A 144,179-nucleotide genomic window follows, 5' to 3' on the forward strand; every position below is an offset into this window, starting at 1 on the left:
AGAAGCATTTTTATGCCAACAGATAACAGGTGAATCCCAAGTTGTACATCAACTATGTACTCCATAAAAATTGGATCAATTCACAGAAACATGTAGAATACACACCCAGACACGTCCGCATTATCTCACAGCCCTTCCAAAATTTTTATTTGGTACAACCTTGCATAAAATCTCCAAATAATTTTCTAGCCAAAGCAATGTGAATGACAAAAAATAAAACTTATTCATCACTGACATCACTGGTAGAGTTCAGCCCCCAAAAAACGTTTTGTTCATAGCCACAGCTAACCTTGCTACTCTGTAGGAAAGATGAAAAAGATTAGCATGCAAGTGGAACTAGGGGTACAAAGAAAACAGCTGAAGAGTCTAATATGTATGACTCAAGAATGAGGAAATCTTAATCTTGAAGAAGGTTCAAAACTGCCTTGAAGCATCGGAGATGTTGATAGTTGATATGACGGAAGATAAAGAAAGAAGTAAGGGCTTGAAGTATTGTGAACTAGGTATCTATGTCTCCGGAAGAAGGTGTGGACTTTCTTTACTCAATCCTTGAGAGTGGGGTCAAAGATTTTGTGCCCATTGTGAAACCTAAGTCAAAAAAATTCCCCTCTTGGTTCAAAGCAGATACCATTCGCTCACTTGGAAACAAGAATCGTGCTTGGTATCTTTATAAATCTTTCCCGAACGAGGAAACTCGAACTACATTCACTAACCTTCGTCGCTGTTCCAAAACGCTAATTCGCTGTGATCACAAGGAGTATGTTCAGGGCATGTGTTCATCCATTTCCTCCAACCCAAGAAAATTCTGGTCCTTTGTGAATAGTCGCCGAAAGTCTCCACGCATCCCCCTTCACGTGACCTATAACAATCTCGAGGCTGTGGGTCCAGATAGACCAAACTTATTCAATCAATTCTTTACTGATTGCTTAGCTCCTTCATCTACTCTCTCTAATAAAATTGATAACATCCCCACGCCAATTCGTGGCCATTGTCTATCTAACGTTATCACAGATCCCAAAGAAGTATTTGAGTATCTCTCCAAAATCCCTCTCCATCGTGCCCCTCGTCCTGATGGTTTGAGCCCCAAACTAATTAGACATTGCGCATCCTCCCTCTCTCTTCCATTGAGCCTCCTACTGAACCGTTGCTTTTCCCTCGGCACCTTCCCCTCCCAATGAAAAATTGCCAACATCATTCCCATACATAAAAATGGCCCTAAAGATGAAGTCTCAAACTACCGCCCAATATTGATACTTCCGATGCTATCTTCAGTTTGTGAAAGGATTATTCTCAACAGGCTCTACTACTTCACTTCTCCTTTTTTATCAAATAATCAGCATGGTTTCCTTCCGGGACGCTCCTGCCTGACCAAATTGGATGCAAGTGGAACTAAAGAAAACAGCTGAAGAGTCTAATATGTATGACTCAAGAATGAGGAAATCTTAATCTTGAAGAAGGTTCAAAACTGCCTTGAAGCATTGGAGATGTTGATAGTTGATATGACGGAAGATGAAGAAAGAAGTAAGGGCTTGAAGTATTGTGAACTAGGTAATTAGCATGATGGACATGAATGAATATTCACTAATTTAAATAAATTAGACCAGGGGCGCAGCTAGGAATTAAGGCTGGGGGGGGGGGGGGTTTAGGTGTAACTAATACTGGGGTGTGTGGGAGTATGGAAAAGGTACCCACAAGGATAAGCGGTATGTGTGAGATTGATAAATTTTGGAATTTCAAGAAAAATGGTTCAAATTGGTGAGTTTTACGGTTCTCTGAGAGATATTTTATTGATCCTTACGCTATTCTATTAGTAATATCAATCCAATTAAGTAAAATGGATTAAACATAAAATTTCTCTGAGCTCTGGAGGGGGTTTTATCCCCCCAAACCCCCCCTCGCTGCGTCACTGAATTAGGCAGCACGCTGAGAAATTAGGGTATGCTGAACACTAGAGCTGGGAGTTTCAGTACATTTTTAGGAATTCGTTCACGTGGTTAGATTTTTGACAATGATAAGATTTTTCACATTGTCCATAATGAAAAAAATCATATAAATTCATGATTATTTTGACTGAGCCTAATCCACAAATCCATGATGCACACACAGCAGATCCAAGTGATTTTCAATGTTTTACATAGGGGTCGTTCCATTTCAAATCAACCGGGCCCTGACACCCACCGTCTCCAATTTTCATTAAACTTTCCATGGTCATACATTCTGGTATGATTAGAGATTGTGTACAATTTTAGCCTCCAACTGTTGATTGTTTATGAAATATGAGCAATTGAATTTTGGGTTTGACCCCTACAGTGCCGCAACGTGCACCATATTGTTATTTTTATTTTTATCCATAACCCCATTCTTTTGTTATGAAAAGTCATGATTTCCTTCTAGAGCTAAGTAGTCCATAATGATCCCAAGATTATCATTGTATATCAACTGCATGAAGTAATTCAGCTGCAAAAAAATTAAGTTTACAAAAATCTCGCTTGTACCATTTTTCATTGTCAGCATCCACAGGGAAAGGCCATGCAAATACAGACTCATGGTTCAGTTTTAAGTAATCATTAATGTATGAGCAAAGATCCTGAGAAAAAAATCATGAGTCCAGCATTCCTTAAGAAAAAAAATACTTATTCTTTGTCACGGGAAAAAAAGGCATCTTTTCCAAGGCACATAGAAATTACATGATGTAGAGGAGAGATAAGCATTTACTTGTATGATTGAACTATATCGGAGCATGCGTTATCTCACTACAGTGTATGCTATTGGCTAGTAGAGTAGGAAACACACGAGCAATCATGTGAATGCCCCCACGTACTGTTAATTTGGTACTATCAGGACTATTCGAGGTGAGGGAGTTTTATTTAAAAAAAACTAGAGATGGGTCGATTCGCAGATTTCTCGGACTCGAATATTGAATTTGAATATTAAATCATTGCTCGAATATTCGAATACCTTGAATACTAAACGATGAATGCGGGAAAGTTTGACTTGGTTGCCTATGCAGCAGGAAACACAAGATTTTGGCTGGTAATTGTGATTTCCTTCAAAGGATTCAACAGGATTTTAGCAGATTAATGCAATATTTTAATTTTATGGAAGCAATTGGGCATATAGTTGATTCAACTAACATATCTTTCAAATACTCTAAGGGGACACACAACCTCGCGAAAAAATGATTGCATGCCGTCTCGGCATTTACACTGCTACGATGGATTTCTGTCTGATGTATACAAATGCCTTTCTGTCTTATCTACCAAACGCCATTTCAGCGGCACGCCCTCTGATCTGATACTCGGCTTCATCCAACTTCTTATTTTCAACAGGTAGCTTGGTTAACCCCCACTGCTGCCACCAATGACGTGCCTGCGACAGTGGATGGCGCGAAATTCAAAGTATTCGAGGTATTCGAGAGTGTACCTTTAGCATAATTATTCGAGATCTCGAATATCGAATACTTTCCTGTATTCGAGGTATTCGAGTATTCGCGGATACTATTCACACATCTCTAAAAAAAAACCTCCAGGAACCATGGTACACTATTACATTCTACATTCCGTTTAACCTCAGTCCAAAGACCAAGTATGCACATCTCATATCCAGATGTATTGAAATCACAGGAATGTATATTATCAAATGTCAAAGGGAACTGTAATTGATCATTTGAATTGAGAAATTTCTCATGTACTTCACACTAATCCTTATTTTCAATGTTTCATTTAGTTATTCTACATCACTGGAAACTTGATAAAAACAGTACAATTCAAATCACCATCCTTACCAATTGATTTGGAAGTGAACTTCCTCTTAACTGGCTGACCACATTCTGAGATGTCTTAATTTTTTCACCAACTTTAAATATTTTTTTTTAATGTTGGCCACTTCCTCCCTCAAGAAGTACTATGACCTTCCAGAGCTTATGGTTGCAGGAGGATTAAGCATACACAATAAGTGTCCTAGTGACACACAGCAAACATCTCTCTCTGGCTAAGAGAATAAAGGAGAGGGTCCTTTAAGTGTCGTGAACTTAACTGAAATATCACCTCCTTCATGGTTGAGAGCTTCCACTAGTCCAAAGTACCACTCCTTACTGTAGATACAAGCTGCGTGTTAACCAACAGCCAAATTATCTGGGAAATCCACTTTTTCAGAGCAAAAATAAAATACAATGCTGTACTCATCATCCAGGCCAGTGAACTTTGCAGCGACTCTTCTATCCAATAAAACTAATATCACACCTGAGGTCATCATTTCATGTAGGAAGCCCATTCATTTTCTATCATCTTTGATACGTGTTCTCCTATGGTTAGACTGGCACATGCTTTTATATTAACAGCTGGGTCTGCAATGAGGCTCTCTGAAACATCAACCCCAGCAACCTTAAGGCAAAGGCACAGACAGGATTAAGGTGGTAAATAGCACAATACGAACAACCTAGAAGACAACACACAGTTGTAAAAACTCAACCCTCGCAGCAAACTAATTGAAAGTTTCAATTCAATCCATCATTTTCCTCGAAAGAATAGAGAACCAGGATTGAAAATGGCAAAGGCCAGGGTAGCTTGCTACTTTTCCACTACCATTTTAAAGGACAGGGTGTTGCCAATGAAATATGAAGCAGTTATAACCTAAATGTCACAAGTAAAGGTACAAGTCACATCACCTTCTAGCTGGAGTGAAAGACAGGTAAATGATGCCAAAATTATAAAATTGCATAGCAATTAAACATATGGATATATCAGCTAGCAAAATCCCAACAGAGATAGCAATCCTACACTTCAATGAATGAGCAAAATCAAATTATCATGGTAACTAATGGGCTCTTGTCATCATACCCATATTTACCAATAGTCCATATTAGGTACCACAAAGTACTACATACCTCCACTTGTACAGGCTGAAAGCCCATCAACTAAAATGCATTATACTAGGATAATTGGGTTTTGACTAAGTTGTATCACCAATAAATTATAGCTCATGGGATGAGAGACAAATCTCAGAACCCAACAACCAAAGCAGGTTATAACTTGCTATCCATTATTTATTTATTTATGTAACGCCAAAAACAGCACTAAGGCATTTACATTGGGTTTATAAACAAAATAAATTATGTAAATATAATTAAAAAGCATGTATAAAAATAATCTCATAAATAACAATGACTTTCAACATATACAATACATACAAAAGGTGGGTATTAAAAAGATAGTCTTTTCAGTTGGTTATTAAAATTGGAGCGGGAGGCAAAGAGGTCAAGAGAAGAAGAAGTATTTGAGATTGAATTGAAAATGGAGGGTAAGTGGTAACAGAGGGAGCTATGAGATATTGCCAGACGGAAATTGGGCTGGTGCAGAGCTTCATTATTGTGGGTTTTGCGAGCTGGAATGCGGAGTGAAAAGCATGTTAGGAGATCAATGTATCTGAAGGACCCATTCACAATGAAGTAAAGAAATTTGATGTCTGATGTCAATCGGTGGAGGGTGGGGTGTAATAATCCAAGCGAATTAAGTATTTTTACAAGTGAAGAGAATCTGAGGTGAGGTGTGCGATGGGGAACTATTGCTAAGAAGAAATTGAGCGGACGGTTGAGTAGCTTTCGTGTGGTGGGAGAAGCAGTTGACCAAATGGGAGAGCAATATTCAAGGATGGGTGGCACACATCCAACGAAGACGGATTTTAAGGCACTCGGTTCGGAAATCTCGTTCAGATGATATAGGGTCCCAACCACTGCCATAGCCTTGTTAACAATGGTTTTTATATGTCCATAGAAGGTTAATTCTTGGCCAAAAGTGATGCCTAAATCGGAGAGGGAAATGACAGAGGGAACGGGTTGATTATTTAAAGTATAAGTGGAGGTGATAGTGCTATTCTACAGCAATAAATACATCGCAGTGGATTTTCCAGGATACACAATTGCCATTTATTGCACCATTTCTCTACCGATTGAAGAGCAGTTTGTAAAACCAGGGAATCAGCCGCGGTGTTAACCCTTTTAAATATTTTACAATCGTCGGCATTGCTGTAGATTCATTGGCTCCGTTAATTTGTTTAACCTGATGGTGGCTGATCTCAACTGACTGACAGTAGGCCGCTACCTTGGCGAGGGTTCTGTCCTCCATTCGCAGCAAAGACTCTTGAACGCCCTTGTCCGGGATGCCTTGAATCACGCGGTAGATTATCATATTTTCTTCCTGAGGGGCTGGACTATCATAACAACAATTCTTTATAAGTCGCCCACAATCTGTCAGAAAGCGGTCAAATGTCTCTCCTTCCTGTTGGAACCGTTGATGAAACACGAACAGTTCGTAAATTGAGTCTTGCTTTGGATTTACAAACTTTTCGTAAGCTTCCTTAACTTTGACGTAAGCTAGCTTATTTACATTAGATAAATCAAAAGTTTCAAATAGAGCTTGCAACCCTGCGATCCCAACATAGTTTTAAGGAGAGCTATTTTCACTTTGCCCGCCGATTCATCTTGTCCCGTGGTGATAAGATAATTTTCAAAATCCCCCACAAATATAAGCCAATCTTTCTAGGCGGAAGGGCTCTCTAAATCGACAATATCGGGCAGTTTAACAAGGGGAATACCTGCCATCTCTGCAGTTTCGGTAGTATCTAAACCACTTGGAGTACTCCACTGTTGGGAATACAATCATGTGTTGATTTCAATCTGGTAAAATGTGTTCATGATATTTCCAGTAGTAATAGAGATGCTTTTGTGTTACATTATGAGGAAAATTTCAGTGGGATAGGCTGTTTACCACAAAAATGTAAAATTGTCATTAGAAGTAATGCAAGCCCTGTTTGTAAACCCCCAAGGAGAGTTCCTAGTTCCATTAAGCCTCAGTTGAAATCAGAGCTGGATAGGCTGGAAAAGAAGGGTATTATAAAAGAGGTAGATACCCTTGATGCCAATTCTTGGGTTAGTAACTTGGTTATTGTCGAAAAACCTTCAGGTAAACTAAGATTGTGTCTGAACCCCACTGAATTAAACTAAGTGATTCTCAGAATTTTCATGAAATTCCCTCAATTGAACAGTTGTCTGAAAAATTAAGTAATAAGCACATATATTCAGTGTTTGATCTAAAAGAAGGGTTTCATCAGCTACGGCTTGACAATGATTCGTCGTTCAAGTGTTGTTTCTCTACCCTATTTGGGTGCTACAAATATTTACGCATGCCATATGGGTTGTCCAATGCCCCAGAGATGTTTCAAAAAGTAACTGAGCAAAATTTTGGAGATATTACAGGTGTAGTTTTGTTTTTTGATGATATTCTATGTACCGGAAGCTCCCAAGCTGAGCATGATGAGTGAGTAAAACAACTGATGGAGAGGGCAAAAGTAGTTGGGGCCAAGTTCAATGGAGACAAACTCCAGTACAAAGTATCTCAGGTGAAGTATGTTGGGCAAATATTTTCTAAAGAAGGTAATAAACCAGACCCGGATCGTATTCATGCCTTGGTAAACTTGCCCGCACCAGGTGATCGCAAAGAACTACAGAGAGTCTTAGGAACGTTTAATTATGTTCGGATATACATACCAAATACGTCCAACAGTTGAGCTCCTCTCCATGATTTACTTAAAACTGATGTTGCATGGCAATGGCTTCCGAGCCATGAAATGGCATTCACTCGGCTTAAAAATCTAGTATCCAATGCCCCTGTACTGGCTAACTTTGATCCCAGTGCTAAATTAGTTATACAATGTGATGCTTCACTAAGTGGGCTAGGGTGTACGTTGTTTCAGGAAGGTCCTAAAGGTCTTAAACCAGTGCACATAGCCTCAAGATCACTCACCAGCAGTGAGTGCAATTATTCACAAATAGATAAAGAGCCTTTAGCAGTCTATTTTGCAGCTTCCAAATTTCGTTACTATGTTTATGGCAAACCAGTCCTGGTTCAGAGTGATCATAAGCCCCTAATCAATGTTATGACTAAACCAGTGCATCAAATTGGTGCTGTTCGTTTGCAGCGACTAAGGTTGAAATTATTGAAGTATCAGTTAAATGTTACTTATTTACCGGGTAAACTTATGCATTTTGCCGACCATTTGTCACGCTCTTATGTTACAGACCATGTCACTGATGACCCACAAATGCTAGAGGTAGTCCATTCCATTAGCAAGCATCTGCCTATGTCTAAAGAGCGTCTGTCTCAGTTTCAATTGGAAACTAGCAAAGATATGGTCTTGAGTCAAATAAGTCAATTTTGCAAGTCAGCCTGGCCAGTTTATAAAAAGTTATCCAATGAGTGTAAAACGATATTATAAGCTAAAAAATTATCTTTGTTTTGAAGAGGGTTTAATTTTTTAGGGGAAAAAGTAGTAGTTCCAGGTGCTTTGAGATCGTATGTCCTTAAGTTGCTACATGAGGGTCACTGTGGAGAAACTAAAACTAAGGCTAGAGGTAGAGGGTTATTTTATTGGCCAGGCATGTCATCTAGCATTATAGATTACATAAAATCATGTAGAATATGTGAGAAGTTTCGCCCAGCCAATTTTAAGCAACCATTGCAACCCCGCTCTATGGCAAATCTTCCATATGAAAAAGTGGGTGCAGATATATTTGACTATTCTGGTAAATGTTATCTTGTCCTCATAGACAAGTGTTCTAAGTGGGTTGATATTTGCAAACTTAAGTCCAAAACAGCACCAGCTGTCATAGATGCTATGCAGACTGTGTTCAGTACTCATGGGTTTCCTCGACTTCTCCTGGCAGGCAACATGCCATTTGCGTCCTGGGAGTGTAGGCAGTACTATAAAAGTAATGAAATAGAGCTGAGAACAAGTAGTCCTCACTATCCACGCTCTAATGGACTTGCGGAAATAGGGGTGAAGCTTAGTAAAATGATTCTAAAAAAGAGTCAGGAAGAAAAATCCGATTTCAGAAACCTTTTGAGTGAATAACGAAACACTCCTCTGCCTGGACTAGACTGGTCCCCATCTCAGTTGCTGGTTAATCGTTTACTACGCACAAAGATGCCGGTTACGTATAACACGCTTAAGCCCAAAGTCATCAGACCACAGGATGTGGTAAAAGCGTTACAATCAAAGCCGAACCAAATGAAATCCAACTGTGATAAAACCTCCAGATGGAAGGAAGTTACTTTTCAGATGGGTGAAAAGGTACTCATTAAAACAAGCAAGTGTGACTATTGGGAGCATGGTGTCATTGTAAATAGACATAAAAGTCCTCGTTCGTATTTGGTGAGAAATTCAGTGGGAAATGTAGTGAGGCGTAATATCATACATTTAAAAAAAAGAATAGTAGCATGACCCTCATCTTATGCAACATTACTACCAGATGTGAATGCAGCAATCCATAATGCTGTAGAGTCAGAGAATCAAAATGTTGTACTAAGATCTGATATATATCCTGTTCATCCACCTATGTCTACCGCTGGGAGTGGTCATGTGAATCAACCAGGTGTACCCAACCCTATTGGTTGGTGATCAATGGTGATCAACATAAACCTGCAGAAGTAGTTGAATCAGCGCCTCAACAAAACGGAGTATGCACTCGTGCTAAAACAAAAATAGGATCAGCAAACCCTCTGTGACTAGCTACCCCTAATGGTCAGGCTCCCTTATCTGCTTCGCGCAGTGCTATAAGTGAACCTAATACTGTTAAAACTAAAGTGAAGGTGTTACACCTAAACATTCAGTGCTTACGGCACAAAATTAATGTTCTGGAATTATTTTTGAGTGAACATGATCCTGATGTTGTCTGCATTTCGGAGCACTGGTTAAACTCCGATGAGTTAAGTACTTTCAAAATCGAGGGGTATAATATTTGCTCCTCCTATTGTCGAACTCTTTGCAAAAATGGTGGTGTATTGATTCTTGTTAAACAAATTATTAGTGTACGAAACATTCGATTTATAAATCCAAGTATTGAGCGTGACTATGAATGTTGTGGAATCCTAATTGACATTGATGGCACTGCCATTGCAATTGTATGTGTTTATCGATCTCCTAGTGGTGATTTTTCTATTTTTCTGGATTTGTTAAGTAATGTTATTCCAATCTTTGTAAAGAGTGCTAAGAACACAATTCTCTGTGGGGACTTCAATATTGATTTCAGCTTGAAATCCACCCAGTCGAGGATGTTACTTGATTCGCTAAGATCATTCAATTTTGTCCCTACTGTGTTTTGTCCTACTCGGGTAACTCAATCTTCATCCACAACTATTGATAATATTTTCTTAGATATGCCGTCTACTGAAAGTCTTATCATTGATACACACTTTTCTGACCACAAAGCCCAAATGATTGAGATCAATACTCAATGTTGGTCAAACCCTAAGAACCCTCATGCTTATCATAAACGATCGTTCTCACCTTCATCCCAAGCATATTTTCAATGTTTACTGCAGCAGCAGTCCTGGGAATCAGTATATGGCGGGGATGATTTTAATACTAAATTTGATAACTTTTTATCTACTGTCTTGTATTGCTTTGATGTATCTTTTCCTCTAAAAGCTGTGAGGACTTGTTCTAACTCAAAGAAAAAGTGGGTTTCAGATGAAATTAGAGCCTCATCTACTCGTTTAAGGCAGGTTTTTAATGAATTAAAATCAAGTGGCTCTCAGTCAATTGAAAGAGCTTACAAAACTCTAAAAAGTGAACATAGAATTTTGATTGATGAGACAAAAAGAAAATTCAATATGTCCATCATTAGTTCTGCTACTAACCCATGCAAAGCTGCCTGGAATATCATTAAAAACAGTAGTAGTTCTAAAACTTCTTCATCTAATATTAGTGCTGTTCTTCATGAAGGTTCAATAATATCAGAAAAAACTGCTATAGCTGACCTGTTCAATGTTAACTTTCTGAATGTCAATAATAACATGCTGACTCCCTATAACCAATCTAAGTATCCTGCCAACGCTGTTCGCTCCAAGGGATATTTAGCCCACTCTATTTTTCTTTACCCCACTGACGAGAAGGAAATTAATAATATACTTGTTAAAATAAGTAGTAAACGCTCCTCTGGCATTGATAACATTCCAGGTTCTCTGTGGAAAGGAAATGTAAAAATGGCAATAATACCCCCATTAACATATTTAGTTAACGAGTCTCTCTCTCTGGGAATTTTTCCTGATAAATTAAAAGTGGCTAAGGTTATTCCTATCTTTAAGAATGGTGACCCCCAAGATATAAATAATTACTGACCGATCTCAGTCCTTTCAGTGTTTTCTAAGGTTTTTGAAAAGGTCATCTTCAACAGATTGTTATCATTCTTAACAAAATTTGACATCCTCTCAAAATCTCAATTTGGTTTCATGAGAAATAGGTCTACTGAAACTGCCTTGGCGGAGTTCATTCATGTACTGATATCTGAATTGGACAACCAGAACTCTGTTACAGGTGTATTTTATGACCTTAAAAAAGCGTTTGATTCAGTTGATCATGGAATCTTACTTCTCAAACTCAATAGTTATGGGATTTCTGGAATTGCCAATACCTGGATACAATCTTTCCTAAGTGCTAGATCCCAAGTTGTAAGTATCTACTCTTCTGGTATTGGTTCTCACACATCTTCTACTCCTTTGGCAGTCACTAGAGGTGTACCTCAAGGCTCCATTTTAGGTCCTCTTCTTTTTCTTGTCTACATTAATGATCTCCCCTCTTATTTTAATGGTGGGACAGTGGTCATGTATGCAGATGATACGGCACATTTATTGTTCTCTAAATACTTCAACCATGATGAAGTGCAACAAAATATCAGTTCAATGAATAAGTGGTGTGTTGATAATAGAGTTCTTATCAATGAAAAAAAATCTACTTTTATACGATTTCGTACTCCTCAGAGGGAAAGAATTTGTACTCCTCTTCTCAGGCTAAATGGTAAAATTTTATGCTCTTCGGCAGAAACTAGGTACCTAGGTCTATATGTTCATGAAACATTATCTTGGGAAGTGCATATAGACAATCTTTGCACCAAAGTGGCAACCGGTTGTTATTTATTAAGAAGAATTAAAGCTCTCTCAGATATTAAAACAGCCCTTTTGGTCTACCATGCCCATGTTCATAGCCGATTGAAATATGGAATAGTAGTTTGGGGCCATTCTCACCATACTACGAGGCTTTTAAACTTCAAAAATGGGCCATCAGGATCTTAAGCAACACTCCAGGGAGAAGTAGTTGCCGGACACACTTTAAATCCCTAGGAATACTAACATTACCTAGTCTGTATATATATTCTACTGTTATTTTTGTCTGTCTCCATAAAAGTTTCTTTGGAATTGAAATTAATGCTGATGTACATAATCATAACACCAGAGCGTCCAGGGATTTTAGGGTGGTCACTCATAGCCTCACCCTCTTTAGTAAAAACCCCCTTTATGCAGGGGTGAAATTGTTCAACTGCCTCCCACATAAATTAAGGGAAACAAAACCCTTTTCACTGTTCAAATCCCAACTGTATAAATACCTCCTCAGTAATTCCTTCTATTCTGTGGATGAATTTATTTCGTTGAAGTGGAATACTTGACTGGTACTTCTATATATATTTATGACCTATGTATATTTTATTTTCCTCTATTTTGACTTGCTCTATACATGTAACTGCATGTCCTGGAGCGAATAAATAAATAAATAAATAAATAAAATAAATATTGTACATCCTGCTGGCCTACCTATAACTACTACAAGGAGTGGCCATATGGTTAAACCTCCAAGGCGTCTTGGTTTGTAAACTTTCAATTTTTATGTTCTTTTTACTCCTAAAAGGGGAGGTGTTGTAGATCTTTAATCTGTGTGAATCTTCAGGGTTGGCCACCATGTAACTTGGTGTGGAAACTTAGAAGGTTGACCTCTAGGTTTAGATATATATCTGTGCATCACTGTGGATTGAAGTTAGTTTTGTATTGCAATAAGTTTTTACACCACAATAAAAAGATTAAAACAGGCATAGAGGAGAACACCACAGCTAGAGGGAAGAATGTCATCAATAATGTCGTCAACGTAGAGAGTAAACAGAAGTGGGATTAATACACTGCCTTGAGGCATGCCAGAAGAAACAGGTAAGTAATGCAACAAAATACCTTCTATTAGAACTCTTTGGCTGCGGGAAGTCAGGAAATTAGAGACTAAACATAAGAGAGTGCCATGGATATTAAAACGTGACTGGAGTTTATGGATGAGGAGGGTATGATTAACGGAATCATAAGCTTTAGAAAAGTCAATGTAACAGACATCCAGCTGATACCTTTTTTCAAAGGCAGAAATTATATGGTGGTGCAGTATAGAGAGATTAGTAAGGCAGGTCCCACCAGGAAGAAAGCCAGGCCAATCTATTTCTGAAACCATTATCGCACATACTTTCAGTGCAAGCAGTTAAGTAGTGTAGTAACACACTAGCATGCATGACTATATAGCAACTACCCTCGAGAAGTAAGATAACAAATATTTTTTTATAGGCCACAGAAAAACATCAACTGGTATACCTTCCCTCCTAGCCTCTCATAAATGTATGCATTACTTGATCAAACCTTCCTTTCGCCATAAAACCAAAGTTTTCCACTTTCGTTCATTCACTTCATTATTGCATTGGCTTCTCCAACTAAGACTTCTTTGGGACTTTAAAATACTCTGAAGATGAATTATTGTAATCCTGCACCTTAACATATCACATCATGTGCACACATAAATTGGTATCAATTATCACTTCTCTAGCCATGCTGTATATAATTATAAACACACATGGGCAAATGATGGACACCACTGGTTCACTGGCATAACCATAGGCGGATCCAGGGGGGGCACGGGGGCACGTGCCCCCCCCAGACCCTTAAAAATATGATAGATTTTTAATACAGTCCCATTATAATTTCGTTCGTTTTGTATAACAAGGTATCCTTGTGCCCCCCCCCGAACAAAATCCTGGATACAGCCTTGCTTGTGCCCCTCCCAGAAAGAAATCCTGGATCCGCCCCTGGGCATAACTACAAGCTTGCACTAAACTGAGCATATTTCACATTAATCGGGAAGGAAAAACTGCCATGTTTATGTGGATGATACGGCATTTCCGTGAATATGAAATTTGTGAATGTGAACTTCTGTGAAGTAATTTCCTTGGCATGAATGCCAAGACCACGATACAGACATAATAAGTCAAGTGATCATTCCATGTTGCATACCACAATCAAGGAAGCATAAGCATACATTACCTTCGGATGAGCCTTATAATGAACACAATTTTGACCAAAAAATCTCATGATGATATCAACCAATTAATTTGTTTTCTATACTTCTTTTGAGAAGTTCATTTCACACATGGATTGAGGTGTGGTCGAACTGATGACTATTCAACGATTTAACTTGGCAGGAGAACAGCCCCAGACTAAATTGGTTCATCTAATTCTATCTTACACTTCTAAAATGAAAAAAGGCTATGGTTCAGTTCATTACCAAAGCAAGACATTACTTTGAACCCAAGGGCATACCTAGGATCATAACTAGCGGGGCAAGCCATGGTCTTGGGAGGGGCAAGCCAAGTTGTGACATTTAGGATGGAAAGGTTGAATTAAACCAACGTTTAAAGAGAATTTAAGAATAAGCTTTATTATTTTATGAGATTATTACTTTGAAAAAATAGTTTTATCTTAGTTACATATCTTATACTAATACGTTTCATTTTTCGTGGGTTTAAAGAAAATTTGTTGAATACTTTCGTTTCAATTCAGTACCTACTGATTTTGCTTACAGACTTTTGCGATTTTTGCTTCTATGGGGCTGTGGCCCCCCCTGCCCCTCGCTGGGTATGCCCATGTTTAAACCTCTAACCCAAATCAATGCTTGCCAGCAAATAGCGGACAATGACATTTTCATTCAGTAATGCCACTACCTGATAAATGGATGATATAAATAAGTTTCCGGCGATCTGCAAGTTAAGCTGAATAGATGAAGGAATAGAAGGGATAGAACGTACCCATGCACATAAACAAGTAAAAGTAACCATTGTCTTAACTGATTATGCGAGTAGAGTGCATCTCTGAGCATCAAGCATTTGCATTGCTTCGGACTGTAGGTTTTTAATTCATTTTCCAAAACTTGAAACTACACCAGCAATACATATGCATGCAAATAATACCTCAGCAAGCAATTGGTTATTAAATTAATTTACACATGAATATGAGTCATTTTTTGTTTAATAATTACTTTGCCGGCCTGGGTAGCGGCGGGTAAAAGGACAGGCAAACCGAAGGCCATGGGTTCGAGCCCCAAATGGCAAAATCGTCACTAGCAAGAAAAGGTTAACCCCCCATTATATCGGCCCCCCTAGAAATGCATTCCCCTTTCACGGAAGCCTCGCCGAAATAGATTCTTCATTTATGCAACCCTTCCTCCTCTCTCCTGCCCCTCGAAAGATTTCAGCCTGCAGCAAGATTTCCTTTGTCTGGGGACAAGAAAGTCCGTGTTGTTTACATTGGTGCCAGTTGAAATGCCCAATGTAAAGAGCGTAGAATACTGTTTTCGGGGTTTTGGAGAATAAACAATGTAGGTAAAGAACCATTTTATAAGCACTAGCATGAATATATGACACGTCTTGGGTGACGTCCTCCGTGAGAAATGGTTTAGAAGCAAAAGGGTTGCAGATTTATTGACAGAGTGGTAATAATTACTCAGTAAGAACTCATACATCCATGCTTCCACTTGTTTTTCGTGGAGGAAATGAGGCGATTTTTACGGTGCCTGATTGGAAGGCCTTATTCAGCGGAGAAAAGGGATTAAAACCCCTCCGAAATTTTCATACAATCCTCCCCAAATGAACCTCTCACAATATATACCCATTCTATGGTATACCAACCCCTCTTTCGCTTCTGACCCCACCGTAAAAATATATGTCTACAGCCTCGCATACAGGCACGTAGACATGGGCAGGGGTGGATCCAGGATTTCTTTCTGGGAGGGGCACAAGCAAGGCCGTATCCAGGATTTTGTTCAGGGGGGGGCACAAGGATACCTTGTTATACAAAACGAACGAAATGATAATGGGACCGTATTAAAATCTAGCATATTTTTAAGGGTCTGGGGGGGCACGTGCCCCCGTGCCCCCCCCCCCCCCTGGATCCGCCTATGGACATGGGGGCTTCAACCTCTCCCGGAATTTGTTGTGAAGACACCTCGCGATGCATCCATTGAGGGGGCCACTAACTTAGCGCAACCTCTTCTTTGACGATTGTCGATAACTATATGTTTCCTCAAATAGTCGACCAAATCACATACAAGAAATAGATCGATAATGCTACCCCAAGAGTTGAACATTTTTGTGAAAAATCAGGCGGATTTCGTGAACTTACTTACAAACTTACAAGTACGGCGCGGTAATAAAAATGAAAAATCGCCTATTTATAACCTCATGGTAACAGCTCTTCACAGAATCGCGGACTACAATTCAGCATTGAAATTCACTCGGGAAGAAAAAATATTGCCCAGGCAGGGTAATAGCATTTTCGTTCGTGTATAAATAAGAGACTAAGAAATTCTTCTACCAGGATCCGCCTTTCGTACTGCGAGCAAACTATCGCGATGTAATATACACCCGCGGGTGTAATATCAAAATTGATTCTCACTAATCATCGATCATCAATCGAAACCTCATCAAATTCTGCGCCGTCTTTACCAATTTGCTGTTATCCTTATAAACAGTGGCGTGTGTGGCAGGAATGAGAGGGCGATTTGTCCCGAAAGCACAAATTGAAGCTTCACCGCCTGCTGTGGGCAGCACTGTGGGGCCCCAGGGGCGCCAAACTCAAGGGCCGCCCTGGGCAGCACATTTTCTACGCTAATATTTGTCACACCTCATGGTTTGCCTAAATACCGCGAGAACTAGAATTCCCATACATTTTCGACCAATATTGATCACCTGGTAGTAATCGGCAGGAGGGAATCGGCCGAAGATTTGCTGCAGGGAAAAAAAGATTCTACATCAGGATTCAGATTTCTCACGTCGACCTGTTGGTTTTATTCGCAAGCCTCTAGAAAGGTTGCAAAGTATACTTGGCAAACTTGATGGGAGTCAGAATCAAGAAAAAGCTTTGGCACTACAGCAATCATAAAATCTGCTACAAAATATGTAAAACGAATACCCATGTTTGAAGGGAAGAGTTCTTACTTCATCAAGTGCCGCAGAACTTCTCGTGTCAGCATCAATTATTCATCAACATTTCATAAATACACAGCCGCGCCATATAACTATGCATAGAAATTGCTTTAGTTTAGTCGATCTTTATTTACTGTCCATAGCCATTCATTAGATTGCTCCTATGGGGGTAGTACGAAATGCTTATGCATTGTTGCGCGAAATGTAAACAGCGGCCTTACACAACGAGAGCGTCAGTTGATTGTCTGTGCCGTTCGCAGTAGGTAGCATACACATCCTGCAAGTGATACTGAGGATTTTTAGGTTTGAACTTGATAAATAATTTGAAACCAACTGCAATGATGGATATTGTGATACTTAACAGCATTTCGAGCACCTGCACCTTTGGCTTTATAGCGCCGGCAACGGACAGGAATAATATTTACTCGCTTAAGATATCGTAGGTTTTGTTCTACCTATTATCATAATGTGTTGTTGACGAATGCAATTTCTCTATTTGTTTTAAGGTTACCTACCAATAAGAAGACTATACGTACGAACCAAATATACAACTACTAAAATGGTGAGTAGATTTTTTTGCCAAAATACTTATAAAAAGTCAATGCCGATTAGAAAATTATTTAGGACCTGATTGGAATCTTATATGAATTATAGGTAAATTACGCTAAATTAAACTTTGGTCGAAGATAACAATTTGTGATGAAAGTATTTGAACTATATATACGATCAGGTTGAATTTTTCTTCGTAATTGATACGCTGTGTCCACACAAAATTAATTTCCCGTGGTCTGTATGCACGACGTCTTATTTTTTGTCTGAAAATGCTATTTAAAACTCACGCCTTGGATTTCAAACTGTATTTTAGCTCAAAAGCAAACATAATACGAGTATTTAGAAAGCAAATTAAGAACGTTGCTCAAGTGTTCACTTTGGGCGCTATAGAGACGTAAAGGCACGCATTTATAAGAAATACAATTAAAGGAGCTCAAAAACTCCGTTGTTGGTTGATGATGAAAGAGTTGAAAAGCATTAGAATTAATGTAACATTAAATTGGGCCAAAATATTTATCGTAGCCAGCGCAATGCCAGCTCGTACTCCTGTGAGTTGGGCCGCCCAAACGGGGCCCAGGCTCTCGGAAAAAAAAGAAGGCGGAAGTGGCGGATTGAGGGGGAAGAGGGAGGAGCGGTTGTTCACCACCATGGACCATGTTCGCCACTTTGATCCCCAAAAAATAGGAACATATTTACGATGAACTTGGACTTGGTCTTCCGACGCAAGTTCTCATGCCACCATTTCAATATTGCTAAATCTTTCGGTGTACGCGATTCATGTTTGATATTTTTTGTTAAACGAGATCCCATAAAACCCCAGTTTCATTTGAAGGATTGCGTACCCCCCTGTCGACCTGAGATGCTGGAAGGAGTAAGAGCCCTACAGAAAAAAGTACTCCAGGCATCAAAATGTCTCAGACCGCTTTGTGCAAGTAAGTTACTTTTAAAATCCGGACACGCTGAAGCAGTAGGGTGTGAACATGTTACTTCAAAAACTACAAGAATATTACTCATCCAGCAGTCAATGATGTCAATATTCATAATGCCTCCACAAAAGCTGATAGCCACATTAAAAAATAAAAGTAGACTTATTCTAACAAAAAAGACTAGCAAGAAATTTGGTTGATGTTTGGATGAATTCCATTACAATATTTTATCCATATCTTATGTTTTTTTAATTGAAGGGAGGAGCTGGGGATACAGTCACCGATTCAGATTCAGAGGACGATACTCCCGGAGAAATTCGTTTGCCGTGCGAGCTAGTCGCATATCTATTTGCAGATAGAATAGGACTTTCTGCAGATCCACAGCAAAATATCGAAAACACTGTTGAGTTACATTGCAGATGTGGAAGACAGGTGACAGCAGCCAGTTTGGTAAGTTTGTTGATTTAGAATCTGCAGCCCAAACATGATATCTTTGCCAGATGAAAGGCCTCAACTTTGCAACTGTCGAGGCATGGTAGCAAATTTCATAGATCTGAGGAGGAGGCCACTGTGGGGAGCCATTTCACGTAAAACGACATTAGTCCCGTGTCAATAATCCGAAAAAGTTCTTTGTTCTAATTTCCCCTAAGGTTACATGGTGTTCTTTTATGAACTGGTTCTCTGTACTCAGCCGAAAATAATGGTAGGTTGTAGGTTGTCATTAATCCATTTATTCCAAGAGATAGATTTTCAGGTTGGTGGTTAAATTGATGCACAAGATATTAAATTTAGGATCCAATCATTTATTTCTTTTTTTGCTTAATCTCTACATGAACCATTAAGAACCAAGACACTTCGGTGGGCAAGCCAAAGAGGAAGCAGCCCCGCAAGTTTCCTGTAGAAAAGGAGTTGAGGAAGGCAGCAATTTTCCGAAATGCATATCCACATGTTAAATCATTCTACATCATGTCAGGTGATTCTACAGAATCCAAATAAACGTTGGTGAGTGTCTGCTAGTTTATTGTCGAGCTTTGAAGAAACAAGGTGTTCTAGCCAATGTACATATTCTTTCAATTGGTTGCTAGGACACCACTGCTATTTAATACAACTTAGCTTACTAATACCTACTCACTCATGTATTTTCAATCTTATTTCAAATTTAGTAATTCAATTATGCTCAAATCATGCCCAAGGATTCTTGTGGATTCTGTTAAATGAAAAAAAGCTATAATGGCATTGCCTACTTTAACTATGCATTTATGCTTTTTTGTTCAAAGACCTATGCACTCATTCTAGCTACGGTACGTAATACTCTAGAAATAGATCCATCTAGAAGGGATGGGAAAGGAATGCTTTTGCTCAAGGCACTCTCACCTACGCCAGGCAAGGAAGGGGTGAGGAAAGGACAAAATTACCTCAGACTCCTGAATTAAAACCCAGTCAACACACATGAGTCCTATGTGAAGTCTTAAAGAGCTCATACAAATTTGTATGAGTCTTATGACACGGTCTCAAATGCCTCATGAGGAGGTCTTTATGAGGTCTTATGCAATCATACAAGAGTCATGAACGATGTCACGTAAGACTCCTAAAGACCTCCTGCATGAGGTCCCGTAAGACTCCTATAAGACCGTAGCTGCGAAGGGGGCGCCATCTGTTGATTGATGGTAGAACTACGATCTATCATCGCTTAATTATACCGAAAGATGGCGCTAAAATCGATTCATAATACGCCGGGTTGCCTATATAACCCCCGGGAGACCACAGTACCGTCTGTTAATAATATAGTAATTCCGTTGTTCTAAAACTTACTGACCATGAATATTACTGGAAAAAAGCAGTGAAAGAAACCAATCTTCTTTGTTATTAAAAAGGAAATAGAGTAGCTACACATTCAAACACACTAGGGAGAGGTATAAAAATACCAAAACATTAACCTACTCAATAGAAATAACCATTTAGAGAAAAGTTTCCAGTTAAAAAAGTAGACAAAACAGGAGAGCAAAGTCCAAACGAAGCAGAGGTCAAATAATACAAGAAGCCGAGTCGCAAAACAAACACACCGAATCACAAGGAAACCCACGCGCCCACGCCAACTAACAACTGAATGTGTCGTTTCTGTGGTCTACCACAAGGGGGCCGATTGTGTAACTATGGTGTAACTTTCCGTTCGTATTTTCGCAATACCGCCATTTTAAATTTATTCCGCGCGGAATTACGAAGTTACAGGGGAAATAAGAATACAGGAGAAATATACCCACACCGTTGGAATGGTGGAGAATTAAGAAAAAAATGTACTTTATAATCCATTGGTCCAATCTTTGGTCTATAAATGTCTCCTCAATTTAGTATATCTCAAAGACATTATACGTCCTCTATTTTTTTTAATGTCTTACGTTCAGAGGCAAGTTCACCCTCATTATTTGGGAAATGCACTCGTACATTAACTTGTACGTGTAAATATCCGTGTAACCAGACCTTTAGACCTACTACTAGTCGAGTCGAACAAGAGTCACACAGCATGAGCCGTGAAGACCTCTTTAAGACCTCCTAGAGTCGAGTCTAAAAGAGGTCTCACGTACGACCTCTTATATGACCTCATCACGACTCCTGTGTTGACTGGGAAGAGACAGCCCTGTCTTGAAATGACTCAAAATAAATAATCTTCACCTCACAAAATGATAATGCTATGCATATTTATGCATGCGCATGGGCGTACCCAGAATCAAAACGGGGGGTGGAGGGGGCAAAATTAGCTGTGGTTGTTCAAGTTGTTACTTTTTTGCACAGAAAAGTTTAATGAAACCAAAATTTTAAGGAAATTATGACAGCAATTTATTAATTGTTATAATTATTTGCTTGAAAAAGAAAATGATTTTTATTTTAGTTCCATGTCTTATACTAATACCATTTTTCTTCATAAGGAAAATTTGTTCATAACTTTTGTTTTGAACTAAATTTATTTTCGCTTCTAGGGCAGCTGCCTCCCCTTCTGGGTATGCCCATGTGCATGCGTGCTGTCGAAGGACAGCTATTGTTTTTCATTTCCCTTTGACGTGTAATTTCCGATATCCCAATCATTTCAGTGAGGAATTATTTCATAGGATTTATGCTTTCCTATAAGGTGGTATGGATAAATCTCAGGAATAAGTTGTCCAGGAAAGATATCCTTGAGGATTTTCATGGTAGAGACATTAGTTTCCAAATAAGAGTGATGTAAAATTTTGGTGTGTATTGCCAAAGGTCCCAGGTTATTTGGTAATTTAATGTGTGGGAGTTCATGAGTGTCATGAACATATGATTCTGAAGGTATTCATGTCTCAATGCCAGAATCTGATGCTTGAAGAAAAGAAATTGCATGCTAATATACGCATATCACTGCACACTAAGAGGTCTCGTGAAAACACCATCTGAATGCTCATTATCACAAACTTTGACAAGTGTGGCAACCTTTTCACATCATTCATAATGAAAAATAACATAATTTAAATTAAAGAGTTCCAACATGGAAGTAGAGCCATCGTCTGGGTAGCATTTTATGAGGTGGGTGGATGTGTATACTCAGTTGAAGGTGGAAAGGGGTAGAGTGACGCTGGAGTTTGGAGCTGAGGGTGGCATCTGCAGGGAGGTTCCCGCTGTTGCATTATCAATTCCTACCACTTCCTCCTCTTAACTTGAAGACAGAGAAAGAGGAAATGGTGTTCCCTCTCATTCATTCTCTGTGTCTCAAATATGCTCAGTAAACTCTGGGATGAAACGTTTGGTGTGTCATTTAGAAACCCACTCATAGTGGCTAAGGTGTTTTTCAATGGTACAGAAAACTATGCTGATAAAGATTTAAGTCAAATGTATAAATCTACATGTTACACATGTTGTGTGGCTAATATCAGTAACACAGGATGAAAATTCAAAAACTAAGTGAAAGGCCATTAAATATTTTACTTAAATGATAGGTAGTGGAATTTCAAATTTGGTAAAGCATGTATAAAATTGCAACCACTTACATGATTTTGACTTCTAAATTTTTTCATGTTAATGACAAGGGTGCAAAATTAAATATTTAAGCCCTGTTTATACGGTACTTTAGCTCAATCAAGTTAATATCCTAATGTAGGAACATGAGAATGAACACCAAAATACACGATGTGACCACTCAACTTGTGTGAATGAATAAAAATAGAATTTGTCCTAATTTGATTCATGCATTCCTACATGTTCCATTACTGTCCACTCCATGCAATCAGACTTTAACACATGTGTCTTAATTAGAGGTGGGGTTAACTGTTCATTTTGATGAACCGTTCACTTTTAACCTGTTCAGTAACAAGAGCAGTTCAAAATATCTGTTCATGGTGAACAGTCTGGGTCATTCAGGTAGAAAATACTGTTTATCGGATGTTTAGAGTAAGTGAAAGCTTAGTGTGGTATCATTTGGTTTGTGCAACTTGTCATAGTTATTTCAAGCAAATTCTGTCCCAGGCCTTTACTTGGTTGCCCGTTTGCAGGACAACATCTGCTTTCCACATGTAGAATAAGCCAGAACTAATATTTATCAACCCAGTGTCTGATGTTATTTGCGTGTTTAGCACAAGAAAAGTTTTTTAAATGATTCTCTTATGAGCAATTTAGACTTTCATACACAGCTAACAGTTCTTTATACATATTTTTAGTATAAACATCATTTGTGAATCTCTCTCTTAGACTCCTCAGTAAGATATTGATTTTTTCTCTTCGTTACAGCCTGTGTCAGGTATCTATCCAATCTAATGATGCAATTAACTGTCAATAATAGCATGCATTATATTGTAAATTTTAATCAGTTTCATTGCTAAATTAGTACTTTTGGTAGAATGTTAAAAATAGTACAATATGTTACACCTATGGATTTCTGTAACATATTTAAATGCCCTCCGAGGAATGAATACCCTCCAAAAAAGAATACCCTTTGAAAAAAGAATGCCCTCCAAGAAAAGAATACGCTGAGAAAAATAACGGCTAAAAGGAATCTAATATTTTGAACAATAGTTCGAACCGTTCAGCAGCCATGTTGTTCATGTTTGTTGACGGAGGGGAATGATAGAGAAGGAAGGGGAGGGGCTCGGTCGTCTATGATGCACTTCAGTGGCCTTGGATGGTCTGCATCATAACTGCCATCTGTGGTGACCACTACGCACTTGCTGGAGTAAGCTGCAGTTCAAAAAACCTCTCGGTGAGCATACCTGTCAGACCGAAAACACTGCGCTTTTGCTGTGTAGTAGTGATGGGTCGATCATGAACGATTCGATCAAAAAGATTGAATCACTAGGTGAATCAAATGACTCATGATTCATTTCGTTAAACAAGTCGATCATCAATCATCAATCACTCCGACTTCCGGTTTCATATCAATCATCTCGGTTTCCGGTTTGATTCAAAATTTGGAACGACCGATGCTTAATCTCTTTTCGTCAGGGCAGAAATAGTTGTGATAAAATTAAATACTATGTTATGAAGAACTGAATACTTGTGTAATCTTTTTCTTAAATGTTTTCCAGCAGTTATCAGTATTAATAACACCAATACACGTAAAAGGAAAATATTAAGATGACTCCTGTAGGAGAACGTTAGGAAGTAGAAGCTGGTTATATTTTATTGTGCCGTTCATAAAATTATCCTGCAGATCAGATTCATGCATAGTGTGTGGTGTATTTTGTGTTATATTTTGATCAACTATAGTTAGAAATTATTTTATTAGTGTTAAGAAACTGTGGCAGTTTCGCCTTCCCAAATATTTTCATGACACTGCTTCCTTCATTTTTGCAATCTAATTTAGTCATCTAGGTATTCACAATTAAAATAGTATATGAAATGATAATATGGATAGCAATCAGCGTTACCAATGCTCTTCGCAGATGAGGCAGTATTTATTCGATTATTCGAAGTGATTTATTACATCCATTGATTGAGTCTTTTCGATCTTGATTCCTTTTGAGTCTTTTCGATCATGATTCCTTTTGAGTCTTTTCAATCATGACTCCTTTGAGTCTTTTCGATCATAGTGATTGAATCTTGATTTGAGTCTTTTCGATCATAGTGATTGAATCAATTGATTGAATCACTTATGTGACTCGAGTCAAAATGATTGAATCACTAAAATGATCGACTTTGCCCATCACTACTGTGTAGATATGAACAGTGAACAGAGAGTTTTAGAGAACTGTTCATTTTCAAACCGCTTCATTTCAGTAAATACATAGTTCGTTTTGGCAGTTCGGTTCTTTTTGACCCATCTCTAGTCTTAATGTATCATGTAAACAGTTCTTTAGAGCAATTTGCAATTATGAATAGCCTGCATGTCATATGCATATTTCATTTAATGTGTATTACTGTTTGGTAATTGAGATAAAATCCTTCCTAGATAAAAATGATGAATCAAACTAACCATATGTGATATGCATCCCTCATTCTTCAATGTCAGACCAATGTTCTCACGAGACTCCCTCCCTTCTATTCCAAGCAGAAGCAGTTATGTAACTTCAATGTGTTTCCCTTTATTTCATGGGTAAACAATAATTAATCCCTAAAGCATTATTGGTCTGGTTGATGAGCTTTCAGGGCACCACTATTCTGAGTATCTGGCTGGAATTATTTCTTGCTGAAGAAACAATTACATACAATCATTTAAGTTTCCTCTGAATACTATAGTATTAGTACTACAGTATTTCTGAGCTTGTTTCAATGACAGCCTTGGAATGGATAGTGATATTTATTTTATAGTTTTCATGTTAACTGCGATGTGGTAGAGAAGAAATGCGTAGGTGTGACAAGATTAGCTGATATGAGAATAGAGTGGAGAGCTGCATCAAACTATTTTTAAGATTGTTAACCAGTGATGATAAATATATCTGTGATATGTGCGAAGTGATAGTAATGTGTGTGAAAGTTATAATTTTAGTTTCGTATAAATAATTAATAGCTCAAAATATTGAGGAGAGAAATGGGGGCTTCAAATCAATTTAGAAACACAATCTAACTTTCCTATATTATTCAACTACCATAATTCATTCAACTGACATATTCCAGTGAAAGTGAATCAAAATATGAGTTATTTGCATTCATCATTCTGTTGCATTGATGCCGAATCACTATAACCTAGTTGTCCCATCCAAAGCAGGACAAAAACTTGGCCCGTTTTGAGAAAACGTCTCTTTTTGATTCGACTGAGAGTCCATGGTTGTCTTTGGTAGCTTACCATTATCTTCTTGTTTAGGCCACAGAAGCAAATAGCCCATCTTTACCCATACCTCCTCACTTAGTCCCTTTGCCCTCAATAAGCTTGGCTCATTTCCCACTGCTAAGGCAGCACAGGCAGGCAGTCATCTAGCGGGACAGCTGCCCCTTCTCTCCCCCCATCCTTTTCTGTGTGCATAGGAATCTGCATTTTTGATAGTATCCCTATAATTGCTGGTATCTATTTTGTTCATTTTAAGCAGAATAAAAAAATTCAAAGTCTGACCACTGCATATTGTGAGTGGAATTGAAGGCATTTCAGGGTGTACAATCTATGCAGCACGTAGCATTCTCCCCAATAATTGATTTTGTGGAGCTATGCCTTGTCAAGCAACTAGGAAACAGTAAATATTGGCAAAACAAATTCATTTACATTCTGAAAAAAACTATTATGTATTTTAAATACCTCTACATTATTTGTTAACCAATAAGGGTTTCAGCATTTCTTTTTCGCCCTGTACGGAGTTGTTTCTCGGCTTGGGACTGTCCAGGTAGTCGCTTCCTCCACTTAATGACCTTTCCTAGCAGGGTGCCTGACCCTTTCCTCGGCAACTGGGCAAATATAATCCTCGACCCTTTTCCTGAAGGCAGCCCATCGCGGCATACTTTTGCGGTCAGTTTATTGTTACTAGTGCGATTTTAATTTTTTTTAATTGTTACCATATGAAAGTAATCACCTGGATAGAGCAGTTCTCTCTCTATTCATGTTATGGGCTGCATCGCACAGCAGGGTTCCACAGAAACCATCCCTTTTATAGGTAGCGGAATGGGTACAGAGAGTTAACGGCCATATTTGAATACATGTCAAGAAAATTTTGAAAAGAAAATGAGTTATTCCGAGAAGAGTGAGGTAATTTTCTTCCACAAATTTCAGGAGGAGGCTACTTGCACCAATCTACTCTTAGATGTGCCAGTTGGAGGGTAATAAGTTTTTCCAAGAAAAAATTAATGCGCTAATGTGTTCCGAAGTAAGCCTGTGAGGTGCTCAGGGCAGACCACATAAATGTAACCTGACCAGAGAACCAAGATATGAGAGTAATTACCTAGGTAGAGCAGTGCTCTTTCCTGCAATGGTATAGAATGCTTCTCACAACATGTGTCTACGTAAAACATTCCTTAATTGCACATTAAATTTAAGAATTTTTAGGATATGCATTAATTAGTATTTATAGCGAAATTAATTTATAATACGTTTGTATTCAAAGGTTGATAAGAGGTTATTAAAAATAGTCGCTGTAATTTTAGCTCATGACAAAGAACTGAGAGGATCATATTTTATTACATTACGAGGGCTTTTTTTCATAGGAGTTAAATCGGATACTTCATAGAATTTCTCCGCAAATGTACACTTAGAATGTGGCAAACAGAGTAACGTATATCTTTAGATGTAAATCATTACAATAACCCTCCTATGAATTTGCTAGTAAGTTTTAAAAATAACAATTAAACATCTAACCTTAGCATCTCCAAAATTTGTTCTAGGTGATGATGAACGCGGTTAATATGAACGCTAAAGTTTTAAACGGAACGCTAGAGTTCCGTTTAAAATTTGGAGCCTATCAGCAAAACATCCGGAATGTAATTCTCGGCATTGATTTTCAATAGATGCAACATGTACGTTTTTATTTAATCTAACTTATAAACAAATAAGTGACCATGAGCACCTTCCTTGAGTAGGACACAGAGCCGGAATGGGCCGAGATAATCCCCACACGGACAATTGGAAAGGGTTGGACCTCTCGCGCCGAGGGACCCTAATGGCGGTTGAGACCCACTTGGCATGCTTGACCACAAAACCGTGAAAACACGGCCTTCAGCCTTTTGCTTCGAAAAGTTAAAGCCCTGAAAACCCAGCCTTTATCCTTTAGCAACAGAAAATTCGTAGGGAAAAGGTTAATTAACTACCCATATGGAGGGGCTTTGGGCTGAAAATACAGTTAATATGCACATGTGTTTTAATGTATATTGTTTTTCCTTTCTGTTCTTCTTTTTATGATCATGGCACTTCTATATTTACCAGATCAATGGGGAAGCTGTCGAACAAGAGCACAGACATCTGTGGGATGGACAGAAGCAACACCTTTTCCCCCTGGGTTTCATTCTACGCTCGTTCGGAAACGGGAAGAAATGTGGAGAGAAGAAATCAACCTCTTAGGAAACTTCTAGTATGCTCTTGGACTATCAGAACCAGTATTTTTAATCGAGAAGTTTATAAACTATTACAATTGTATCTGCAGCATGTACTAGTACATTACATGTACTGCGTGCCTTAATGCTTTTTACTTTCTGTTTTTGGGCAGCCATCAACAATGAGAATGGCAGGCTTACAATATGAGTTTTCCGGTTAAGTAATTTATGTGTTCCAATGTTGCATGTGTTTCCATTTCATGGAGTTCAATGATTTTAAGAGATTTAACAGGCCAAAATTTGTCATTTAATGCCTGAATTTGATGTTATAGGTACTCCTTTATCAAAGAGTATTCTATTTTTTATTCCTAGTGTTTAGTGAAATCTAGTCGTTGCATGTAAAATACGAAGTATTGCTTGTGTTGCAAGAATGTTATTTAACTTGAGATTCAATGTTATATATTTTAAGTTATTTGTGATGCATGTGATATGTTATATTTAACTGCTTTACTTGAGGATTTTGATGTTAGGTCATCACTATTTTTTTCAGTAGACTTCAATCAATAATTTGGGACTTAGATTGTGTCTCTTCAATATTTTGTATTCGGAGAGACTGACTGAATTAACTTTTGCATTAAAGTGTGATAACGTGAAAACCTCAAAGGGATGATAAAAAGTTTTTCATATGTACTGCATCAAAATTTGTTGTTTGTTACAAGTTGTATTTTCTTAAATATACCCAGGACTGTAGGTCTTAGCCATTGACCAAGTTCCTGTTTAGTCCTGGGCGCTTTTAATTGCATTAATTATAAATAAATATTACTGCAAAAAACTCTCCTTTGCATAGCTTATTTAATTATGGTGTCATGAAAATTCGCAGCGTTCAAAAATTTTCACTCTGATGAGAGTGAATCAAACATTTCTTGTTGGCATTAGCCATTTTTACCCATCACAAACTTAATGAGTGCTTGAGAAAACCAACTACAGTAAAACCTCTTTTGTAGTGAACCTCTTTACATCATAAACCTCCATACTTCATACCACCCCTACGGTCCCGTCAGATTTAGATGTAATTTTATACACAAATCTCTTTGCAGTGAACCTCTCATAAAACCTCCACTTATCATGCCAAGGAGACACCCCCAAGACTGCCTAACTACCTTCGCAAATTAGACCGAGACAACTAGAGACCATTAATGCAGCCGCGATTACGTACATGGAATAACATTTTCAGCAATAAATGTTTCATGCTTATTTTTTTCTTTTACACCTTTAAAATGCTGTAATTTTCACGTTAACCATAAGTTATGGCCATTTTGTTCTATATGAGAGCATACCTAACAGTAAATAAGAGAAAAGATATCAAACTATCGTTATCATTTTAAGTGACTGATGAACTAAGAGATATCACATCGTTTTCTCTCCAATCATGGTAAAAATCACGTGATAGCACTTGCTTTGTGTTATCATTAAATAATAAATATATGTTCACTAATCCATGCATGTTTATTTAAACGCATAAATACAGCAGACTCCCGATTATCCGGCTGCGGTTTATCCGGGTTGCGGTTTATCCGGGTTGCGGATTATCCGTGCATGATTTTAACTCTCTTAACAATTTTTTCCGCAATCTTATAAAAAAACTTAAATCGGATCCAAAATCATCGGAATTACTGCATTAATGCTAGGATACACCAGGCTTATCATTTCCGTCAGAATCCCGTTCGTAAAACGGAAGCGATCGCGCGCTAGCCGCATTCAAGGGAGCACCGATTTCGTGTTTTCCAAGCCTATCAGTGCGCGAACGCACTCCGTGATCACGGATACACGTCCCGCAGCAGATGCAACCCGGGCAACTTGTACGAGACGCGACTGCGTGGCGTGGTGCCTGACAATGTAGTTTCCGACGTCGAGCAGTCGTTTTGAAGCATTCGCGCAAATCACTTTTCTGTATCCGCGATCACACACCCACGAAGGTGTGGTTTTCGAAACCGGGCCTTACATGAAGCATTAATAATACGAGTACATTCATGTTATTGCCGCTAAAAAGATCGCGAACTGGCGAAGAAAGCTCTCATTGAGTCCGGGAAGCACGCTAATAAAGCAGAATAACGGCATAAATAATAATATATTGTTTGTTTTACGTAAATTATGATCATTACAAGACATTGGAGTTGATGTTTGGGTTATCCGTGTTTTCAGATTATTCGTGCCGTCCCTCCCCATCATTAGCCCGGATAATCGGGAGTCTACTGTATAATGGTTTAAAAGACAGTACGTAATGCCTTTCATTTCCAAAGGATATGAAAAAAATGGCGTGTATTGCTAAAACCTCTCTATAGTGAACCTCCATGCATCAAATCCTACAATTCTGTAGGCACTTCAGCTTGGCCTAAGGATGTTTACAGCATGACAGAAGCTCTACCACCACCAGGTACAGGACACAACAAAACCCAAAAAATAACTCTGCATATTGAGTATCTTTCTACAGTATGACAATTGTTGAGGTGAAGTTATATTTAACATAAGTTTACTCATGGTGATACGTCAATCAAAGTCACTTGTATCATGAATATATTTCAACATTTACTACGGTAATCAAAAGTGCCTCATCTGATTGTGGTACGCCAGCTGGTGCTTGAATTCAGCCTAAATATTAACCATCAAAAAAACATTTCCTTCATGCTCTGTTCCTGTTGTCTCTGATGACCCCTTTTTTGATCACTTCCTCATGCTAAAACTGTCATATTTTAACACGCACAATATTACGATTTGAGGTAACCGCCATCAGCAGATTTTTAAAAGTTTGAGTCTCTTGAGACAAAACAGCACAACTGCCCAATGCCCTACCAAGTTATCTCTCTTTCCCTTACTTAGCATAAACAATCATATACAAAGAGCATTATTGAATTAGCAATAAAAAAACAAAGCCGTAAGTATTTCTTTACCAAAACATGAGTGCCAAAGTAATACATGCATCACGGCCAGCTGAGCATTTCACATTTCTTGCGAGCATTATGTTAAGAGAATTATATTTTTCCCGACTCATAATTAGATCACCCATCGACACAAAATTTCATTCCATAGCATGACAATAATGTTGGCACAGCAGAATTTTCAACCCACTTCAATGCAATAGTGTAGTCCTTAACAGTAGAACTGCCACGGCGGTCATTTTGACTGCTGTCGACACTTTCAACAGTTGCCAATTAAGTGTAAACACGACTAAAAGCAAGTCATTTTAAGACTTTTCCTAACTTTATGAAAGGAAAATACTGGAAATTTTTGGCGGAAAAACTACTATTTTCTCTCTGCAAACTACTGAAAGCCAAAAAGAATACTCCGAGAAATGAATCAACACTTACTCTGATTACTTAGGAATGTAGGAAGGGCAATGAGGGTGCAGCAGGAAAAATTGGATACAATATATGCTTGATATATTCCTATGATATACAAGTCTTGAGAGAAATCAGTGGGTTAATGAGGGAAATTACATCATAAGTGAATGTCATTATAAATTTAATTTCATATTTGATAAAATAATATTCAACCAGGCATTTACAAAGGTAAAAATTTAGAATACAAACAATTCTACGACTACTTTCCAAGAGGAAAACAATCTGCAATCAAATTCAAGGCATAGAGTAATGATTTCAAAGGGTAACTATAGCATCATTGCCAAAAATTTTCTGAAGTATCATTATTTCCGGATTACTCTTTCAGTTCAAAGGCACACACAACAGTAAAAACTGAAGTTAATTCTATAAACTTCATTCAACTCCATGATTGAAAGATAGATTCAATTAAACCCTCTAAAGGTAGAGAAAATGAGAAGAACTAGGCCAAAACGAGGCATGACATTTCCTAGCTTGAAACACACTGAGAAAAATATTGAAACCAATTACATGATTCCAATATTGAATTATAAACTCATTTAAAAGCATTACTTTCATGACCTAAGTACCAAAATTAATAATTTTATTCACTGGAGCATAACATCAAACATCTGCAAGGAAAAAATGCAAATGAAAACAATGCAATAAGTTGTACAAAATCAAAAACAACACATTTTCTAACACAATATGAAGCATGGATAAATTATCCTGACATAGTGATCAATAATACTGAAATTTAAATATTTTCACAATGTTTTCTCCCAGTGATACCTTGAAATTCTACCAGTGATGACTTTCGAGGACAATTCATGCAAAACATCAGACTCCACCCTCCATCAAGGTTTTAAGTGGGGTCATCATTATTGCCACAAGAGCTCTTGCACTTCATATCCTTCAGTTGTTGCTATTTTGCTGCTATACTACCAAGAAAGAAAACTTCCTCAGGTAAACAGCAAAAATAGCATACTTTAACTTCAGCAAGACTTCTTCTCCACACTTATTCCAGAGGATTTGGTTATGAACATAGTTGTAAAGACCTGAAAAAAATCCATCATGCGATAAGCTTACCAGAGATATTCTAAGGAAATGACATTGCATAGCAAAGAAAATGGTATTGTATTTATGTTGCTCTTATCTTTCCATGTATCTATTGGATTAGAAGTACAAATTAGTATGATGGGTTGGTGCCACTGTTTTGCTGGTTTTAATTCCCATTTGGTTCTCACTCACAAATCAAGCGTTTCATTTTCATTGAACAACTTTCAAAAACCATCAATAAGTTTCTTGGGTTATTATATAAGAGCCTAAAATACCACATCAAGTTATGCCACAAGAGATTAGATCCAGAACATTACTATTTAAATTTGTAAATTGTGCTCAAGAGAACTTTTCAAATTGGCTCTTGAACAAATTACTTCAGCACAGTTTCTTTTTGCTAATGAATCTGGTCCTGATCTTGAAACGAAGGTCTATATATGGTTGAAACAAGAATTGACCTGACTCATTCCCAATTCCAAGTATTCACCAGTAACTACTTCAAGTGCAGATGAGCCTTGACAATTATTTGACTCACCATTCCTTTATCTACCTATGACTTCCCTGGACTGTCTCCCAAATCAATCACCTGTCCCTTTCCTACAGCCTTCATTTCCCCTTCCCCACCTCAACAGGTACCATATTCCTCAACAGGATCAACAGTTTCCACAAAATTATTGTGAGTTCAATCCACTGACTTAAACGTCAAAATTTCTGAGCAAGGCATAAACCATATAAATAAACCAAAATATGAACGTAACATAACAAGTACTTGCACATGGATAGCAATAACTGAAAGTTATTAACTTATAATTGCTTCTACTTCACAAAACAAATGAACCATCAGCGAATAAAGCAAATAAAAAACAAATTACCTCCGCACATGTTGGATGAATGCCTACTAAATTGTCAAAGTCAGACTTGGTAGCTCCAAGCTTCAGGGCAAGAGCGAATCCTTGAGTGATTTCACCTGCATTTGGTCCCAGGACATGAAAGCCAATAACTTTCTCCTGAAAAATAAAATCATTAAAGGTACTATTGAAGCACAGTTTCATGGCAACCAAAATTTTCCCTTCTTTCCAGGAGCAAAAGTGATTTCTCAACTATGATACTGGTTAAATAATTAAAGATGACAGGATTCGAAAGTTTCAGGGATTCCCAACAGAGTAGGCCTTCCCTAAGTTTGAGATGGAAAAGGGGGTAAAATTTTTCGTAAACATTACTGCAGGAAATTCATTTTTTATTCCAAAACTCAGCATTGAAATTAAATTTCATTTGTTGCTCACTACACCTTAGATTGGTGATAACTGGTTAAAGCATAAAAATCCATCTTCAAATGACTTTGCATGACCAAATGCTTCTTAAATCTTCTCTTCTCTTACATGCAAGGCATATAGATGATACTGATTTTTTGGGTAAAAAAGTGATACTTTTCTAGAAAAGTAGGCGACATTAAACAAGGACACACTGATTAGAATTAATAATGCATACATATTTGAAAAAATAACAAATCCAAGTGAGAAAAGGAAGGGGGATGATCCACCAGGGCTGATGGGTGTGTGGAAGCCCCCCTACCCAAGATGTTTGCTCAGACAATCATCTTGGCCCCTACAGTGTGCTCATTTGACAACACTATTCAGGGAGGCCAAGAACAGGCTAGGTAGGTGCCTGCCCCTGTGCTCAGTGAGAGTTTTGAGGGAAGAATTCTCACTTGCTTACTTTCCTGGGGAAAATTAAGTGCATTCCAGGGGAGTGAGTGCTCCAGCCATGGAATTTTACCTTGAGTGTGACTGCTATGTAGATGCTCAATTTGAGCACAGTCATTTTTTTGGAGAAATCGCTTTGACTGCAACATACCGGAGCACTTTTCACTCATCGGGGAAAGTTCAAAGGAAGTTATGCCTGGCTCCGCATGACACAAGACTAGAACTACATTAATTCATAACAGCCAAAAATTACTAGGGGAGCTGATGGATGGATAAAATAACCTCAGCATAAATTTGTAAAATGGAATCTGTTGTTTTCACACACTTAAGGACATTTACATCAAAGATAAACATTATTCTTCACAGTCCTGAAAATGTGTGCGAAGAATTTTCAATTCAAAATCCTCCCCATACAGGAAATAGCCTTTCCTGCTCAATGCGTCATTGATAAGCTTTGATTAAAGTATTAAACATACACCCATGTCTCGTATAGCGCAATTTCGATTAGCGCAATTTCGATATAGCGCAAATTCGTTCCTCGGGGAAACATTGCAACGCAGTGTAGCCTAATCAAAAATTTTAAACGCTCTTGTGATAAAACGTGAACTTGCGCTAAGTACACACGTCATTTCTATCAATTTACGCATATTAATATTATTTCTTGCCTCAAATCTTCTTTTTTGTTTATATAATAACTTTGATATGACTTGAGAGAGGTCAATTGCTTTGAAAATGGAGAGCTTCATAGCGATATTGCGTGGAAGTTTAAACTCACGATGCCTTATTCTGAATAAAGACGAAGCTAAAATATCAGTGACCTCAGCCGCACCAACTTCAACCAAGCGGTCTACACATACGGAAAGTTCATGGTGAATCAGTACAAAAAGACGAGAGTGGTAATCGCTCCGAGACATTTAGTGAAAGCGGTTGGTTCCAGAATGTAAACGGCAAGCAGGTATTTTCAGTGCGGAGATATCAGGTGAATCTGCAATTGTTGATAGCGCAGCCACCACAACATTTCCTGATGAACTCCAAGCTGTTATTGAAAGTGGCTCCTTTCTCCCTCAACTAGATCTAGTGTTGACGAAACGATATTCTTTTGGAAAAGAATGCATTCTCGTTCATTCATTTTCAGGGAAGGAAAACCGATGTCAGGTTTCAAGGCATTTAAAGACTGTTTCACTTAGCTGCTAATGACTCGGAGGACTTCAAATTAAAATGATTTATCATTCGTAAACTCTGCTAGCTATGAAATGGCATTTAAAGTAGCATTTTCCTGTCATTTCGATGAGCTACAAAGGGCCTGGGTGACACAACAGTTGTTTTTAGACTAGTTTGAAAAATCGTCAACCTCCGGCAACGCATTACGATCCCCTGAGATGGCAGATGTTAGCCCACCCGCACGACAGGATGGAATTTCGAAAGCACTTAAGAATTTTTTTTAACGTGAATAAAAGTATTTGAATGCGTGAATACTATCTTTAGAGATGTTTTAAACTATAAATATTTATAGAAATGATGTTTTCTAAGGCTTTTTATGGGAATATAGATGTTTTAGAGGAAATTCAATACCAAAGACCTATGCTACCAGGAACGCATCCCTATCTTCCCTATGTTAAAATGCTCTCGTACAACGCAAATTCGTATAGCGCAAAGACCCCAAGGAACGCATCCCTTGCGCTATACGAGACATGGGTGTATAATAAAACCAAAGAGTAAACATGGTTTGAACTTGATAGTGATTCTCAAATTACTCTTAATAAGGACTTATAGTTTCTGCAAACAGAAGTTTATAAAAATAAATTGAAGGTTATTACACGTCGAATTAAAAGGCCACAAAAAAATAGCAACATACCCCAGCACTTTTAAGGCATATTAGTTTCCCATAGCTCTTATTCTCATCTCTCTCAGGAAGTGTGTACTCCAACGGCTGGTAATGAGTATGATACACCTCAATATCATCAGCACCATATGGTACTATGGCATCTTCCTCTGAGTATCCAACAGACCCATATTCAAGAGGAGTAAAAACTGTGGTTGGAACCATTTTGTAGTCCATCGGCTCATTTGATTTACCATAAAGCCTCTGCAAGAACAAATGTTCAACAATACAAAATTCTACTACATTGTAATCATGACAACTGAATAGCTCAATCAACTAGAGCTGCATCATACCACAACAAAGAATTAGAGAGGTACAAATAGAGTCGAAAAGATCAAAATTACTCACTCGTGCAAGAATGCGACCCGCTTGGATGGCCACAGGAGTAAGCTCTGGGGTACCATCCAATACATCTCCAATGGCAAAAATATTTGGTACATTTGTCCTCTCAAGTTTATCACCAATGATTTTACCATTCCTAAAAAACAGAATGACTGTATTAATATAGCATTCTTCACGCAGCAAGACTAGGTAATTACTAGAGATCAGAGAAATTTGCAAGACACGATATCGCGAAATCTATTAAAGCCTAAGCCTTCATTGCTTCATGCTGCTGACGTTCATTCGATCTACCTCATTATGATTCCAAGGGCAATTGGCTTGTTTTGTCTGTTGCATATTGAATTGGCATAATATTGCGAACTGCAGTGATGTCTCCACCGAAATTTGCCATTAAATTAATCACGACCTCTCTCTTCACTTCACATTTATCAATTCTGAAACTATTGGAAATGTCTAGAATGACGCGCTTTCTCTCCTGAAGAATTACATATTCTGAATCAATAAAAAACTGAAAGAAATTCAACGCAGCCACAAAAGAGCGTAATGCTCACAAACTCAGCACGGATCAATTACAAGCAGTAATTCTGGTGACTCACTGTGACACAGTAAACAGCATTATTGGATAAGTTGTAGCAGGAAAAACTTAAGTGTGGGTCTAACTTAATTTTGCAGACTTAAACACGGCCACTGGCTGGGAACGGACTAGACAACTTTCCGCCGGCCACCATTCAAGGCACGTGCCGGTGACCATGGCGGCCATCGACAGGGCCGTGCCATCAACAGCATGATTCGTCTCCTTAGAAGACAACAAAGACCTATTGTTGTTTGAAAGCATGAAGCACTAGCAGTTTATGGATGAGAAGGAAGGAACAGAAACGATTGGAGGAGAGGGGGGTGCTAATTATTAGTAGACGGATCTTGGGATATTCGGTGCTCTACTGAGCTTCAATGCAAAAAAAATCATTTGAACACACCCCCGGTTCAAGTTTAGTTGTGTGTGCTTCTTTATCGGCCTTTCTTAACCGATTTGCAATAGCGGTAATCAATACTATGCGATTTAGTTGAACCTGTCTTCCCTCAGCACCTAGGTGAGGGCTATCAAAAGGGAGCCCACAACATGGAAAATTTTGGTCAAAATGTAAGTTATACATTACGTATGGTTATACCATAGCTACCCACTACTCTGTTTGAAAACACTGTCACGATTGGTCGTGATTCGTGCTTGGACTGTTTTTGATCATGGCTACAGCTTTATACATCAAATGAAGGAAAGGAATTTTAAAATGCCGAAAACCTAGTGTTACGGCTCATACCAGGGCGAGTGATTTCGGCTCAGGAGGATTTTATGTGAAAGACAAAGTAAAGGCTTGAATCTGAAGGACGGATGACACTTTGTTAAAGCAAATCAATTACGATACACAAACGTTCGAACAGGGCCGGAATCACCCAAGTTACGCTATAGGCACCTCTCCATTGAGCGCCCCTCCTCACTTGAGCCTACCCTCCCTGACTTCTATGATAAGGAGTAGCCACTCGCCCTGACAGAAGGCACCCCTTGGACAGCGACGCCCCTAGGCACGTGCCTATTTTGCCTTGAAGTAAATCCGGCCCTGCATGCGAAATAAAGGAGATCAGCAAAATGACAGCTATCATTTGAACAGACAGTTACCCAGTCAAAGAAAGTGAAGGAGGTGAAAGAGGAGTTTGTTGTCCCTACTATTGAAGCATTTTTAAATGCTGGAATTAGGGTAAAGAAACTTTAAAATCCAACAATTTGGGAAAGGGTCTCGAAGTACAGTTGAATGGTAGAGGGGATTTGCCATCTGCAAATCGTATTTGCCAAGAATACATTATGATTACAAGGAAAAAGAAGCAGGAAGAGCTTAAATATAGTGATACGAGCGTGCTCCCCCGCTCCCAGCGGGCTTCCCCCACTCTTTTCAATGCCGGTGCACAGAGGGATAGGCGCGTTTCTAATTTTAAAATGTAGAAAAAAAAAGCAGGGTCTTATGTACAAATTGAGGTCCGAGGACCTCTTTAAACGCAACATTGGAAGTAATTACACTATCCTCTGTTAAACGCACATAATGACTCATACTTACGTATCAACAGGAGACTTGAAAGTGGAGTCAGTCCCATTTTGATAAAAGATATTAAAAGAGTGCGAGATATTGTTGCAAATGAACAAATGTATCAGTTTGTGTGCCGTTAATGTCAGGAATATTTAACGGTTTTTGTGTTTTTTTGCTTTATTTTAAATTATTTATAAACCAATATTAGGAAACAGTAGCAATATTTAGGAAGTAAGATATGTCATTGCATGTTCACTGATAAATTCTGTGCATTTTGGTACCTCATTTGCAGAGTTTGGTTGCGTATCAGTTGAGAAAAAGGTATCTATAAAGTAGAAATAATATAGAAGATTGGTCTAAATTACCGTATTTCTCCAAATAGTCCCCCCCCCCTAATTGTGAGGCTTAAGTTTCGGAGAAAGTTAAAAAAATGCGTTTGAATATAGTCCCCCCTTTACTTTTACCAAGGGCATTTTTGGAAAAAAAGGGGGGACTATATTCAGACATATACGGTAATACAATGAAACTGAAAACACATTTTAGTACTATTTGGTCAATTTTTGCTCTACTCTTCCTCACAAAGACAATCAATTCAAGTACATATTCACTGTGCACCTTTTCTTGCTCACTCTATAATATTAACGCTTAAACCATTGATATATGTACCTTGAATCATTTTTTTCATTTGGTTTTATCAGATATTTTGTACTGCTGCAATTGTATTTAATGTTGTGTAAAATGCTTATAAAAGTATAAGCAATTGTGAAATGTCCACAAAAAATAACAAAACACCAAGAAATGTGAAAAAATTTTATCATTACAATAACACTTTCAAGATTTTTTATAACACCAAAATCACTTAGTTGTGAAACAAATTCTAGCAAAAAATAAAACCACTTTCATGGATCTCTAGTAATTACACATCAAAAAATGTGATGTTAAGAGTTTTTTTTTAAATTTCCATGCAAAAAATGCAACAAAAAGCTCTCTCCCTTATTTCCAAGAATCTTAAAATTATTACTCATTCCATGAATGCTACCATTTAATAGCAACAAGGCAAAAGTAAGACTAAACACCCTACATACATACATAAAGGATTACCTACTTTTCATTCAAATTCACTCCTATTTCTTGAAGGCCAATATTTTTTGTACATGGACTCCTTCCAGTAGCAAACATTACTGTGTTGAAGGTTTGTTCTTCCTCTCTTCCATCCTCAAACTTGTATGTCACCTACAGAGAATAAATAGCATGAATATATTCTTCTAACTATCATCAATGCAGATAATTGACGCAATCAAACTCTTACTGTGAGCTCCCCGGGGCTTCCAGTACACTTCTCTGTAATTTTGGTTGGGACAGCTGGCCTTATGAACTTCACTCCATGAGTTTCCATGTGGCTACCTATCATATCAGCCATCTGGCGATCAAAGCCTCTCAAAAGGATTGAGCGAACCTGTAAAAATTATCAACAGTAATTCCTCAAAACACATGAAGAAGTAGGTGATATGTCATTATCACATTCTTTCTCTTAAATTATATACCTTGGACTTAAAGAAATGACATTAAATTTAAAAGTAAAGTAAAAGATCATGCCACTGAATATGTAAAGCCAAGGAAATGGAAAATTCCATCATTAACCCTTTCACTGCTGTGGACGTACCTAGTACGTCCGCACGGCAGACTGCTGTGGACGTACTTTTTCTTCCTACCTGCCATGCGGTCAGCACTTTCGCCGAAGCACTTCGAAGGGTCGCTAATCCGCGACCATATCCTCGACCAGCTCACCCACGCAGGACCGTCTCCTCGACCCTACGAGCAGGCAGCCTACCTCCCGAAAAGTGACCGCTCTGACTGCAATTTGAAAATCAATCACTCAATACGATCATCAAAAACTTATTGTTTTCATCGCACTCCTGCCAATCATGCAATCAAGTAAGTCTTTGAACCGTGTTTCTGCGATGAAAAAAAAACTGTTTTGTTAACTTTGCTAAAATGGCCATTTTTCCGGTTGTCTGCAGCCACGTTTCTAGAAAGTTAACAAAATCGTTATTTTTCATCGTAGAAACACGGTTCAAAGACGTACTTGATTGCATGATTGGCAGGAGTGCGATGAAAACAATAAGTTTTTGATGATCGTATTGAGTGATTGATTTCCAAATTCCAGTCAGAGTTGTCCCTTTTCGGGAGGTAGGCCGTCCCTTCGACCCCCGCTGGTAGGGTCGAAGAGACGGTCCTTCGTGGGTGAGATCGTCAAGGATAGGGCCGCGGATTAGCGACCCTTCGGAGGGTGTACCACACCCATCCTGGAAGTACCTGCTCCATGGGCCCACGAAACGCATTTTAACATTTTCGCCGCATGTGAAGAGTAGGTTTTCGGAGATTGAACAGCAGTGAAAGGGTTAAAACCATGGGCAAATATGAGGTGGAAATTTTTGAGTAAAGCAAAATCTATTTCTACCCCTTTCACGATAAATGGGAGAAAGGATATGCCAATTTACCCTAGTATTGACAACCCAATTATCTAAAAATTAGATAGGAAATCAGTACCTTCTCATGAAATATATCTTCAATTAAAATATATTCCCTCAATATATTCTAATAGAAAATACACCATTACCACCCCAGATTTCTGAATTTATCCATACATTACATGGTAAAATATGGTTTGCACACAGTATGGGGAAATGGACTTATATGTCCTGAGTGACCTGGAGTATGGGACATCATCCAGAAATTTAAGCAAAAGGAATTCCAAAGGATACTGATGGAATATGAAGGGGTGCATTACTGACTGAGTGGAGTCATTGCTTCCAAAGATAGCAAGGGAAGCAAGCTGATCTTGATGCTGCATTTGCAGAACTCAGAGAAAAATTCCATTGCACTACATGGTGTTAAATACCTGGAGCACATGGTACAGTGGAACCTCAATCTATCGTTTTTCAGAAGGGTGGACGAAAAAAACAATGAATGCGGGAAAACAATCAATGCAGGAATGTTTGGCTAGGTTGCTTATGTCACACGCAGGTTTTCGGGGAGTAATTGTGATATTCATGAAGGAATTCAAACAAGATTTTAGCTGATTACAGGAATATTTGTACTTCATTGAAACACTTAGGTCATATTGTTGATTCAACTAATATCTCTTTTAAATATCCTAAAGGAACACACCACCAAGCTAAAAAATGTTTGCACTCCATTCGGCATTTGCACTGCTATTATGGATTTCTGTCTGATGTAAAAATACTAATCCATCAAATGCCATTCCAAGTACACGTTTTTACAAGAGCAATGTGCATGTTATGCCTAAAACAACCACTTTCGCCGCCACAGTGATTGGTTTTGAGATGGATCACAAAGGCCAAAAATAGTCCAATACATATTTGAAATGTTACTTTCTAATAAATATATGTACTTATGATATAATTAAGGCAATGTATAGAGCATGCACAATGTTCCGTTAATCGTCAGCGGCATGCCCACCTTATCCTCGCTTCATCCCACTTCTTGTTTTCACCAGGTAGCTTGCTCTACCCTTACCCATGCCGTCATGTGCTATAGGACAACCCAAGACTTTCTGGAATATTCACGTCCTTCTAGCCTGGATTCTTTTCTTCATCTTCAATTATTTTCCGTCCATCTTTTTAAGATCTCCCTTGTTTCTTCGGAAGGGCCACGGTCCAAAGACGAATAAAAATAAAACTAATAAAAATGAAACCTGTCTTTAATAAACCCGACCGTCTGAAACTGGGAACTTGGAAGCAAGTAGGCTGAAAAAGTTCAGTGGGCGAGAATGGGAGAGGCAAGAAACAAGTTTCTATTTTTCTCGTGTAACTTTATATTTTCTTCCAAAGCTTAAGTATTCGAAATACAATCCCTGCATGAGCTAAGACGTTTTGTTCGATTTTGGAGAAGAGGAAAGGGTCATTCCATGTCAGTTCATCCAGGCATGACATTTAGGTTACTTAGAAGTAACCTCTTTTGCTTGTGGACATTTCTGGACACACTCACCTTATCTTTCATTCCTGGCATAAGGCGTGAATACTCGTAATTTTGGTAAAATGACTGAACTAAGTCCACTGCAGTTTGTTCTATGTTTTTGCCCCTCCTTGGATCTGGTATAGCTATGATGCCTTTCATTCCTAGAATTCCCTAGCATGCCAAATTGTATATTCACTAACATTAATTTCGGTGGCTACTTTTTTCCTACTCCATGAAGTCGGAGCTAGTGTTAATAGCCGAATTATCTCTCCCTGACTGCCTTCTGTCACCAGTTTTTCTTTTAGTAACCCAACTAGCACATTCATATCACTCGCTTTATCAAGAACTTCTGAATCATGCTCTGGAAGGAAATCTTTATCCAGTACTTTGAAAACCTTTTTGTTCAAAGTAGAATAGTATTAATGACGTAAAACACAATCGTGAAGTTTTTTGTCAATACAAAATGGAGAAAGTTAACTTGTATTGACATGCATCCTGTATTTTGATGTGTTTTATACAGCAACAATCAAGTTTTCCCCAGCAATGATGGGTAAGTGCTATGAATTCCTTAAAATATTCTATTTCAAAAATATATTTTTCTTATCGGGAGAAAAACAACCTGCACATAAAAAATATATTAATTTTTTTAACGTATTATTTACTAGATTCATGTTGTAAATATTTGCTTAGATATAGAAAACAGTTAACACAAGCATTTCATCACACTTGAAGGAGGACTGAACACTGACTGCCAGAGTCGTGAAAAGGGATTTTTTTTTTGCATAAATTTTTTTTAACGAAAAAGCAAGCAAAAAGCCATGAATTTTATTTTTACAGGTGGTGGGTCATACCTTAAGGAATATCAGAAAAATTAATTTAGCTTGATTCAGATATTGCCTCAGGTCAAAATTTGATGTTTTATAGAACCATGTTTTTGACGCAAAATTTTCTAAAATCTTATGAAACACATGAGTTTAGAGAATTTCCAATATTCCTTAGGATATTTTTCAATTAGTTTTTGGCATCCTCATGACTTCTATAGTAAACCTGCAAAATTTCATAAGAATCGGATGAAAACTATGGCTGAGACAAATTATTTCCCTCTGGAGGTACAAGTGCCTCTGGAGACCGCATTCATTGAAAAACTGCAGTTTCACCCAAACTTCAAATGGTTTTGGAATAAAAAACTATTAGAGATAGCCAAGAAATATTTTACACTGTTTCATTCCATCATGGAAGGATGAAAATTGGCAAGTTTCATCAAAATCCGAGTCGGTGGGTGTCATGCCTGGATGAACTGACATGGAATGACCCGAAAGCGTCAGAGGGGGGAGGCAAGTGCTGAATGGAAGGGGATAGTGAATTTTGGGATATACGCTAATGTTACTGAGCTTCTCCCTATGCTAGTTACATCTCCTGGGGAAAATTCAAACTATGTGCCTGCCGTTATTAGCCATAAATGACTCACTGTATATACATTTCATCTCATTTTCGTCAAATGATGGATGCAGGAAAATTATACTTCGGGACCGCAATCTTCAAACCATCAATGCGGGACAACAATACTTCAGGGAACAATGGATGCAGGAAAAAATTACATTGTCCGTATGAAACTTTATTTGGGACCAGGAATGGTGAACGATGAATGCGGGTACGATAGATCAGGGTTCCACTGTATTGGCTTGAGCCCATTTCACATGGACGTGGACATTCTCCACTACACATATGGGGAGTGATCACCACTTTTCACATTGGCTCAGACAAAAACCATCCACATCCAACCAATTGTGTTCAGCCTGCCACGGCAGAAGAGCATCATACAGACATGCACAATTTAAGTAATTGCTGTGCACCAGGAAATGAAAAATTGGAATAAAAATACCCATCAAACAAGGTTCCTTATTTATAACGTGATCTCACCTACCTCTTTACCTAACGATCACGGTATTGGTATTTAAAATGCAAGACATCACATACGTTGGCCCTTCTCTCCACTTTAATAAATGGTGAAAAGCACTCACAGTTATCTCCAAGTTCACACTTATTCTACTGATGAATTTGCTTGGCCTGCATCAGCCACCCCCATTCAAGTGCACGCACAAACCTGTCACTACGGCTTGGACACACAAATGATCAGCTGCTTGTAGGAGCCAAGCAGATGACTCCTCTATGTATGGATGGTCCGCACTCATGTGTAAGCTTTCACTTATGCCAATGGAACCTAGCCCACACTCGTTGCATGGACTACTTGTGTTCATAGGTAATTGGCCAAAGGGAACCAGGATCGATCAGAAAAGAGCTGCGCCCACCCTCCCATCCTGGCTGACCAGAAAAAAGGGAGACTTATGAGCTCCCCCACCATATTTCAATGGGTTAGAGTTAAGTGAAAAGATGAAGTTTTTGTGCTATGACATATGTAATACAAGTATTTTTAATGGTAAACTTATATTTCACCATACAAATTGTTTCAATTGTGTCTGTAACTGTCCAGTCATTGATAGAGTGAATGAAATGAAATACTTGGGAGTAATTCTGGATAGTAATCTACGCTGGGATAAACACTTACTTACTGTAAACAAATACCTTAGAAGTACCTTGTCCAAATTTTATTACCTACGAAACTAATGTCCTCTTCAAGTTAAAAAAAACCATTTATCATGCTCTTGTTCATTCCAAACTTTCTTATGGTATAATCTGCTGGGGCAGTGCATACATGAGCACATTTGAGTGTGCACTCGTCTTGCAAAAAAAATAATTACGGTAATACTGTCTAAAAATTACTACGAGCACTCATTTCTTTTGTTTGTGGCCATAAATTTGTTGCCACTAAGGCATTTGTATTTATTCAAAGTGCTTAAATTGTTTTTGGCCAGAAGTGGAAATATGCCGAGTGTAAGTGACAAATATAAATATAACTTAAGGAATGTGTCATTTATTATGTCATATTATTATTATACGTCATGACAATAGATTCTGTAGTCTGGCTCGAAAGTTAGAAAACCTGCACTCAGCGAGACCAGACGTGAAAGAGAACCCCAGACTTTGAAGGAGTTTCCCTGGATTAAAACACTGTCTTGTACTATGGAGTATATGGTAGTAATGGCAGATATTGATTTAAATCACCTTATTTTTACAGTAAAACCCTCGCATAAAAAAACCTCTTTAAGGTAAAATTTCACAAAAATCTCAATAAAATGAAGTAATAGCCTCAGTCCCTACCATACATAATGCATGAAGAAATACCTCATGTGATGAACATCTAAAATCATAAAACCTCCTTAATTAATATTAATAAGTCTGCATTTGGGCTCCATTTAAGAAAGCAATTTCTCTGCCTTGAAAATTTTCACTAGTCATTGGAAAACTAGTCAGTTATTCTTGAGGTATTAGCCTTACTTCAACAATGAAGGACCTAATTTCATGGAAAACCCTCAAGTCACTTTGTGAATATAGAAGTTTAGGAATAGAAAACAAATTGTAAAGGACATGCAATAAAACAAGATATTCAGCTTACCATTACAGTGACATCGAAACCAAAACCAGCGAGAAAACCCGCACACTCCAGCGCAACATACGATGCCCCAACAACTAGAGTTTTCCCAGGACTATGGCGAAGGTAAAATATATCATCAGATGTTATACCATACTCTTTGGCTCCAGGAATGTCCGGGTAATTGGGTCTGCCTCCAACAGCAATCAGGATATTATCTGCAGTTATTTCCTCTACTTTATTGTCCCTACCAACAAGCTAAAAATAAAAAAATAAAGGATATGCATCACCAATACCATAAATCAGGTCAAATAATATAATTAATATAATTTGTGTATGTTTGACAATGAAACTGAAAAAGCACAGGACTTGATGTGAATGGATAAACATAGAGAAATGGTCTAATGGCAACTTTTACAATCCAAAGATCACTCGGATGACTTGAAGACATATGTATTACAACGCACACAGGGGATTGTCATAATAGACAAAAATGAGTGACATGGCAGCTATCCATGGTATGGAGCCCATTGATATTTTAAACAGTAAAACCTCTGCCTTGCAAACTCCCACTAAGAGAAGAACTCTGATGAACGAACAAATGCAATTAGTCCCACTAAATTCCTATATGAGTACATTGCTAAACACCCCCAATGAATGAACTGCTGCTTTACAAAAACTCTGATTAACAAAATAAAAATTTGGCCCTGTCTCACGAAATTTACCTCTTAGAATAAGTGACTCAAAAAGTTGGTTAATATTTGTGCATTTGCAAATCAAATGGCTGCTTGTGGCAGCATCATCACCAGCGGAGAGTTGATCGACGGAAACCTGCCACATTAATAATGAGCTGGATACTGGTATAAAAATTGTGATGTCCTCAATAACTGAAGCATTTGCCCTTTTGAAATGATAAACATAAGAAAATTATCCGAAGAATGAACTCCCCTCTACTAACTGGCAAAATATCCCATGAATTTCGTTAAGTATAGGTTTTACAGTATCATGAACCATACCATGGCATATATATGTAGGAGTATCAGAGCAGCCTAAGCTAATCCCCGTAGGAAAAAAGGTGAATTTTTAAGAGCATGCACACACAGTCAGAGGGAAAATAAGGATGACACACAAATGCGCACTAGTAAAACTAGTAGACTAGTAAAGTGTAATCCCTGTTTATTTGGAAATCAAAGGTCAAATTTAACCTCAAATGACAAGCTCAGAATGGTGGCCGCTACGGGTATATTACATTTGACATCATAGGTACACATTTCACATTGTGAGAGAGAAGCTGCCTACATCAACGAACTTATTGGGGGATTGAAGCACTACTTTCGGAAGCTCAGGGAAAATTTGTAGTAAACTAATTTACAATATCTTGGAGTGAAAACTTAGTCCATGGAAACAAGTATTTTTCATTATAAAAATATTTAAGCTACCAATACAACATTCAGCTCACACTAAGTCTAGCAAATAAATGAATAATATAATCAACATAATCGTGACACAAGAGCAACAGCTCACTTGAGATTGGTTCATTTTCACTCCATTGCATTCACCATCATCACATTTTAGAAAGTGATTTCATTCATGAACCATTTCTCATCCATTGCTTCATCAACTATCTGTTGCATCCCCAACAGAAATACTATACAAGTTTCTCTTCACTAGCATTAAAGACAAACCTTCAACAAATACTACTACATTCCCCTATGAAAAAATTGTATAAAACCGTATAAAATTTCTATACAGTTTATACAGGTTGTATACAATTTGTATACATTGTATACAAATTGTATAAACTGTATTAATTCACATGCTGTATACAGCATATACAATTTGTATAGAATGTATACAATTTGTATACAATGTATACAATTTGTACACAATGTATACAATTTGTATAATAGTAATTCAAAGTAGGCCTCAAAAACTGAAGTCCAAAAATCAACTTAGTAGGGGACCAAAATAATGTTCCAAATTCAAGAGTTCAATTGCTTCTAAAGATCATGAAACGCGTTTTAAACAAGATTCTCGGAGATGCATCAACGCTAGTCATTCAATGCCACTTGGAAAATTTTCAACCGAGGCGTCAAAATTTTAAGTCCAAAAATCAACTTAGTAGGGGACCAAAATAATGTTCCTAATTCAAGAGTTCAATTGCTTCTAAAGATCATGAAACGCGTTTTAAACAAGATTCTTGGAGACCCATCAATGTTAGCCATTCAATGCCACTTGGAAAATTTTCAACCGAGGCGTCAAAATTTTAAGTCCAAAAATCAACTTAGTAGGGGACCAAAATAATGTTCCTAATTCAAGAGTTCAATTGCTTCTAAAGATCATGAAACGCGTTTTAAACAAGATTCTTAGAGACCCATCAATGTTAGCCATTCAATGCCACTTGGAAAATTTTCAACCGAGACGTCAAAATTTTAAGTCCAAAAATCAACTTAGTAGGGGACCAAAATAATGTTCCTAATTCAAGAGTTCAATTGCTTCTAAAGATCATGAAACGCGTTTTAAACAAGATTCTTGGAGACCCATCAATGTTAGCCATTCAATGCCACTTGGAAAATTTTCAACCGAGGCGACAAAATTTTAAGTCCAAAAATCAACTTAGGGTGCGATTCATAGACGGCACTTTAGGCTAAAGTATACTTTAGCCGGGCTAAAGTCTGCTTTTTCCGTTTCATAAACGCCACTTTAGAGGAAAAATGGCCGAATCGTCACTTTACCGTAAAGTGCCCAACCGGAGCTCACTTTAGGGCTAAAGTGTCCTTTACGGATGAATAAATATGGCTGCACCGGCTGTTATTGAAGTTGAAATATGAAGATATTTGGGTTACGGAAATGAATATGAACTAATTTTTTGGTGAGAACACAGCAGCAAACTGGCGCGTTTCAAGAAATAACCATACAAGTAATATATGTCTTTTCCCTGAATATATATCGAGTCGGTATTGATGGAGATGACCCAATTCTTATATTTTGAAGTTTAACTCTATCGGTCGTGTGATAATTACAACACAGTAATTGGTTGAACAGGTTGGCATAATTTATGTTGATTTTATATACAAGTTAATTGTTAAGTTCTTAGGTTATTTATACGTTCATATTCTAGAATTTTCCTTAAAGATACTTGAATATGATAGCAAAATTCTGTTTACATTGGCGTCAATAGCCTTCGTAAACAAAGACTTGATTTTCATATCGTTTGGCCAGCCAAAAACTAGTTTCTACACCTTGCATTGCATTTTAAGCGTTTTCATTCAATATTTGCTTAATGTACTCTTTCCGTATGCCTCCATATCACGCTTAACATGTTTCTGTGATTGTGAAACTAGAGTCGAGTTTCTGTTTCGTTTTTCGACTATACATTTGCATGTTTACAATGATGATATAAGATCTCGTCATGAAAGGCAGCAATAAAAAGTAAAACGCACTTTCCTTCATAGCCATATTATCAGCAGCAAAGCAATGTTTTCTCGAGGATGTAGGATTGTTATGAAATGTTATTTACGCAGCATCACAGACTTCACTGACATTTTTTACTGCAAAATTCGTGAATGGATACTCGGGTTAGGTATTCACATATGTCGAGGTATCTTTTAAAGTAGACAAAGAGATATTTATTGATATAAGTCCATTCTCACATTCAACATGTTTCATTGCGTGGCCATTCATTCATTGGTTTTGATGATATAGATATTCTTGACTGTACATTCTCGTCGATTTCTCTAGAATATATAACCCCTTAGGTCAACATTCCAAGAATTAAAATATTGGTAAGCACAAAAGAATTCAACAAACACCCATACCTCATTCAAAATATGCGTCCAACTGAGACAACCACTGATCGGTAAATCTTCAAATTAATTGGCAGTTTCAAGTTAACGCGAGAGAATTTCACTATTTCACCCACCTTCAATGAACGTACACCATCAAACTTCGACTAACATGTAGTCCAAACAACCGTATGCAGTTAATCATAGAAAATTATCATAAAATGACGTGAAAACATCAGCATTTGAATATTTACTTCGCTGGGAACATCGAAGGGCATTACCAATGCACGAAGCTAATTAAAAGTGATCTTTTATTCAGCCAACTCAGTCATTAACGTACAAAAAAGCTAGTGGGGAAAAGCTTTCAATGACGCAGTATTCATTTACATTTGCACATAATATGAGAAAACGAGAAAATACAGCTTAATAAGTCTTAGCAAAATACAACACGAAAACCCAGTCGCCAGAAACATGTAAACAAGTACGCATTTAATATCGTGTGTCATCTTTTTCTTCACTTTTTCGCAGCGTTCATTGCCAACACTCAAAAATTTCAATGCATGATCGAGACTTTAGGAGCTAAAGTTCCACTTTATAAAGTGAGATCCTTGGAACGACTCTGAAACGAACTTTAGCTAAAGTCTCACTTTACCGTAAAGAGAGACTTTGTAAAGTGAGCAATTTCAGTGTCGTCTATGAATCGCACCCTTAGTAGGGGACCAAAATAATGTTCCTAATTCAAGAGTTCAATTGCTTCTAAAGATCATGAAACGCATTTTAAACAAGATTCTCGGAGATGCATCAACGCTAGTCATTCAATGCCACTTGGAAAATTTTCCATACCCATAGCCTCCATAGTGTCCCCTTGTCACGTTTGTAGGAAGCGGTACGAAGGTTTTACACAGTACACTGGCAAATTCATATGCAGCGATAAAATTGTATCACATACGCCCAAATTTCCTAAAAACTCGTGATTTAATATATGACACAGTAGTTATTTTGTTTCTGGATACTCTGGATAAAAAAAAATCATATCCGTTGTGGGACTATTTTCTTTTGCGGATGGGGCCATAGCCACCGAGAAAGAGAGCCCGCGGAAGGATCGCCCAGGATCGCCGTTGGAGATTACGTGGTTTATGTTATGTATCACGTGTATCACCATATTCCTTGGATTTTTGTGGTTAAGTTGGTGAAAATTAGAGTTTTTGTGAATAGTGAAGTTTCCGTTATTCTTTAATTTCATTCGGTGGGCTTCAGAAACTTGTTTGTGAGGCATTTTTGTTAAATATGCCTTTCTCGTGTGTGGTGCCGGTATGCGAAGGAAACACCCAAAGTTCAAGTTTTTACCTTTCCTATAGATCTTCATGGATTGAAGAAGAAGTGTATTTTGGCGATAAGAAGAGACAATTTCACCCCTACGGAAAACATTAAGGTATGTACCCTTTCTCCCTGAAATTCTTTGGACGTAATTTCTAGTTAAAAGTGGCTTCATGATGTTGATGTACAGGACTGAAAGTGGTGATTTAAAATATTGTAGCAGCAATTCATTTGGAAATTCTTGCATTTTAGTTGTGTTCGTTGTATTCGGATCTGTCGCGCAACAATTGCTCTATGAAAAATGTTCTTAATTATAATATATGCATTACTAGTATATTTTATAACTTTCATTTATAAATATATGTCTTAATATTTTTACTTAAAATCTTTTCTTTTTTAAGAAGAAGAAAAATCCAAAGAAAAGTTTCTAAAATGTTTACGGCCTAAAATGGACAGGTTTCCTAATTTTGAAACCTTAAGAATGTTAAACACGAGACTAATAAGACTGTAGTTTCCTGTCTTATGTAATCTGCTTGATACCTACAAGAGACAATTTCTTGCTACAATGAAATTTTTATATACTTCATTACTACAGTAGCAGTGCAGGAGAGCATGTCAGTCCCTGAAAAAGATGTGGAGGTGGCTATCAGAAACTCACTAAGGCACGCCAAGTGACAGCAACAACACGGTTGCAGGGGGAGAAGAAAATTAAGTGCATAAGACTTATGTAGTTTCTTGTGTTGTATTATTTCACCAAAGAAGCCCAATAAATATTGTGTATGGAATTGAAGCCTAATTTATTTAAATTATTGTCTGGACCTATTATTTAGATACTAGTATCGAACGAAATTCAGTCCTAACCTGAACGTGTCTTAAAGGTGTCCGTGTGCTGTGTGGGAAGTACTTTGTAGACGTTTATTTTTTTATGAGTAAGTGATGTTTTACTTTGAATTAATTACATGCTATTCTTAATTTCCACTGCTTAACTTGAGAATCCCCTATTTATCATTTAAAAATCTGGTATTGAATGGTTGGTTAGTTTTCAGTTTAACAATGTTTAAAGGATTATAATGTTATATTTTGGACAGCATTCACTCCATTTTTATCTATGCCTTTGTATGCATGTGGGTTCCTAGAGGAAGTGTGGTAAGGGAAATGGTCTGTTGGAATAATTTTTATGAGTGTTTCTTTATGACCTGAGATGAAATGAGGAAGAAAATGGGTAGTATTACTCCACCTATTTTGGATGAGGTATTCCTAGGTCTTCTTTCATACAGTTCGTTTACAATTCTTATTCAGCCCATGTACAATTCTTATGCTGCCCATGTTTAATTCTTATACAGCCCATGTACAATTCTATTACAGCGTGTATGTAATTTGTGTAAAAATGCATATTTTTATACAAATTGTATATGTACACTCATTTTTGTTTATAACTTGTATACAGACTGTATAACATCTGTATAGAGATTTTATACAATTTTATACAGGTTTTATACAATTTTTTCATAGGGTAGGTCTTCTTTCACACAATCCGTATGCAATTCTTATTCAGCCCGTATAAAATTGTATACAACCCATATACAATTCTTGTACAGCCTGTATATAATTTGTATAAAAATGTATATTTTTATACAAATTGTATACACTCATTTTTGTATATAACGTATACAGACTGTATAAAATCTGTATAGAGATTTTATACAATCTGTATAGAGACTGTATACAACTTGTATATAATTCTATACAGAATGTATACAAAATTTTTATACAATTTTATACAGGTTTTATACAATTTTTTCATAGGGGTTCAAGAAACAAAAAGGATTTCAGGGAGTGGTATGACTAGCTTTAGATACTGCTTTTATGAAAAGAAGTTCAAATGAAGCAAGAAAATGGACATCATTGCCTCGGAAATCCTACAGGAAATCATGTCTCCTGTTATATTGATATAATACAAGCTTTGAAGTGTACTACAGTAGATTCTCATTATTGCGAAGTTCACGGGACCGAAAAACTGGGGATTCGTAATAACGATGTTCGAATGAATGTTTCTTTTAGAAATTGTCGAAAAAAATGTGAACAATAAACATGATTAAATTAAGTGCAAGTATATAAAATTTTATTATTTAAACAAGAAAATTCGTTTCAGTTTCTCATTAGATGAAAGCAGCATGATGCAATGGAGGGTTAATATCTTCTGAATACATTAACTCCTCGATATACGAAATAGATGTGTTAAAAGACCTTGTTTGTAAGTTGATAAACCTTCAGTCCGGCCGCAGAGAGTTGTCCAATGACAGCTAGAATGGTCTAGGTCGGGGTAGGGGGCAAGGTTGCCAAGGAAGATATGGAAATGCCTTCACTTCACTTGTAAAGGAAAAAGTCCCTTGAGGAAAGGAGCTGGAAGGGATAAGGAGTGTGAAGGGCCCAGAGGAGGAATCACTTGTTTTGGTGGATCAGGCTTATTTCCGTGCTCCATATGCATTTGACAGCATTGTACGACTCGGCGAGGGTGTGAGGTACATTTGGGGGACATCTATTGGCTGCAAACTGTGCTGGCGCAGGGTTTTCCGCCCCTCCTATGGTGCTGTCATCGGGCAACTCTCGCCGGCCGAACTGTATGCAAGGAATTGAGGAGTACAGTTATCCTGCAGAATGCAACACTGCATGACAATGTGCGCTAACTCACGACTGTGAAGAATTGATCTAGCTGGGTGTACGACGCTTCCGGAGCCGAACTATTAAAACTTCGCATATTGCATATCCACCTAAATGCCGATGCTTATTCGTGGAACTCCGTAATCAAGTTCATTAAGTAACTGCCAGGACCGGGACTGAGGTGCGTAATAATGGTTCTTTTACTATAGATTGGATAGGGCTTTTCGTTGGGATCAACGAATTGCTTCGTAATAACATTGCTCGTATTAACAATAGAACACTGTATACATGAGCTTACTTTCATACTTTGAAACAAAAAGCTTTTACAATAAACACACAAAACCAATAGCTTAACTTACATCGTAGAGTCTAAGAAGGAACCCCAAATTTCGTAAAACCGATTAGGAATTTTTAAAGCCCCACCTTTTCCAGGCCAAAGACCCAAAGAATTGCATACCATAAAAAAAATTCCCAGATGTCATTGACAATATTACCAGACTCTTCTCTGACCCATTCTGACCAGTACTAACACCTTTTATGGAACCAGAATTCCAATGGTTAAGATTATGGATTAGCAATGAGTCAAATTAGTAACTGTGGATTAACCCTTAGCCTCGGGTACGATACGAGCGGCGGGCGGCGAGCGGCAAGCGGCGTGAGCGGCGCCGCTCTGATATCGGACCTCATTTAGTTGCGTATAAATCTATTGAGGGTGGGTACGATATGTTTGAGCGGCGAGCGGCAGTGAGCGGCGCCGCCCAGTGCCGCTCATGGTTCCAAGTCCAGACCGATTTCTTTTCCACTGCCGCTCAGTAGATTCATCCTTCAGTGTAGTTGAAAATGTCAGCGGAGACACATCAAAGTGGTGAGAATACGGCCAAGCAAAGGAAGACTGAAGTTAAACTAAGTATATACTAATAGAAGTTTTAATTAGTGAGGTGCAGTCCAGGGTATTTATGCGGAATGATCAACATTTTATTATAGTATTGTAAAGATTAAGGTTGGTTTCCATGGAGTATTACAGAAGTAATCTGGGAGCCTCCCTTTCCTTCCAACACTAACTTTTTCAATACAATGTAAACGAACACATACGAGTTAATGCCTTTGCGTTAATGCCTAACGAGTTTGCATGAATGATTTTTGTGGACCGGAACGGAACATTTACGAATGTGTGAACAAAATTAGAACAGGTTTTATTTTCTGTGCATGCACTCGCACAAGTTGGGTGGTTACACGGTGCATTTTGGGGATCATTCTCGCGTTCATACATATAGACATTAACCCGTACCCGTGTTAATGTACCGTGTAAACAGGCCTTAAGGCCACTGTAACTCCCTTTCAAATAGCTAAAAATTCTATTCTCTTCCTTCCTCGTTTCCCTAACATTTTACCCTCTAACGCTGTTTTCAACTTCCCTTCCCCGCTAAGTATCCCCTCCATCCATACCTTCCGTCTCCTCCGTATCTCATCTAACAGCTTCTTCTCCTCACCCACCATGTCCAGAACTTTGTTGTTCCTCCTCCTCTCTGTCCATTTCACCTTCTCCATTCTTCTTCATACCTACATCTCGAATGCCTCTAATCTTCTCTCGTCCTCCTTCCTAAGTTTCCACGTTTATGCACCGTAAAGCGCTACACTCCAGATCAAACTCGTCACTAACCTTTTCTTTAAATTCTTACATAACGATCCTCTTAGAAACTCCTTGCTGTTCATGAACGCCTCCTTTGCTTATGCAATTCTCTTCCTAATGTCCTTACTACTGTATCAGTTTTTCTCTAACGTACTGCCTAAATATTTGAATTGATTTACCTGCTCAAGTTTTTCCCCACCTATTTTATCTTGAGTCTCACATTCCTTGCTCGCGAAGTTTTACAAAACCGCATCACCTTGGCCTTCTTGTCATTAATCTTCATCCCATACTCTTCGCACCGCTCGTCTGACGCATCCACTAGAGCCTGTAGTCCCCTCGCTGACTGGCAAATCAGCGCCTGATCATCTGCGAGCCTTACCGATTTAAACATCATTCTTCCCACTTCTTGCCACTCCAGCTTCCAACTTGTCCCAAGCTTTCCTTACCATCTCCTCAGCGTATACGTTAAAAAGCAGCGGCGATAAAGGACAACCTTGTCTCACACCTCGGCCAATGCTTTCCCACCCAGTTTTTCCGTCCGCTACCCTCACTTGTGCAGTCTGAGCCATATAAAGTTTACGAATCAGTCACCTATCCCTCCAATCTACACCTATTCTCTTGAGAATGTTCATTAACTTTATCCAGTTCACCCTATCAAATGGTCCTCTCGACGAGGAACCTCATTATTGCTATTGCATCACGAGTTGACTTCCCTTTTCTGAAACCAAACTGATCTTCGCCCAAATACTCGTTTGCCCTCGCCTCCTCAGTACCAATTTCGCTGCATACGATATTGGGCTAATAGTCCTATAATCTCTGCATCCCACAGGTTTCGTCTTTTTCAGTAGCAGAATTATAACCGTCTTCACGAAATCCTCCGACCAACATCCCTCCTCATAGATCCTCCGTACTAGTTCGAAAAAAATTCTTACTCTCCTTCCCTAGATTCTTCAGATGCTCACTCACGATATATTGTCCATGCCCACTGCTTTCCTGGCCATCATATCACGAAGGGCTCTCTTGATTTCCGCATCGAAGATACCCGGCCAAAGATTATCCTCCTCCACTGCACTTTCCTCATCAAAAATCAATTTCTCCGGCCAGTTCCTTACTTCATACAGATCCTCCACGTATTCCCTCCATCTACTCTGTACCTCTTCGCGGTCGGTTAGCATCCTTCCATCTTTAGCTTTAATTTTGGATACGGCTTATCCTCTTTTGCTGTACTCTTATCCTCTTTTACTTCTCCATCCTTCTGAAACTTTTCCATTTTCTCACACTGTCTTTTCCACCAAGCCTCCCTTGCCCTCTTAGTTTCACGTCGTAATCGATTATTTAGTTCCATATACATTCTTTTGCCCTACTCTGTGTCCACATTCTTCCACTTCCTTCTCTCCTCCATCTCTTTTACCACTGCGTCCGTAACCCAAGGCTTCTTTATCCTTTTGCTGTCTATGTAGCCAATTGACTTCTCCGCCGCTTTGGCTATTCCCGTTTTAATATTATTCCACCCTTCCTCTACAGTCTGTGTACTTCTAATCTTCCGGGTACTATTGCCCACTAGTTCCTGATATTCCTTCCTCATAGTCCCCTTCAGTGCTTCTACATTCCAAATCCTCGCCTTCCAAACTTTAATTAGTCTTTTGAATCTTATGTTGCATTTCATGAGCGCTAGGTTGTGGTCTGAATCCGCGGCAGGGAAGCTGCGGGAGTTTTTCACACCATTCCTATACCTCTGTCTTACCATGACATAGTCAATCCCCCTACATCCCCTGGACTTTTCTATTTGTACCTTTGCCCTTTATGATGAGTGCTGTTTACGGGGAAGTTAGAAATGAACGAATAAATAAATGGCGGAAGGAACCTATGTAAAATTCAAAAATAAATAATAAACTTGTAGAACCTCTGGTTATCCAATATCCTATTGAGTACACGGGGAAGAACGTGTGGTAAATGTGTAACAGATATGAGTAATCTATAAGTCAAAGTAGAACTGAGGGTATGATACGCATTTTAAAGAAGCTAGAAGTTCTCGTGGAAATACCCAGTTAAGACGTTCAAAGGGTCCACTCCGCGGTGTCATAAAACGACCGTTTTCGCAGTAGAATCCTGGGGGTCAGGGATCGGAGAGTAAAGAAGGTATGAGTCTCAGCTGGTGTCTTTCTGGTAGGTATTTTTGTCAAAGTCCCAGGAAAACAACTCACTTTTTCGAGGTTTGAACACTTTCAATAGAAGCATGGTCTTCGATCGTATCCAAAGAAAACGAAATGAACTTCAATGATACGTGCACTTACCTCGGCTGAAAAACCTCCACTGTATTCACCATAGACCATTTGAGAATCGGTATATTGAAGCAAAACATAAAAACGGTGAATGCTGAGCATTAAAACCCATACAGTTTCAATAACCTTACCGCGTCGCGGCTAATCCAACTCCCGACGTGCAGAGACGAACCTTGCCGCGCGATCGAAAAATCAATGTAATTTCCGGCGTCGCAAACTTATTTCACAGATAACTGCAAATCACCTCAAGAAATCTTCAAAGAATACTCTCATATAAATTACTCCGCGTGACTTTGCCGTAAACCCATTTTAAACTCTACCTAAATATAAAACTTTGTCGAAAAACAGTATCCGCCATTTTGTAACTGCACGGCAAGAATTAATCCATAATATTCTTATTTCCATTTATTTATTTATTTCCATCGCCCCGAAAACAGCTCACAAGGCCTTTTACATCGGAGGGTATAACATGAAACAACAACTATCACAGGATTTTTTAGATTACGGAAAATTAAAGAAAAAATACCATGCCAACAGATTATGTGGTTTTTTTATTCCGAGAGAATCCACCGATAATTTCACAATCTACTTACTTTAGAAGATTTTCAGAGAAAATTGAAGACGGGCGATTTTATGGAAATTTTCTCACGTTTGAGCATCTCTATCTCAGTAAAGGGAGGAATCTTTGTCAAATATAGTACAGATCCATAAATTTCAATCATTTTTGAGTATGCCTGCGAAGTTTCAAGTTTATAACTATAATAAGTCATATTGTAATTTTGCCCGGCTTTTTTCGATTTCCGCCCACTGTAGAGCGGTTAGAAAATTGCCGCTCGTATTGTAGCCACTACTGCCGCTCACGAGCCGCTCACGTGCCGCTCAGGTTGCCGCTCGCCGCTTGCCGCTCGCCGCCCGCCGCTCGTATCGTACCCGAGGCCTATAGTGCCAGCAGGCCGATCCATCGGCCAAGTTTTTTTATACTCACGCCTTTCATTTTTTGTGTTTCATGTAGCTTTGGTAACTATTTTCATTATCTATCATGCTTTAACATACCCATAAGTTTTGGGAAAAATAAAAAAAATTGTTTCTTAAAATGCATATTAGGTTTCATGTAAATTTTTAAGCACAAACCTACAAATAGGGTGATTTCCTATATTTTTTTATTGCCTAAATTGAAATATTATTACTCCTGGAGTAAGCACTTCACACTTTTAGATTTTTAAATGAGATATCTATTTTTCGTGATCAAATGAAAAGTGAAAATTTTCAAGAGCATGAAAACACGACAGCTAAGTATGAATGCAGGGAAAAGCCCGTGTGACATCATTCTGGTTCCCGCTTCCGCTGTGTGAGGTGACCTTGGGGCCAGTATATGTGTGCCGCTGCGATGCAGGCTGCTAGCAGGTAGCAGAGTATCCAGCTAGCAGGTAGCACTTGGCTTAAATAAGGATTATTAATAACTTATCAAACGAAGGAAACTTTCCGACCATAGGCAGTTTTAATAGGTGATTATTAAGACATGTTTCCCTGAGCTCTGTGCCTCATGCATCCATTGGCAATCTCAGCCGATGTAAAACTCCTATCTGCTCGTATAGAAACTAGGTCCCTGAGACATAACGGGAAGTCGCATCGCATGAGCACCAATCTGGCCTTTTTCAAATGCAGTTAAAATTGACCATTGCCATTCGTCTAAACTGGGATTTCTAAAACCAAATAATTTGTATATTATGAATACACTAATGGTGGGTAACAAATCACAATCAATACCTTTCATTTTCTTTGATGAAGGAAACTACCCTATTCACCAAAAAAAGCCCTGACATTCTTCAGGCTGCCACTGAAAGGGTTACGGCCGTTTTACATGAGGCAGGTCATTGTGCAATCTGACATACGTACAAAGGTGCCATCAGAATTGAGCAGTGTAAACCAGTGAATTGCTAAAACACTTATGAGAAAACATGGATGAGAGATGGCAAAATAGCACCTGCTATAATTCCAAGCTCACATCCTTGCAATTTCAACCAATTTTTTTCAGTGCTAACCAGCACAATGACATGCTATGAATAAAATGGGCCTTCATACACAACATTTCAGCAATGCATTCCCATTGCACATTTCAAGGCTGTGTTAAACTGAGGAAAGAGGACTTCTAACAATAAAGTTTCAGGAATTTTAAGACTTTCAAAAACGTCTGGAATTCCCAGACTTGAGGACATAATTACATCACATTTAGCTCACCTTTAATTTATGTTTATCCAGGAATGTAGCATAGGCATTATAATATTTAATTTTTTTCAACACGAGATCACTACGATAACCAAAATTGAGTGACATGATGTGCTTCTTCACTTCACCAGCCATTTTTTCCCAGTTGTGCTTAACTACAAAATGAAAATTAGAAACAACCTCAATAGAATTATAGGGTTGTAATCACATCACAATCAATGCTAAAATAAGTATTTAAATAACTTAACTAAGGCAAAGAATTAAACCAAATATTACAAAAAAACAGTAGAAGCACAATATAATGAATCTGTTAAAAACTAAATTTCACAACTATGAGCTTTTAATATAAGTAAGTCCCCATGAAATTTACATGCATCGATATAGGGAAACTTCTTTGCAGCAAAATTTCTCAAGAACAACTGACATAAAATTTAAGTTCATTTTCATATAATCAACTTTTCTGCAAGTCATATCCATCTTCAATTTTTTTCTAAATTTGAGCTAACTTTGCAATTACACAACTTAGAAAGTGACGTAGATTTGAAACATTGGAAATCATTAGACTAAATTGCCAAATTACTCTTTATGCAAGTGAAGTCTAAGTAAGGCTTGGAAATCCCTTGAACATCATGGAATTGAGGCAGCAGGAGGGGAAACAGAGTTCATATAAAGCCCTTAGAAGACTGCTATTTGACAAATTGCCTATGTGAATTCATGACTCAACAGACATTGACACGGCAGCTAGGTGACACCTTCATCCTTTCCCTCATTCATGTCTCTGACCTAATTTTGAGGCCCCTGAATGCGAAGAATGGTGTAAGATGGAAAGGGGTGATTGGTGGACGAGGCTTTGAGGACAGAACCTTTACCATGCATGTGTCAGTTTTGTGTACTTGACGCGAGGCAAAATCCTAGAGAGGGAGCCTTAAAGGTCAAAATCGTTCAGCACCTCTGATATAAATTTTGGTATCACCTTTGGACAATGCATTTGATAGCATAGAATTTAAGTCTATAATATTGAAAATAACATTTATAGGGGGGACAGGGGACATGATAGCACTAGACTTCCACTGGAATATGACATTTACATATTGAGTCACTATATGATTGCACAAATTGAGTGTCACCGCAACATTGAACAACTGCCCTGCTAGATGGCACGTCATCTTTCGGAATCTTGAGCCATCCTCGAGTTTTTTATGTTTATATGAAGTTGAAAAGGATGACATTGGAGCAAGCATCTTAAGATCGGAATTTGACGCTGCAGTAAGACACCTGCGAAAGAATAAGGCCCCAGGAATAGATGACATTCCAGCAGAGCTAATAAAAAATGCAGGAGAAAAGGTCTTAACTCAACTGTATAAAACTATCTGCGATATGTACTCAACAGGAGATATACCTCGTGACTTCGAGGAGAACATCATCATTCCCATACCCAAGAAGAAGAGAGCTGAGAAGTGCGAAGAATTTACGACCATAAGCCTGACGACACATGCGTCGAAGATTCTGACAAGAATCCTTTACAGGAGAATTGAACGAAGAGCAGAAGAATTCCTGGATGAGGACCAATTCGGATTTAGGAAAAGCAGGGGCACAAGGCAAGCAATTTTGGCTCTTAGGATGATCATAGAGAAGAGAATGGAGAAAAACAAACCAACCTTCATAGCATTTGTCGATTTAGAGAAGGCTTTTGATAACGTGGAATGGAATTCAATGCTTAGAATTTTGAAAGAAATCGGCGTACTCTACAATGATCGTAGAATTATTCATAGTTTGTATAAAAGCCAAGTAGCTGTGATCAAATGTGGACCAAACGGTGCAGAAGCGAGAATAAGAAAAGCGGTGAGACAAGGTTGTGCGCTTTCCCCTTAATTTTTAATGTTTACATAGAGAAAGCCATCAACGAAATCAAGCAGAAAGCTTCGGGTGTCAATATCCACGGAGAAAAAATTAGTATGCTGTGATTTGCTGACGACATAGCAGTCATAGCCGAGACAGAGAAGGATTTGCAGAAGACGTTGACAAATGGAAAGGACAATGGCCAGATATCAGCTGAAAATCAACAAAAAGAAGACTAAGATATTAGTTTGCAGTAAAAGAGAGGAGGCTAAAACAAACATCAACCTAGGAAAGCATAAGCTTGAAGAGGTGAACGAGTTCTCTTACCTGGGAAGCCGAATTACCAGCGATGGACGGAGCAAGAAAGAAATACACAGTAGAATAGCGCAGGCGAAGAGGGCTTTCTACAAAAAGAAGAATCTTCTTACAGCTGAAAATACCAGCATAGAAGTAAGGAAACAATTCATCAGATGCTACATATGGAGTATGTTTCTCTATGGAAGCGAGGCTTGGACGTTGACAGCAGCAGAGAAGTCAAGAGTGGAAGCATTCGAAATGTGGTGCTACCGAAGAATGATGAAGATAAAATGGATTGACCGTGTGAGTAACCATGAAGTGCTAAGGAGAGTAGGAGAAAAGAGAAGCCTCCTAAAAACATTAAGCAGAAGAAGGGACAACTTAGTTGGCCACATTTTGAGGCACGATGGTATGATGAAGACAATCGTTGAATGACAAGTGGAAGGGAAAAAGGGCAAGGGACGGCCCCGAATCAGTTATTTCGGACAGGTTGAAAAGGATGTAAAAGAGAATAAATATGTAGCTATGAAGAGATTAGCGGATAGGAGAGAGAAATGGAGAGCTGCGTCAAACCAATCTTAGGATTGTTGACTAATGATGATGAAATGTGCATGGGCTGAAGAAATAAAGTTCTTACGCAAATAAAGAGGAGAACGAAATGCAGTTATTGGTTGAATAGATTTCAATATATTCAAGAAGAAATGAAAAGATGTGGTTCTCCGCTCCTTTTGTTGCATTAGCTCCCATCAGTGACCCGCAGTTCCTACAAAGACTTGTTAATTAGGAAAGTGTTAACCTGGACATAGCGAAAGCAGCACAAAAGAGGTTTTCAAACCACTTGTGGTACATGAGTGAGGAGTTGGTATGCCTGTCATTCTTTGACGGATCCATTGCTAGGTGTGAAAAAAACGTGATACGCCGTATGTGGTCTTGTGTAGGAAAATATGATCCACCGAAGAAGGCATTCTATAAACGTAAAGACATGACTAAGCTATCAATACCAAATTTGGTCACCACTAATTCGAGAAAGCTATTTAATGTACCTATTGTAAATATGTATTGCATTCTTTGATGTGAACATGCGAGAATGTGATGAACACACAAGAACGATTCGCAAATTATTCGGGGTCATTAAGTGGGAAACGATTGTGCAGCGAGAGGAGTGAAACTAATTCAAGATTTTTAGGCAGTCACGTTGAAGGAAGAGAGTTTTCTAAATTTATTACTAACAATAAGTGTGACTTTTCATCGCAATGCAACCCTTACGTGCGGAAAGGCACTTTAATTGCCAAATATGGGATGTCAATGAAAAATATATTTTATTTTGGTTAATGTACCGAAATTCATGGACAGAATGAAAATAAATTGATCTCTTGGATTGGAAGTATTGTTATGGCAATTAAATTCTTTCTAAGGTAAGCACATTTCTTCAGAGGCTAGATCTTGACATCAGGAGCAAAGCCTTTGCCGAGGAAGGGGAGGGGGTTGAGGGGAAGTCTCCAGTAAGTGGTGCGGGACATACCTCAGCGGTTCCGCGGTGCGGGGAGGCGCCCTAGGGGGGGGGATTGCATTACAACGGATGATATATCCTAAACGCTTAGAGATAGGTTAAAACAAACAGAAAATCGGCCCCAAAGATCTTTACTTTTACATTTTACATAGAAATAGCGCTTTTTCGGCCCCAAAAAACTCAATTGAGGGTCCTTAGTACTTAGGGCCCTTGGGGCACGGGTTGCCGTTATTTTAAAGTAACCAAATTTTAACACGTGAATATAAACACCATTTGGATAATTTTGAGACCAGGAAAACATAACTTTTCGCAATTCTGAAAAATAACGGCCGGCCTACTGATCACCCCCTGACAAACACCCTAGAGGCCGCGTCAGACTACATCTTCATCTGTGACTGCAGCGTCCACAATGGTAGCATCCGATCTGTTTAAACGGAACCCTTGATCCCATGATTTACAATCCCCATATCAACCCTACACTCTGCCCTACTCACTAACCAAGAAAAGGCCGACAATGCTCGATGATTCTACTCGTCACACAACTCGCTGACTCGGCCGTGTAATGAACTCCCGAACAATCCAGAGTGTTCCGACACGATGGGATTGCCTGCAGCAGATTTTCTGGGCAACCCTCGTATAATTTGGGGTTTTAACCGACATTTATGTGTACGATGATTTCATCTTAAAAATACATACAAGCTCAATGCTACTCTTCGTTATTACAAACACCATAAGGCAAAATGTTGGGGAAAAGGGATCTCAACGCACTCAATACCGTGAGGTGGATATTTTTAAAATCCTATAAAAATGCATTCCTTTGTGTAGAGCATTCATCAATCGACAGTAAGGACATATTGAAAGGATTTTAGGCACTATATGCTTCGCTATTTCGGTAAAAGCAACATTGGAGACGTAGCTGACGTAGCCCTGAGTGATTCGCTTAATTGCCAGATCTGATTAGCGGTGTAACGTGATTTGAGTGAGGGAAACGACGCAACTTCAGGACAGTGATTTTTTTAGTTAAGAAGTATATGCAAAAATAAATTATCACTCACGAGCACGGAGGAGACAAAAATGAAAGACAAGATGCTCCATCATGCATTCGCGATTTTTCCACCGAGTCATACTGTCGTCATGACCAACCAATCACTGAGAAAATTGTGAGGAGAAACACACAGAAATGTCCTTTTCTATCTGTTTAGCATTGTGTTTGTTATTGAAATGATTATAAAAGCGTTCCTTGCCCAACACTTAACGGAGAACCCTGAAAATTTTCGTATGTCTTTCAAATGTAATTCAAATGAATCTATGATGATGATTCACTTTGTATGGTGCTGTTAATAAAATGAAAGGGGAAAAATATGTCTAGATGTTGCATTGGTGGCTTCCTTCTATCAAGGGCGTATACGGAGGCGCAGTGAGAATTGCGTTGTATAAAGCGGTGAATTCCTAGACCGCATGGGAGAACGCGTGGACGTGAGATGGCAAAATATCACATGTTCTAATTTCATTCGTGCAATCGCGATATTCCACGCCGTATGAGACACAAATGTAGTTCTAACCTGCGCAATTACTTGCATTATGTAAAACGGCCTTCACACGGATATTCTTCATTATATTTGAGTTTGAGGATATCTTGACCTCTATTAAATGTTGATAGTATTTTATATGGAGGTTGATCTTTACCTATGAGGTACCGTGCAAACCGTCAACAGAATGTGGCACGGAGTAATTCCACTGTCAGCGTGTAGTACTCATCCTATCCTCATTCAGACACGCGCTCGTTTGCCAACCACATTTCAATATCATTTATGAATACCTACAGGTGTAATCAAGTATGAATGCATTTTATTTTGAACGACAAAGGCGCATAATGAATGTCTTTTACAGCACGTGAATAAATAAGGTTGAAAACAGGCGTGACGGAGCAAATGTTGCAAAAAGAAAACGCATAGCATGCCTGATTTAATGGTTGGATGTATAACCATAAAATATTACCGCTGACGATAACCGGTTAGTGACGGAGCAAGCGCTTGAAGTCGCCGCTGGCTACTTCAAACCACTTTCGAAAATTCTGGGCACACAAGAAAACACAACTTCCTTCCATCACAGTCAGAGTATAACTGAGAGTATGATGCACATTTTAAAAAGGCTAGGAGAAGTTTCCCTGGAAATATCCAATGGAGACTGTCAAAGGCTCCCCTCCGTGGAGTCATAAAACGACCGTTTTCGAAGTTGAATCCTGGGTGTTAGGGAGATTAAAGAGGGCATTAAAGGTCAGTCAGTGTCTCTCTGGGAAGATATTGTGGATAATTATCAGGAAAAGAACTCACTTTTTCGTGGCTTGTGCGTATGTAATAAAAGCATGCCCCCGATCGCATCCAAAGAAAACTAAATTTACTTCTTGGCGTGCACTTACCTCGGCGGAAAACCCTCCGTTTTCTTCACCATAGACGAATTTGGGATCGAGCGCATTAAGGTCAGATTAATACCGGTAAACTTTGAGCTTTAAAATCCATCCGCTTTCAATAACCTTACCGCGTCGCGTTTAATCCAGCTCCGGGCGCGCGGAGACGAACCCTACCGCTTGATCAAAAAATCAATTTAATTTCCGGTGTCGCAAAATTATTTCAAAGCTCATTGCGTATACAACTTGAGAAATCTTCAAATCTAAATTCTGATCTAAGTTCATTAGCGTAATTTTGGAAACCCCATCTGAAACTCTTAGTTAATATTTAATTTTGCTGAAAAACAGTATCTGCCATTTTGTAACTGCATTTTTAGAGTTTATCGAAGTTATTCTTTATGTTTACTGAAATTTAAAGAAAACGCACGTTGCTAACAGGTCATATAGCTTTTTATTCCGTACAAATCCACCAATAATTTTGGAAGATGAAGAAGATACTTTGGACGTATCTACTTAATTTGGAAGATTTTCAGAGAGATCTAAAGAGGGGCATTTTTACGGAAATACGCTCACCTGTGAGCCTCTGTATCTCAGTGAAGGATGAAATCCAAGTCATAGTAGGAACATTTTCGTAACGTGTAATCATATATGACTTTACTTGCGAAGACTCAAGTTTTCATCTCAAATACAGCAATTGTGTAATTTTGACTGGCTTCTTCCGATATTCGACCAGTGCGCGGGCGCTGTCTCTTCCATGTTGGCATCAAAATGATGTGACGCTATTCTCTTGCAAATTCTTCATATGTCGACTTGTGTGAATGCTAAAACGATGAATGATACATCACTCTAAAGAAAATTTAATTGGAAATTCTGCTTTTTAGTAGTATGAGAAAGTCAAAAATGTAGACACATCAGTGCAGTAAGTACCTGCGCGCATCATAAAATTATTCATTGTGTCAATGTCATTTCCAATTTGACACAATTTGTCAATTGTGTCAAATTGGAAATCAAGATAGAGAATAGCTCTGAGTCTATAGAATTTAAATATAACAATACGTCGCGAAAAGCAATCAAGTTTCATATAATGGCATCGGAGTACCATTAGATCGCATAAGACGTAGTAAATTTACGAACATGTTTAAACAATCTGTAGCCGCTGTAGTTTTTAGTAGAAATTCGATGCAGCAAAGATAAGTATGAACTAGCTAACGACCATGATACTATCCAAGTATGGTGCGATTCCTGGAAGTTAGTGTTAAATCTAAAAAAATGGTAGTAATTAATTTCTAGAAAATATAAGTCCTCAAAACGTAGCTTTTTCATTCAGAGTACCCAATAAGAAATTGTAGAGTCCGTATAATATGTGGATGTTAGACTCAATAATGATCTACCGTGGAATAAACATATTCGGAAAGTAAGATGTGAAGCTAATCGTGAATCGGGGTTTGTCAAAAGAATACTAGCAAATCATGACGGCAAAGTGAGAGAATCCAGCTATTTCTCCCTCTTTGGAAATATATTTGGAATTCGCTGCCAGTTTTTCGGATCATGTTGCATGCTGGTGATTGATCACCACTGACATACACCGTAGGGGTGGGAAGCAGTGTATTATTTAGATGTAGATGTATTATTACCGTTTACCTCGAAAGCAAAAATTGAATTGACAGAGCGTTCCACATTCAGTTGAAAATGTGGTTTTATGGACATTCGTTTCCCATGTAGTCTATTCACCACAAGGCCGGGAGCGCGGTGTTGTCAATAGTAATATAAAAATTAATATTGCGCTATGAACTGTTCAACACTGTATTCCAATGTAGAATAAGACGCTGCATTCATTGGCGTCAATATTTTTTACATAAAATTATATCAAAGGCTGGGATGGGATGAGGATTAATCACAAGAAAACTAAGGTAATGCGTTTTTGTAAAGCATCACGAGCGAGGAATGTGAGACTCAAGATAAAGGTGGGTGGTGAAAAACTTGAGCAGGTTGAGCAATTCAACTATTTAGGCAGTACGTTAGAGGAAAACGGATACAGTAGTAAGGACATCAGGAAGAGAATAGCATTAGCGAAGGAGGCGTTCATGAGCAGGAAGGAGCTTCTGAGAGGATCGTTGTGTAAGAGTTTAAAGAAAAGATTAGTGAAGAGTTTGGTTTGGAGTGTAGCTCTCTACGGTGCGGAAACGTGGACTCTGAGGAAAGAAGACGAGAGAAGATTGGAGGCGTTCGAGATGTGGGTATGGAGAAGAATGGAGAGGGTGAAATGGACGAAGAGGAAAAGGAACGACGAAGTTCTGGATATGGTTGGCGAGGAGAGAAAGCTTTTAGATGAGATACGCAGAAGACAGAAGGTTTGGATGGAGTTAGTGCTTAGCGGTGAGGGGATGTTGAAAATGGTGTTGGAGGGTAGAATGTTGGGGAAACGAGGGAGGGGAAGGAAAAGAATAGGATTTTTAGATAGATTGAAAGAGAGTAGGCCTTACAGTGAATTAAAGAAGGCAGTGCTGGAAGGAAAGGGAGGCTCCCAGATCACCTCTTTAGTACTCCATGGAAACCTACCTTAATCGGTAGAATACTATAATAATAATATCAAAGGCTATAAAAAAAATTCCATAAATTTACGTTACATGCGTGTATTTTTTTACTTAATTTTCTTCTCGCAATTGTCGTCAAACTGTTAATTATATTGAATTGAATCCTCTACACGAAGCTCTTCACACTAATATAACTTTGACGGTTTTCACCAATTTTACATTAATTGAGGAAAAAAGTAGTCATACCGATGTAACACCCTTTAGGATAAGAAAATTTGGATTTGTGTGAGGTAAAAAGTAGTCGGCCACTAAAAGACGTTTCTTACGTCGTAGGTGATATAATGTGTGTTAAATGTGAAGACAACTACGATGTTATTATTTTTAGTGAAAAAATCATTTAATTATCTTAATTTTGAAGGGGGTTACAAGTTCTTAAAAAATATTTAGGCGCCACTGAGCGGAGCTTCTCGCCTTGCCTTGCCAACTCCTTGCGCTCGGAGGGAATCATCTCGGGCGGAAAAGGAGACTTTTGTCCATTCGTACCATAATGTATGCACTCCTTCGATAAAATCCTGAACAGAGAAAACTCATCCGTTATAACAGCGATGTTTTTATTTCAATACATTGGTACATGAAAGCAAGCAAATTTTGAGGGCTAGGAAATTTTTTGGAAACTTTGAAGCGAGTTTCGCCTAGGGTCTTTCGGTCTATCCACGGAAACAGAGACAGGAAACATCTCATAATTCGTGCAAAGGACTACCCCCTCTAGTGCATGCCTTTTATAATAGGGCGCTCTGGGTTTTCCCCAAGTCCCATTCATTACATTAAACATCTGCAAGAGGAGCGACCCCAGGGAATAATTAGCAGAGGAGCTCACTTTTTCGCTGCATTTTTTTGCAGTGAACGAGTGTTGGATTATAAAAATAAGTTCACCGAGTTACCTCGAGATTTTAAAAGACATATACAACACAACCGATATAGAGTATGATACCAGAAGGAGAATTGCGACCACCTGCGACGCCGAAATTAAGATCGATTTTTCGAACGTGCGGCACAGTTCGGAGCTTGCTGTAGTCAACGGGGAATACCGTGCTCGACGGACGTTGAAAAGTCAATCTTTTAGCAGGTGAATTGTGGATAAGATATAATTTATCTAGTGCCACATTTATTCTACATTATATAGCTTAATTTCTTCGCTTTCATTCGATATTTACCGTTGATATGATACAAATTGGAAGACTGTGTTTTTCGTCGAAATTTTGTGATCATGCATGATTATAAAAAGGGATGACCGAGTTACCTCGGGATATTTACGTTGAATTACATCAAACGTTTTAAAGTGTTCGTCCAAAAAAATCAGCTACGACCGTTAGCATCAAGCAAAATAAAAATCGATATTTTGCCCCGCGCGTAGTGTGCAGCAGCTCCGGATGGTATGGCATGCTAAATGTATGCAGTATATAGAAGTTCTGTATTCAGTTCATAACTGTCCCTTTGTAGAAATGCCGCTTATTGCTTTATTGCCTCAGTCTATGAAGGGGTTTTTGGACAGTTGAGGATCGCTTCCCTTCGATATCCGCGCAAACGTTTTCACGAAGTAGCTCGTACGGGGCTTTCCACAAAGGCTTCTTTCCAATTGGTTGAAAAATATTCTCTTTCACAATTTTACCGAGAAAATTAGTCAGTTTGCCTTCTTGAGTGCGAAAGGATCTCAGTGCATGTGATACGGAAGCGAATAACCAGGGCTTATTTTCCCTATGTCGTGAACTTTCAGCGTTGAGACCGAACTACCACTAGTGGAGAATATCTCGGAACGATAAAAAGGTATGTTTTCCAAGTAATAAATCTCAGGTACGACTAATGATGGGAACACTGCCCGATGTTTTTATTTACTGCTCTTATTTTTTTATTCCTAACTATTAAATTCAATTAAATGTTCCCTCTCTACTAAAACGGTCCAAATAGTCGATTTTTGTTTTTTTTTCTGTCTCACCGAATTCTTAAAAAAAAACTCCCCGGATCGATTTTTCGGGAAAATGTCATTATATTCATGTTTTATAGCCTAAACAAGATTAGTAGGAAAAATATCATCGAGCTAATTATAAAACTATGGAAGATGTGATTTTTGGCCAGCTTTTTTCGATTTCAGCCCACTGTGCGTCGTGTGAATGAATGAAGTAGTATATATAATAAAGTAATCTAAACTCTATGTTCATGTGTCTCCCAGGTACTTACTCGATATATTGCCTGACGTTTCAAGGTCGTTGCTGGTCACTACCTCTTTGGGAATCAGATAAATTTCCGAGAAGGGACGGTATTCCTATTTGTTTATGGAGGAAGAGGGGCTGAAAGTGCTAAAGGTGATGTCATTTTTTCCCCCTTCAGAGCAGAACCCAATTTGTAGCTGATTTTGATGCCAATGACCCTATTTAATTTTTCACATTTTCCTCTCTCCAACGTCTCGCGGATCCGCCGTTGTTTGATGTTTTCACCTTTGCGTCGCTTTTGTTTTCTGGACGCCAACTGCGTTTACCCAGGTTGCGTGTTCTGTCCCTGCCGACTTTATGGGTTTTCCATGAGGAATAGAGTGGTTATGTTCTGCTAATGGAGTTTGAACAAAGCGAACGTTTTCGTCGATATATTTTTTGTCACAGAATAGGCACCATATCTTGCCTTGGGCGATACATCGGAATATCAGAAAATATCGCGACATTTAAATATACCTGGGATCTGATATATGGTTTTCACGTTATTACATCTACAAACTACCCCGCAAGCCGACTAAAAGGCGTGTGGCTGGAGATGTTAGGACACCAGTCGTTTAAACATAAAAAGGAAATGAGAAATTTCGATTAGCATTTATTGAAGTCCTTCATGGTTTGGGAGAAAAACGAATTCCCAAGTCTATCCGTTCGGCTAAATATCTCTCTTAATTTATCGCTTCTGTGTGACCTGGAAATATGGTGGGGTTCTGATATTATGTTCTCCGAGTAGCTCTCAAAAATATCTATTTTCAATTGTCCAAGTATTCTATGCCTAGCGCGCAGCCTCCTACTAGCAGTCTTCAGCGGCTACCAGCCTAATTCGCTTACGATCTGAATAACGCTGTCTATACGCCCGCAGCAATTTTTGACGAATCGTGCAGCTTCCCTTTCATTGTATAAAGTTCACGGATTAAGTCTTTCTGTACCGGATCCCATATGCATGCTGTATATTCAAGGTGCAGTCTGACGAGCGCGATATAGCACCTTTCTCTAACTTTCTCATCCGAAAATCCTCCCTAAATACATTTGACGAATCCTAATCTCTTTAGGGCTATGATGCGAACATTTAAATGTGTTCACCGCGAGAGGTTCGAGGTTATCGTAACTCCCAGGTACTTCACTTCGTCTATTGCCTTTCTTTAACACCATCCACAGCTTAAACATGGTTATAGTGGGACGAACTCTGCAAAACATGTACCGTCGTGCATTTGCTCAGATTAAGTTCGAGTCCCCACTCTTGGCTCCACAAATGAACGTTGTTTAAGTCCGATGATAGAATTTCGTAGTCAGAGTGATCACTAATTTCGTGATAGATGACAGCGTCGTCAGCAAATAAACGTATTTTACTGCTAATGCGGGAGCAGAGATCATTGATGCATATAATGAACAAAAGGGGGCCGATTACGCTTCCTTCTGGAACGCCTGATGTAACTTTTGCTACATCAGAGTCAACTTCGTCGAGAACTACTTGTCGTTTACGATCTCTGAGAAGTCGCGTATCCAGTTTACCACTGTTATTAATAAGTTTGAGTCCCCACTCTTGACTTCACAGATGACGTTGGTTACCCAATCACCTGATATTGCTTAATTTCAATGTCAATTATCATAAGGAATTCAATTAAAAGTTATCATATTCCGAAATTGAATTTTCAATATTGCCCAAGCCTGAGGAGAGGAAGAATGCCCTACACTCCACTTGGGATGATGCTGTGTCCTTCACAGTAGGTACTCAGACAATTTCAATTTTTTTAAATGTGGCTTCAGCATAGTTTAATTGAAAAAATATCGAATGCTTTCCCGGCGTATGCTGGTAGTGAAGGATGCTCGGGTTCTCCATTCTCCATAGGGTAGTCTCCTGCATGGTTTTCGGCAGCCATGACTCATACCCTGAAACGTCGGCAGCAATGGAGGAGATTACCCGGTGAAAAACCCGAGCAGCTTTCACTACTAGGCTTCAACCCAAGGTTCTTAAAGTAAAGGTTGCCTCATTCGCGACTCGGGCTCCCATTGGCTTGACGTCACGGTAGACCCAACTTCCAGCGCCATTTCAAATTCTAGCCTTTCCGCGGGCCTAACTGCTTACCGCAGCGAGTTCTTGAATTTACCCTCTATCGAACACTATTAGCCGAATTTAAAATTGAAGGCCGATTTATGAAAATAATGATGATAAGATTTAAAAAAAGATAAATTCGTGTATTCAGACGCCATAATTTCCTGATGAAGTGATGAAATGGGAAGGTGTGCGAGTTGATTCCGTGTCCACACTTCCTTCCTGTAACTCTCAAAACACTGTTTTCCTTGCTACTTCCGCAATATAATTTAAACTTAGATTAATATGGCTGGGAGGATAATACGCAAAAACCAAATTAGTTGCTTTAAAAAATTACAGTTCTGCAACTTTTTAAATAGAAATTATGCTCGTTTTCATTCTTCGCCGGGCTTTGAAAATACAGACTGTCCCAAGGGTCGTGTGTCATTTTTGACCTGTAAATTTAGTAACTTTGCATGGAGCAATGTTCATTAAAATTAGCATATGTACTTATGGGAAAAAGTCCTAAGTTTTGTTGAGTGTAAAAAAGTTTTTACAATTTTGACCTTTTGACCTCACAATGTGGGTCCAAACCAAAAATTTCAATTTGCCTTATGGGGTTTCAATGTTTAAAAAATCGAGATAGAAAAAAGTCTGAATTTCATTGACCAAGATGACTATTCTTAGGTTTTCGGACACGAGAAACCCGAAAAAAATACTTTTATTCACAAAAATTCAACTGTTGACCCAGTAAGGTCACCGTCAAGGTCACAAAGGTGGCAAAAAGAATAGTATACCAACAAAGGTGTCGATCCATGGGTTTTATAGGGTGCCCAAGTCATTGGTAAAGTCCAAAAACCCTTATTATTCACTAATTGACCTCCGAGGGTCACAATGGGGGTCAAAGGTCATAGAGTTAAACGTCGGGCCATCATGACAACCAACGTGTCAAACCATGGGTTTTGAAGGGTGCCAAAGTCGGTTAGGCAGTTCATAGATCCGTAGTGTTGATTTTTAGACCTCCGAGGGTCACAATGGGGGTCAAAGGTCATAGGGTTAAACCTCGGGCAATCATGACAACCAACGTGTCAAGCGATAGGTTTTGGAGGGTGCCAAAGTCGGTTAGGCAGTTCATAGATCCGTATTGTTGATTTTTTGACCTCCGAAATTCATAATGGGGTCAAAGGTCTTAGAGTTAAACCATAGAGTAAGAAAGTATGCAACGCGCTTACCATCCCTTCCTTCCGAATTTTTTCCATTTCCTCGCAGTCTTTTCCAACAGGCCCCCCGTGCTCTCTTACTTTAACGCCGCAGTTGATTATTTATTTCTCTAAATATTCTTTTGATTTGTCGCCCAAAGTGTAAGACAAAACTCCGTTTAAAAAGATATTGGCTATGTCCAAAACCTTAAGGTAAAAAATAAAAGCAATGAATGAATCCAGCTTTTATTTTGATTGTATCAAGCAATCTGATAAAAATTTGACGATTTTAGAGAAATATCATAAAACGACAACATTAATAGGATTATAAACTGAAATGTGAACATGGAGTTTTCATTGTGCTAGTCAACCATCCAATTGTAGATATGGTTTCGATTGCCATGCTCTTCTTCTTTTGAAGCTCCTGCAACATTACACTTTCTAGGTCTTCCAGTTTAGAATTTTTAAATTCGTTATAAAGCACACCTGGAATTTTCTAGTACACGCTGCGCGGACAATAGTGCGCGGACACAGAGTCGGGAAAAAGGATGTCTAGGGAAATAAATAATCAACAACGGCTCGAAACTAAGAGGGCGGGGGAGGCTTGTCGGAAAAGACAGTCGATATGTGTACTACCACCACTCACTTGGTCACCCTTCTAAACCTTTGGCTGGGGACATTAGTTTTCCTATTACTCCAAAACATACCTCTATGACCTTTGACCCCCATTATGACCCTCGGTGGTAAAAAATACACAATATGGATCTACGAACAGCAAAACTGACTTGGGCACACTTTAAAACCCATGGTTCCACACTTATGCTGTCATATTGGCCCGAGGTTTAACTCTATGACCTTTGACCCCCATTGTGACCCTCAACAGCAAAATTCTATGAGCGGATCTATGAACTGCCTAACCGACTTTGGCACCCTCCAAAACCTATCGTGGGAGGTGGCATAATAATTGTAAATTTAATAACTATTTCGAGGGGCTGCAAAGATATTCTCGAATTGCTCGAAATTTCATTCGGGTGAGTTCCTTGAATGATGAGAGATAGGAAATATTGTGATCTCATAGGTGAGCCAAGATAACGTAGCGGCTCGTTTTGGCTGGAATATGTTCATCGAATAAACAGAGATTGTGTCATCAATTGGGACTTTCAACTTTAGCGCTCAAATCATGAAAAATAGTTTAATAATTGTAATTTAAATAAAATATAGACGCAATCGAGGAGAATCACGACGTTTTTATTCATTAAATATCCAAAATGTTATTTCCGAATTACCCACTTAAGACAGTTGATGTTTGTGAATTTATGTTCTCTCAAAGTACATATTAATTATTTGAGCTATTCCATGGATTGCTATGCTTCTAAAGTTTTTATATATGATATTAAAATTCCGAGGTGAAATGTTTTGCAACGAGCTTCTAGATTTGGCCACTAGGAGTCGACAAGACTGAGTTCTGATTGGAGATTGGCCTCGAGAAAATAGAACCCGTTCTAAAATCTAGATTGGCCAAGAAATTGTGCCCAATATTGTGAAACGGAGATTGGGCTAGAAATTGGTGTGTGTCAGTGGGTCCACAATCCAATATCCAATGGATTGGCCAATAAATTGGCAAGTGTCATACGGGCTTTAGGGCGGGGCGACCGGGGCGAATGCCCTGGCCCCGCGCTTTGGGGGGCCCCGCGTTCGTGAAAAAAAATTAAAATATACGATAGTTTGAAAACGCAATTTCAACTATTACTGTATTGTTAAGTCCGTGCAAGACAAAAAATAATATTATGAAAAAGGAATAATAATGCAGTAATTTAAAGTAAAAAGCGCGCTTTTTATGTTTATCTTACGTTATAATTTTATGAATTAATATAATTATAAATTTAATTTGTATTGGATTGGAGCACAATGCTTGGAATCCTAAAGGAAATTGGGGATCTTTATAATGACAGAAGAATCATCCACAGCTTATACAAAAACCAAGTAGCCGTGATAAAATCAGGGCCCAGCTGTGAAGAAGCAAGAATTAAGAAAGGAGTGCGACAAGGCTGTACATTGTCACCCGTAATTTTCAACGTTTACATTGAAAAAGCCATTAATGAAATCAAAGAAAAGGCATTGGGAGTGAATATCCATGGAGAAAAAATAAGCATGCTAAGATTTGCCGATGACATAGCCGTTATAGCAGAAACAGAGAAGGATTTGAAAAATATTCTGATTAATATGGGTAGGGTAATGAGTAGATATCAACTGAAAATAAGCACGAAGAAAACCAAGATCTTAGTATGCAGCAGAAGAGAAGAAGTCAAGACCAACATTAAAATAGGGAGGCAAAAACTGATAGAAGTGAATGAATTCTGTTATTTGGGAAGCAAGATAACTAGTGACGGGAGAAGCAAGAAAGAAATTATCAGCAGAATAGCCCAGGCGAAGAGAGCATTCCACCAAAAGAGAGACATGCTTACAGCGGGAAACTTAAATATGGATGTAAAGAAACAATTTATAAGAACCTACATCTGGAGTATGCTCCTATACGGAAGTGAGGCATGGACAATGACCGCAGCGGAGAAAGCAAGGATTTGAAATGTGGTGCTACAGAAGAATGATGAAAATCAAATGGATCGACCGAGTCAGTAACGAGGAAGTCCTAAGAAGGGTAGGAGAGAAGAGAAGCCTCATGAAAACCTTAATAAGAAGACGGAACAACCTTATAGGCCACATCTTGAGACATGATGGCCTGATGAAGACAATCGTCGAAGGACAGGTGGAAGGCAAGAATGGAAAAGGAAGACCTCGAACAAAATATATGGAACAAGTAAAGAGAGATGTGAAAGAGAAGAAATACGTAGGAGTGAAAAGATTAGCTGATAGGAGAACTGAGTGGAGAGCTGCGTCAAACCAATCCTAGGATTGTTGACCAGTGATGATGATATACTATATTGAACTCAAAGGCGTGATGGTATCATAGCGGCGTAATTACGAAGTCTGAATTTGGGAGGGGAACACATACTTAGCCAGAGAGTGGTAGGGATTCAAAATGCTCGAGTTTGTAGATGGGGTATAGAGTTTAATATTTTAAGTGAAGGGCCCCGCACTGAAGGTTCGCCCCTAGCCCCGCACCTGCTAGCGCCGTCACTGCCGCACGCGACATGGTTCTGAGTTTCATTATCATAAGTATCGTCGATGTACCTTACCATATTTCTGTGTCGTGAAGCTAAAGTACTAAATGCGTTCTATGCCTTACTCTAAAACTATGAGTTAAAGTAAGCCAAAAATCGGTGCTCTACGACAGTCATGAGAATAAGTACATGAAAATATAATTAAAAACACTTTTCTGGCAAAGTAAAGAAATTTGTAGTGCGCGGAAATCGTTCAGATTTATTTCACTTAAAGCTGTTTTGCGGTGTTTCCTTTGCGTAATTATTAATTCACGAGCAAATTTAAATGAAAATCTGAGATTTTTGAAGGGCTAATCGTTTAATTATGGTGGAATCACCAGTAAAGGATTTCGTAGCGGATGGAACGCGGTCTACATTTAGTCAAAGATAGACGTATAACGCTGTATGAGACAAGAAGCTAACAAAACGAAAATAGCATCGCCGGCAGCTACAGAAAAGTTGTAAGCTCAAAGGCCCTCGCATTTACAGGCTTATTTTTTCACCGCAAAAGAGAGGAACACGGCCCCCATAAGTAAATACTACTTACCGGGAACTGGCTGGCCACCATCTAGTTATCACATATCAACTCAGACTAATTGTAAGACCCCTTTTCAAGAGATCCGTATCAAATTTATCGAGAGTATCAAATTTCTCCTCGGAGTTCTCGCGGGCGAAGTTGGGAGAGGAGTCACTTTTTGTCCCCCCCCCCTTTCACTCCCTCAAGGCGCTTCGGCTTCTGTCTCCACGCCCTGGCGTTGCGACTAGAGGGTCTCGTGATCCGTCAATTTGGGAAATTCAAACTCTAGGGCACCCCCTTAATACACGGGCAAATTTCGATGAAAATTTGAGATTAGTGAAGGGCTAATCGTTTAATTATGGCCATTTTATGTTGAGTATTCAAAAAGTTAAACAATTATTTACACGAACAACCAACCCCTGGATAAGGGAAGCCTACCCAGGCGGGACTCGAACCCGCGATTTCTTGTTTGGAAGGTATGTTGACGACATGCCTGTTTACGTAATGAAGCTATCATCGCCAACAATTTCGGAAAAGGTGTAAACTCAAAAGGACCTCCGCATACACAGGCATATTTTTTCAGCGCATGAGAGAGGAACCAGAAGTTGGCTTTTACTATTTTTAATTGACTCGCCGCCACTTAGGCGTCACATATCACCTCCGACTGCGACCCTTGTTCCAACGACCCGTATCAAGTTTATCCTGAGCATCAAATATCTCCTAGGAGTCCTCGCGGGTGAAGTTGGGAGGGGAGTTGCCCTCCCCCCCCCCCTTTCTCTCCCTCGCGGCGCTGCGGCCAGAGGCCTTCGTGAGCCGTTAAAATGGGAAATTCAAACGCTAGGGCGCCCCCTTAATGGGGCAACCACCTTTCGCCTTAAGCCAAAAATTTGTAGGTTTCCGATGGCGGACTTATAAAATTTTGCGACCCAATGAACGATGCGTGGCGACAGTGGCAAAGCCAGTAACTTCGTTCGGGGAGGTGGGGGGGGGCTCCAAAACCAGGGGGGGAAATTTTTGAAAAACCGGGCACTTCGTAATGAGTTTTAAACTGATTTCAACACTTTTCATAATCGAAAAAAATTAATTTGTTAAAGAAACATTTTGCAAGTTCATGATTCCTAAATATTTTGTTTTCTTTTATGAAGGACAATGATTGTGTTTTTTATATTTCGGGGGGCGTCAGGACCCCCCATACCCCTACTGCCTAGCGACTATGCCAACTATATCTGTATATTGTCTATTTTCATCTATTGTCAAGATGTGCAGTTGACGAAGGGCAATTTTGGATGCATCTCCGAAAGTGTCTTTTAAAATGCGATTCATGAGCTATGGAAGCGATTCGACATTTGATAAAGGGATCATTTTTTTGGTTATAAGAATGCTTATTACCATGCTCTCATGCAACCATTACGAGGAACTATTGAGCAAACAAATTGTAGACTGCATCAGTTGTGGACAGTGAATCTTACTGCAAAAGATGTACTGGCAACTCCTGATTCCAAGACAAGAAGAGGAAAAGATCATGCCACATTGCAATATCGGAAAGAGCATGCAATATTTCATCATCAATGCTTTTTAATCTTAACCCTTTTGTGCTGGCATAGATAGGCAAAGATATAGCTGGCATCAATTTTTCAACGCACACAACCGGATGCCAGCTATAGCTGGCATGTGGAATGGAAGTGACCAGTGAGTGTCACCAGCAAGTGTCATAGATGCATTCAGACCCTGCAAGAGACCCAGGTTAGCAAGACCTTAGGGCCAATCCTCAGAAATTAAGCCTGACCCTCATTTAAGATCCTCCTCGCTGCAGGAATGTGTTGTGAAGTTGTTATACTGTCAATGATTTTTGCCCAGTAGCATTTTGTTGCACAATCCAACTTTTTGTACTTTGAAATGAATTCTTTATTTCTTTCAGTGTGTAAGCAATTGTTTATCAAAATTATAGCGTTACTAATAACAGACTTATGGATTAAGAGTCTTAGTACCTTGTGTTCACTAACTTGGTCATTGTCATTGCTAGAAATACATTTAAAAATCCACAATGTTTAAAACAATTTTAGTTATTCTTATAGAAGAGTAAATTAATGAAACTCAAAAGCAATATTGAATTTTTTAAATATGTACTGGCAACACAATAAGTTGACAGAGGACACATGCTAAGATAGGGTTAGAGGGTCGAGTACAGTGGCCAGGGTAAGGGGTGGTTGAGTTGGGTCCCAAATCGAAGGGACGAGAATACTAGGGTAACTCATCCCCAAAAAAGCTCCTTACAGAGAAGTTAAAAATATTCTTAGGCTAATCATAGCACCGAAAACGTTTTCCTTCTGTAGGCACCAGCAGGAAAAAGTTGCAATTGTAAAAGCTGCAGTAAAGGATGGATAAAATGGTAGAGGCTACAATAGACAAGCAAGGAGCAATTAGAGGACTTAAAAGTACAATACTTTCACTAATTCCAAGCCAACAACATCAATACCAATGGTCCAATGGTCATCTACATAAGGACAAAGCAGATAAAATAACAAGTTTGTTTTACGAATTTCAAAGAAGTGCCACCATCAATGGATGGTTGAATAGATTACGAAGTCAAAGAAGCATTTTTATGCCAACAGATAACAGGTGAATCCCAAGTTGTACATCAACTATGTACTCCATAAAAATTGGATCAATAGGGTGGTTTCCTATTATTTTTTTATTGCTTTAATCGAAAGATTATTACTCCTGGAGTACGTATTTCACGCTTTTAGATTTTTAAATGACAACATCTATTTTTCGCGATTAAATGAAAAGTGAAAATTTTCAAGCGCGCGAAAACGCGACGCTCAAGTATGAATGCCGGGAAATATCTCCGTACGTCGTATTTCTGGTTCCCCCTCCCACCCGGTGTGGTGACCTTGAGGCGAGACTTAGCGCTGATACGTCGCAGGATGCTTGCGGATAGCCGAGTACCTTGCTGGATGGTAGCGCTTGGCTTAAAAAAGGTTTATTAATACCTTATCAAACGAGGAAAACTTTCCGACCTTAGCCAGTTTCAATAAGTGTTTATTAAGACATGTTTCCCTGAGCTCTGTGCCTCATGCATGCATTGGTAACCTCAGACGATGTATAACTCCTATCCTCTCGTGTAGAAACTAGGTCCCTGTGACGTCATGCGGAGTGGAATCGTATGGGCGCCAATCTGGCCTTTTTCAAATGAGGATAAAATTTGACCCTTGCCATTCGTCTAAACCGGTATTTCAAAAACCAAACAATTTGTGTATTATGAATACACTAATGGTGGGTAACGAATCGCAATCAATGCCTTTGGTTTTCTTTGATGAACGAAACTACCCTATTCACAGAAACATGTAGAATACACACCCAGACACGTCCGCATTATCTCACAGCCCTTCCAAAATTTTTATTTGGTACAACCTTGCATAAAATCTCCAAATAATTTTCTAGCCAAAGCAATGTGAATGACAAAAAATAAAACTTATTCATCACTGACATCACTGGTAGAGTTCAGCCCCCAAAAAACGTTTTGTTCATAGCCACAGCCAGTGGCGGCTGGTGGTAATTTATCTAGGGTGTGCATTAGAGCAGATATATGATGATTTAATTATATTATGTTAATCCTAATCCATGAGCGTCATATTTCGTCGTAATAGAATACATAGCAAGCAAAACATATCACTGGTACACTCTACCCTTAAAATTGCATGAACAGAAATAATATTAGCATGTATGAAAATAATTATTCTCAACACACTTTTACAAGTGACGGTAGTTGAAATTCATTCTCTTTTCCTTACACCCTATGAGGAAGTAGTGTAGAAAACGGCCATACAGATGGCTCTGTAGACGGACTAGGATCCCAAGGTCGGTAAAAGCCTTTTACCGACCTTGTAGGATCCTGGGCGCAGGTAGTGTAGGTGGCGGCTACACCACTACACTACCTGCTAGTCAGTCACCAAAAACATGCGCGTGCGCATTCGCATGGTTTTGAGTCTGCTCCCATCGCCCCTTTGAACAGCACATACCCCCCCGCTTACCTCGTCCCGCCAGAGCTCCCTCAAGCGATCGCACAGACCGAAAATGCGCCCGGGATGATGCACGGGATCGCACACTTGTAGAGCGGTGAATTCGAAAAGGAGATAGCTGTAGCGTTCGGAGGCTCATGTTTCTTGCATATGCAGACAGTACTTTTATCCTTCGCGTTGCAAAGGAATAGTTTTCTTTTATAATTTATTCATCTTTGGGTGTGCACTTGCTAACATGCGTATACGCACGCGCCGCCACTGGCCACAGCTAACCTTGCTACTCTGTAGGAAAGATGAAAAAGATTAGCATGCAAGTGGAACTAGGGGTACAAAGAAAACAGCTGAAGAGTCTAATATGTATGACTCAAGAATGAGGAAATCTTAATCTTGAAGAAGGTTCAAAACTGCCTTGAAGCATTGGAGATGTTGATAGTTGATATGACGGAAGATAAAGAAAGAAGTAAGGGCTTGAAGTATTGTGAACTAGGTATCTATGTCTCCGGAAGAAGGTGTGGACTTTCTTTACTCAATCCTTGAGAGTGGGGTCAAAGATTTTGTGCCCATTGTGAAACCTAAGTCAAAAAATTCCCCTCTTGGTTCAAAGCAGATACCATTCGCTCACTTGGAAACAAGAATCGTGCTTGGTATCTTTATAAATCTTTCCCGAACGAGGAAACTCGAACTACATTCACTAACCTTCTTCGCTGTTCCAAAACGCTAATTCGCTGTGATCACAAGGAGTATGTTCAGGGCATGTGTTCATCCATTTCCTCCAACCCAAGAAAATTCTGGTCCTTTGTGAATAGTCGCCGAAAGTCTCCAAGCATCCCCCTTCACGTGACCTATAACAATCTCGAGGCTGTGGGTCCAGATAGACCAAACTTATTCAATCGATTCTTTACTGATTGCTTAGCTCCTTCATCTACTCTCTCTAATAAAATTGATAACATCCCCATGCCAATTCGTGGCCATTGTCTATCTAACGTTATCACAGATCCCAAAGAAGTATTTGAGTATCTCTCCAAAATCCCTCTCCATCGTGCCCCTCGTCCCGATGGTTTGAGCCCCAAACTAATTAGACATTGCGCATCCTCCCTCTCTCTTCCATTGAGCCTCCTACTGAACCGTTGCTTTTCCCTCGGCACCTTCCCCTCCCAATGAAAAATTGCCAACATCATTCCCATACATAAAAATGGCCCTAAAGATGAAGTCTCAAACTACCGCCCAATATTGATACTTCCGATGCTATCTTCAGTTTGTGAAAGGATTATTCTCAACAGGCTCTACTACTTCACTTCTCCTTTTTTATCAAATAATCAGCATGGTTTCCTTCCGGGACGCTCCTGCCTGACCAAATTGGATGCAAGTGGAACTAAAGAAAACAGCTGAAGAGTCTAATATGTATGACTCAAGAATGAGGAAATCTTAATCTTGAAGAAGGTTCAAAACTGCCTTGAAGCATTGGAGATGTTGATAGTTGATATGACGGAAGATGAAGAAAGAAGTAAGGGCTTGAAGTATTGTGAACTAGGTAATAAGCATGATGGACATGAATGAATATTCACTAATTTAAATAAATTAGACCAGGGGCGCAGCTAGGAATTAAGGCTGGGGGGGGTTTAGGTGTAACTAATACTGGAGTGTGTGGGAGTATGGAAAAGGTACCCACAAGGATAAGCGGTATGTGTGAGATTGATAAATTTTGGAATTTCAAGAAAAATGGTTCAAATTGGTGAGTTTTACGGCTCTCTGAGAGATATTTTATTGATCCTTACGCCATTCTATTAGTAATATCAATCCAATTAAGTAAAATGGATTAAACATAAAATTTCTCTGAGCTCTGGAGGGGGTTTTATCCCCCCAAACCCCCCCTCGCTGCGTCACTGAATTAGACAGCACGCTGAGAAATTAGGGTATGCTGAACACTAGAGCTGGGAGTTTCAGTACATTTTTAGGAATTCGTTCACGTGGTTAGATTTTTGACAATGATAAGATTTTTCACATTGTCCATAATGAAAAAAATCATATAAATTCATGATTATTTTGACTGAGCCTAATCCACAAATCCATGATGCACACACAGCAGATCCAAGTGATTTTCAATGTTTTACATAGGGGTCGTTCCATTTCAAATCAACCGGGCCCTGACACCCAAAGTCTCCAATTTTCATTAAACTTTCCATGGTCATACATTCTGGTATGATTAGAGATTGTGTACAATTTTAGCCTCCAACTGTTGATTGTTTATGAAATATGAGCAATTGAATTTTGGGTGTGACCCCTACAGTGCCGCAACGTGCACCAAATTGTTAATTTTATTTTTATCCATAACCCCATTCTTTTGTTATGAAAAGTCATGATTTCCTTCTAGAGCTAAGTAGTCCATAATGATCCCAAGATTATCATTGTATATGAACTGCATGAAGTAATTCAGCTGCAAAAAAATAAAGTTTACAAAAAATCTCGCTTGTACCATTTTTCATTGTCAGCATCCACAAGGAAAGGCCATGCAAATACAGACTCATGGTTCAGTTTTAAGTAATCATTAATGTATGAGCAAAGATCCTGAGAAAAAAATCATGAGTCCAGCATTCCTTAAGAAAAAAAATACTTATTCTTTATCATGGGAAAAAAAGGCATCTTTTCCAAGGCACATAGAAATTACATGATGTAGAGGAGAGATAAGCATTTACTTGTATGATTGAACTATATCGGAGCATGCGTTATCTCACTACAGTGTATGCTATTGGCTAGTAGAGTAGGAAACACACGAGCAATCATGTGAATGCCCCCACGTACTGTTAATTTGGTACTATCAGGACTATTCGAGCTGAGGGAGTTTTATTTAAAAAAAACTAGAGATGGGTCGATTCGCAGATTTCTCGGACTCGAATATTGAATTTGAATATTAAATCATTGCTCGAATATTCGAATACCTTGAATACTAAACGATGAATGCAGGAAAGTTTGACTTGGTTGCCTATGCAGCAGGAAACACAAGATTTTGGCTGGTAATTGTGATTTCCTTTAAAGGATTCAAACAGGATTTTAGCAGATTAATGCAATATTTTAATTTTATGGAAGCAATTGGGCATATAGTTGATTCAACTAACATATCTTTCAAATACTCTAAGGGGACACACCACCTCGCGAAAAAATGATTGCATGCCGTCTCGGCATTTACACTGCTACGATGGATTTCTGTCTGATGTATACAAATGCCTTTCTGTCTTATCTACCAAACGCCATTTCAGCGGCACGCCCTCTGATCTGATACTCGGCTTCATCCAACTTCTTATTTTCAACAGGTAGCTTGGTCAACTCCCACTGCTGCCACCAATGACGTGCCTGCGACAGTGGATGGCGCGAAATTCAAAGTATTCGAGGTATTCGAGAGTGTACCTTTAGCATAATTATTCGAGATCTCGAATATCGAATACTTTCCTGTATTCGAGGTATTCGAGTATTCGCGGATACTATTCACACATCTCTAAAAAAAAACCTCCAGGAACCATGGTACACTATTACATTCTACATTCCGTTTAACCTCAGTCCAAAGACCAGGTATGCACATCTCATATCCAGATGTATTGACATAACAGGAATGTATATTATCAAATGTCAAAAGGAACTGTAATTGATCATTTGAATTGAGAAATTTCTCATGTACTTCACACTAATCCTTATTTTCAATGTTTCATTTAGTTATTCTACATCACTGGAAACTTGGTAAAAACAGTACAATTCAAATCACCATCCTTACCAATTGATTTGGAAGTGAACTTCCTCTTAACTGGCTGACCACATTCTAAGATGTCTTATTTTTTCACCAACTTTAAATATTTTTTTTAATGTTGGCCTCCCTCAAGAAGTACTATGACCTTCCAGAGCTTATGGTTGCAGGAGGATTAAGCATACACAATAAGTGTCCTAGTGACACACAGCAAACATCTCTCTCTGGCTAAGAGAATAAAGGAGAGGGACCTTTAAGTGTCGTGAACTTAACTGAAATATCACCTCCTTCATGGTTGAGAGCTTCCACTAGTCCAAAGTACCACTCCTTACTGTAGATACAAGCTGCGTGTGAACCAACAGCCAAATTATCTGGGAAATCCACTTTTTCAGAGCAAAAATAAAATACAATGCTGTACTCATCATCCAGGCCAGTGAACTTTGCAGCGACTCTTCTATCCAATAAAACTAATATCACACCTGAGGTCATCATTTCATGTAGGAAGCCCATTCATTTTCTATCATCTTTGATACGTGTTCTCCTGGTTAGACAGGCACATGCTTTTATTTTAACAGCTGGGTCTGCAATGTGGCTCTCAGAAACATCAACCCCAGCAACCTTAAGGCAAAGGCACAGACAGGATTAAGGTGGTAAATAGCACAATACGAACAACCTAGAAGACAACACACAGTTGTAAAAACTCAACCCTCGCAGCAAACTAATTGAAAGTTTCAATTCAATCCATCATTTTCCTCGAAAGAATAGAGAACCAGGATTGAAAATGGCAAAGGCCAGGGTAGCTTGCTACTTTTCCACTACCATTTTAAAGGACAGGGTGTTGCCAATGAAATATGAAGCAGTTATAACCTAAATGTCACAAGTAAAGGTACAAGTCACAACACCTTCTAGCTGGAGTGAAAGACAGGTAAATAATGCCAAAATTATAAAATTGCATAGCAATTAAACATATGGATATATCAGCTAGCAAAATCCCAACAGAGATAGCAATCCTACACTTCAATGAATGAGCAAAATCAAATTATCATGGTAACTAATGGGCTCTTGTCATCATACCCATATTTACCAATAGTCCATATTAGGTACCACAAAGTACTACATACCTCCACTTGTACAGGCTGAAAGCCCATCAACTAAAATGCATTATACTAGGATAATTGGGTTTTGACTAAGTTGTATCACCAATAAATTATAGCTCATGGGATGAGAGACAAATCTCAGAACCCAACAACCAAAGCAGGTTATAACTTGCTATCCATTATTTATTTATTTATGTAACGCCAAAAACAGCACTAAGGCATTTACATTGGGTTTATTAACAAAATAAATTATGTAAATATAATTAAAAAGCATGTATAAAAATAATCTCATAAATAACAATGACTTTCAACATATACAGTACATACAAAAGGTGGGTGTTAAAAAGATAGTCTTTTCAGTTGGTTATTAAAATTGGAGCGGGAGGCAAAGAGGTCAAGAGAAGAAGAAGTATTTGAGATTGAATTGAAAATGGAGGGTAAGTGGTAACAGAGGGAGCTATGAGATATTGCCAGACAGAAATTGGGCTGGTGCAGAGCTTCATTATTGTGGGTTTTGCGAGCTGGAATGCGGAGTGAAAAGCATGTTAGGAGATCAATGTATCTGAAGGACCCATTCACAATGAAGTAAAGAAATTTGATGTCTGATGTCAATCGGTGGAGGGTGGGGTGTAATAATCCAAGCGAATTAAGTATTTTTACAAGTGAAGAGAATCTGAGGTGAGGTGTGCGATGGGGAACTATTGCTAAGAAGAAATTGAGCGGACGGTTGAGTAGTTTTCGTGTGGTGGGAGAAGCAGTTGACCAAATGGGAGAGCAATATTCAAGGATGGGTGGCACACATCCAACGAAGACGGATTTTAAGGCACTCGGTTCGGAAATCTCGTTCAGATGATATAGGGTCCCAACCACTGCCATAGCCTTGTTAACAATGGTTTTTATATGTCCATAGAAGGTTAATTCTTGGCCAAAAGTGATGCCTAAATCGGAGAGGGAAATGACAGAGGGAACGGGTTGATTATTTAAAGTATAAGTGGAGGTGATAGTGCTATTCTACAGCAATAAATACATCGCAGTGGATTTTCCAGGATACACAATTGCCATTTATTGCACCATTTCTCTACCGATTGAAGAGCAGTTTGTAAAACCAGGGAATCAGCCGCGGTGTTAACCCTTTTAAATATTTTACAATCGTCGGCATTGCTGTAGATTCATTGGCTCCGTTAATTTGTTTAACCTGATGGTGGCTAATCTCAACTGACTGACAGTAGGCCGCTACCTTGGCGAGGGTTCTGTCCTCCATTCGCAGCAAAGACTCTTGAACGCCCTTGTCCGGGATGCCTTGAATCACGCGGTAGATCATCATATTTTCTTCCTGAGGGGCTGGACTATCATAACAACAATTCTTTATAAGTCGCCCACAATCTGTCAGAAAGCGGTCAAATGTCTCTCCTTCCTGTTGGAACCGTTGATGAAACACGAACAGTTCGTAAATTGAGTCTTGCTTTGGATTTACAAACTTTTCGTAAGCTTCCTTAACTTTGACGTAAGCTAGCTTATTTACATTAGATAAATCAAAAGTTTCAAATAGAGCTTGCAACCCTGCGATCCCAACATAGTTTTAAGGAGAGCTATTTTCACTTTGTCCGCCGATTCATCTTGTCCCGTGGTGATAAGATAATTTTCAAAATCCCCCACAAATATAAGCCAATCTTTCTAGGCGGAAGGGCTCTCTAAATCGACAATATCGGGCAGTTTAACAAGGGGAATACCTGCCATCTCTGCAGTTTCGGTAGTATCTAAACCACTTGGAGTACTCCACTGTTGGGAATACAATCATGTGTTGATTTCAATCTGGTAAAATGTGTCCATGATATTTCCTGTACTAATAGAGATGCTTTTGTGTTACATTATAAGGAAAATTTCAGTGGGATAGGCTGTTTACCACAAAAATGTAAACTTGTCATTAGAAGTAATGCAAGCCCTGTTTGTAAACCCCCAAGGAGAGTTCCTAGTTCCATTAAGCCTCAGTTGAAATCAGAGCTGGATAGGCTGGAAAAGAAGGGTATTATAAAAGAGGTAGATACCCTTGATGCCAATTCTTGGGTTAGTAACTTGGTTATTGTCGAAAAACCTTCAGGTAAACTAAGATTGTGTCTGAACCCCACTGAATTAAACTAAGTGATTCTCAGAATTTTCATGAAATTCCCTCAATTGAACAGTTGTCTGAAAAATTAAGTAATAAGCACATATATTCAGTGTTTGATCTAAAAGAAGGGTTTCATCAGCTACGGCTTGACAATGATTCGTCGTTCAAGTGTTGTTTCTCTACCCTATTTGGGTGCTACAAATATTTACGCATGCCATATGGGTTGTCCAATGCCCCAGAGATGTTTCAAAAAGTAACTGAGCAAAATTTTGGAGATATTACAGGTGTAGTTTTGTTTTTTGATGATATTCTATGTACCGGAAGCTCCCAAGCTGAGCATGATGAGTGAGTAAAACAACTGATGGAGAGGGCAAAAGAAGTTGGGGCCAAGTTCAATGGAGACAAACTCCAGTACAAAGTATCTCAGGTGAAGTATGTTGGGCAAATATTTTCTAAAGAAGGTAAGAAACCAGACCCGGATCGTATTCATGCCTTGGTAAACTTGCCCGCACCAGGTGATCGCAAAGAACTACAGAGAGTCTTAGGAATGTTTAATTATGTTCGGACATACATACCAAATACGTCCAACAGTTGAGCTCCTCTCCATGATTTACTTAAAACTGATGTTGCATGGCAATGGCTTCCGAGCCATGAAATGGCATTCACTCGGCTTAAAAATCTAGTATCCAATGCCCCTATACTGGCTAACTTTGATCCCAGTACTAAATTAGTTATACAATGTGATGCTTCACAAAGTGGGCTAGGGTGTACGTTGTTTCAGGAAGGTCCTAAAGGTCTTAAACCAGTGCACATAGCCTCAAGATCACTCACCAGCAGTGAGTGCAATTATTCACAAATAGATAAAGAGCCTTTAGCAGTCTATTTTGCAGCTTCCAAATTTCGTTACTATGTTTATGGCAAACCAGTCCTGGTTCAGAGTGATCATAAGCCCCTAATCAATGTTATGACTAAACCAGTGCATCAAATTGGTGCTGTTCGTTTGCAGCGACTAAGGTTGAAATTATTGAAGTATCAGTTAAATGTTACTTATTTATCGGGTAAACTTATGCATTTTGCCGACCATTTGTCACGCTCTTATGTTACAGACCATGTCACTGATGACCCACAAATGCTAGAGGTAGTCCATTCCATTAGCAAGCATCTGCCTATGTCAAAAGAGCGTCTGTCTCAGTTTCAATTGGAAACTAGCAAAGATATGGTCTTGAGTCAAATAAGTCAATTTTGCAAGTCAGCCTGGCCAGTTTATAAAAAGTTATTTGATGAGTGTAAAACGATATTATAAGCTAAAAAATGATCTTTGTTTTGAAGAGGGTTTAATTTTTTAGGGGAAAAAGTAGTAGTTCCAGGTGCTTTGAGATCGTATGTCCTTAAGTTGCTACATGAGGGTCACTGTGGAGAAACTAAAACTAAGGCTAGAGGTAGAGGGTTATTTTATTGGCCAGGCATGTCATCTAGCATTATAGATTACATAAAATCATGTAGAATATGTGAGAAGTTTCGCCCAGCCAATTTTAAGCAACCATTGCAACCCCGCTCTTTGGCAAATCTTCCATATGAAAAAGTGGGTGCAGATATATTTGACTATTCTGGTAAATGTTATCTTGTCCTCATAGACAAGTGTTCTAAGTGGGTTGATATTTGCAAACTTAAGTCCAAAACAGCACCAGCTGTCATAGATGCTATGCAGACTGTGTTCAGTACTCATGGGTTTCCTCGACTTCTCCTGGCAGGCAACATGCCATTTGCGTCCTGGGAGTGTAGGCAGTACTATAAAAGTAATGAAATAGAGCTGAGAACAAGTAGTCCTCACTATCCACGCTCTAATGGACTTGCGGAAATAGGGGTGAAGCTTAGTAAAATGATTCTAAAAAAGAGTCAGGAAGAAAAATCCGATTTCAGAAACCTTTTGCGTGAATAACGAAACACTCCTCTGCCTGGACTAGACTGGTCCCCATCTCAGTTGCTGGTTAATCGTTTACTACGCACAAAGATGCCGGTTACGTATAACACGCTTAAGCCCAAAGTCATCAGACCACAGGATGTGGTAAAAGCGTTACAATCAAAGCCGAACCAAATGAAATCCAACTGTGATAAAACCTCCAGATGGAAGGAAGTTACTTTTCATATGGGTGAAAAGGTACTCATTAAAACAAGCAAGTGTGACAATTGGGAGCATGGTGTCATTGTAAATAGACATAAAAGTCCTCGTTCGTATTTGGTGAGAAATTCAGTGGGAAATGTAGTGAGGCGTAATATCATACATTTAAAAAAAAGAATAGTAGCATGTCCCTCATCTTATGCAACATTACTACCAGATGTGAATGCAGCAATCCATAATGCTGTAGAGTCAGAGAATCAAAATGTTGTACTAAGATCTGATATATATCCTGTTCATCCACCTATGTCTACCGCTGGGAGTGGTCATGTGAATCAACCAGGTGTACCCAACCCTATTGTACATCCTGCTGGCCTACCTATAACTACTACAAGGAGTGGCCATATGGTTAAACCTCCAAGGCGTCTTGGTTTGTAAACTTTCAATTTTTATGTTCTTTTTACTCCTAAAAGGGGAGGTGTTGTAGATCTTTAATCTGTGTGAATCTTCAGGGTTGGCCACCATGTAACTTGGTGTGGAAACTTAGAAGGTTGACCTCTAGGTTTAGATATATATCTGTGCATCACTGTGGATTGAAGTTAGTTTTGTATTGCAATAAGTTTTTACACCACAATAAAAAGATTAAAACAGGCATAGAGGAGAACACCACAGCTAGAGGGAAGAATGTCATCAATAATGTCGTCAACGTAGAGAGTAAACAGAAGTGGGATTAATACACTGCCTTGAGGCATGCCAGAAGAAACAGGTAAGTAATGCAACAAAATACCTTCTATTAGAACTCTTTGGCTGCGGGAAGTCAGGAAATTAGAGACTAAACATAAGAGAGTGCCATAAGAGAGTGCCAAACGTGACTGGAGTTTATGGATGAGGAGGGTATGATTAACGGAATCATAAGCTTTAGAAAAGTCAATGTAACAGACATCCAGCTGATACCTTTTTTCAAAGGCAGAAATTATATGGTGGTGCAGTATAGAGAGATTAGTAAGGCAGGTCCTACCAGGAAGAAAGCCAGGCCAATCTATTTCTGAAACCATTATCGCACATACTTTCAGTGCAAGCAGTTAAGTAGTGTAGTAACACACTAGCATGCATGACTATATAGCAACTACCCTCGAGAAGTAAGATAACAAATATTTTTTTATAGGCCACAGAAAAACATCAACTGGTATACCTTCCCTCCTAGCCTCTCATAAATGTATGCATTACTTGATCAAACCTTCCTTTCGCCATAAAACCAAAGTTTTCCACTTTCGTTCATTCACTTCATTATTGCATTGGCTTCTCCAACTAAGACTTCTTTGGGACTTTAAAATACTCTGAAGATGAATTATTGTAATCCTGCACCTTAACATATCACATCATGTGCACACATAAATTGGTATCAATTATCACTTCTCTAGCCATGCTGTATATAATTATAAACACACATGGGAGATTGATGGACACCACTGGTTCACTGGCATAACCATAGGCGGATCCAGGGGGGGGCACGGGGGCACGTGCCCCCCCCAGACCCTTAAAAATATGATAGATTTTTAATACGGTCCCATTATAATTTCGTTCGTTTTGTATAACAAGGTATCCTTGTGCCCCCCCCTGAACAAAATCCTGGATACAGCCTTGCTTGTGCCCCTCCCAGAAAGAAATCCTGGATCCGCCCCTGGGCATAACTACAAGCTTGCACTAAACTGAGCATATTTCACATTAATCGGGAAGGAAAAACTGCCATGTTTATGTGGATGATACGGCATTTCCGTGAATATGAAATTTGTGAATGTGAACTTCTGTGAAGTAATTTCCTTGGCATTCATGCCAAGACCACGATACAGACATAATAAGTCAAGTGATCATTCCATGTTGCATACCACAATCAAGGAAGCATAAGCATACATTACCTTCGGATGAGCCTTATAATGAACACAATTTTGACCAAAAAATCTCATGATGATATCAACCAATTAATTTGTTTTCTATACTTCTTTTGAGAAGTTCATTTCACACATGGATTGAGGTGTGGTCGAACTGATGACTATTCAACGATTTAACTTGGCAGGAGAACAGCCCCAGACTAAATTGGTTCATCTAATTCTATCTTACACTTCTAAAATGAAAAAAGGCTATGGTTCAGTTCATTACCAAAGCAAGACATTACTTTGAACCCAAGGGCATACCCAGGATCATAACTAGCGGGGCAAGCCATGGTCTTGGGAGGGGCAAGCCAAGTTGTGACATTTAGGATGGAAAGGTTGAATTAAACCAACGTTTAAAGAGAATTTAAGAATAAGCTTTATTATTTTATGAGATTATTACTTTGAAAAAATAGTTTTATCTTAGTTACATATCTTATACTAATACGTTTCATTTTTCGTGGGTTTAAAGAAAATTTGTTGAATACTTTCGTTTCAATTCAGTACCTACTGATTTTGCTTACAGACTTTTGCGATTTTTGCTTCTATGGGGCTGTGGCCCCCCCTGCCCCTCGCTGGGTATGCCCATGTTTAAACCTCTAACCCAAATCAATGCTTGCCAGCAAATAGCGGAAAATGACATTTTCATTCAGTAATGCCACTACCTGATAAATGGATGATATAAATAAGTTTCCGGCGATCTGCAAGTTAAGCTGAATAGATGAAGGAATAGAAGGGATAGAACGTACCCATGCACATAAACAAGTAAAAGTAACCATTGTCTTAACTGATTATGCGAGTAGAGTGCATCTCTGAGCATCAAGCATTTGCATTGCTTCGGACTGTAGGTTCTTAATTCATTTTCCAAAACTTGAAACTACACCAGCAATACATATGTATGCAAATAATACCTCAGCAAGCAATTGGTTATTAAATTAATTTACACATGAATATGAGTCATTTTTTTGTTTAATAATTACTTTGACGGCCTGGGTAGCGGCGGGTAAAAGGACAGGCAAACCGAAGGCCATGGGTTCGAGCCCCAAATGGCAAAATCGTCACTAGCAAGAAAAGGTTAACCCCCCATTATATCGGCCCCCCTAGAAATGCATTCCCCTTTCACGGAAGCCTCGCCGAAATAGATTCTTCATTTATGCAACCCTTCCTCCTCTCTCCTGCCCCTCGAAAGATTTCAGCCTGCAGCAAGATTTCCTTTGTCTGGGGACAAGAAAGTCCGTGTTGTTTACATTGGTGCCAGTTGAAATGCCCAATGTAAAGAGCGTAGAATACTGTTTTCGGGGTTTTGGAGAATAAACAATGTAGGTAAAGAACCATTTTATAAGCACTAGCATGAATATATGACACGTCTTGGGTGACGTCCTCCGTGAGAAATGGTTTAGAAGCAAAAGGGTTGCAGATTTATTGACAGAGTGGTAATAATTACTCAGTAAGAACTCATACATCCATGCTTCCACTTGTTTTTCGTGGAGGAAATGAGGCGATTTTTACGGTGCCTGATTGGAAGGCCTTATTCAGCGGAGAAAAGGGATTAAAACCCCTCCGAAATTTTCATACAATCCTCCCCAAATGAACCTCTCACAATATATACCCATTCTATGGTATACCAACCCCTCTTTCGCTTCTGACCCCACCGTAAAAATATATGTCTACAGCCTCGCATACAGGCACGTAGACATGGGCAGGGGTGGATCCAGGATTTCTTTCTGGGAGGGGCACAAGCAAGGCCGTATCCAGGATTTTGTTCAGGGGGGGGCACAAGGATACCTTGTTATACAAAACGAACGAAATGATAATGGGACCGTATTAAAATCTAGCATATTTTTAAGGGTCTGGGGGGGCACGTGCCCCCGGGCCCCCCCCCCCCCCCCTGGATCCGCCTATGGACATGGGGGCTTCAACCTCTCCCGGAATTTGTTGTGAAGACACCTCGCGATGCATCCATTGAGGGGGCCACTAACTTAGCGCAACCTCTTCTTTGACGATTGTCGATAACTATATGTTTCCTCAAATAGTCGACCAAATCACATACAAGAAATAGATCGATAATGCTACCCCAAGAGTTGAACATTTTTGTGAAAAATCAGGCGGATTTCGTGAACTTACTTACAAACTTACAAGTACGGCGCGGTAATAAAAATGAAAAATCGCCTATTTATAACCTCATGGTAACAGCTCTTCACAGAATCGCGGACTACAATTCAGCATTGAAATTCACTCGGGAAGAAAAAATATTGCCCAGGCAGGGTAATAGCATTTTCGTTCGTGTATAAATAAGAAACTAAGAAATTCTTCTACCAGGATCCGCCTTTCGTACTGCGAGCAAACTATCGCGATGTAATATACACCCGCGGGTGTAATATCAAAATTGATTCTCACTAATCATCGATCATCAATCGAAACCTCATCAAATTCTGCGCCGTCTTTACCAATTTGCTGTTATCCTTATAAACAGTGGCGTGTGTGGCAGGAATGAGAGGGCGATTTGTCCCGAAAGCACAAATTGAAGCTTCACCGCCTGCTGTGGGCAGCACTGTGGGGCCCCAGGGGCGCCAAACTCAAGGGCCGCCCTGGGCAGCACATTTTCTGAAGTACGCTGATATTTGTCACACCTCATGGTTTGCCTAAATACCGCGAGAACTAGAATTCCCATACATTTTCGACCAATATTGATCACCTCGTAGTAATCGGCAGGAGGGAATCGGCCGAAGATTTGCTGCAGGGAAAAAAAGATTCTACATCAGGATTCAGATTTCTCACGTCGACCTGTTGGTTTTATTCGCAAGCCTCTAGAAAGGTTGCAAAGTATACTTGGCAAACTTGATGGGAGTCAGAATCAAGAAAAAGCTTTGGCACTACAGCAATCATAAAATCTGCTACAAAATATGTAAAACGAATACCCATGTTTGAAGGGAAGAGTTCTTACTTCATCAAGTGCCGCAGAACTTCGCGTGTCAGCATCAATTATTCATCAACATTTCATAAATACACAGCCGCGCCATATAACTATGCATAGAAATTGCTTTAGTTTAGTCGATCTTTATTTACTGTCCATAGCCATTCATTAGATTGCTCCTATGGGGGTAGTACGAAATGCTTATGCATTGTTGCGCGAAATGTAAACAGCGGCCTTACACAACGAGAGCGTCAGTTGATTGTCTGTGCCGTTCGCAGTAGGTAGCATACACATCCTGCAAGTGATACTGAGGATTTTTAGGTTTGAACTTGATAAATAATTTGAAACCAACTGCAATGATGGATATTGTGATACTTAACAGCATTTCGAGAACCTGCACCTTTGGCTTTATAGCGCCGGCAACGGACAGGAATAATATTTACTCGCTTAAGATATCGTAGGTTTTGTTCTACCTATTATCATAATGTGTTGTTGACGAATGCAATTTCTCTATTTGTTTTAAGGTTACCTACCAATAAGAAGACTATACGTACGAACCAAATATACAACTACTAAAATGGTGAGTAGATTTTTTTGCCAAAATACTTATAAAAAGTCAATGCCGATTAGAAAATTATTTAGGACCTGATTGGAATCTTATATGAATTATAGGTAAATTACGCTAAATTAAACTTTGGTCGAAGATAACAATTTGTGATGAAAGTATTTGAACTATATATACGATCAGGTTGAATTTTTCTTCGTAATTGATACGCTGTGTCCACACAAAATTAATTTCCCGTGGTCTGTATGCACGACGTCTTATTTTTTGTCTGAAAATGCTATTTAAAACTCACGCCTTGGATTTCAAACTGTATTTTAGCTCAAAAGCAAACATAATACGAGTATTTAGAAAGCAAATTAAGAACGTTACTCAAGTGTTCACTTTGGGCGCTATAGAGACGTAAAGGCACGCATTTATAAGAAATACAATTAAAGGAGCTCAAAAACTCCGTTGTTGGTTGATGATGAAAGAGTTGAAAAGCATTAGAATTAATGTAACATTAAATTGGGCCCAAATATTTATCGTAGCCAGCGCAATGCCAGCTCGTACTCCTGTGAGTTGGGCCGCCCAAACGGGGCCCAGGCTCTCGGAAAAAAAAGAAGGCGGAAGTGGCGGATTGAGGGGGAAGAGGGAGGAGCGGTTGTTCACCACCATGGACCATGTTCGCCACTTTGATCCCCAAAAAATAGGAACATATTTACGATGAACTTGGACTTGGTCTTCCGACGCAAGTTCTCATGCCACCATTTCAATATTGCTAAATCTTTCGGTGTACGCGATTCATGTTTGATATTTTTTGTTAAACGAGATCCCATAAAACCCCAGTTTCATTTGAAGGATTGCGTACCCCCCTGTCGACCTGAGATGCTGGAAGGAGTAAGAGCCCTACAGAAAAAAGTACTCCAGGCATCAAAATGTCTCAGACCGCTTTGTGCAAGTAAGTTACTTTTAAAATCCGGACACGCTGAAGCAGTAGGGTGTGAACATGTTACTTCAAAAACTACAAGAATATTACTCATCCAGCAGTCAATGATGTCAATATTCATAATGCCTCCACAAAAGCTGATAGCCACATTAAAAAATAAAAGTAGACTTATTCTAACAAAAAAGACTAGCAAGAAATTTGGTTGATGTTTGGATGAATTCCATTACAATATTTTATCCATATCTTATGTTTTTTTAATTGAAGGGAGGAGCTGGGGATACAGTCACCGATTCAGATTCAGAGGACGATACTCCCGGAGAAATTCGTTTGCCGTGCGAGCTAGTCGCATATCTATTTGCAGATAGAATAGGACTTTCTGCAGATCCACAGCAAAATATCGAAAACACTGTTGAGTTACATTGCAGATGTGGAAGACAGGTGACAGCAGCCAGTTTGGTAAGTTTGTTGATTTAGAATCTGCAGCCCAAACATGATATCTTTGCCAGATGAAAGGCCTCAACTTTGCAACTGTCGAGGCATGGTAGCAAATTTCATAGATCTGAGGAGGAGGCCACTGTGGGGAGCCATTTCACGTAAAACGACATTAGTCCCGTGTCAATAATCCGAAAAAGTTCTTTGTTCTAATTTCCCCTAAGGTTACATGGTGTTCTTTTATGAACTGGTTCTCTCTACTCAGCCGAAAATAATGGTAGGTTGTAGGTTGTCATTAATCCATTTATTCCAAGAGATAGATTTTCAGGTTGGTGGTTAAATTGATGCACAAGATATTAAATTTAGGATCCAATCATTTATTTCTTTTTTTGCTTAATCTCTACATGAACCATTAAGAATCAAGACACTTCGGTGGGCAAGCCGAAGAGGAAGCATCCCCGCAAGTTTCCTGTAGAAAAGGAGTTGAGGAAGGCAGCAATTTTCCGGAATGCATATCCGCATGTTAAATCATTCTACATCATGTCAGGTGATTCTACAGAATCCAAATAAACGTTGGTGAGTGTCTGCTAGTTTATTGTCGAGCTTTGAAGAAACAAGGTGTTCTAGCCAATGTACATATTCTTTCAATTGGTTGCTAGGACACCACTGCTATTTAATACAACTTAGCTTACTAATACTCACTCATGTATTTTCAATCTTATTTCAAATTTAGTAATTCAATTATGCTCAAATCATGCCCAAGGATTCTTGTGGATTCTGTTAAATGAAAAAAAGCTATAATGGCATTGCCTACTTTAACTATGCATTTATGCTTTTTTGTTCGAAGACCTATGCACTCATTCTAGCTACGGTACGTAATACTCTAGAAATAGATCCATCTAGAAGGGATGGGAAAGGGATGCTTTTGCTCAAGGCACTCTCACCTACGCCAGGCAAGGAAGGGGTGAGGAAAGGACAAAATTACCTCAGACTCCTGAATTAAAAGAGACAGCCCTGTCTTGAAATGACTCAAAATAAATAATCTTCACCTCACAAAATGATAATGCTATGCATATTTATGCATGCGCATGGGCGTACCCAGAATCAAAACGGGGGGTGGAGGGGGCAAAATTAGCTGTGGTTGTTCAAGTTGTTACTTTTTTGCACAGAAAAGTTTAATGAAACCAAAATTTTAAGGAAATTATGACAGCAATTTATTAATTGTTATAATTATTTGCTTGAAAAAGAAAATGATTTTTATTTTAGTTCCATGTCTTATACTAATACCATTTTTCTTCATAAGGAAAATTTGTTCATAACTTTTGTTTTGAACTAAATTTATTTTCGCTTCTAGGGCAGCTGCCTCCCCTTCTGGGTATGCCCATGTGCATGCGTGCTGTCGAAGGACAGCTATTGTTTTTCATTTCCCTTTGACGTGTAATTTCCGATATCCCAATCATTTCAGTGAGGAATTATTTCATAGGATTTATGCTTTCCTATAAGGTGGTATGGATAAATCTCAGGAATAAGTTGTCCAGGAAAGATATCCTTGAGGATTTTCATGGTAGAGACATTAGTTTCCAAATAAGAGTGATGTAAAATTTTGGTGTGTATTGCCAAAGGTCCCAGGTTATTTGGTAATTTAATGTGTGGGAGTTCATGAGTGTCATGAACATATGATTCTGAAGGTATTCATGTCTCAATGCCAGAATCTGATGCTTGAAGAAAAGAAATTGCATGCTAATATACGCATATCACTGCACACTAAGAGGTCTCGTGAAAACACCATCTGAATGCTCATTATCACAAACTTTGACAAGTGTGGCAACCTTTTCACATCATTCATAATGAAAAATAACATAATTTAAATTAAAGAGTTCCAACATGGAAGTAGAGCCATCGTCTGGGTAGCATTTTATGAGGTGGGTGGATGTGTATACTCAGTTGAAGGTGGAAAGGGGTAGAGTGGGGGTGGTTTGGAGCTGAGGGTGGCATCTGCAGGGAGGTTCCCGCTGTTGCATTATCAATTCCTACCACTTCCTCCTCTTAACTTGAAGACGGAGGAAGAGGAAATGGTGTTCCCTCTCATTCATTCTCTGTGTCTCAAATATGCTCAGTAAACTCTGGGATGAAACGTTTGGTGTGTCATTTAGAAACCCACTCATAGTGGCTAAGGTGTTTTTCAATGGTACAGAAAACTATGCTGATAAAGATTTAAGTCAAATGTATAAATCTACATGTTACACATGTTGTGTGGCTAATATCAGTAACACAGGATGAAAATTCAAAAACTAAGTGAAAGGCCATTAAATATTTTACTTAAATGATAGGTAGTGGAATTTCAAATTTGGTAAAGCATGTATAAAATTGCAACCACTTACATGATTTTGACTTCTAAATTTTTTCATGTTAATGACAATGGTGCAAAATTAAATTTTTAAGCCCTGTTTATACGGTACATTAGCTCAAACAAGTTAATATCCTAATGTAGGAACATGAGAATGAACACCAAAATACACGATGTGACCACTCAACTTGTGTGAATGAATAAAAATAGAATGTGTCCTAATTTGATTCATGCATTCCTACATGTTCCATTACTGTCCACTCCATGCAATCAGACTTTAACACATGTGTCTTAATTAGAGGTGGGGTTAACTGTTCATTTTGATGAACCGTTCACTTTTAACCTGTTCAGTAAAAAGAGCAGTTCAAAATATCTGTTCATGGTGAACAGTCTGGGTCATTCAGGTAGAAAATACTGTTTATCGGATGTTTAGAGTAAGTGAAAGCTTAGTGTGGTATCATTTGGTTTGTGCAACTTGTCATAGTTATTTCAAGCAAATTCTGTCCCAGGCCTTTACTTGGTTGCCCGTTTGCAGGACAACATCTGCTTTCCACATGTAGAATAAGCCAGAACTAATATTTATCAACCCAGTGTCTGATGTTATTTGCGTGTTTAGCACAAGAAAAGTTTTTTACATGATTCTCTTATGAGCAATTTAGACTTTCATACACAGCTAACAGTTCTTTATACATATTTTTAGTATAAACATCATTTGTGAATCTCTCTCTTAGACTCCTCAGTAAGATATTGATTTTTTCTCTTCGTTACAGCCTGTGTCAGGTATCTATCCAATCTAATGATGCAATTAACTGTCAATAATAGCATGCATTATATTGTAAATTTTAATCAGTTTCATTGCTAAATTAGTACTTTTGGTAGAATGCAAAAAATAGTACAATATGTTACACCTATGGATTTCTGTAACATATTTAAATGCCCTCCGAGGAATGAATACCCTCCAAAAAAGAATACCCTTTGAAAAAAGAATGCCCTCCAAGAAAAGAATACGCTGAGAAAAATAACGGCTAAAAGGAATCTAATATTTTGAACAATAGTTAGAACCGTTCAGCAGCCATGTTGTTCATGTTTGTTGACGGAGGGGAATGATAGAGAAGGAAGGGGAGGGGCTCGGTCGTCTATGATGCACTTCAGTGGCCTTGGACGGTCTGCATCATAACTGCCATCTGTGGTGACCACTACGCACTTGCTGGAGTAAGCTGCAGTTCAAAAAACCTCTCGGTGAGCATACCTGTCAGACCGAAAACACTGCGCTTTTGCTGTGTAGATATGAACAGTGAACAGAGAGTTTTAGAGAACTGTTCATTTTCAAACCGCTTCATTTCAGTAAATACATAGTTCGTTTTGGCAGTTCGGTTCTTTTTGACCCATCTCTAGTCTTAATGTATCATGTAAACAGTTCTTTAGAGCAATTTGCAATTATGAATAGCCTGCATGTCATATGCATATTTCATTTAATGTGTATTACTGTTTGTTAATTGAGATAAAATCCTTCCTAGATAAAAATGATGAATCAAACTAACCATATGTGATATGCATCCCTCATTCTTCAATGTCAGACCAATGTTCTCACGAGACTCCCTCCCTTCTATTCCAAGCAGAAGCAGTTATGTAACTTCAATGTGTTTCCCTTTATTTCATGGGAAAACAATAATTAATCCCTAAAGCATTATTGATCTGGTTGATGAGCTTTCAGGGCACCACTATTCTGAGTATCTGGCTGGAATTATTTCTTGCTGAAGAAACAATTACATACAATCATTTAAGTTTCCTCTGAATACTATAGTATTAGTACTACAGTATTTCTGAGCTTGTTTCAATGACAGCCTTGGAATGGATAGTGATATTTATTTTATAGTTTTCATGTTAACTGCGATGTGGTAGAGAAGAAATGCGTAGGTGTGACAAGATTAGCTGATATGAGAATAGAGTGGAGAGCTGCATCAAACTATTTTTAAGATTGTTAACCAGTGATGATAAATATATCTGTGATATGTGCGAAGTGATAGTAATGTGTGTGAAAGTTATAATTTTAGTTTCGTATAAATAATTAATAGCTCAAAATATTGAGGAGAGAAATGGGGGCTTCAAATCAATTTAGAAACACAATCTAACTTTCCTATATTATTCAACTACCATAATTCATTCAACTGACATATTCCAGTGAAAGTGAATCAAAATATGAGTTATTTGCATTCATCATTCTGTTGCATTGATGCCGAATCACTATAACCTAGTTGTCCCATCCAAAGCAGGACAAAAACTTGGCCCGTTTTGAGAAAACGTCTCTTTTTGATTCGACTGAGAGTCCATGGTTGTCTTTGGTAGCTTACCATTATCTTCTTGTTTAGGCCACAGAAGCAAATAGCCCATCTTTACCCATACCTCCTCACTTAGTCCCTTTGCCCTCAATAAGCTTGGCTCATTTCCCACTGCTAAGGCAGCACAGGCAGGCAGTCATCTAGCGGGACAGCTGCCCCTTCTCTCCCCCCATCCTTTTCTGTGTGCATAGGAATCTGCATTTTTGATAGTATCCCTATAATTGCTGGTATCTATTTTGTTCATTTTAAGCAGAATAAAAAAATTCAAAGTCTGACCACTGCATATTGTGAGTGGAATTGAAGGCATTTCAGGGTGTACAATCTATGCAGCACGTAACATTCTCCCCAATAATTGATTTTGTGGAGCTATGCCTTGTCAAGCAACTAGGAAACAGTAAATATTGGCAAAACAAATTCATTTACATTCTGAAAAAACTATTATGTATTTTAAATACCTCTACATTATTTGTTAACCAATAAGGGTTTCAGCATTTCTTTTTCGCCCTGTACGGAGTTGTTTCTCGGCTTGGGACTGTCCAGGTAGTTGCTTCCTCCACTTAATGACCTTTCCTAGCAGGGTGCCTGACCCTTTCCTCGGCAACTGGGCAAATATAATCCTCGACCCTTTTCCTGAAGGCAGCCCATCGCGGCATACTTTTGCGGTCAGTTTATTGTTACTAGTGCGATTTTAATTTTTTTTAATTGTTACTATATGAAAGTAATCACCTGGATAGAGCAGTTCTCTCTCTATTCATGTTATGGGCTGCATCGCACAGCAGGGTTCCATAGAAACCATCCCTTTTATAGGTAGCGGAATGGGTACAGAGAGTTAACGGCCATATGTATTTGAATACATGTCAAGAAAATTTTGAAAAGAAAATGAGTTATTCCGAGAAGAGTGAGGTAATTTTCTTCCACAAATTTCAGGAGGAGGCTACTTGCACCAATCTACTCTTAGATGTGCCAGTTGGAGGGTAATAAGTTTTTCCAAGAAAAAATTAATGCGCTAATGTGTTCCGAAGTAAGCCTGTGAGGTGCTCAGGGCAGACCACCTAAATGTAACCTGACCAGAGAACCAAGATATGAGAGTAATTACCTGGGTAGAGCAGTGCTCTTTGCTGCAATGGTATAGAATGCTTCTCACAGCATGTGTCTACGTAAAACATTCCTTAATTGCACATTAAATTTAAGAATTTTTAGGATATGCATTAATTAGTATTTATAGCGAAATTAATTTATAATACGTTTGTATTCAAAGGTTGATAAGAGGTTATTAAAAATAGTCGCTGTAATTTTAGCTCATGACAAAGAACTGAGAGGATCATATTTTATTACATTACGAGGGCTTTTTTTCATAGGAGTTAAATCGGATACTTCATAGAATTTCTCCGCAAATGTACACTTAGAATGTGGCAAACAGAGTAACGTATATATTTAGATGTAAATCATTACAATAACCCTCCTATGAATTTGCTTGTAAGTTTTAAAAATAACAATTAAACATCTAACCTTAGCATCTCCAAAATTTGTTCTAGGTGATGATGAATGCGGTTAATATGAACGCTAAAGTTTTAAACGGAACGCTAGAGTTCCGTTTAAAATTTGGAGCCTATCAGCAAAACATCCAGAATGGCATTGATTTTCAATAGATGCAACATGTACGTTTTTATTTAATCTAACTTATAAACAAATAAGTGACCATGAGCACCTTCCTTGAGTAGGACACAGAGCCGGAATGGGCCGAGATAATCCCCACACGGACAATTGGAAAGGGTTGGACCTCTCGAGCCGAGGGACCCTAATGGCGGTTGAGACCCACTTGGCATGCTTGACCACAAAACCGTGAAAACACGGCCTTCAGCCTTTTGCTTCGAAAAGTTAAAGCCCTGAAAACCCAGCCTTCATCCTTTAGCAACAGAAAATTCGTAGGGAAAAGGTTAATTAACTACCCATATGGAGGGGCTTTGGGCTGAAAATACAGTTAATATGCACATGTGTTTTAATGTATGTTGTTTTTCCTTTCTGTTCTTCTTTTTATGATCATGGCACTTCTATATTTACCAGATCAATGGGGAAGCTGTCGAACAAGAGCACAGACATCTGTGGGATGGACAGAAGCAACACCTTTTCCCCCTGGGATTCATTCTACGCTCGTTCGGAAACGGGAAGAAATGTGGAGAGAAGAAATCAACCTCTTAGGAAACTTCTAGTATGCTCTTGGACTATCAGAACCAGTATTTTTAATCGAGAAGTTTATAAACTATTACAATTGTATCTGCAGCATGTACTAGTACATTACATGTACTGCGTACCTTAAATCTTTTTACTTTCTGTTTTTGGGCAGCCATCAACAATGAGAATGGCAGGCTTACAATATGAGTTTTCCGGTTAAGTAATTTATGTGTTCCAATGTTGCAGGTGTTTCCATTTCATTGAGTTAAATGATTTTAAGAGATTAAACAGGCCAAATTTTGTCATTTAATGCCTGAATTTGATGTTATAGGTACTCCTTTATCAAAGAGTATTCTATTTTTTATTCCTAGTGTTTAGTGAAATCTAGTCGTTGCATGTAAAATACGAAGTATTGCTTGTGTTGCAAGAATGTTATTTAACTTGAGATTCAATGTTATATATTTTAAGTCATTTGTGATGCATGTGTTATGTTATATTTAACTGCTTTACTTGAGGATTTTGATGTTAGGTTATCACTATTTTTTTCAGTAGACTTCAATCAATAATTTGGGACTTAGATTGTGTCTCTTCAATATTTTGTATTCGGAGAGACTGACTGAATAAATATTTGCATTAAAGTGTGATAACGTGAAAACCTCAAAGGGATGATAAAAAGTTTTTCATATGTACTGCATCAAAATTTGTTGTTTGTTACAAGTTGTATTTTCTTAAATATACCCAGGACTGTAGGTCTTATCCATTGACCAAGTTCCTGTTTAGTCCTGGGCGCTTTTAATTGCATTAATTATAAATAAATATTACTGCAAAAAACTCTCCTTTGCATAGCTTATTTAATTATGGTGTCATGAAAATTCGCAGCGTTCAAAAATTTTCACTCTGATGAGAGTGAATCAAACATTTCTTGTTGGCATTAGCCATTTTTACCCATCACAAACTTAATGAGTGCTTGAGAAAACCAACTACAGTAAAACCTCTTTTGTAGTGAACCTCTTTACATCATAAACCTCCATACTTCATACCTACGGTCCCGTCAGATTTAGATGTAATTTTATACACAAATCTCTTTGCAGTGAACCTCTCATAAAACCTCCACTTATCATGCCAAGGAGACACCCCCAAGACTGCCTAACTACCTTCGCAAATTAGACCGAGACAACTAGAGACCATTAATGCAGCCGCGATTACGTACATGGAATAACATTTTCAGCAATAAATGTTTCATGCTTATTTTTTTCTTTTACACCTTTAAAATGCTGTAATTTTCACGTTAACCATAAGTTATGGCCATTTTGTTCTATATGAGAGCATACCTAACAGTAAATAAGGGAAAAGATATCAAACTATCGTTATCATTTTAAGTGACTGATGAACTAAGAGATATCACATCGTTTTCTCTCGAATCATGGTAAAAATCACGTGATAGCACTTGCTTTGTGTTATCATTAAATAATAAATATATGTTCACTAATCCATGCATGTTTATTTAAACGCATAAATACAGCAGACTCCCGATTATCCGGCTGCGGTTTATCCGGGTTGCGGATTATCCGTGCATGATTTTAACTCTCTTAACAATTTTTTCCGCAATCTTATAAAAAAACTTAAATCGGATCCAAAATCATCGGAATTACTGCATTAATGCTAGGATACACCAGGCTTATCATTTCCGTCAGAATCCCGTTCGTAAAACGGAAGCGATCGCGCGCTAGCCGCATTCAAGGGAGCACCGATTTCGTGTTTTCCAAGCCTATCAGTGCGCGAACGCACTTCGTGATCACGGATACACGTCCCGCAGCAGATGCAACCCGGGCAACTTGTACGAGACGCGACTGCGTGGCGTGGTGCCTGACAATGTAGTTTCCGACGTCGAGCAGTCGTTTTGAAGCATTCGCGCAAATCACTTTTCTGTATTCGCGATCACACACCCACGAAAGTGTGGTTTTCGAAACCGGGCCTTACATGAAGCATTAATAATACGAGTACATTCATGTTATTGCCGCTAAAAAGATCGCGAACTGGCGAAGAAAGCTCTCATTGAGTCCGGGAAGCACGCTAATAAAGCAGAATAACGGCATAAATAATAATATATTGTTTGTTTTACGTAAATTATGATCATTACAAGACATTGGAGTTGATGTTTGGGTTATCCGTGTTTTCAGATTATTCGTGCCGTCCCTCCCCATCATTAGCCCGGATAATCGGGAGTCTACTGTATAATGGTTTAAAAGACAGTAGGTAATGCCTTTCATTTCCAAAGGATATGAAAAAAATGGCGTGTATTGCTAAAACCTCTCTATAGTGAACCTCCATGCATCAAATCCTACAATTCTGTAGGCACTTCAGCTTGGCCTAAGGATGTTTACAGCATGACAGAAGCTCTACCACCACCAGGTACAGGACACAACAAAACCCAAAAAATAACTCTGCATATTGAGTATCTTTCTACAGTATGACAATTGTTGAGGTGAAGTTATATTTAACATAAGTTTACTCATGGTGATACGTCAATCAAAGTCACTTGTATCATGAATATATTTCAACATTTACTACGGTAATCAAAAGTGCCTCATCTGACTGTGGTACGCCAGCTGGTGCTTGAATTCAGCCTTAAATATTAACCACCAAAAAAACATTTCCTTCATGCTCTGTTCCTGTTGTCTCTGATGACCCCTTTTTTGATCACTTCCTCATGCTAAAACTGTCATATTTTAACACGCAAAATATTATCGATTTGAGGTAACCGCCATCAGCAGATTTTTAAAAGTTTGAGTCTCTTAAGACAAAACAGCACAACTGCCCAATGCCCTACCAAGTTATCTCTCTTTCCCTTACTTAGCATAAGCAATCATATACAAAGAGCATTATTGAATTAGCAATAAAAAAACAAAGCCGTAAGTATTTCTTTACCAAAACATGAGTGCCAAAGTAATACATGCATCACGGCCAGCTGAGCATTTCACATTTCTTGCGAGCATTATGTTAAGAGAATTATATTTTTCCCGACTCATAATTAGATCACCCATCGACACAAAATTTCATTCCATAGCATGACAATAATGTTGGCACAGCAGAATTTTCAACCCACTTCAATGCAATAGTGTAGTCCTTAACAGTAGAACTGCCACGGCGGTCATTTTGACTGCTGTCGACACTTTCAACAGTTGCCAATTAAGTGTAAACACGACTAAAAGCAAGTCATTTTAAGACTTTTCCTAACTTTATGAAAGGAAAATACTGGAAATTTTTGGCGGAAAAACTACTATTTTCTCTCTGCAAACTACTGAAAGCCAAAAAGAATACTCCGAGAAATGAATCAACACTTACTCTGATTACTTAGGAATGTATGCATTCAAGGCACAACTCTGTCCTGCATCCACTGGCATCCGAGCAAAATGGCATATAACTTGTGCGAGACGCGACTGTGTTACGTGGTGCCTGACAATCTTGTTTCCGATGTCGAGCAGTGGTTTTGAAGCATTCGTGCAAACCACTTATCTGTATCCCTGATCAGGCAGCCACAGATGTGTGGTTTTCGAAACCAGGCTTTACATGGAGCATTAATAATACGAGTACAACCATGTTATCGCAGCTAAAAAGATCGGGAACCGGCAAAGAAAGCTCTCACTGAGTATGGGAAGCACTCTAAAGTAGCAGAATAACGGCAAAAATAATATCTTGTTTGTGTTATGGAAATTATGAACATTCCAAGACATTGAAGTGAAAGTTTGGGTTGCCCGTGGTTTGCGATTATTAGTGCCGTCTCTCCCCATCATCAGCCCGGATAATCAGTAGTCTACTGTAAATAGAAATCAGATAGATACATAGGCCATTAGACCACTTGAAAAAATGGGCAACCATGAATTTAGAGGCTTTCTCAAATTCTTACGATCAGGGCAAGGTTACTGAAAAATTACTTTGCCCATGAAAAACATGAAATAAATGAACTTGAGGACAATTTTTGGTTGTTTAGGCCTATGGCTTTACCTTTGTGAAATATTCTCCACTGTCAGATCTAACATTACAGTTTAAGCCAAAAGAACAGTTTTCAAGATCTTACATCGATTGGGTGCCGGAAATATATCTTCTTGAGCAAATATTAAGAAGGGCAATGAGGGTGCAGCAGGAAAAATTGGATACAATATATGCTTGATATATTCCTATGATATACAAGTCTTCAGAGAAATCAGTGGGTTAATGAGGGAAATTACATCCTAAGTGAATGTCATTATAAATTTAATTTCATATTTGATAAAATAATATTCAACCAGGCATTTACAAAGGTAAAAATTTAGAATACAAACAATTCTAGGACTACTTTCCAAGAGGAAAATAATCTGCAATCAAATTCAAGGCATAGAGTAATGATTTCAAAGAGTAACTACAGCATCATTGCCAAAAATGTTCTGAAGTATCATTATTTCCGGATTACTCTTTCAGTTCAAAGGCACACACAACAGTAAAAACTGAAGTTAATTCTATAAACTTCATTCAACTCCATGATTGAAAGATAGCTTCAATTAAACCCTCTAAAGGTAGAGAAAATGAGAAGAACTAGGCCAAAACGAGGCATGACATTTCCCAGCTTGAAACACACTGAGAAAAATATTGAAACCAATTACATGATTCCAATATTGAATTATAAACTCATTTAAAAGCATTACTTTCATGACCTAAGTACCAAAATTAATAATTTTATTCACTGGAGCATAACATCAAACATCTGCAAGGAAAAAATGCAAATGAAAACAATGCAATAAGTTGTACAAAATCAAAAACAACACATTTTCTAACACAATATGAAGCATGGATAAATTATCCTGACATAGTGATCAATAATACTGAAATTTAAATATTTTCACAATGTTTTCTCCCAGTGATACCTTGAAATTCTACCAGTGATGACTTTCGAGGACAATTCATGCAAAACATCAGACTCCACCCTCCATCAAGGTTTTAAGTGGGGTCGTCATTATTGCCACAAGAGCTCTTGCACTTCATATCCTTCAGTTGTTGCTATTTTGCTGCTATACTACCAAGAAAGAAAACTTCCTCAGGTAAACAGCAAAAATAGCATACTTTAACTTCAGCAAGACTTCTTCTCCACACTTATTCCAGAGGATTTGGTTATGAACATAGTTGTAAAGACCTGAAAAAAATCCATCATGTGATAAGCTTACCAGAGATATTCTAAGGAAATGACATTTCATAGCAAAGAAAATGGTATTGTATTTATGTTGCTCTTATCTTTCCATGTATCTATTGGATTAGAAGTACAAATTAGTATGATGGGTTGGTGCCACTGTTTTGCTGGTTTTAATTCCCATTTGGTTCTCACTCACAAATCAAGCGTTTCATTTTCATTGAACAACTTTCAAAAACCATCAATAAGTTTCTTGGGTTATTATATAAGAGCCTAAAATACCACATCAAGTTATGCCACAAGAGATTAGATCCAGAACATTACTATTTAAATTTGTAAATTGTGCTCAAGAGAACTTTTCAAATTGGCTCTTGAACAAATTACTTCAGCACAGTTTCTTTTTGCTAATGAATCTGGTCCTGATCTTGAAACGAAGGTCTATATATGGTTGAAACAAGAATTGACCTGACTCATTCCCAATTCCAAGTATTCACCAGTAACTACTTCAAGTGCAGATGAGCCTTGACAATTATTTGACTCACCATTCCTTTATCTACCTATGACTTCCCTGGACTGTCTCCCAAATCAATCACCTGTCCCTTTCCTACAGCCTTCATTTCCCCTTCCCCACCTCAACAGGTACCATATTTCTCAACAGGATCAACAGTTTCCACAAAATTATTGTGAGTTCAATCCACTGACTTAAACGTCAAAATTTCTGAGCAAGGCATAAACCATAAAAATAAACCAAAATATGAACGTAACATAACAAGTACTTGCACATGGATAGCAATAACTGAAAGTTATTAACTTATAATTGCTTCTACTTCACAAAACAAATGAACCATCAGCGAATAAAGCAAATAAAAAACAAATTACCTCCGCACATGTTGGATGAATGCCTACTAAATTGTCAAAGTCAGACTTGGTAGCTCCAAGCTTCAGGGCAAGAGCGAATCCTTGAGTGATTTCACCTGCATTTGGTCCCAGGACATGAAAGCCAATAACTTTCTCCTGAAAAATAAAATCATTAAAGGTACTATTGAAGCACAGTTTCATAGCAACCAAAATTTTCCCTTCTTTCCAGGAGCAAAAGTGATTTCTCAACTATGATACTGGTAAAATAATTAAAGATGACAGGATTCTAAAGTTTCAGGGATTCCCAACAGAGTAGGCCTTCCCTAAGTTTGAGATGGAAAAGGGGGTAAAATTTTTCGTAAACATTACTGCAGGAAATTCATTTTTTATTCCAAAACTCAGCATTGAAATTAAATTTCATTTGTTGCTCACTACACCTTAGATTGGTGATAACTGGTTAAAGCATAAAAATCCATCTTCAAATGACTTTGCATGACCAAATGCTTCTTAAATCTTCTCTTCTCTTACATGCAAGGTATATAGATGATACTGATTTTTTGGGTAAAAAAGTGATACTTTTCTAGAAAAGTAGGCGACATTAAACAAGGACACACTGATTAGAATTAAAAATGCATACATATTTGAAAAAATAACAAATCCAAGTGAGAAAAGGAAGGGGGATGATCCACCAGGGCTGATGGGTGTGTGGAAGCCCCCCTACCCAAGATGTTTGCTCAGACAATCATCTTGGCCCCTACAGTGTGCTCATTTGACAACACTATTCAGGGAGGCCAAGAACAGGCTAGGTAGGTGCCTGCCCCTGTGCTCAGTGAGAGTTTTGAGGGAAGAATTCTCACTTGCTTACTTTCCTGGGGAAAATTAAGTGCATTCCAGGGGAGTGAGTGCTCCAGCCATGGAATTTTACCTTGAGTGTGACTGCTATGTAGATGCTCAATTTGAGCACAGTCATTTTTTTGGAGAAATCGCTTTGACTGCAACATACCCGAGCACTTTTCACTCATCGGGGAAAGTTCAAAGGAAGTTATGCCTGGCTCCGCATGACACAAGACTAGAACTACATTAATTCATAACAGCCAAAAATTACTAGGGGAGCTGATGGATGGATAAAATAACCTCAGCATAAATTTGTAAAATGGAATCTGTTGTTTTCACACACTTAAGGACATTTACATCAAAGATAAACATTATTCTTCACAGTCCTGAAAATGTGTGCGAAGAATTTTCAATTCAAAATCCTCCCCATACAGGAAATAGCCTTTCCTGCTCAATGCGTCATTGATAAGCTTTGATTAAAGTATTAAACATACATATAATAAAACCAAAGAGTAAACATGGTTTGAACTTGATAGTGATTCTCAAATTACTCTTAATAACGACTTATAGTTTCTGCAAACAGAAGTTTATAAAAATAAATTTAAGGTTATTACACGTCAAATTAAAAGGCCACAAAAAAATATCAACATACCCCAGCACTTTTAAGGCATATTAGTTTCCCATAGCTCTTATTCTCATCTCTCTCAGGAAGTGTGTACTCCAACGGCTGGTAATGAGTATGATACACCTCAATATCATCAGCACCATATGTTGCTATGGCATCTTCCTCTGAGTATCCAACAGACCCATATTCAAGAGGAGTAAAAACTGTGGTTGGAACCATTTTGTAGTCCATCGGCTCATTTGATTTACCATAAAGCCTCTGCAAGAACAAATGTTCAACAATACAAAATTCTACTACATAGTAATCATGACAACTGAATAGCTCAATCAACTAGAACTGCATCATACCACAACAAAGAATTAGAGAGGTACAAATAGAGTCGAAAAGATCAAAATTACTCACTCGTGCAAGAAAGCGACCCGCTTGGATGGCCACAGGAGTAAGCTCTGGGGTACCATCCAATACATCTCCAATGGCAAAAATATTTGGTACATTTGTCCTCTCAAGTTTATCACCAATGATTTTACCATTCCTAAAAAACAGAATGACTGTATTAATATAGCATTCTTCACGCAGCAAGACTAGGTAATTACTAGAGATCAGAGAAATTTGCAAGACACGATATCGCGAAATCTATTAAAGCCTAAGCCTTCATTGCTTCATGCTGCTGACGTTCATTCGATCTACCTCATTATGATTCCAAGGGCAATTGGCTTGTTTTGTCTGTTGCATATTGAATTGGCATAATATTGCGAACTGCAGTGATGTCTCCGCCGAAATTTGCCATTAAATTAATCATGACCTCTCTCTTCACTTCACATTTATCAATTCTGAAACTATTGGAAATGTCTAGAATGACGCGCTTTCTCTCCTGAAGAATTACATATTCTGAATCAATAAAAAACTGAAAGAAATTCAACGCAGCCACAAAAGAGCGTAAAGCTCACAAACTCAGCACGGATCAATTACAAGCAGTAATTCTGGTGACTCACTGTGACACAGTAAACAGCATTATTGGATAAGTTGTAGCAGGAAAAACTTAAGTGTGGGTCTAACTTAATTTTGCAGACTTAAACACGGCCACTGGCTGGGAACGGAAGGCCGCTTTCAGACTAGACAACTTTCCGCCGGCCACCATTCAAGGCGCGTGCCGGTGACCATGGCGGCCATCGACAGGGCCGTGCCATCAACAGCATGATTCGTCTCCTTAGAAGACAACAAAGACCTATTGTTGTTTGAAAGCATGAAGCACTAGCAGTTTATGGATGAGAAGGAAGGAACAGAAACGATTGGAGGAGAGGGGGGTGCTAATTATTAGTAGACGGATCTTGGGATATTCGGTGCTCTACTGAGCTTCAATGCAAAAAAAATCATTTGAACACACCCCCGGTTCAAGTTTATTTGTGTGTGCTTCTTTATCGGCCTTTCTTAACCGATTTGCAATAGCGGTAATCAATACTATGCGATTTAGTTGAACCTGTCTTCCCTCAGCACCTAGGTGAGGGCTATCAAAAGGGAGCCCACAACATGGAAAATTTTGGTCAAAATGTAAGTTATACATTACGTATGGTTATACCATAGCTACCCACTACTCTGTTTGAAAACACTGTCACGATTGGTCGTGATTCGTGCTTGGACTGTTTTTGATCATGGCTACAGCTTTATACATCAAATGAAGGAAAGGAATTTTAAAATGCCGAAAACCTAGTGTTACGGCTCATACCAGGGCGAGTGATTTCGGCTCAGGAGGATTTTATGTGAAAGACAAAGTAAAGGCTTGAATCTGAAGGACGGATGACACTTTGTTAAAGCAAATCAATTACGATACACAAACGTTCGAACAGGGCCGGAATCACCCAAGTTACGCTATAGGCACCTCTCCATTGAGCGCCCCTCCTCACTTGAGCCTACCCCTCCCTGACTTCTATGATAAGGAGTAGCCACTCGCCCTGACAGAAGGCACCCCTTGGACAGCGACGCCCCTAGGCACGTGCCTATTTTGCCTTGAAGTAAATCCGGCCCTGCATGCGAAATAAAGGAGATCTGCAAAATGACAGCTATCATTTGAACAGACAGTTACCCAGTCAAAGAAAGTGAAGGAGGTGAAAGAGGAGTTTGTTGTCCCTACTATTGAAGCATTTTTAAATGCTGGAATTAGGGTAAAGAAACTTTAAAATCCAAACATTTGGGAAAGGGTCTCGAAGTACAGTTGAATGGTAGAGGGGATTTGCCATCTGCAAATCGTATTTGCCAAGAATACATTATGATTACAAGGAAAAAGAAGCAGGAAGAGCTTAAATATAGTGATACGAGCGTGCTCCCCCGCTCCCAGCGGGCTTCCCCCACTCTTTTCAATGCAGGTGCTCAGAGGGATAGGCGCGTTTCTAATTTTAAAATGTAGAAAAAAAAAGCAGGGTCTTATGTACAAATTGAGGTCCGAGGACCTCTTTAAACGCAACATTGGAAGTAATTACACTATCCTCTGTTAAACGCACATAATGACTCATACTTACGTATTAACAGGAGACTTGAAAGTGGAATCAGCCCCATTTTGATAAAAGATATTAAAAGAATGCGAGATATTGTTGCAAATGAACAAATGTATCAGTTTGTGTGCCGTTAATGTCAGGAATATTTAACGGTTTTTGTTTTTTTTTTTGCTTTATTTTAAATTATTTATAAACCAATATTAGGAAACAGTAGCAATATTTAGGAAGTAAGATATGTCGTTGCATGTTCTCTGATAAATTCTGTGCATTTTGGTACCTCATTTGCAGAGTTTGGTTGCGTATCAGTTGAGAAAAAGGTATCTATAAAGTAGAAATAATATAGAAGATTGGTCTAAATTACCGTATTTCTCCAAATAGTCCCCCCCCCCTAATTGTGAGGCTTAAGTTTCGGAGAAAGTTAAAAAAATTCGTTTGAATATAGTCCCCCCTTTACTTTTACCAAGGGCATTTTTGGAAAAAAAGGGGGGACTATATTCAGACATATACGGTAATACAATGAAACTGAAAACACATTTTAGTACTATTTGGTCAATTTTTGCTCTACTCTTCCTCACAAAGACAATCAATTCAAGTATTCACTGTGCACCTTTTCTTGCTCACTCTATAATATTAACGCTTAAACCATTGATATATGTACCTTGAATCATTTTTTTCATTTGGTTTTATCAGATATTTTGTACTGCTGCAATTGTATTTAATGTCATGTAAAATGCTTATAAAAGTATAAGCAATTGTGAAATGTCCACAAAAAATAACAAAACACCAAGAAATGTGAAAAAATTTTATCATTACAATAACACTATCAAGATTTTTTATAACACCAAAATCACATAGTTGTGAAACAAATTCTAGCAAAAAATAAAACCACTTTCATGGATCTCTAGTAATTACACATCAAAAAATGTGATGTTAAGAGTTTTTTTTTTAATTTCCATGCAAAAAATGCAGCAAAAAGCTCTCTCCCTTATTTCCAAGAATCTTAAAATTATTACACATTCCATGAATGCTACCATTTAATAGCAACAAGGCAAAAGTAAGACTAAACACCCTACATACATACATAAAGGATTACCTACTTTTCATTCAAATTCACTCCTATTTCTTGAAGGCCAATATTTTTTGTACATGGACTCCTTCCAGTAGCATACATTACTGTGTTGAAGGTTTGTTCTTCCTCTCTTCCATCCTAAAAACTTGTATGTCACCTACAGAGAATAAATAGCATGAATATATTCTTCTAACTATCATCAATGCAGATAATTGACGCAATCAAACTCTTACTGCGAGCTCCCCGGGGCTTCCAGTACACTTCTCTGTAATTTTGGTTGGGACAGCTGGCCTTATGAACTTCACTCCATGAGTTTCCATGTGGCTACCTATCATATCAGCCATCTGGCGATCAAAGCCTCTCAAAAGGATTGAGCGAACCTGTAAAAATTATCAACAGTAAATCCTCAAAACACATGAAGAAGTAGGTGATATGTTATTATCACATTCTTTCTCTTAAATTTTATACCTTGGACTTAAAGAAATGACATTAAATTTAAAAGTAGAGTAAAAATACATGCCACTGAATATGTAAAACCAAGGAAATGGAAAAGTCCATCATTAACCCTTTCACTGCTGTGGACGTACCTAGTACGTCCGCATGGCAGACTGCTGTGGACGTACTTTTTCTTCCTACCTGCCATGCGGTCAGCACTTTCGCTGAAGAACTTCGAAGGGTCGCTAATCCACGACCCTATCCTCGACCAGCTCACCCACGCAGGACTGTCTCCTCGACCCTACGAGCAGGCAGCCTACCTCCTGAAAAGTGACCGCTCTGACTGCAATTTGAAAATCAATCACTCAATACGATCATCAAAAACTTATTGTTTTCATCGCACTCCTGCCAATCATGCAATCAAGTACGTCTTTGAACCGTGTTTCTGCGATGAAAAAAAAACGGTTTTGTTAACTTTGCTAAAATGGCCATTTTTCCGGTTGTCCGCAGCCACGTTTCTAGAAAGTTAACAAAATCGTTATTTTTCATCGTAGAAACACGGTTCAAAGACATACTTGACTGCATGATTGGCAGGAGTGCGATGAAAACAATAAGTTTTTGATGATCGTATTGAGTGATTGATTTCCAAATTGCAGTCAGAGTGGTCCCTTTTCGGGAGGTAGGCCGTCCCTTCGACCCCCGCTGGTAGGGTCGAAGAGACGGTCCTGCGTGGGTGAGATCGTCAAGGATAGGGCCGCGGATTAGCGACCCTTCGGAGGGTGTACCACACCCATCCTGGAAGTACCTGCTCCATGGGCCCACGAAACGCATTTTAACATTTTCGCCGCATGTGAAGAGTAGGTTTTCGGAGATTGAACAGCAGTGAAAGGGTTAAAAACATGGGCAAATATGAGGTGGAAATTTTTGAGTAAAGCAAAATCTATTTCTACCCCTTTCACGATAAATGGGAGAAAGGATATGCCAATTTACCCTAGTATTGACAACCCAATTATCTAAAAAATAGATAGGAAATCAGTACCTTCTCATGAAATATATCTTCAATTAAAATATATTCCCTCAATATATTCTAATAGAAAATACACCATTACCACCCCAGATTTCTGAATTTATCCATACATTACATGGTAAAATATGGTTTGCACACACTATGGGGAAATGGACAAATATGTCCTGAGTGACCTGGAGTATGGGACATCTTCCAGAAATTTAAGCAAAAGGAATTCCAAAGGATACTGATGGAATATGAGGGGGTGCATTACTGACTGAGTGGAGTCATTGCTTCCAAAGATAGCAAGGGAAGCAAGCTGATCTTGATGCTGCATTTGCAGAACTCAGAGAAAAATTCCATTGCACTACATGGTGTTAAATACCTGGAGCACATGGTACAGTGGAACCTCAATCTATCGTTTTTCAGAAGGGTGGACGAAAAAAACAATGAATGCGGGAAAACAATCAATGCAGGAATGTTTGGCTAGGTTGCTTATGTCACACGCAGGTTTTCGGGGAGTAATTGTGATATTCATGAAGGAATTCAAACAAGATTTTAGCTGATTACAGGAATATTTGTACTTCATTGAAACACTTAGGTCATATTGTTGATTCAACTAATATCTCTTTTAAATATACTGAAGGAACACACCACCAAGCTAAAAAATGTTTACACTCCATTCGGCATTTGCACTGCTATTATGGATTTCTGTCTGATGTAAAAATACTAATCCATCAAATGCCATTTCAAGTACACGTTTTTACAAGAGCAATGTGCATGTTATGCCTAAAACCACCAGGTAGCTTGCTCTACCCCTACCCTTGCCATCATGTGCTACAGGACAACCCAAGACTTTCTGGAATATTCACGTCCTTCTAGCCTGGATTCTTTTCTTCATCTTTAATTATTTTCTGTCCATCTTTTTAAGATCTCCCTTGTTTCTTCGGAAGGGCCATGGTCCAAAGAAGAATAAAAATAAAACTAATAAAAATGAAACCTGTCTTTAATAAACCCGACCGTCTGAAACTGGGAACTTGGAAGCAAGTAGGCTGAAAAAGTTCAGTGGGCGAGAATGGGAGAGGCAAGAAACACGTTTCTATTTTTCTCGTGTAACTTTATATTTTCTTCCAAAGCTGAAGTATTCGAAATACAATCCCTGCATGAGCTAAGACGTTTTGTTCGATTTTGGAGAAGAGGAAAGGGTCATTCCATGTCAGTTCATCCAGGCATGACATTTAGGTTACTTAGAAGTAACCTCTTTTGCTTGTGGACATTTCTGGACACACTCACCTTATCTTTCATTCCTGGCATAAGGCGTGAATACTCGTAATTTTGGTAAAATGACTGAACTAAGTCCACTGCAGTTTGTTCTATGTTTTTGCCCCTCCTTGGATCTGGTATAGCTATGATGCCTTTCATTCCTAGAATTCCCTAGCATGCCAAATTGTATATTCACTAACATTAATTTCGGTGGCTACTTTTTTCCTACTCCATGAAGTCGGAGCTAGTGTTAATAGCCGAATTATCTCTCCCTGACTGCCTTCTGTCACCAGTTTTTCTTTTAGTAACCCAACTAGCACATTCATATCACTCGCTTTATCAAGAACTTCTGAATCATGCTCTGGAAGGAAATCTTTATCCAGTACTTTGAAAACCTTTTTGTTCAAAGTAGAATAGTATTAATGACGTAAAACACAATCGTGAAGTTTTTTGTCAATACAAAATGGAGAATGTTAACTTGTATTGACATGCATCCTGTATTTTGATGTGTTTTATACAGCAACAATCAAGTTTTCCCCAGCAATGATGGGTAAGTGCTATGAATTCCTTAAAATATTCTATTTCAAAAATATATTTTTCTTATCGGGAGAAAAACAACCTGCACATAAAAAATATATTAATTTTTTAACGTATTATTTACTAGATTCATGTTGTAAATATTTGCTTAGATATAGAAAACAGTTAACACAAGCATTTCATCACACTTGAAGGAGGACTGAACACTGACTGCCAGAGTCGTGAAAAGGGATTTTTTTTTTTGCATAAATTTTTTTTAACGACAAAGCAAGCAAAAAGCCATGAATTTTATTTTTACAGGTGGTGGGTCATACCTTAAGGAATATCAGAAAAATTAATTTAGCTTGATTCAGATATTGCCTCAGGTCAAAATTTGATGTTTTATAGAACCATGTTTTTGACGCAAAATTTTCTAAAATCTTATGAAACACATGAGTTTAGAGAATTTCCAATATTCCTTAGGATATTTTTCAATTAGTTTTTGGCATCCTCATGACTTCTATAGTAAACCTGCAAAATTTCATAAGAATCGGATGAAAACTATGGCTGAGACAAATTATTTCCCTCTGGAGGTACAAGTGCCTCTGGAGACCGCATTCATTGAAAAACTGCAGTTTCACCCAAACTTCAAATGGTTTTGGAATAAAAAACTATTAGAGATAGCCAAGAAATATTTTACACTGTTTCATTCCATCATGGAAGGATGAAAATTGGCAAGTTTCATCAAAATCCGAGTCGGTGGGTGTCATGCCTGGATGAACTGACATGGAATGACCCGAAAGCGTCAGAGGGGGGAGGCAAGTGCTGAATGGAAGGGGATAGAGAATTTTGGGATATACGCTAATGTTACTGAGCTTCTCCCTATGCTAGTTACATCTCCTGGGGAAAATTCAAACTATGTGCCTGCCGTTATTAGCCATAAATGACTCACTGTATATACATTTCATCTCATTTTCGTCAAATGATGGATGCAGGAAAATTATACTTTGGGACCGCAATCTTCAAACCATCAATGCGGGACAACAATACTTCAGGGAACAATGGATGCAGGAAAAAATTACATTGTCCGTATGAAACTTTATTTGGGACCAGGAATGGTGAACGATGAATGCGGGTACGATAGGTCAGGGTTCCACTGTATTGGCTTAAGCCCATTTCACATGGACGTGGACATTCTCCACTACACATATGGGGAGCGATCACCACTTTTCACATTGGCTCAGACAAAAACCATCCACATCCAACCAATTGTGTTCAGCCTGCCACGGCAGAAGAGCATCATACAGACATGCACAATTTAAGTAATTGCTGTGCACCAGGAAATGAAAAATTGGAATAAAAATACCCATCAAACAAGGTTCCTTATTTATAACGTGATCTCACCTACCTCTTTACCTAACGATCACGGTATTGGTATTTAAAATGCAAGACATCACATACGTTGGCCCTTCTCTCCACTTCAATAAATGGTGAAAAGCACTCACAGTTATCTCCAAGTTCACACTTATTCTACTGATGAATTTGCTTGGCCTGCATCAGCCACCCCCATTCAAGTGCACGCACAAACCTGTCACTACGGCTTGGACACACAAATGATCAGCTGCTTGTAGGAGCCAAGCAGATGACTCCTCTATGTATGGATGGTCCGCACTCATGTGTAAGCTTTCACTTATGCCAATGGAACCTAGCCCACACTCGTTGCATGGACTACTTGTGTTCATAGGTAATTGGCCAAAGGGAACCAGGATCTATCAGAAAAGAGCTGCGCCCACCCTCCCATCCTGGCTGACCAGAAAAAAGGGAGACTTATGAGCTCCCCCACCATATTTCAATGGGTTAGAGTTAAGTGAAAAGACGAAGTTTTTGTGCTATGACATATGTAATGCAAGTATTTTTAATGGTAAACTTATATTTCACTATACAAATTGTTTCAATTGTGTCTGTAACTGTCCAGTCATTGATAGAGTGAATGAAATGAAATACTTGAGAGTAATTCTGGATAGTAATCTACGCTGGGATAAACACTTACTTACTGTAAACAAATGCCTTAGAAGTACCTTGTCCAAATTTTATTACCTACGAAACTAATGTCCTCTTCAAGTTAAAAAAAAACCATTTATCATGCTCTTGTTCATTCCAAACTTTCTTATGGTATAATCTGCTGGGGCAGTGCATACATGAGCACATTTGAGTGTGCACTCGTCTTGCAAAAAAAATAATTACGGTAATACTGTCTAAAAATTACTACGAGCACTCATTTCTTTTGTTTGTGGCCCTAAATTTGTTGCCACTAAGGCATTTGTATTTATTCAAAGTGCTTAAATTGTTTTTGGCCAGAAGTGGAAATATGCCGAGTGTAAGTGACAAATATAAATATAACTTAAGGAATGTGTCATTTATTATGACATATTATTATTATACGTCATGACAATAGATTCTGTAGTCTGGCTCGAAAGTTAGAAAACCTGTACTCAGCGAGACCAGACGTGAAAGAGAACCCCAGACTTTGAAGGAGTTTCCCTGAATTAAAACACTGTCTTGTACTATGGAGTATATGGTAGTAATGGCAGATATTGATTTAAATCACCTTATTTTTACAGTAAAACCCTTGCATAAAAAAACCTCTTTGAGGTAAAATTTCACAAAAATCTCAATAAAATGAAGTAATAGCCTCAGTCCCTACCTTACATAATGCATGAAGAAATACCTCATGTGATGAACATCTAAAATCATAAAACCTCCTTAATTAATATTAATAAGTCTCCATTTGGGCTCCATTTAAGAAAGCAATTTCTCTGCCGTGAAAATTTTCACTAGTCATTGGAAAACTAGTCAGTTATTCTTGAGGTATTAGCCTTACTTCAACAATGAAGGACCTAATTTCATGGAAAACCCTCAAGTCACTTTGTGAATATAGAAGTTTAGGAATAGAAAACAAATTGTAAAGGACATGCAATAAAACAAGATATTCAGCTTACCATTACAGTGACATCGAAACCAAAACCAGCGAGAAAACCCGCACACTCCAGCGCAACATACGATGCCCCAACAACTAGAGTTTTCCCAGGACTATGGCGAAGGTAAAATATATCATCAGATGTTATACCATACTCTTTGGCTCCAGGAATGTCCGGGTAATTGGGTCTGCCTCCAACAGCAATCAGGATATTATCTGCAGTTATTTCCTCTACTTTATTGTCCCTATACCAACAAGCTAAAAATAAAAAAATAAAGGATATGCATCACCAATACCATAAATCAGGTCAAATAATATAATTAATAAAATTTGTGTATGTTTGACAATGAAACTGAAAAAGCACAGGACTTGATGTGAATGGATAAACATAGAGAAATGGTCTAATGGCAACTTTTACAATCCAAAGATCACTCGGATGACTTGAAGACATATGTATTACAACGCACACAGGGGATTGTCATGATAGACAAAAATGAGTGACATGGCAGCAATCCATGGTATGGAGCCCATTGATATTTTAAACAGTAAAACCTCTGCCTTGCAAACTCCCACTAAGAGAAGAACTCTGATGAACGAACAAATGCAATTAGTCCCACTAAATTCCTATATGAGTACATTGGTAAATACCCCCAATGAATGAACTGCTGCTTTACAAAAACTCTGATTAACAAAATAAAAATTTGGCCCTGTCTCACGAAATTTACCTCTTAGAATAAGTGACTCAAAAAGTTGGTTAATATTCGTGCATTTGCAAATCAAATGGCTGCTTGTGGCGGCATCATCACCAGCGGAGAGTTGATCGACGGCAACCTGCCACATGAATAATGAGCTGGATACTGGTATAAAAATTTTTATGTCCTCAATAACTGAAGCATTTGCCCTTTCAAAATGATAGACATAAGAAAATCATCCAAAGAATGAACTCCCCTCTACTAACTGGCAAAATATCCCATGAATTTCGTTAAGTATAGGTTTTACAGTATCATGGAGCATACCATGGCATATATAGGAATATCAGAGCAGCCTAAGCTAATCTCCGTAGGAAAAAAGGTGAATTTTTAAGAGCATGCACACACAGTCAGAGGGAAACTAAGGATGACACAAATGCTCACTAGTAAAACTAGTAGACTAGTAAAGTGTAATCCCTGTTTATTTGGAAATCAAAGGTCAAATTTAACCTCAAATGACAAGCTCAGAATGGTGGCCGCTACGGGTATATTACATTTGACATCATAGGTACACATTTCACATTGTGAGAGAGAAGCTGCCTACATCAACGAACTTATTGGGGGATTGAAGCACTACTTTCGGAAGCTCAGGGAAAATTTGTAGTAAACTAATTTACAATATCTTGGAGTGAAAACTTAGTCCATGGAAACAAGTATTTTTCATTATAAAAATATTTAAGCTACCAATACAACATTCAGCTCACACTAAGTCTAGCAAATAAATGAATAATATAATCAACATAATCGTGACACAAGAGCAACAGCTCACTTGAGACTGGTTCATTTTCACTCCATTGCATTCACCATCATCACATTTTAGAAAGTGATTTCATTCATGAACCATTTCTCATCCATTGCTTCATCAACTATCTGTTGCATCCCCAACAGAAATACTATACAAGTTTCTCTTCACTAGCATTAAAGACAAACCTTCAACAAATACTACTACATTCAAGAAACAAAAAGGATTTCAGGGAGTGGTATGACTAGCTTTAGATACTGCTTTTATGAAAAGAAGTTCAAATGAAGCAAGAAAATGGACATCATTGCCTCGGAAATCCTACAGGAAATCATGTCTCCTGTTATATTGATATATACAAGCTTTGAAGTGTACTACAGTAGATTCTCATTATTGCGAAGTTCACGGGACCGAAAAACTGGGGATTCGTAATAACGATGTTCGAATGAATGTTTCTTTTAGAAATTGTTGAAAAAAATGTGAACAATAAACATGATTAAATTAAGTGCAAGTATATACAATTTTATTATTTAAACAAGAAAATTCGTTTCAGTTTCTCATTAGATGAAAGCAGCATGATGCAATGGAGGGTTAATATCTTCTGAATACATTAACTCCTCGATATACGAAATAGATGTGTTAAAAGACCTTGTTTGTAAGTTGATAAACCTTCAGTCCGGCCGCAGAGAGTTGTCCAATGACAGTTAGAATGGTCTAGGTCGGGGTAGGGGGCAAGGTTGCCAAGGAAGATATGGAAATGCCTTCACTTCACTTGTAAACAAAAGAGTCCCTTGAAGAAAGGAGCTGGAAGGGATAAGGTGTGTGAAGGGCCCAGAGGAGGAATCACTTGTTTTGGTGGATCAGGCTTATTTCCGTGCTCCATATGCATTTGACAGCATTGTACGACTCGGCGAGGGTGTGAGGTACATTTGGGGGACATCTATTGGCTGCAAACTGTGCTGGCGCAGGGTTTTCCGCCCCTCCTATGGTGCTGTCATCGGGCAACTCTCGCCGGCCGAACTGTATGCAAGGAATTGAGGAGTACAGTTATCCTGCAGAATGCAACACTGCATGACAATGTGCGCTAACTCACGACTGTGAAGAATTGATCTAGCTGGGTATGCGACGCTTCCGGAGCCGAACTATTAAAACTTCGCATATTGCATATCCACCTAAATGCCGATGCTTATTCGTGGAACTCCGTAATCAAGTTCATTAAGTAACTGCCAGGACCGGGACTGAGGTGCGTAATAATGGTTCTTTTACTATAGATTGGATAGGGCTTTTCGTTGGGATCAACGAATTGCTTCGTAATAACATTGCTCGTATTGACAATAGAACACTGTATACATTAGCTTACTTTCATACTTTGAAACAAAAAGCTTTTACAATAAACACACAAAACCAATAGCTTAACTTACATCGTAGAGTCTAAGAAGGAACCCCAAATTTCGTAAAACCGATTAGGAATTTTTAAAGCCCCACCTTTTCCAGGCCAAAGACCCAAAGAATTGCATACCATAAAAAAATTTCCCAGATGCCATTGACAATATTACCAGACTCTTCTCTGACCCATTCTGACCAGTACCAACACCTTTTATGGAACCAGAATTCCAATGGTTAAGAATATGGATTAGCAATGAGTCAAATTAGTAACTGTGGATTAACCCTTAGGCCTCGGGTACGATACGAGCGGCGGGTGGTGAGCGGCAAGCGGCGCCGCTCTGATATCGGGCCTCATTTAGTTGCGTGTAAATCCATTGAGGGTGGGTACGATATGTTTGAGCGGAGAGAGACTGTGAGCGGCGCCGCCCAGTGCCGCTCATGGTTCCAAGTCCAGACCGATTTCTTCTCCACTGCCGCTCAGTAGATTCATCCTTCAGTGTAGTTGAAAATGTAAGCGGAGAAACATCAAAGTAGTGAGAATACGGCCAAACAAAGGAAGACTGAAGTTAGAAAAGGTGAGAAACATGAGCGGTGCCGCTCGTATTGTAGCCACTACTGCCGCTCACGTGCCGCTCAGGTTGCCGCTCGCCGCTCATATCGTACCAGAGGCCTTGGCCTCGGTTACGATACGAGCGGCGGGCGGCGAGCGGCAAGCGGCGAGCGGCAACCTGAACGGCACGTGAGCGGCAGTAGTGGCTACAATACGAGCGGCAATTTTCTAACCGCTCTACAGTGGGCGGAAATCGAAAAAAGCCGGGCAAAATTACAATATGACTTATTATATAGTTATAAACTTGAAACTTCGCAGGCATACTCAAAAATGATTGAAATTTATGGATCTATACTTTATTTGACAAAGATTCCTCCCTTTACTGAGATAGAGATGCTCAAACGTGAGAAAATTTCCATAAAATCGCCCGTCTTCAATTTTCTCTGAAAATCTTCTAAAGTAAGTAGATTGTGAAATTATCGGTGTTTTCTTGCGGAATAAAAAACCACATAATCTGTTGGCATGGTATCTTTTCTTTAATTTTCCGTAATCTAAAAAATCCTGTGATAGTTGTTGTTTCATGTTATACCCTCCGATGTAAAAGGCCTTGTGAGCTGTTTTCGGGGCGATGGAAATAAATAAATAAATGGAAATAAGAATATTATGGATTAATTCTTGCCGTGCAGTTACAAAAAAGGCGGATACTGTTTTCCGACAAAGTTTTATATTTAGGTAGAGTTTAAAATGGGTTTACGGCAAAGTCACGCGGAGTAATTTATATGAGAGTATTCTTTGAAGATTTCTTGAGGTGATTTGCAGTTATCTGTGAAATAAGTTTGCGACGCCGGAAATTACATTGATTTTTCGATCGCGCGGCAAGGTTCGTCTCTGCACGTCGGGAGTTGGATTAGCCGCGACGCGGTAAGGTTATTGAAACTGTATGGGTTTTAATGCTCAGCATTCACCGTTTTTATGTTTTGCTTCAATATACCGATTCTCAAATGGTCTATGGTGAAAACAGTGGAGGTTTTTCAGCCGAGGTAAGTTCACGTATCATTGAAGTTCATTTCGTTTTCTTTGGATACGATCGAAGACCATGCTTCTATTGAAAGTGTTCAAACCTCGAAAAAGTGAGTTGTTTTCCTGGGACTTTGACAAAAATACCTACCAGAAAGACACCAGCTGAGACTCATACCTTCTTTACTCTCCGATCCCTGACCCCCAGGATTCTACTGCGAAAACGGTCGTTTTATGACACCGCGGAGTGGACCCTTTGAACGTCTTAACTGGGTATTTCCACGAGAACTTCTAGCTTTTTTAAAATGCGTATCATACCCTCAGTTCTACTTTGACTTATAGATTACTCATATCTGTTACACATTTACCACACGTTCTTCCCCGTGTACTCAATAGGATATTGGATTACCAGAGGTTCTACAAGTTTATCATTTATTTTTGAATTTTACATAGGTTCCTTCCGCCATTTATTTATTCGTTCATTTCTAACTTCCCCGTAAACAGCACTCATCATAAAGGGCAAAGGTACAAATAGAAAAGTCCAGGGGATGTAGGGGGATTGACTATGTCATGGTAAGACAGAGGTATAGGAATGGTGTGAAAAACTCCCGCAGCTTCCCTGCCGCGGATTCAGACCACAACCTAGCGCTCATGAAATGCAACATAAGATTCAAAAGACTAATTAAAGTTTGGAAGGCGAGGATTTGGAATGTAGAAGCACTGAAGGGGACTATGAGGAAGGAATATCAGGAACCAGTGGGCAATAGTACCCGGAAGATTAGAAGTATACACAGACTGTAGAGGAAGGGTGGAATAATATTAAAACGGGAATAGTCAAAGCGGCGGAGAAGTCAATTGGCTACATAGACAGCAAAAGGATAAAGAAGCCTTGGGTTACGGACGCAGTGGTAAAAGAGATGGAGGAGAGAAGGAAGTGGAAGAATGTGGACACAGAGTAGGGCAAAAGAATGTATATGGAACTAAATAATCGATTACGACGTGAAACTAAGAGGGCAAGGGAGGCTTGGTGGAAAAGACAGTGTGAGAAAATGGAAAAGTTTCAGAAGGATGGAGAAGTAAAAGAGGATAAGAGTACAGCAAAAGAGGATAAGCCGTATCCAAAATTAAAGCTAAAGATGGAAGGATGCTAACCGACCGCGAAGAGGTACAGAGTAGATGGAGGGAATACGTGGAGGATCTGTATGAAGTAAGGAACTGGCCGGAGAAATTGATTTTTGATGAGGAAAGTGCAGTGGAGGAGGATAATCTTTGGCCGGGTATCTTCGATGCGGAAATCAAGAGAGCCCTTCGTGATATGATGGCCAGGAAAGCAGTGGGCATGGACAATATATCGTGAGTGAGCATCTGAAGAATCTAGGGAAGGAGAGTAAGAATTTTTTTCGAACTAGTACGGAGGATCTATGAGGAGGGATGTTGGCCGGAGGATTTCGTGAAGACGGTTATAATTCTGCTACTGAAAAAGACGAAACCGGTGGGATGCAGAGATTATAGGACTATTAGCCCAATATCGTATGCAGCGAAATTGGTACTGAGGAGGCGAGGGCAAACGAGTATTTGGGCGAAGATCAGTTTGGTTTCAGAAAAGGGAAGTCAACTCGTGATGCAATAGCAATAATGAGGTTCCTCGTCGAGAGGACCATTTGATAGGGTGAACTGGATAAAGTTAATGAACATTCTCAAGAGAATAGGTGTAGATTGGAGGGATAGGTGACTGATTCGTAAACTTTATATGGCTCAGACTGCACAAGTGAGGGTAGCGGACGGAAAAACTGGGTGGGAAAGCATTGGCCGAGGTGTGAGACAAGGTTGCACTGGGCGGCGCCGCTCACTGTCGCTTGCCGCTCAAACATATCGTACCCACCCTCAATAGATTTACACGCAACTAAATGAGGTCCGATATCAGAGCGGCGCCGCTCACGCCGCTTGCCGCTCGCCGCCCGCCGCTCGTATCGTACCCGAGGCCTAGTGCCAGCAGGCCGATCCATCGGCCAAGTTTTTTTATACTCACGCCTTTCATTTTTTGTGTTTCATGTAGCTTTGGTAACTATTTTTATTATCTATCATGCTTTAACATACCCATAAGTTTTGGAAAAAATAAAAAAAATAGTTTCTTAAAATGCATATTAGGTTTCATGTAAATTTTTAAGCACAAACCTACAAATAGGGTGATTTCCTATTATTTTTTATTGCCTAAATTGAAATATTATTACTCCTGGAGTAAGCACTTCACACTTTTAGATTTTTAAATGAGATATCTATTTTTCGTGATCAAATGAAAAGTGAAAATTTTCAAGAGCATGAAAACACGACAGCTAAGTATGAATGCAGGGAAAAGCCCGTGTGACATCATTCTGGTTCCCGCTTCCGCTGTGTGAGGTGACCATGGGGCCAGTATATGTGTGCCGCTGCGATGCAGGCTGCTAGCAGGTAAAAGAGTATCCAGCTAGCAGGTAGCACTTGGCTTAAATAAGGATTATTAATAACTTATCAAACGAAGGAAACTTTCCGACCATAGGCAGTTTTAATAGGTGATTATTAAGACATGTTTCCCTGAGCTCTGTGCCTCATGCATCCATTGGCAATCTCAGCCGATGTAAAACTCCTATCTGCTCGTATAGAAACTAGGTCCCTGAGACATAACGGGAAGTCGCATCGCATGAGCACCAATCTGGCCTTTTTCAAATGCAGTTAAAATTGACCATTGCCATTCGTCTAAACTGGGATTTCTAAAACCAAATAATTTGTATATTATGAATACACTAATGGTGGGTAACAAATCACAATCAATACCTTTCATTTTCTTTGATGAAGGAAACTACCCTATTCACCAAAAAAAGCCCTGACATTCTTCAGGCTGCCACTGAAAGGGTTACGGCCGTTTTACATGAGGCAGGTCATTGTGCAATCTGACATGCGTACAAAGGTGCCATCAGAATTGAGCAGTGTAAACCAGTGAATTGCTAAAACACTTATGAGAAAACATGGATGAGAGATGGCAAAATAGCACCTGCTATAATTCCAAGCTCAAATTCTTGCAATTTCAACCAATTTTTTTCAGTGCTAACCAGGACAATGACATGCTATGAATAAAATGGGCCTTCATACACAACATTTCAGCAATGCATTCCCATTGCACATTTCAAGGCTGTGTTAAACTGAGGAAAGAGGACTTCTAACAATAAAGTTTCAGGAATTTTAAGACTTTCAAAAACGTCTGGAATTCCCAGACTTGAGGACATAATTACATCACATTTAGCTTACCTTTAATTTATGTTTATCCAGGAATGTAGCATAGGCATTATAATATTTAATTTTTTTCAACACGAGATCACTACGATAACCAAAATTGAGTGACATGATGTGCTTCTTCACTTCACCAGCCATTTTTTCCCAGTTGTGCTTAACTACAAAATGAAAATTAGAAACAACCTCAATAGAATTATAGGGTTGTAATCACATCACAATCAATGCTAAAATAAGTATTTAAATAACTTAACTAAGGCAAAGAATTAAACCAAATATTACAAAAAAACAGTAGAAGCACAATATAATGAATCTGTTAAAAACTAAATTTCACAACTATGAGCTTTTAATATAAGTAAGTCCCCATGAAATTTACATGCATCGATATAGGGAAACTTCTTTGCAGCAAAATTTCTCAAGAACAACTGACATAAAATTTAAGTTCATTTTCATATAATCAACTTTTCTGCAAGTCATATCCATCTTCAATTTTTTTCTAAATTTGAGCTAACTTTGCAATTACACAACTTAGAAAGTGACGTAGATTTGAAACATTGGAAATCATTAGACTAAATTGCCAAATTACTCTTTATGCAAGTGAAGTCTAAGTAAGGCTTGGAGATCCCTTGAACATCATGGAATTGAGGCAGCAGGAGGGGAAACAGAGTTCATATAAAGCCCTTAGAAGACTGCTATTTGACAAATTGCCTATGTGAATTCATGACTCAACAGACATTGACACGGCAGCTAGGTGACACCTTCATCCTTTCCCTCATTCATGTCTCTGACCTAATTTTGAGGCCCCTGAATGCGAAGAATGGTGTAAGATGGAAAGGGGTGATTGGTGGACGAGGCTTTGAGGACAGAACCTTTACCATGCATGTGTCAGTTTTGTGTACTTGACGCGAGGCAAAATCCTAGAGAGGGAGCCTTAAAGGTCAAAATCGTTCAGCACCTCTGATATAAATTTTGGTAACACCTTTGGACAATGCATTTGATAGCATAGAATTTAAGTCTATAATATTGAAAATAACATTTATAGGGGGGACAGGGGACATGATAGCACTAGACTTCCACTGGAATATGACATTTACATATTGAGTCACTATATGATTGCACAAATTGAGTGTCACCGCAACATTGAACAACTGCCCTGCTAGATGGCACGTCATCTTTCGGAATCTTGAGCCATCCTCGAGTTTTTTATGTTTATATGAAGTTGAAAAGGATGACATTGGAGCAAGCATCTTAAGATCGGAATTTGACGCTGCAGTAAGACACCTGCGAAAGAATAAGGCCCCAGGAATAGATGACATTCCGGCAGAGCTAATAAAAAATGCAGGAGAAAAGGTCTTAACTCAACTGTATAAAACTATCTGCGATATGTACTCAACAGGAGATTTACCTAGTGACTTCGAGAAGAACATCATCATTCCCATACCCAAAAAGAAGAGAGCTGAGAAGTGCGAAGAATTTACGACCATAAGCCTGACGACACATGCGTCGAAGATTCTGACAAGAATCATTTACAGGAGAATTGAACGAAGAGCAGAAGAATTCCTGGATGAGGACCAATTCGGATTTAGGAAAAGCAGGGGCACAAGGGAAGCAATTTTGGCTCTTAGGATGATCATAGAGAAGAGAATGGAGAAAAACAAACCAACCTTCATAGCATTTGTCGATTTAGAGAAGGCTTTTGATAACGTGGAATGGAATTCAATGCTTAGAATTTTGAAAGAAATCGGCGTACTCTACAATGATCGTAGAATTATTCATAGTTTGTATAAAAGCCAAGTAGCTGTGATCAAATGTGGACCAAACGGTGCAGAAGCGAGAATAAGAAAAGGGGTGAGACAAGGTTGTGCGCTTTCCCCTTAATTTTTAATGTTTACATAGAGAAAGCCATCAACGAAATCAAGCAGAAAGCTTCGGGTGTCAATATCCACGGAGAAAAAATTAGTATGCTGTGATTTGCTGACGACATAGCAGTCATAGCCGAGACAGAGAAGGATTTGCAGAAGACGTTGACAAATGGAAAGGACAATGGCCAGATATCAGCTGAAAATCAACAAAAAGAAGACTAAGATATTAGTTTGCAGTAAAAGAGAGGAGGCTAAAACAAACATCAACCTAGGAAAGCATAAGCTTGAAGAGGTGAACGAGTTCTCTTACCTGGGAAGCCGAATTACCAGCGATGGACGGAGCAAGAAAGAAATACACAGTAGAATAGCGCAGGCGAAGAGGGCTTTCTACAAAAAGAAGAATCTTCTTACAGCTGAAAATACCAGCATAGAAGTAAGGAAACAATTCATCAGATGCTACATATGGAGTATGTTTCTCTATGGAAGCGAGGCTTGGACGTTGACAGCAGCAGAGAAGTCAAGAGTGGAAGCATTCGAAATGTGGTGCTACCGAAGAATGATGAAGATAAAATGGATTGACCGTGTGAGTAACCATGAAGTGCTAAGGAGAGTAGGAGAAAAGAGAAGCCTCCTAAAAACATTAAGCAGAAGAAGGGACAACTTAGTTGGCCACATTTTGAGGCACGATGGTATGATGAAGACAATCGTTGAAGGACAAGTGGAAGGGAAAAAGGGCAAGGGACGGCCCCGAATCAGTTATTTCGGACAGGTTGAAAAGGATGTAAAAGAGAATAAATATGTAGCTATGAAGAGATTAGCGGATAGGAGAGAGAAATGGAGAGCTGCGTCAAACCAATCTTAGGATTGTTGACTAATGATGATGAAATGTGCATGGGCTGAAGAAATAAAGTTCTTACGCAAATAAAGAGGAGAACGAAATGCAGTTATTGGTTGAATAGATTTCAATATATTCAAGAAGAAATGAAAAGATGTGGTTCTACGCTCCTTTTGTTGCATTAGCTCCCCTCAGTGACCCGCAGTTCCTACAAAGACTTGTTAATTAGGAAAGTGTTAACCTGGACATAGCGAAAGCAGCACAAAAGAGGTTTTCAAACCACTTGTGGTACATGAGTGAGGAGTTGGTATGCCTGTCATTCTTTGACGGATCCATTGCTAGGTGTGAAAAAAACGTGATACGCCGTATGTGGTCTTGTGTAGGAAAATATGATCCACCGAAGAAGGCATTCTATAAACGTAAAGACATGACTAAGCTATCAATACCAAATTTGGTCACCACTAATTCGAGAAAGCTATTTAATGTACCTATTGTAAATATGTATTGCATTCTTTGATGTGAACATGCGAGAATGTGATGAACACACAAGAACGATTCGCAAATTATTCGGGGTCATTAAGTGGGAAACGATTGTGCAGCGAGAGGAGTGAAACTAATTCAAGATTTTTAGGCAGTCACGTTGAAGGAAGAGAGCTTTCTAAATTTATTACTGACAATAAGTGTGACTTTTCATCGCAATGCAACTCTTACGTGCGGAAAGGCACTTTAATTGCCAAATATGGGATGTCAATGAAAAATTTATTTTATTTTGGTTAATGTACCGAAATTCATGGACAGAATGAAAATAAATTGATCTCTTGGATTGGAAGTATTGTTATGGCAATTAAATTCTTTCTAAGGTAAGCACATTTCTTCAGAGGCTAGATCTTGACATCAGGAGCAAAGTCTTTGCCGAGGAAGGGGAGGGGGTTGAGGGGAAGTCTCCAGTAAGTGGTGCGGGACATACCTCAGCGGTGCCGCGGTGCGGGGAGGCGCCCTAGGGGGGGGGGATTGCATTACAACGGATGATATATCCTAAACGCTTAGAGATAGGTTAAAACAAACAGAAAATCGGCCCCACAGAACTTTACTTTTACATTTTACATAGAAATAGCGCTTTTTCGGCCCCAAAAAACTCAATTGAGGGTCCTTAGTACTTAGGGCCCTTGGGGCACGGGTTGCCGTTATTTTAAAGTAACCAAATTTTAACACGTGAATATAAACACCATTTGGATCATTTTGAGACCAGGAAAACATAATTTTTCGCAATTCTGAAAAATAAGGGCCGGCCTACTGATCACCCCCTGACAAACACCCTAGAGGCCGCGTCAGACTACATCTTCATCTGTGACTGCAGCGTCCACAATGGTAGCATCCGATCTGTTTAAACGGAACCCTTGATCCCATGATTTACAATCCCCATATCAACCCTACACTCTGCCCTACTCACTAACCAAGAAAAGGCCGACAATGCTCGATGATTCTACTCGTCACACAACTCGCTGACTCGGCCGTGTAATGAACTCCCGAACAATCCAGAGTGTTCCGACACGATGGGATTGCCTGCAGCAGATTTTCTGGGCAACCCTCGTATAATTTGGGGTTTTAACCGACATTTATGTGTACGATGATTTCATCTTAAAAATACATACAAGCTCAATGCTACTCTTCGTTATTACAAACACCATAAGGCAAAATGTTGGGGAAAAGGGATCTCAACGCACTCAATACAGTGAGATGGATATTTTTAAAATCCTATAAAAATGCATTCCTTTGTGTAGAGCATTCATCAATCGACAGTAAGGACATATTGAAAGGATTTTAGGCACCATATGCTTCGCTATTTCGGTAAAAGCAACATTGGAGACGTAGCTGACGTAGCCCTGAGTGATTCGCTTAATTGCCAGATCTGATTAGCGGTGTAACGTGATTTGAGTGAGGGAAACGACGCAACTTCAGGACAGTGATTTTTTTAGTTAAGAAGTATATGCAAAAATAAATTATCACTCACGAACACGGAGGAGACAAAAATGAAAGACAGGATGCTCTATCATGCATTCGCGACTTTTCCACCGAGTCATACTGTCGTCATGACCAACTATTCGCTGAGAAAATTGTGAGGAGAAACACACAGAAATGTCCTTTTCTATCTGTTTAGCATTGTGTTCGTTATTGAAATGATTATAAAAGCGTTCCTTGCCCAACACTTAACGGAGAACCCTATAAATGTTCGTACGTCTTTCAGATGTAGTTCAAATGAATCTATGATGATGATTCACTTTGTAAGGTGCTGTTAATCAAGATGAAAGGGGAAAAATATGTCTGGATGTTGCATTGGCGGCTTCCTTCTATCAAGGGCGTATACGGAGGCGCAGTGAAAATTGCGTTGTATAAAGCGGTGAATTCCTAGACCGCATGGGAGACACGCGTGGACGTGAGATGGCAAAATATCACATGTTCTAATTTCATTCGTGCAATCGCGATATTCCACGCCGTATGAGACACAAATGTAGTTCTAACCTGCGCAATTACATGCATTATGTAAAACGGCCTTCACACGGATATTCTTCATTATATTTGAGTTAGAGGACCTCTATTAAATGTTGATAGTATTTTATAAGGAGGTTAATCTTTGTCTATGAAGTACCGTGCAAGCCGTCAACAGAATGTGGCACGGAGTAATTCCACTGTAAGCGTGCAGTACTCATCCTATCCTCATTCAGACACGCGCTCGTTTGCCAACCACATTTCAATATCATTTATGTATACCTACAGGTGTAATCAAGTAAGAATGCATTTTATTTTGAGCGACAAAGGCGCATAATGAATATCTTTTACAGCACGTGAATAAATAAGGTTGAAAACAGGCGTGACGGAGCAAATGTTGAAAAAGAAAACGCATAGCATGCCTGATTTAATGGTTGGATGTATAACCATAAAATATTACCGCTGACGATAACCGGTTAGTGACGGAGCAAGCGCTTGAAGTCTCCGCTGGCTACTTCAAACCACTTTCGAAAATTCTGGGCACACAAGAAAACACAACTTCCTTCCACCACAGTCAGAGTAGAACTGAGAGTATGATGCACATTTTAAAAAGGCTAGGAGAAGTTTCCCTGGAAATATCCAATGGAGACTGTCAAAGGCTCCCCTCCGTGGAGTCATAAAACGACCGTTTTCGAAGTTGAATCCTGGGGGTTAGGGAGATTAAAGAGGGCATTAAAGGTCAGTCAGTGTCTCTCTGGGAAGATTTTGTGGATAATTATCAAGAAAAGAACTCACTTTTTCGTGGCTTATGCGTATTTAATAAAAGCATGCCCCCGATCGCATCCAAAGAAAACTAAATTTACTTCTTGGCGTGCACTTACCTCGGCGGAAAACCCTCCGTTTTCTTCACCATAGACGAATTGGGGATCGAGCGCATTAAGGTCAGATTAATACCGGTAAACTTTGAGCTTTAAAATCCATCCGCTTTCAATAACCTTACCGCGTCGCGTTAAATCCAGCTCCGGGCGCGCGGAGACGAACCCTACCGCTTGATCAAAAAATCAATTTAATTTCCGGTGTCGCAAAATTATTTCAAAGCTCATTGCGTATACAACTTGAGAAATCTTCAAATCTAAATTCTGATCTAAGTTCATTAGCGTAATTTTGGAAACCCCATCTGAAACTCTTAGTTAATATTTAATTTTGCTGAAAAACAGTATCTGCCATTTTGTAACTGCATTTTTAGAGTTTATCGAAGTTATTCTTTATGATTACTGAAATTTAAAGAAAACGCACGTTGCTAACAGGTTATATAGCTTTTTATTCCGTACAAATCCACCAATAATTTTGGAAGATGAAGAAGATACTTTGGACGTATCTACTTAATCCGGAAGATTTTCAGAGAGATCTAAAGAGGGGCATTTTTACGGAAATACGCTCACCTGTGAGCCTCTGTATCTCAGTGAAGGATGAAATCCAAGTCATAGTAGGAACATTTTCGTAACGTGTAATCATATATGACTTTACTTGCGAAGACTCAAGTTTTCATCTCAAATACAGCAATTGTGTAATTTTGACTGGCTTCTTCCGATATTCGACCAGTGCGCGGGCGCTGTCTCTTCCATGTTGGCATCAAAATGATGTGACGCTATTCTCTTGCAAATTCATATGTCGACTTGTGTGAATGCTAAAACGATGAATGATACATCACTCTAAAGAAAATTTAATTGGAAATTCTGCTTTTTAGTAGTATGAGAAAGTCAAAAATGTAGACACATCAGTGCAGTAAGTACCTCCGCGCATCATAAAATTATTCATTGTGTCAATGTCATTTCCAATTTGACACAATTTGTCAATTGTGTCAAATTGGAAATCAAGCTAGAGAATAGCTCTGAGTCTATAGAATTTAAATATAACAATACGTCGCGAAAAGCAATCAAGATTCATATAATGGCATCGGAGTACTATTAGATCGCATAAGACGTAGTAAATTTACGAAAATGTTTAAACAATCTGTAGCCGCTGTAGTTTTTAGTAGAAATTCGATGCAGCAAAGATAAGTATGAACTAGCTAACGACCATGATACTATCCAAGTATGGTGCGATTCCTGGAAGTTAGTGTTAAATCTAAAAAAATGGTAGTAATTAATTTCTAGAAAATATAAGTCATCAAAACGTAGCTTTTTCATTCAGAGTACCCAATAAGAAATTGTAGAGTCCGTATAATATGTGGATGTTAGACTCAATAATGATCTACCGTGGAATAAACATATTCGGAAAGTAAGATGTGAAGCTAATCGTGAATCGGGGTTTGTCAAAAGAATACTAGCAAATCATGACGGCAAAGTGAGAGAATCCAGCTATTTCTCCCTCTTTGGAAATATATTTGGAATTCGCTGCCAGTTTTTCGGATCATGTTGCATGCTGGTGATTGATCACCACTGACATACACCGTAGGGGTGGGAAGCAGTGTATTATTTAGATGTAGATGTATTATTACCGTTTACCTCGAAAGCAAAAATTGAATTGGCAGAGCGTTTCACATTCAGTTGAAAGTGTGGTGTTATGGACATTCGTTTCCCATGTAGTCTATTCTCCACAAGGCCGGGAGCGCGGTGTTGTCAATAGTAATATAAAAATTAATATTGCGCTATGAACTGTTCAACACTGTATTCCAATGTAGAATAAGACGCTGCATTCATTGGCGTCAATATTTTTTACATAAAATTATATCAAAGGCTGGGATGGGATGAGGATTAATCACAAGAAAACTAAGGTAATGCGTTTTTGTAAAGCATCACGAGCGAGGAATGTGAGACTCAAGATAAAGGTGGGTGGTGAAAAACTTGAGCAGGTTGAGCAATTCAACTATTTAGGCAGTACGTTAGAGGAAAACGGATACAGTAGTAAGGACATCAGGAAGAGAATAGCATTAGCGAAGGAGGCGTTCATGAGCAGGAAGGAGCTTCTGAGAGGATCGTTGTGTAAGAGTTTAAAGAAATGGTTAGTGAAGAGTTTGGTTTGGAGTGTAGCTCTCTACGGTGCGGAAACGTGGACTCTGAGGAAAGAAGACGAGAGAAGATTGGAGGCATTCGAGATGTGGGTATGGAGAAGAATGGAGAGGGTGAAATGGACGGAGAGGAAAAGGAACGACGAAGTGCTGGATATGGTTGGCGAGGAGAGAAAGCTTTTAGATGAGATACGCAGAAGACAGAAGGTTTGGATGGAGTTAGTGCTTAGCGGTGAGGGGATGTTGAAAATGGTGTTGGAGGGTAGAATGTTGGGGAAACGAGGGAGGGGAAGGAAAAGAATAGGATTTTTAGATAGATTGAAAGAGAGTAGGCCTTACAGTGAATTAAAGAAGGCAGTGCTGGAAGGAAAGGGAGGCTCCCAGATCACCTCTTTAGTACTCCATGGAAACCTACCTTAATCGGTAGAATACTATAATAATAATATCAAAGGCTATAAAAAAAATTCCATAAATTTACGTTACATGCGTGTATTTTTTTACTTAATTTTCTTCTCGCAATTGTCGTCAAACTGTTAATTATATTGAATTGAATCCTCTACACGAAGCTCTTCACACTAATATAACTTTGACGGTTTTCACCAATTTTACATTAATTGAGGAAAAAAGTAGTCATACCGATGTAACACCCTTTAGGATAAGAAAATTTGGATTTGTGTGAGGTAAAAAGTAGTCGGCCACTAAAAGACGTTTCCTACGTCGTAGGTGATATAATGTGTGTTAAATGTGAAGACAACTACGATGTTATTATTTTTAGAGAAAAAATCATTTAATTATCTTAATTTTGAAGGGGGTTACAAGTTCTTAAAAAATATTTAGGCGCCACTGAGCGGAGCTTCTCGCCTTGCCTTGCCAACTCCTTGCGCTCGGAGGGAATCATCTCGGGCGGAAAAGGAGACTTTTGTCCATTCGTACTATAATGTATGCACTCCTTCGATAAAATCCTAAACAGAGAAAACTCATCCGTTATAACAGCGATGTTTTTATTTCAATACATTGGTACATGAAAGCAAGCAAATTTTGAGGACTAGGAAATTTTTTGGAAACTTTGAAGCGAGTTTCGCCTAGGGTCTTTCGGTCTATCCACGGAAACAGAGACAGGAAACATCTCATAATTCGTGCAAAGGACTACCCCCTCTAGTGCATGCCTTTTATAATAGGGCGCTCTGGGTTTTCCCCAAGTCCCATTCATTACATTAAACATCTGCAAGAGGAGCGACCCCAGCCAAGGGCCAAGGGAATAATTAGCAGAGGAGCTCACTTTTTCGCTGCATTTTTTTGCAGTGTTGGATTATAAAAATAAGTTCACCGAGTTACCTCGAGATTTTAAAAGACATATACAACACAACCGATATAGAGTATGATACCAGAAGGAGAATTGCGACCACCTGCGACGCCGAAATTAAGATCGATTTTTCGAACGTGCGGCACAGTTCGGAGCTTGCTGTAGTCAACGGGGAATACCGTGCTCGACGGACGTTGAAAAGTGAATCTTTTAGCAAGTGAATTGTGGATAAGATATAATTTATCTAGTGCCACATTTATTCTACTTTATATAGCTTAATTTCTTCGCTTTCATTCGATATTTACCGCTGATATGATACAAATTGGAAGACTGTGTTTTTCGTCGAAATTTTGTGATCATGCATGATTATAAAAAGGGATGACCGAGTTACCTCGGGATATTTACGTTGAATTACATCAAACGTTTTAAAGTGTTCGTCCAAAAAAATCAGCTACGACCGTTAGCATCAAGCAAAATAAAAATCGATATTTTGCCCCGCGCGTAGTGTGCAGCAGCTCCGGATGGTATGGCATGCTAAATGTATGCAGTATATAGAAGTTCTGTATTCAGTTCATAACTGTCCCTTTGTAGAAATGCCGCTTATTGCTTTATTGCCTCAGTCTATGAAGGGGTTTTTGGACAGTTGAGGATCGCTTCCCTTCGATATCCGCGCAAACGTTTTCACGAAGTAGCTCGTACGGGGCTTTCCACAAAGGCTTCTTTCCAATTGGTTGAAAAATATTCTCTTTCACAATTTTACCGAGAAAATTAGTCAGTTTGCCTTCTTGAGTGCGAAAGGATCTCAGTGCATGTGATACGGAAGCGAATAACCAGGGCTTATTTTCCCTATATCGTGAACTTTCAGCGTTGAGACCGAACTACCTCTAGTGAAGAATATCTCGGAACGATAAAAAGGTATGTTTTCCAAGTAATAAATCTCAGGTACGACTAATGATGGGAACACTGCCCGATGTTTTTATTTACTGCTGTTATTTTTTTATTCCTAACTATTAAATTCAATTAAATGTTCCCTCTCTACTAAAACGGTCCAAATAGTCGATTTTTGTTTTTTTTCTGTCTCACCGAATTCTTAAAAAAAAACTCCCCGGATCGATTTTTCGGGAAAATGTCATTATATTCATGTTTTATAGCCTAAACAAGATTAGTAGGAAAAATATCATCGAGCTAATTATAAAACTATGGAAGATGTGATTTTTGGCCAGCTTTTTTCGATTTCAGCCCACTGTGCGTCGTGTGAATGAATGAAGTAGTATATATAATAAAGTAATCTAAACTCTATGTTCATGTGTCTCCCAGGTACTTACTCGATATATTGCCTGACGTTTCAAGGTCGTTGCTGGTCACTACCTCTTTGGGAATCAGATAAATTTCCGAGAAGGGACGGTATTCCTATTTGTTTATGGAGGAAGAGGGGCTGAAAGTGCTAAAGGTGATGTCATTTTTTCCCCCTTCAGAGCAGAACCCAATTTGTAGCTGATTTTGATGCCAATGACCCTATTTAATTTTTCACATTTTCCTCTCTCCAACGTCTCGCGGATCCGCCGTTGTTTGATGTTTTCACCTTTGCGTCGCTTTTGTTTTCTGGACGCCAACTGCGTTTACCCAGGTTGCGTGTTCTGTCCCTGCCGACTTTATGGGTTTTCCATGAGGAATAGAGTGGTTATGTTCTGCTAATGGAGTTTGAACAAAGCGAACGTTTTCGTCGATATATTTTTTGTCACAGAATAGGCACCATATCTTGCCTTGGGCGATACATCGGAATATCAGAAAATATCGCGACATTTAAATATACCTGGGATCTGATATATGGTTTTCACGTTATTACATCTACAAACTACCCCGCAAGCCGACTAAAAGGCGTGTGGCTGGAGATGTTAGGACACCAGTCGTTTAAACATAAAAAGGAAATGAGAAATTTCGATTAGCATTTATTGAAGTCCTTCATGGTTTGGGAGAAAAACGAATTCCCAAGTCTATCCGTTCGGCTAAATATCTCTCTTAATTTATCGCTTCTGTGTGACCTGGAAATATGGTGGGGTTCTGATATTATGTTCTCCGAGTGGCTCTCAAAAATATCTATTTTCAATTGTCCAAGTATTCTATGCCTAGCGCGCAGCCTCCTACTAGCAGTCTTCAGCGGCTACCAGCCTAATTCGCTTACGATCTGAATAACGCTGTCTATACGCCCGCAGCAATTTTTGACGAATCGTGCAGCTTCCCTTTCATTGTATAAAGTTCACGGATTAAGTCTTTCTGTACCGGATCCCATATGCATGCTGTATATTCAAGGTGCAGTCTGACGAGCGCGATATAGCACCTTTCTCTAACTTTCTCATCCGAAAATCCTCCCTAAATACATTTGACGAATCCTAATCTCTTTAGGGCTATGATGCGAACATTTAAATGTGTTCACCACGAGAGGTTCGAGGTTATCGTAACTCCCAGGTACTTCACTTCGTCTATTGCCTTTCTTTAACACCATCCACAGCTTAAACATGGTTATAGTGGGACGAACTCTGCAAAACATGTACCGTCGTGCATTTGCTCAGATTAAGTTCGAGTCCCCACTCTTGGCTCCACAAATGAACGTTGTTTAAGTCCGATGATAGAATTTCGTAGTCAGAGTGATCACTAATTTCGTGATAGATGACAGCGTCGTCAGCAAATAAACGTATTTTACTGCTAATGCGGGAGCAGAGATCATTGATGCATATAATGAACAAAAGGGGGCCGATTACGCTTCCTTCTGGAACGCCTGATGTAACTTTTGCTACATCAGAGTCAACTTCGTCGAGAACTACTTGTCGTTTACGATCTCTGAGAAGTTGCGTATCCAGTTTACCACTGTTATTAATAAGTTTGAGTCCCCACTCTTGACTCCACAGATGACGTTGGTTACCCAATCACCTGATATTGCTTAATTTCAATGTCAATTATCATAAGGAATTCAATAAAAAGTTATCATATTCCGAAATTGAATTTTCAATATTGCCCAGGCCTGAGGAGAGGAAGAATGCCCTACACTCCACTTGGAATGATGCTGTGTCCTTCACAGTAGGTACTCAGACAATTTCAATTTTTTTAAATGTAGCTTCAGCATAGTTTAATTGAAAAAATATCGAATGCTTTCCCGGCGTATGCTGGTAGTGAAGGATGCTCGGGTTCTCCATTCTCCACAGGGTAGTCTCCTGCATGGTTTTCGGATGCCATGACTCATACCCTGAAACGTCGGCAGCAATGGAGGAGATTACCCGGTGAAAAACCCGAGCAGCTTTCACTACTAGGCTTCAACCCAAGGTTCTTAGAACCTTGGCTTCAACCATTCGACCTAAAAGTTGGTCTCGTCATTCATTCTGCAGCAACGCTGATAATGGTATTCCGCACTGCATTCATGTTCAGGATGATAATGAGAGTTTGCGTGAAGGTATCGGTTGGTGCTAGAGCGCTTTCCGCACGCCAGAGCCGGCCTTAGGGCGGGGCGACCGGGGCGAATGCCCCGGGCCCCGCGCTTTGGGGGGCCCCGCGTTCGTGAAAAAAAATTAAAATATACTTACGATAGTTTGAAAACGCAATTTCAACTATTACTGTATCGTTAAGTCCGTGCAAGACAAAAAATAATATTATGAAAAAGGAATAATAATGCAGTAATTTAAAGTAAAAAGCGCGCTTTTTATGTTTATCTTACGTTATAATTTTATGAATTAATATAATTATAAATTTAATTTGTATTGGATTGGAGCAAAATGCTTGGAATCCTAAAGGAAATTGGGGATCTTTATAATGACAGAAGAATCATCCACAGTTTATACAAAAACCAAGTAGCCGTGATAAAATCAGGGCCCAGCTGTGAAGAAGCAAGAATTAAGAAAGGAGTGCGACAAGGCTGTACATTGTCACCCGTAATTTTCAACGTTTACATTGAAAAAGCCATTAATGAAATCAAAGAAAAGGCATTGGGAGTGAATATCCATGGAGAAAAAATAAGCATGCTAAGATTTGCCGATGACATAGCCGTTATAGCAGAAACAGAGAAGGATTTGAAAAATATTCTGATTAATATGGGTAGGGTAATGAGTAGATATCAACTGAAAATAAGCACGAAGAAAACCAAGATCTTAGTATGCAGCAGAAGAGAAGAAGTCAAGACCAACATTAAAATAGGGAGGCAAAAACTGATAGAAGTGGATGAATTCTGTTATTTGGGAAGCAAGATAACTAGTGACGGGAGAAGCAAGAAAGAAATTATCAGCAGAATAGCCCAGGCGAAGAGAGCATTCCACCAAAAGAGAGACATGCTTACAGCGGGAAACTTAAATATGGATGTAAAGAAACAATTTATAAGAACCTACATCTGGAGTATGCTCCTATACGGAAGTGAGGCATGGACAATGACCGCAGCGGAGAAAGCAAGGATAGAGGCCTTTGAAATGTGGTGCTACAGAAGAATGATGAAAATCAAATGGATCGACCGAGTCAGTAACGAGGAAGTCCTAAGAAGGGTAGGAGAGAAGAGAAGCCTCATGAAAACCTTAATAAGAAGACGGAACGACCTTATAGGCCACATCTTGAGACATGATGGCCTGATGAAGACAATCGTCGAAGGACAGGTGGAAGGCAAGAATGGAAAAGGAAGACCTCGAACAAAATATATGGAACAAGTAAAGAGAGATGTGAAAGAGAAGAAATACGTAGGAGTGAAAAGATTAGCTGATAGGAGAACTGAGTGGAGAGCTGCGTCAAACCAATCCTAGGATTGTTGACCAGTGATGATGATATACTATATTGAACTCAAAGGCGTGATGGTATCATAGCGGCGTAATTACGAAGTCTGAATTTGGGAGGGGAACACATACTTAGCCAGAGAGTGGTAGGGATTCAAAATGCTCGAGTTTGTAGATGGGGTATAGAGTTAAATATTTTAAGTGAAGGGCCCCGCACTGAAGGTTCGCCCCTAGCCCCGCACCTGCTAGCGCCGTCACTGCCGCACGCGACATGGTTCTGAGTTTCATTATCATAAGTATCGTCGATGTACCTTACCATATTTCTGTGTCGTGAAGCTAAAGTACTAAATGCGTTCTATGCCTTACTCTAAAACTATGAGTTAAAGTAAGCCAAAAATCGGTGCTCTTCGACAGTCATGAGAATAAGTACATGAAAATATGATTAAAAACACTTTTCTGGCAAAGTAAAGAAAATTGTAGTGCGCGGAAATCGTTCAGATTTATTTCACTTAAAGCTGTTTTGCGGTGTTTCCTTTGCGTAATTATTAATTCACGAGCAAATTTTTATGAAAATCTGAGATTTTTGAAGGGCTAATCGTTTAATTATGGTGGAATCACCAGTAAAGGATTTCGTAGCGGATGGAACGCGGTCTACATTTAGCCAAAGATAGACGTATAACGCTGTATGAGACAAGAAGCTAACAAAACGAAAATAGCATCGCCGGCAGCTACAGAAAAGTTGTAAGCTCAAAGGACCTTCGCA

The 144,179-nt window shown here is 38.8% G+C and overlaps 2 protein-coding genes and 2 long non-coding RNA genes across 6 annotated transcripts; 2 read left to right on the forward strand and 2 right to left on the reverse strand.

The window, feature by feature from the left end:
• The first annotated feature begins 17,330 nt into the window (after nt 1-17,330).
• Nucleotides 17,331-28,130, forward strand: LOC124171748. Of its 2 annotated transcripts, XR_006867948.1 has the most exons (5): nt 17,331-17,413; nt 17,617-17,672; nt 18,847-19,038; nt 19,432-19,590; nt 27,878-28,130. It is a non-coding gene; the product is annotated as an uncharacterized LOC124171748 (long non-coding RNA). The 2 variants fall into 2 exon arrangements; XR_006867947.1 differs by lacking the exons at nt 17,331-17,413; nt 17,617-17,672 and adding an exon at nt 18,090-18,594.
• Nucleotides 28,131-31,486: 3,356 nt separating this feature from the next.
• On the reverse strand, nt 31,487-95,180 carry LOC124171103 (thioredoxin reductase SEP1-like). The gene is made up of 10 exons (XM_046550245.1): nt 95,079-95,180; nt 87,632-87,808; nt 59,801-59,968; nt 45,912-46,145; nt 39,726-39,872; nt 39,522-39,649; nt 36,351-36,480; nt 35,976-36,206; nt 33,290-33,424; nt 31,487-32,416 (listed from the first exon to the last, which is right to left on the reverse strand). Exons 1-10 carry the CDS (start codon nt 95,178-95,180, stop codon nt 32,354-32,356), a joined length of 1,515 nt encoding a protein of 504 aa, XP_046406201.1. The 3' UTR covers nt 31,487-32,353.
• Nucleotides 95,181-95,697: 517 nt separating this feature from the next.
• Nucleotides 95,698-105,073, forward strand: LOC124171864. Of its 2 annotated transcripts, XR_006867990.1 has the most exons (5): nt 95,698-95,780; nt 95,984-96,039; nt 97,214-97,405; nt 97,799-97,957; nt 104,132-105,073. It is a non-coding gene; the product is annotated as an uncharacterized LOC124171864 (long non-coding RNA). The 2 variants fall into 2 exon arrangements; XR_006867989.1 differs by lacking the exons at nt 95,698-95,780; nt 95,984-96,039 and adding an exon at nt 96,596-96,961.
• A 3,403-nt stretch (nt 105,074-108,476) lies between these two features.
• LOC124171104 (thioredoxin reductase 1, cytoplasmic-like) lies at nt 108,477-135,846 on the reverse strand. Its single transcript, XM_046550246.1, has 8 exons — nt 135,804-135,846; nt 121,495-121,730; nt 115,503-115,655; nt 115,304-115,413; nt 112,120-112,249; nt 111,745-111,975; nt 110,280-110,414; nt 108,477-109,406 (listed from the first exon to the last, which is right to left on the reverse strand). The coding sequence occupies exons 1-8, from the start codon at nt 135,844-135,846 to the stop codon at nt 109,344-109,346; spliced, it is 1,101 nt and encodes a 366-aa protein (XP_046406202.1). The 3' UTR covers nt 108,477-109,343.
• Nucleotides 135,847-144,179: the final 8,333 nt, after the last annotated feature.

The sequence above is a fragment of the Ischnura elegans genome, chromosome X, assembly GCF_921293095.1.
Source record: "Ischnura elegans chromosome X, ioIscEleg1.1, whole genome shotgun sequence".
Taxonomy (NCBI): domain Eukaryota; kingdom Metazoa; phylum Arthropoda; class Insecta; order Odonata; family Coenagrionidae; genus Ischnura; species Ischnura elegans.

What these genes read in the sequence shown, in the direction of transcription:
- LOC124171103 (XM_046550245.1), bottom strand. Translation starts at nt 95,180, where the DNA reads ATGAGGTGTGACAAATATCAGCGTACTTCAGAAAATGTGCTGCCCAGG. An exon ending in GTTTCGATGTCACTGTAATG is followed by an intron (nt 39,873 to 45,911) that starts GTAAGCTGAATA and finishes TAATTTTTACAG; the next exon opens with GTTCGCTCAATCCTTTTGAG. An exon ending in GAAGCCCCGGGGAGCTCACA is followed by an intron (nt 39,650 to 39,725) that starts GTAAGAGTTTGA and finishes TATTCTCTGTAG; the next exon opens with GTGACATACAAGTTTGAGGA.
- LOC124171104 (XM_046550246.1), bottom strand. Translation starts at nt 135,846, where the DNA reads ATGACTTGGATTTCATCCTTCACTGAGATACAGAGGCTCACAG. An exon ending in TGAGATACAGAGGCTCACAG is followed by an intron (nt 121,731 to 135,803) that starts GTGAGCGTATTT and finishes TTTTATTTTTAG; the next exon opens with CTTGTTGGTATAGGGACAAT. An exon ending in GGAGTGAATTTGAATGAAAA is followed by an intron (nt 112,250 to 115,303) that starts GTAGGTAATCCT and finishes TCTGTTTTTTAG; the next exon opens with GAATGGTAAAATCATTGGTG.